Source organism: Cornus florida, unplaced genomic scaffold (genome assembly GCF_030987335.1).
Source record: "Cornus florida cultivar Cherokee Brave unplaced genomic scaffold, ASM3098733v1 CherokeeBrave_3.0.0_Hap2_Chr11, whole genome shotgun sequence".
Taxonomy (NCBI): Eukaryota; Viridiplantae; Streptophyta; class Magnoliopsida; order Cornales; family Cornaceae; genus Cornus; species Cornus florida.
Genome location: NW_026775581.1, coordinates 136,549,884 through 136,694,062, shown reverse-complemented (window position 1 = coordinate 136,694,062; position 144,179 = coordinate 136,549,884). Strand labels below are relative to the sequence as shown.

At 34.1% G+C, this 144,179-nt stretch overlaps 13 protein-coding genes across 17 annotated transcripts in view; 7 read left to right on the top strand and 6 right to left on the bottom strand.

The window, feature by feature from the left end:
- Positions 1-1,281, top strand: part of LOC132285945 (xyloglucan glycosyltransferase 4-like) — a 3,381-nt gene extending 2,100 nt beyond the window's left edge. Inside the window, exons 3-4 of the mRNA XM_059788183.1 lie at positions 1-302; positions 399-1,281. The exon at positions 1-302 is cut by the window's left edge and continues 103 nt beyond it. Of these exons, the coding sequence (XP_059644166.1) occupies positions 1-302; positions 399-1,034 (938 nt within the window). The 3' untranslated portion in view covers positions 1,035-1,281. The remainder of the gene's footprint in view (positions 303-398) is intronic.
- Positions 1,282-1,749: 468 nt separating this feature from the next.
- LOC132285946 (uncharacterized) lies at positions 1,750-3,181 on the top strand. The gene is made up of 3 exons (XM_059788184.1): positions 1,750-1,917; positions 2,118-2,141; positions 2,401-3,181. Exons 1-3 carry the CDS (start codon positions 1,861-1,863, stop codon positions 2,947-2,949), a joined length of 630 nt encoding a protein of 209 aa, XP_059644167.1. The 5' UTR covers positions 1,750-1,860; the 3' UTR covers positions 2,950-3,181.
- A 24,320-nt stretch (positions 3,182-27,501) lies between these two features.
- On the top strand, positions 27,502-28,376 carry LOC132286560 (gibberellin-regulated protein 2-like). The gene is made up of 4 exons (XM_059788908.1): positions 27,502-27,613; positions 27,741-27,764; positions 27,867-27,945; positions 28,040-28,376. The coding sequence occupies exons 1-4, from the start codon at positions 27,563-27,565 to the stop codon at positions 28,228-28,230; spliced, it is 345 nt and encodes a 114-aa protein (XP_059644891.1). The 5' UTR covers positions 27,502-27,562; the 3' UTR covers positions 28,231-28,376.
- Positions 28,377-30,646: 2,270 nt separating this feature from the next.
- On the top strand, positions 30,647-31,620 carry LOC132285521 (gibberellin-regulated protein 2-like). Its single transcript, XM_059787709.1, has 4 exons — positions 30,647-30,773; positions 30,888-30,911; positions 31,057-31,123; positions 31,251-31,620. Exons 1-4 carry the CDS (start codon positions 30,723-30,725, stop codon positions 31,442-31,444), a joined length of 336 nt encoding a protein of 111 aa, XP_059643692.1. The 5' UTR covers positions 30,647-30,722; the 3' UTR covers positions 31,445-31,620.
- A 1,786-nt stretch (positions 31,621-33,406) lies between these two features.
- LOC132282476 (GPI ethanolamine phosphate transferase 1) lies at positions 33,407-53,264 on the top strand. 2 transcript variants are annotated; one of them, XR_009471776.1, is made up of 20 exons: positions 33,407-33,738; positions 34,347-34,538; positions 35,609-35,764; positions 36,846-37,139; positions 39,520-39,737; positions 39,843-39,917; positions 40,100-40,166; positions 40,535-40,857; positions 44,120-44,353; positions 44,441-44,628; positions 46,360-46,501; positions 46,598-46,706; positions 48,261-48,363; positions 48,457-48,640; positions 49,672-49,770; positions 49,861-49,919; positions 51,287-51,392; positions 51,950-52,184; positions 52,418-52,471; positions 52,569-53,264. XR_009471776.1 is itself a non-coding variant. In XM_059784181.1 (18 exons), exons 1-18 carry the CDS (start codon positions 33,489-33,491, stop codon positions 52,112-52,114), a joined length of 2,964 nt encoding a protein of 987 aa, XP_059640164.1. In that variant the 5' UTR covers positions 33,407-33,488; the 3' UTR covers positions 52,115-52,379. The 2 variants fall into 2 exon arrangements, 1 of the variants encoding a protein (XP_059640164.1); XM_059784181.1 differs by lacking the exons at positions 52,418-52,471; positions 52,569-53,264 and having other exon boundaries at positions 51,950-52,379.
- Positions 53,265-55,259: 1,995 nt separating this feature from the next.
- On the bottom strand, positions 55,260-57,987 carry LOC132282229 (uncharacterized). Its single transcript, XM_059783836.1, has 6 exons — positions 57,762-57,987; positions 56,877-57,581; positions 56,288-56,772; positions 55,538-56,167; positions 55,372-55,437; positions 55,260-55,283 (listed from the first exon to the last, which is right to left on the bottom strand). Exons 1-6 carry the CDS (start codon positions 57,985-57,987, stop codon positions 55,260-55,262), a joined length of 2,136 nt encoding a protein of 711 aa, XP_059639819.1.
- Positions 57,988-60,460: 2,473 nt separating this feature from the next.
- LOC132286786 (peroxidase 31-like) lies at positions 60,461-62,426 on the top strand. The gene is made up of 2 exons (XM_059789175.1): positions 60,461-61,627; positions 62,179-62,426. Exon 1 carries the CDS (start codon positions 60,530-60,532, stop codon positions 61,526-61,528), a length of 999 nt encoding a protein of 332 aa, XP_059645158.1. The 5' UTR covers positions 60,461-60,529; the 3' UTR covers positions 61,529-61,627; positions 62,179-62,426.
- Positions 62,427-75,133: 12,707 nt separating this feature from the next.
- LOC132285372 (peroxidase 31-like) lies at positions 75,134-77,257 on the top strand. 3 transcript variants are annotated; one of them, XM_059787550.1, is made up of 2 exons: positions 75,134-76,631; positions 77,048-77,257. In XM_059787550.1, the coding sequence occupies exons 1-2, from the start codon at positions 75,655-75,657 to the stop codon at positions 77,151-77,153; spliced, it is 1,083 nt and encodes a 360-aa protein (XP_059643533.1). In that variant the 5' UTR covers positions 75,134-75,654; the 3' UTR covers positions 77,154-77,257. The 3 variants fall into 3 exon arrangements, with proteins under 3 accessions (XP_059643533.1, XP_059643535.1, XP_059643534.1); XM_059787552.1 differs by lacking the exon at positions 77,048-77,257 and adding an exon at positions 76,926-77,029 and having other exon boundaries at positions 75,143-76,631; XM_059787551.1 differs by lacking the exon at positions 77,048-77,257 and having other exon boundaries at positions 75,164-76,845.
- A 1,387-nt stretch (positions 77,258-78,644) lies between these two features.
- LOC132284137 (U-box domain-containing protein 40-like) lies at positions 78,645-80,811 on the bottom strand. The gene has a single exon (XM_059786208.1). The coding sequence runs from the start codon at positions 80,420-80,422 to the stop codon at positions 78,857-78,859; it is 1,566 nt and encodes a 521-aa protein (XP_059642191.1). The 5' UTR covers positions 80,423-80,811; the 3' UTR covers positions 78,645-78,856.
- Positions 80,812-103,894: 23,083 nt separating this feature from the next.
- On the bottom strand, positions 103,895-111,158 carry LOC132285152 (CRM-domain containing factor CFM2, chloroplastic). 2 transcript variants are annotated; one of them, XM_059787321.1, is made up of 14 exons: positions 110,228-111,155; positions 108,761-109,289; positions 108,546-108,676; positions 107,780-108,094; positions 107,541-107,697; positions 107,084-107,376; positions 106,665-106,724; positions 106,523-106,579; positions 106,317-106,436; positions 105,770-106,018; positions 105,443-105,668; positions 104,833-104,963; positions 104,409-104,739; positions 103,895-104,324 (listed from the first exon to the last, which is right to left on the bottom strand). In XM_059787321.1, the coding sequence occupies exons 1-13, from the start codon at positions 110,975-110,977 to the stop codon at positions 104,524-104,526; spliced, it is 3,234 nt and encodes a 1,077-aa protein (XP_059643304.1). In that variant the 5' UTR covers positions 110,978-111,155; the 3' UTR covers positions 103,895-104,324; positions 104,409-104,523. The 2 variants fall into 2 exon arrangements, with proteins under 2 accessions (XP_059643304.1, XP_059643305.1); XM_059787322.1 differs by lacking the exons at positions 103,895-104,324; positions 104,409-104,739 and having other exon boundaries at positions 105,443-105,673; positions 110,228-111,158.
- Positions 111,159-114,032: 2,874 nt separating this feature from the next.
- LOC132282228 (F-box protein At1g49990-like) lies at positions 114,033-115,433 on the bottom strand. The gene has a single exon (XM_059783835.1). The coding sequence runs from the start codon at positions 115,431-115,433 to the stop codon at positions 114,033-114,035; it is 1,401 nt and encodes a 466-aa protein (XP_059639818.1).
- Positions 115,434-118,566: 3,133 nt separating this feature from the next.
- On the bottom strand, positions 118,567-119,163 carry LOC132282227 (putative F-box/kelch-repeat protein At1g15680). The gene has a single exon (XM_059783834.1). The coding sequence runs from the start codon at positions 119,161-119,163 to the stop codon at positions 118,567-118,569; it is 597 nt and encodes a 198-aa protein (XP_059639817.1).
- A 13,371-nt stretch (positions 119,164-132,534) lies between these two features.
- On the bottom strand, positions 132,535-134,289 carry LOC132282226 (uncharacterized). The gene is made up of 4 exons (XM_059783833.1): positions 133,947-134,289; positions 133,139-133,848; positions 132,829-133,008; positions 132,535-132,738 (listed from the first exon to the last, which is right to left on the bottom strand). The coding sequence occupies exons 1-4, from the start codon at positions 134,287-134,289 to the stop codon at positions 132,535-132,537; spliced, it is 1,437 nt and encodes a 478-aa protein (XP_059639816.1).
- Positions 134,290-144,179: the final 9,890 nt, after the last annotated feature.

The following is a 144,179-nucleotide window of genomic DNA, read 5'->3' as shown; positions in this document are numbered from 1 at the left end:
AGGTGGAGCAGCAAGTCAATGGTATGTTTCTCAATTTCTTCGGGTTCAATGGAACTGCAGGTGTCTGGAGGATTAAGGCTTTGGAGGAGTCCGGAGGTTGGCTTGAAAGAACAACAGTAGAGGACATGGACATTGCAGTTCGAGCCCATCTCAACGGGTGGAAATTCATCTTCCTTAATGATGTCAGAGTGCTCTGTGAATTACCAGAGTCCTATGAAGCATACAAAAAGCAACAGCACCGTTGGCATTCAGGTCCAATGCAGCTCTTCAGATTATGCCTTCGCGCCATCATAACTTCCGAGGTTTTCTCAATTTGCACACGTCTGTCTAGTATTTTAAATTTCTGTAGCTTGAAAATGTAAACTAATTTATTCAAATCTCAATTTACTTTGTTGCAGATATCCATATGGAAGAAGGCCAACTTGATATTTCTCTTCTTTCTCCTACGGAAACTGATACTCCCCTTTTACTCATTTACGCTATTTTGTATCATACTTCCTTTAACTATGTTCATACCTGAGGCTGAATTACCTATTTGGGTAATCTGTTATGTCCCCGTTTTGATGTCTCTTTTCAACATTCTGCCGACTCCAAAATCTTTCCCATTCTTGATGCCATACCTACTGTTCGAAAACACAATGTCCGTGACAAAGTTCAATGCCATGGTGTCAGGACTGTTTCAGTTGGGAAGTGCTTACGAATGGATTGTGACTAAGAAAACTGGCAGGTCGTCTGAGTCTGATTTATTAGCGCTCGCTGACAAGGAATCGGAATTTTTGAGTCAAGATAAAATTCATAGAAGGCTTTCTGAATCCGGGCTAGAAATGTTGAGCAAACTAAGGGAAGAACAAGTCCCTCTCGTTAAGAAGAGAAACACACTCTACAGGAAGGAACTTGCACTTGCTTTTCTTCTACTCACTGCATCTGCAAGAAGCCTTTTATCAGCACACGGAGTTCATTTCTATTTCTTGCTATTCCAAGGGCTGTCTTTCCTTGTCGTTGGCTTGGACTTGATTGGTGAACAGATCAGCTGAAACAGAACATGTAAAATATCCGAATTCAAGCACTAGCTTTTAGCAACTTATACTGCAATTGAAGAATTGACTCCCGATTATTATAGCATTATAAATTTGGGTTTGAAACAAGATTTCATCATAGATTAGGAATATTTGCTGTTGGAACTAGCAGGTAAAGATAACATAGAGTTGCTTTTTTTTTCTACAATTGTATGTGCTACCAGTATTTTAATATAGAAGAAGCAATTCAAAAATCTTTTTTCTATTTTGGAATGAAATGAAATGTTCAAATTATGAATGAAATTATATTTGTGCTTTTAAAATTGGGACTCATAGCTTCTTAATTGAATAAGAATGATTTGGATGTGAAAAAAGAAAAGAAAAGAAAAACTGAAAATTGAATACTCTCTCATATATATATATATATATATATATATATATATATATTTTCCCCTTTAAGTGGAGATAAAATAAAACAAACAAGAATATTATTTATTAGTTTTTTTTATTATTATAATTATTATTATTATTTTTCATATGATGAAGTCAAAAGGCCGATTTGTGTAAGAGTCTAAAAACCTTGAATAGGCAGCCACATGTTGTTTAGAAATTAGCATAATTTAAGGATCTACATTCGCACTAATAACCAAATTGTTAAAACTGTTTTTAGGTAAGGGTCTAAAATTAATTCTAGAAATAAACATACTAAAAATAAAGCTTGTAATGTAGTCTCTGTGTACACATTTCTTCTATATATACCTCAGTTTGATGGTTTCTAATTCCACACCTGACACAGAGCCATTTTCATCCATTTTTGGTTAGGTGCTTCCTTCAACGATTGACAATGGCACCGAAAACTCTTATCGTTTTCTTTGCCTGCTCTCTTCTAATCACTGCAACGGTATGTCTCTTTTAATTGCTTCAGCAAAAACACACCAACAATCAAATCTGCGGCCTCTTGATTAATTGATATGTTGGAACCAAGTTACACATATATGCAGGACATATATATGTGCTGAAGGAACAAATTCCCTTTCCTTCTAATTACATCAAATTTTCATCGTAGTATTGAAACTCATCAATATATGTTTTTCTTTGCAGGTTGCGGAGGAATTCAACCAAGTGGTAATTAATTTTATAAAAAATAAAAATACAAGTGTTATTTCAATTTTTTAGCGAATGCCTCTATTCATTTAATATATACTGTAATTAATTTGCAAGAAACAATAGATGGCAATGCATGCATGCACGAACGCTATCATTTCCAAATGATGTTAGCTGACTTAGAACGTGTCTAAGGCTGAAAAGGCCAAGTCCGTGACCATATATATGACATCGACCAAATTCTGAAATTGAAACTTGTTGGTGGTGAATATTTTTGCAGCATGCACACATTAAAGCCGACGTCTCGGATACATTGAAGGATGCTGCCAAGAAGGCTGGTGATACCATAGGAAAGGCCGCAAAAGACGTCGGAAAGACCGCCAATGACGCTGGAAAGAAGGCTGCAACTGACACCGGAAAGAAGGCTGTTGATACCGTAGGAAAGACGGCTAAAGATGCCGGAAAGGCGGCAACTGATGCCGGAAAGACGGCAACTGACGCCGGAAAGAAGGCCGCTGAATCCGTAGGAAAGACGGCAAAAGACGCCGGAAAGACGGCAACCATGGTTGGAACTACGGCAGGTAAAGTTGTAGGAAACACCGTAACTGAAACCGCAAAGACGGCAACTACGGCTGGAAAGGTTGTTGCTGGAGGAGCCCAAGACGCTGGAAAGAAAGCTGCCCATCATGCCCATCATCATGGAAAGAAAGCTGCCCATCATGCCCATCATCATGGAAAGAAGGCTGCTAAACATACCACTGATGCCGCAAAGAAGGTTGGCGACCAAGCTGGAAAGACGACCGACGCCATTAAAAAGTCGTTTAATTAAGCTGGTGATCCAAGCGGTCTGCCCCAGCTGATATTGGAGATTAAAAGGCCTATGGGGTATTCTTTAATTTTACTAATTCAACATGTTTCACTTTTGTACTAGTTCAGTCATGTATGAGTGGAATAAAACCCCAAGTTTGGAATATGAGAAATAAAAAATGCAATTTTCATTTGAGTCATGTTATTATTTTGTTCGATAAATAAAAACTTAATATTTTATTGAGTATATGTAATTACCTATGTGTTAAATATAACGGGATCCATTTTAAAATAGAAGGTAATTTTTTTTTTCCCTAAAATTTAAGGTAATTGACTATTAAGAAAGTTGTAATATTTTTTCTAAGTTTATCTTAATCTAGTATATTTATTGGAGATTAAAGTTTCAACTACCATGTATATATATATTTGTTTTATATTTCAAATTGCATCTTTGGAAAGACCATTGTGATACTTCATATTGTGTTTTTGATCATTAATATCCATCTACTCCGTATTATTTTGATAGGTATTTGTTAATTGCTATGATGATCAAATCTAATGATCTATCTAACTCTAAAAAACAAAGAGAAGAAGATAAATTTTTTAAAAAAAATTGCAAAAGCATGAAAAAATTATAAAACATTACAGTTTTTGCTTTAGATTTTCAACACACTATTTCTAAATTGTCACACCAGAACGTGATCGCTTCAAACGCTATGATTTTGCCCTAGACATGAATAGTCTTGTTCACCTGTATTAGACTAGAAATGTCTTGGGCTTTTGGGTTCGGCCCTGTGTGTACTTCTGTAACGACCCTAAACTGATACCAATTATAAAAAATAAAAAAAAATCGGCATGACCTCTGCTAAAAAGGGACCTACAACGACCTACTTAAATGAAGAAAAAAAATGCAATGGCCTTTCTTGGCCCTTCAAGACTTATCCAACCTGTCCCAACACACAATACAAATAATACATTCCAGCATTCCCTTCATCTATTCATAATGCTTCAACATAGTTCAGCTCATGGTGGAACAACTACATGCTATTTAATCCAAATATCATAATTATAGTCCCAAAAAAAAACATGGCTAAGATCAAAAAAGTCCATGTCTTGTAACGTTTAAACAACTTATATTAAAATTACATATTAGGCCTGTGGTGGAACGTCATCCGCTACTTCATTCCCGTTTCCTGAAAAATGTTAAAATGAAGGGGTGAGCATGTAATACCCCTAATATTAAAAGGATAGTCCTGGTAAATTAATAAATTATTTAATTGCATTTTTGTTTGTTTACGTGTGTTTTTATTTATTTAATTATTTATTTGCCTGTTGAGTTGAATTAATTAAATGAATTGTGTTATTTGTTTTATTTAATGAAATTATATGTTTAATTTGAGTATTGGTTTAATTGTATATTTTATTTTATTTAAATGAATTAAATGTTTTAATTAATTAACTTTGTTTTATTAATTGGTAGTCAACATAGTTTATACATTAGGTTTTGTTCTATGGGTCGGTTAAGTTTCAGTTTAGGGGTTAATTGGACTTAGGCATTATAGTTGTCTATAAATATATACCATACGTCTGCCTAGGGTTTTAGAACCCTATTCACGGCATAGTGAAGGTAGAGAGACATTTAGAGAAGTCTGGGAGAAAACAGAAAGGGAAAATAGAACGTTCGTCGGAAACCTTAGGAAGATGGCGCTGAGATTTTGAACCGAAATCTCAAAGGGAAGTTTTATTCCTAACTCTCTTCCTTTGGCTCGTGTTCTTTACATGCCTAACTCAATTCCAGGAGTATTTAAACATTAAAATTAATATGGTTTTGCATGTTGGATTTGAGTAAATCAGTACGTGTTCATGAATCGTATATTGCCTGTTTTGAAATTTTCTTGCATGGTTTATGTTTTAATTGATGTTAACTAATGAATAAAGGATTTAATTAGTTCTGGATCACCTTGGGAAAACATTAAACTAAATCTGGTTCGCATAGGTGATCACTTGAACAGTACGTTCATGAATGGATAATTGTTCCGGTTTAAATTCTTTTTGGCATAATTCATGTTTAACTAATGTCGGTGATTGAATAAAGAATTTAATTGCTTTTGGAATATACTGGAATCTAATTTAAACATCTAGAAACCTTAGGTATGGAGGACAGACGTCTGGGAAGTCGCCAAACTCGAAGATGAAGAAGGAACAGGAGGAGAACCGGCTCCTGTTGGAAGGGAGCAAGCTCCCTTAATCAAAAAGCAGGCTCCCTCAAGGAGGGAGCCGGCTCCATGCACTAGGGAGGCGGCTCCCTCGAATTTATTTATTTTTTTTTTTTTTTTCAGCTTTTCGGCGACTGTTTTGGCTACGGCGCTTGGATTTTGGGATTTTCAAATTCTGTTAGGAGTTGTATTGGGGTGTTTGGAGATGTTCTAAGCTTGATTAAAATCTTTGAGAGAAGATTTATGCAAAATAAAACAACTTTGTTTTTAATGCGACAGTAGACAATGTTTAAATAAATCAGTTTACTATTTCTGGATGAAGGGATTTCAAATTACTTAAATTTTGTGATAGCAGTTCTTAGTAATAAAATTCTCAGTTAATTCTGTCCCAGTGTTATAAATTAAGCGTGTGGATTTATATATTCTAGTATGCTTATTTGGAACTAAGTTAGTTTACGGTTTTCTGGGTGGAAAGGATTGCAAGTTGTTTAATTTTAGTATTGCAATTCTCAGTGATGATTTTCAATTAATCACGTTCCAGTATTATAAAAATAAACCTGTGAATTTTTATATTCTGTTACGCTTACTTAGAATTAATTAGTTTACATGTATGGCCTGTAGTATCAATTATTGGACATTGCGGAGTAGTATCGGCTAAGCCTGTTAAATTACAACATTTTATCATGCTTAATATGGAACAACTGATGTTTATACTTAATGTTTTATTATCGATTGTGGAATATATGAATTAGTTGATAGTTACATTTATTATTTATTCTGTCAACTGCTGGATGGATTGGATTGTATGCACCGGTATGGGACGGTGGCATACTAGGGATGGTTTAGCTCAAATTGTTAAATCCTACCTATTTTGCAATAAGGGTACGAATTATAAAAATAGAATTATCCTTATATGTAAGTCTGTGCGGCTGAACAAGCTGAACGACTAACTGGATTTCTTATAAATGGATAGGATCGGACTTTAAATATATTTTTATGGTACCGCGATATGAGCTTGAGCCTTAGAGTCGACGGTTAGGGAGCGTATATGTAGTAGGATGCGTAGCTGGCTATGTTAGTTGAGGTATACCCTGTTAGGCTTAGGTAGTCATGCCCACTCAGGTGCATTTTGCATGTTGCCATCTACTCAGGTTGAGACCCTCATCATAATCTAGTGAGAGTTCCATAGTGTGGATATATATATATATATATATGTATGTACGAACTATATAGTTATTGTTGAGTTGGTTAGGATGTACATGCGTATCGAGTCTCTGTTGGATTGTAATAGGATGGAACTTGTTCGTGAACCTGACCCACTTCTATTTTTCAGGTATTCGCCAGTTCCAGTCCTAGACCTGATCGTGCTGAGCAGCGACTATTACTCACTTTTCCGACGACGTAGGACTTCTCTCCGTGGTTTAATTTTGGATGTTCTTTTAGATATTTACATTTCAGTTTGGATTTTATTATTAGGGGTTCACTGGAGGGATTCTCGAGTTGTTAAACTATTGGAGGTTTTGGATTTTAAGTATTAATGTCTAAAGGATTATATTTTAAAATTCTTTCAGCGATTAATTATTTATTTCTTAATTCATTTTGTAATCTGTGTTCACTTAAAATATTAATTGTTTGATATTTTCCTCGGGTTTGGGCTTGGGCTCAACCCATGTCTCGGATCCGAGGGGTATCACAGAGCGTAAGCTCAGTAAGAAGTGCCTGAGGCACATCTCTTAAGATCACGTGAATCCATACAATGAATAGGAGTAAGGAAATTAGGATCATACCATGCCGGGAAAAAAATATAACCACAATACCACATCATTAATCCGATACCACAAATGAATATGACATGCAATGATATATCATGCCATGCAATGTTACTCCCCATTTTCCAAAACCATTTCCATCATCATTTTCAAATCGTTAGTGAACTCGTCCCATGGCAACTCCATGGCAGCACGAGAGGAGGATTGGCTATTGTCCCTGACCTATGGCAACTCCATGGCATCATTTGGGGCCCAGGTAACTTAACCACACTAGGGCGATCTCCCTAGTCTCTTCTAGGCCTCACTAACGCCGCGGTCTTTAGGCAACTTCTATGCAGCCGGGTTTTTCACAAAATCCTTTTCAAAATTCTTTCCCAAAATCCATTTCATTTCTTTCAGATCAATTTTTCCCATTTCTTTCCCAATGAGTGCATGAGTATTTCATACATTTCAATGCCATGCCAACGTAGAAATTTATTCCTTACAAGTCAAACATTTACACTATACATGCCTCATAGAAAATTCATAAATATATATATATATATATATATCATGCTTCTAAATCACCAAATTCAACACTTAACACACAATAGGCATGGAATTTATCATTTAGGCATGCTTTCTCATACAACCTCAACTAACACATATAAACATATACTTCATTTTGAACAATTAAGTCACGCTAAAGGAAAAAAAAAAAAACAACATAAATTAGCATGCTATGCAACAAATCAAGTAGAAATTCACCAAAGTGCGAGAAATTGTTCATTAAGAACCCTTACCTTAAAAGAGAAGAAAACCCCCAAAATTTGTGCACTAATTTCAAAATCCCTAGAGTTGGCCAAACAAGGAATTGTTTACACCCACGCGTAGATCTCGCCGTGCTCTCCGATTTGCCGCAAATGACATCCAAAATTTCCAAGAGATGAGGAAGTAATCAAGGGTTGAAGTTGTAAAAGAAAAAAAAAAAAAAAAAACAAAGGTAGCGGGAGAGAGAGAATTGGCCGACAGAGAGAAGGTGATCAGCTGAAGATATTGGCTATAAAGCCATTATAAGTGTTATAATGTCCTGCGGGTCCCACCACTTTTTTTTTTAATTTTTTATTTTTATCTATATATATATATATATATATATATATATATATATGCAAAACACAAACATAACAACTTCTTTTGTTTTCGTGATTTGGCAAGTCCATCATTCGTGGACTTGGCCTAAAGGGGAGGCTTGTCTCCATATGTAATACCATTTACTCCATCAAATCATCCTTATCTTCCGGGAAAATAATAATAATAATAATAATAATTAAACTTGAGTACCATGAAATTTATGTGAAAAAAGAAAAATGATATCTGAAAAGATAAGGAAAAGGAAATAGAATATTTTATGGAAACAAACAAGAATAATAATGATGCCTATTTAAGTTGAAATTTTGAATAAGCAGGTCATTTTTTATGTCTGTCTGTTTTAAGTCGGAGTATTAAAATCGTTAAAAATATCATTTTCCTTTTCATTTTGGTTCTAATTTGTTAGGAATACTATCATGGGAGTTCTTTCGACATTTCATGACAAGATATGAGCTCAATTTTTTTTTTTAATCATTAAATTAAGTTAATGTTTTGCGATGTGTAAAAAGTTAAACTAGTCATTTGATAATTTTTTTAATTTATTAAATTAAATAAGAAGAGGGCTCTAGTAATAGTATTATTTTATATAAAATCATATATATCAATATCTGTATAAGGAACACATAGTAAAAAAAAATCTAAATAACTTGTGAAAAAGTTAATGAAAGAGTGAAGCCCAGTAAAAATGTAAATTTGAATAAATTAGTTTTGAAATCAATATTCTAACGATCCAATCTTAAAAACCATAAAAGAAGAAGTTACAACACACTTCAACCAAAAACAGAAAAAAAGATATCACAAATAATTTTAAGCAATTTGCTCTTCATTGTTGAAATTTAAAATAGAAAATAAAAAATATAGAATTATAAACATATTTATGTTAATAATTTTAAGAATTATTAACATATTTATGTGTATTGAATTAAATTATCATAACCCACTTCATATCTGGTGTTTGTAGTTTTCTGTTTTGATTGGAGACTCAAAGTTTTATTTTAGCAATAGTTCCATCTCTAAATTTTCTCTTAAATAACTATGTATAATTACATTCTTGTAAATTATTTTGGCATATTATTCATTTGTACTTTTATAAATTTATTATTTATTTCTAATTAAGGTAAGATTTTTTCATGCAATGACCCAACATTCTTTTTCTTGTAATGAATATATGTGTGTGAGTATATAGAGTAATATTTATTAATGAAACTTACACACACACATAGATAGAGAGAGAACGAGAGGGAGAGAGCGTTGAAAGAGAGACAGAGAACTGATTGTTATATCATATATTCATACCCTCAATTGAATACATAGTAGCCTATTTATAGGCATGGTAAGACGTGGGCAGCAAGCACACCAAAAGCTTATACCATAAGCTGCTTCAAAATTCTTTCATCATTATTGCATGTGGACACCATTATATATATAACACTCCCCATTGGGGTCCACTGCACTACACTAAGAATATGCCTCGTTTAAACCTTACTAAGGAAAACTCAGTGGGACAAAACCCTAGTGAAGGAAAAAGAGTACAGTATTCTTGTGTATCTGAAAATGGTATTGCATAGATTAAAATTGCCTCATTAAAACCTTGTTAGGAAAACCCAATGGAATAAAACCTGGACGAAGGAAAAAGAGTACAGTATGCTAATACCTCTTTGATCAATTGTTCCCCCTCATTAGTTCAACCTTGAAGATCATTTAGTTGACGCATTCCAATGTTGTCCACTAACTTCTTGAATGTTGTAGTTGGAAACGCTTTAGTGAATAAATTTGCTAGATTATCATTAGAGCGTATCTGCCGAACATCGATATCACGGCTCTTCTGGAGCTCGTGTGTGGAAAAGAATTTTGGTGAAATGTGCTTAGTTCTTTCACTTTTTTTGTATCCTCCTCTTACTTGTGCAATACATGCTGTATTATCTTCATATAATAATGTTGGACTATCTTTGATTGAGGAGAGTCCACATGATTCTCGAATATGTTGTATAACAGATCTCAACCAAACACACTCTTTACCTGCTTCATGAATTGTGAGTATCTCAGAGTGATTTGAGGAAGTTGCAGTCATGGTCTGTTTCATAGATCGCCATGATATAGTAGTACCACCACAAGTAAACAAGTACCTTGTTTGTGATCGGGCTGTATGTGGGTCAGAAAGATAACTTGCATTTGCATATTCGATCAACTAGGGCTTTGATTTTCTTGAATAAAATAACCCCATATCAGTCATTCCCCGAAGGCAACGCATAATGTGCTTGACTCCATTCCAATGTCTTCGAGTTGGTGCAGAACTATACCGTGCTAGTAAGTTGATGACAAATGCTATATCAGGTCTGGTACAATTGGCAAGGTACATTAGAGCAACGATTGCACTAAGATATGGTACTTCAGGACCAAGAACTTCTTCGCCTTCTTCCAAAGGACGAAAATGATCTTTCTTAACATTAAGTGACGGACAATCATTGGAGAACTCAAGGGGTGAGCTTTATCCATATAAAAACGTTTCATGATTTTTTCAGTGTATGTTGACTGATAGATAAGAATTCCACTTGGTAAATATTCGATCTGCAGGTTGAGATAAAATTTTGTTCTACCAAGATCTTTCATTTTGAATTCTTTCTTTAAATAATTAGCAGTTGTGGTGAGCTCTTCAGGAGTTCCCACAAGATTTAGATCGTCAACATATACAGCTATAATGGCAAATCCAGATCTTGATTTCTTGATGAAAATGCATGGACAAACTTGATTATTCACATATCCTTCTTTGAGTAAATACTCGTTGAGTCGATTGTACCACATGCGTCCGGATTGTTTCAATCCGTATAAGGATCGTTGTAACTTGATTAAATACATGGTACGTGGTTTCAAGCTATTTGCTTCAGGCATTTTAAATTCTTCAGAGATTTTCATATATATGTCACTATCTAGTGATCTATATAAATAAGCTGTAACCACGTTCATCAGACGCATATCTAGTGCTTCTGAGACTGTCAAACTGATTAAGAAGTGAAATGTGATTGCATCCATCACAGGGGAGTATGTCTCCTCATAATCAATACCAGGTCTCTGCGAGAAACCTTGGGTTACAAGTCGGGCTTTGTATCTTACAATTTCATTCTTCTCATTATATTTCTTTACAAATACCCAATTGTATCCTACAGGCATGACATCTTCAGGTGTCTGGATTACAGGTCCAAATACTTCACGTTTTGCTAATGAGTTTAGCTCTGCCTGTATTGCTTCTTTCCATTTTGGCCAATCATTTCTACATCGACACTCTTCGATGTTTTGAGGTTCATGGTCCTCATTAGCACCTGTAATATCAAGAGCAACTGCAAAGGAGAATATATCGTTAATAATAATTGTATTTCTATCCCACAATTCTCTATAGTTTATTGAGATCTCATTATTTTTAGGTTCCAGTGCCTCTTCAGGGGTTTGTGCCACTTCCGGGACATGTGCCACTTCCGGGGCATGCATATCTTTTGGGGCTACTTGCTTATAAAATTTAAATTGATCAATCATTTTCGTTGTTCCTTTTGCAAGTGTGACCTCTTCAGGAGCGCCCATTTCTTTTGCAAGTGTGACCTCTGCAGGAGCGCCAATTTCTTTATTTGATTTTTCTTGTATTTTCCTTTTCCGGGGAACAGTGTCTTTTGCACCGACTGGTTTACCACGCTTCTGGCATGTCTTAGATGCATTTGCAACAACACTGACAGACTATCCTACAGGGACATCAATTCTTGCTAGAATGTTTGCAGCTGGAATATGTGATTTCATTACTTTCTTTGTGTCAGTGAATGCATCGGGTAATTGATTTGCAATACTCTGCAAATGAATGATCCTTTGAACTTCTAGTTCACATTGATTTGTGCGAGAATCTAAATGAGATAAAGTCGAGACATTCCAATTAATAACTCGTTGCGCTTCTGGCTTTTTCTTTTCTCTCCTTAATGGAGGGAAAACAGACTCATCGAAATGACAATCAACAAACCGCGCCTTAAAAACATCACCTGTCATAGGTTTAAGATATCTAATACTAGATGGAGAATCAAAACCTACATAAATACTAAGTCATCGTTGAGGACCCGTTTTGGTGCGTTGTGGGGGTGCAATGGGAACATATACAGCATAACCAAAAACTCGTAAGTGAGAGATACTTGGTTGTTGACCTGTCACAAGTTGTAGTGGTGAAAAACTATGATATACAGTTGGTCTAATGCGTACTAGTGATGCTGCATGTAATATCGCATGTCCCCAAGCAGAAACAGGTAGTTTAGTTATCATGAGTAATGGTCTAGCTATTAACTAAAGACGTTTGATAAAAGATTCGGCAAGACCATTTTGGGTGTGAGTGTGTGCAACAGGATGTTCAATAAGAATGCCAATTGACATGCAATAGTCATCAAATGATTGAGATGTAAATTCTCCGGCATTATCAAAACGAATAGTCTGGATTGGATAATCCGGAAATTGTGCTCGTAATTGAATTATTTGAGCAAGGAGTCAAGCAAATGCAACATTACGAGTAGAAAGTAAACTTGCGTGTGACCACCGTGTTGATGCATCAATTAAGACCATAAAATACCGAAATGGTCCACATGTTGGATGAATTGGTCCACATATATCCCCTTGAATTCGTTGTAAAAATGGTGGGCATTCAACAACGACCTTGGAAGGTGATGGTCTGACTTTTAATTTACCTTGTGAACAAGCGGTACAAAGATAATCATTTGCTAAAAGAATCTTCTGGTTCTTTAGTGGATGACTATGTGAATGTTCAATGATTCGGCGCATCATTGTTGACCCAGAATGACCAAGGCGATTATGCCAAAGTATAAAAATATTTGGGTCGGAGCACTTCTGGTGCGTCACTGCATGTGACTAAATTACTCTTATATTTGTATAATATAACCCAGAAGATAAAGTAGGGAGTTTTTCTAATACATGCTTCTGGCATGTCATACAGAGATATTCAACGCCCCCTTCATTTATAGTCTCAATATGATAACCATTGAGACGTATATCTTTAAAACTTAATAAATTTCTTTTGGATTTGGTAGAGTATAGAGCATCATCAATATTCAATTGTGTTCCACATGGTAACACAATGATAGCTCTTCCGGAGCCTTCAATTAGGTCTGCTGGACCTGATATTGTATTGACACTTGCTTCAACTAATGTTATACTCGAAAAACATTTTATATCTCGGAGTATAGTGTGTGTTGTTTCACTATTTGCCAGACATATATCTTCACCATTTATCTTGGGTACAGTCAATGCCTTAGTCAGATCCATGTTTCTTCATACACACAAAATATATATTTCATTACTTCAAACTTGAAATACAAACTAGATTTACATGCAAGATAGTCAAAATAAAAACATTTTAGTACAACCTAGATAGAGACATATTGGTACAGATAAGATAAAACACACAAGGAATATCATGCTAGAGAAGGACACATTAATTGGTATGGACATTTCCATCACTAATCAAATGATCCATACTACCATTAGGATCAGCAAAGAAGTTAGAAACATCAAGGTGAGTAATATCAACAGGCAAATCGTCATCCATAAAATTCATTTCAATTTCCTTTCCTTTTCCTTTATCATTCATTGAGGCACGGTAAAGATCAACTAGATATTTGGGCGTACGACAGGTACGTGACCAATAACATTTCATTCCACATCTATAGCAAGGCTTGTCATCATATATCTCAGGAGCTTTGTTCTGCAAAGCTTTTTCTTTTGCCTGCTTGGTCGCATTTGAATTCCACTTCTAGTGGGACGGTGTGGAGTTCCTTTTGGGAACCAATGAGGAATTATGACCATCACGATTATTATAATTATTTATATTACGATCATATCCACGACCACCACGACATCCGCGTCCACATTCATGTCCATGGCCGTGAAATAATGACACATTCGTTTATGGGAATGGTACAGATCCAGTGGGACGGGATTGGTGGTTTTGCATCAAAAACTCATTATTCTGTTCAGCCACCAACAAACAAGAAATCAGCTACAGAATATTTGGTAAATCTGCGCTCTTTATATTGCTACTGCAGGAGCACATTTGAGGCATGAAATGTGGAGTATGTTTTTTCCAACATATCCTCATCAGTGATTTTTTGTTCACATAATTTTAATTGTGAGCTGATTTTAAATAAGGCTGAATTGTATTCACTTACACTTTTAAAATCCTGCAATCGCAGGTGGATCCAGTAATAGCGAGCTTTTGGAAGGATCACAGTTTTCTGATACTTATATCGTTCTTTCAGATTTTTTCACAGTGTAAGTGGATCCTTAACTGTGAGGTACTCTGTTTTTAATTCCTCATGGAGGTGATGACGAAGAAAGATCATGGTTTTTGCGTGATCATACAGGGACGCATTATTTTCTTCCTTAATTGTTTCACTGAGATTCGTGGCATTCAAGTAGATCTCGGCGTCAAGGATCCATGACAAGTAGTTTTTGCCCGAGATATCAAGTGCCACAAATTCAAGCTTGGTAAGATTTGACATTATGAACTAAAAATGATAAAATAACATAGTTAGAATTATTTCACAAAAAGAATAATCAATTTGAGATTATAAAAATACTGCAGTCACTATAATGTGATTTGTCAGTAAATATATAATGTCAAAAGTTAGTCATGTGCTTTCAGTAAACAAAACAATAACAAAAAGACAAAATATGTTTACACTAAAAGGCACATATAATTTATATTTCTACGTTTTACAAAACTTCAAGTTTGTAAGGGTACTCTGTGTAAATGACTTCAGGTCAAAGAATTTCAGATTCATTTGGACTTCAGGCCAACAAATTTTGCGAAACTTCTGGTTTGCAAAGAGTACCAAATATTTGTGAAACTTCAGGCTCATAAAGAGTATATTAATATATGCAAAACTTCGAGTTTGCAAATTAAATAATTTAGTATTTGCGAGACTTCGGGCTCAGCAATTTACTTTTCAAGGATGGACAGAAATATTCTAATATAAATAAATAAATAAATAAATAGTTGCGAGACTACAGACTCAACAATTTTAATTATATGTAAAATTTGAACAACAACAGTTGAATATAAATAATTATTTTTCTTACCCTTTGAAGTGAGAAAGAAAAATAGAATTTTCTTCTCAGTTGACAGAGCCTCGTGCTGATAACGTGTAATGAATATATATGTGTGAGTATATAAAGTAATATTTATTAATGAAACTTACACACACACACAGATAGAGAGAGAACGAGAGGGAGAGAGCGCTGAAAGAGAGACAGAGAACTGATTGTTATATCATATATTCATACCCTCAATTGAATACATATTAGCCTATTTATAAGCATGGTAAGGCGTGGGCAGCAAGCACACCAAAAGCTTATACCATAAGCTGCTTCAAAAGTCTTTCATTATTATTGCATGTGGACACCATTATATATATAACATTTCTAATTTTTATATACATTTTTAGTAAATAATTAGTCCTATATGCTATAGGTATATTCTTTTAAATTCTAATGGTTTAATATTTTATTTGTATTTTTATAAAATATTATTTATTTTTTATTAGTGGAAGACTTTGTTATCTCGGTAAAAAACAAGATTCAGTGTTCTAATAACAATTGATCGACCTTAATTTGCGTCTGATGACAGAATACAACTAAGTATCACTTGGCTTCGTTCGTCAACTTTCCTACATTCAGTACTCTGGAAGGGCAATTTCACTGTGTTATATATACCGTTTTCCATGAGAGCAACACACACACACACACACACACACACACATATATAGACACACACACATACGTCAATACATGCTCCATGAGATGATCAACTACAATGCCACGTATCCATTTCCCCTATATCTCGCTTGCCTCATAAGCTTCAATTTCAAGGTCATCCTGCAACCTGAAAAAAGCCGAGTTGGGCTGGGCCAACCTGTCACAAATGCTTATTAACTTTATTTTGTAAATAATTATCACTCACATTATAAATTTTTACTCCGTTTTTTACTCACACCCCATTCGTTAGTTGAACAATTTTGACATGAGATTAAATGACTTAAATACCTTTTACTTTTGTCAAAACAACTCTTTAACTTAAATAATTAGATTAAAAGACTAAAATATCCTCCAAAATTTTTAAATTTACAAATTATATGTATATATACACACATACACAGACAGACATATATATATATATACACAGAGACAAACACACACATATATATACATATACACGTGTATATATATATATACACAAGCACAACACCACCACAAACACCGACGAGGATCTCGGCGCTGGAGATGGCGGTGAAGCAGGCACAGGAGACGACGGCGGGGTAGGCGAGCCATCATGGCGATGAGCTCCCGAGCAACGACGGCGATGATGTCGGCGTAGGAGACGACGACAGGGTAGGCGAGCTCGAAGGCAGTATTGGCGTGGACAATGACAGCGAAGGCGTCGTGGGCAAGGGCTGAGGAAACTAGTTCCCCAGGGGGCAGATGCCCCCTTGAATTTTTTTTTTTTAATAGTATATGTATATTTTTTTAAAAGTTCAAAAATACCCCCCTTGAATTTTTTATTTTGCCCTCACATATTATTAATACTTTAGTGAATCAAGACTATTTAATCATTCTACCAAATAAAGCCCAATAAGGCAAAATTACAAAGTACCAAATAAAACCCAAATAAAGTTCAAACAAAACTTCACTTTCTAGTTTCTTTGCATAAAAGAGACAAAATAGACGAAAAAGGACTCAAGAGTTACAAAGTCAACCATCAGACCATGGTTATGTTGCTATGCATATCATTATGCTCAGGTTTTAATTTTTAAATCTTCATCGTTTGCGACGGAATTGGAAGGAGAAATATCCAATTTGTTTTGCTGTTGATTCACCATTTGATTTGCAAGTAAAATATAAATTTTTTTATACACCTTGGAAACTCGAAACCCTAGTTTTTTTTTTTTTTTTTACATGAATCACATTCAGTCATACACATCTATTTTAGTTTTTATCTTACTTGTTTGATGAATATGATATATAAATTGATTAATTATAAGTTAGAATCACAAAGATAAATACTTTTGATACCATGATACATCTTCATCTAATCATCTCTGTTTTTGGAACCTAAATTCTTTCTAGATTTCAAATTATATCCCTCATCCCTTCTAATATTTTCTAATAATGTTAAACATAGATTTGAACTTTTGATTCAATAAGATTGACTAGTTTAATTTATCTCTAGTTTTCTCTGCTTTTTTATTTTAATTTTATTTTTTTAATTTTGTTATGTTCTCACTTCTCATTTATCTCATATGATGCCATGTACATGATGTACGGTGGTTTCTTCTGTGAATCTATGATTACTGATTAGGGATTTTAAAATCCCAACTTTAAGGCTTTAGCTGATGCTAGATTGTTTATTTTATGTTTGTGCTCACTGTGTTTTATTCAAATGAGTTTTTTCAAATCTATGAAACATCTTCTTTTTATATATATATATATATATTATATTTTAAGTGGGCTTAAGTTGTATGAGAAGTTGAGAACGTATTACCTATACGGTATACCATCTTCGTGTTTGTGGAGTTGTTGTTGTTGCTCTCTAGCTAACTGGGTTAAATGATTGTCAATTAAATTGGGCATTTTCTTCTAAATTTTTATTTTGTAGTTACTAGTTAACACTTACTTTTCTAATGCATTCTAAATGAAAAGACTGAGTAGTTTAAATAAAATTAATAAGATTGAAATGTCTATCTTAACTACTATATGTAAATAAGCCTTTTTTTAAATTTTATTTTCAACAGTTATGGAGACGGATCCAGGACTACGAACTTGAATCTTGGATTACCATCCTAATATTTGAGATGACATTCGTAGAGCATATTATCTTAGGGGTCCTTATTAACTTAAGACTTATCGTTTTCCCTATGAGTTTTGGGAAAGTATCACGCCGTTTCAACCCTGCTTAGTTTAGTGAATATTCTAATTGGCTAGAATATAGTATAACCAAAGATGTGGCATTTTGCTTATGTTGTTATCTTTTCAAGCCGTATATTAGAGAACAAGCAGGAGGTGAATCTTTTATGGGTGAGGGGTTTTCAAATTAGAAGAAGAAAGAAAAATTTCAAACTCATGTTAGAGGCCCCAGTAGTGCCCACAACCAAGCTTGGAGATCATGTAAAGCTTTGGTGAACCAAAAACAACACATTCAAACAATTTTATGCAAGCAGTCGCACCAATCTGGAAATGAATATCGGACTCGTTTGACTGTATCAATTGAATGTATCCGATATCTTTTACACCAAGGACTTGTCTTTCGTGGCAAGTCCTTGGCCATAATGAATCTGAAGATTCAGACAATCAAGGGAACTTCCTCTTACTTTTGAGATTTCATGCTCGTCACAATGAGGGTGTTAGAGCCGTTGTATTAGAAAATGCTCCAGAAAATCTGAAGTTAACATCACCTGAGATTCAAACAGAGATTGTAAATGCCATTGCAATAGAGGTTGTCAATTTTATTATTAGAGATATTGGAGATGGGATTTTTTTTTTCTATTTTAATTGATGAGTCTCTTGATGTATCGATAAAGGAACAAATGGTTATTGTGTTACGTTACGTGAAGAATAGAAATGTCATTGAATGTTTTATTGGTATGGTATATGTTACCGATACAACTGATCTCTCACTCAAGATGGCGATTGATAATGTATTTTCTACACATGGATTGAGTGTTTCTAGATTGTGTGGGCAAGGTTATGATAGGGCTAGCGATATGCAATGTGAGTTCAATGGTCTCAAAACGCTTATTATAAAAGAGAATGAATTTGTTTTTTATGTTCATTGTTTTACTTACTAACTTCAGTTGGCTCTTGTTACTGTGGCAAAGAATCGTGGCCAGATTTTCACTTTTTCGTATTTGTTGCTAATGTGGTGAATGTAGTTGGAGCCTCGTGTAAACGCCGTAATATGTTTCGTGAGAAACAAATTGCTGAAATTATTGATGGACTTAACAAAGGCGAGCTCACAAGTGGGCAAGGCCTAAATCAGAGTACTTCTCTTGTATGTGCAATAGGCACCCGTTGGTGCTCACATTATGGTACTTTAATTAGCTTGATTACAATGTTCTCATTTGTAATTATTGTTCTTGAGATTATCGAAAAGGATGGATTGAAATCTGATCAAAGAGGCGAAACATCTATTCTACTTAGGCCATACAATCCTTTAATTTTGTATTCAATCTTCATTTGATGAAGACATTGTTGGGCATGACAAATGAATTAGCAAAAGCATTATAAAGAAAAGATCAAGATATTGTGAATGCCATGGAACTTGTCAAAGTATGTAAGCAACGACTACAAATGATGAGGGATGATGGATGTGATTCTTTGCTTGATGAAGTTTCTCCCTTTTGTGAGAGACATGAGATTGATGTTCCTAACATGGATGATATGTTCATTACTCAAGGACGACGACGACGAAATGTGCAAGAAATGACAAACTTGCATTACTATCGTGTTGAGTTATTTTTCATCTGTCATAGATATGTAATTTCAAGAGCTAAATAATCGTTTCAATGATGCTAATGTAACGACCTGAACCCGGAGACCCGAACCGTTAGCCGGGTCCTTACTGGAACCCGAGGTCACCTACGTCAAACTTGACATTTCTAGAGTCAAAATGTCATCGTTAGACTTGAAATATACTTTTAGATGTTCTCAAACGACATTACCATACTTAGGACGACAATTGCCGGAAAGAGAGAGACGAAGAGTATCAACACAGCTTCATTTCGGTCGACCGAAGTGGAGCTTCGGTCGGCCAAAATGAACTCCCTATTTCAGTCGACCGAAATGATGTTTCGGTTGGCCGAAACCTGAGATCCCGAGAGCATGCTGGAAGATCGGTCTCGGTCGACCGAAATGGCTCTATCGAGCCAGGAACCTGATGCTAAGAGGCGGCACTTGTGGAGCTAAAGAGGAACTAGAATAGGGACTTTAAAATGATCAAAACTTGTCTCAAACGTTTGGAAAATGAATCATATTTTAATCATGGACAAATATACCAATCCTTGATCCCATTACAACATCATTCGATTCAATTACATGGAGTTTATACATAGTCCTTGCCATTGGCTTAATTTACATCAAAATGATTTTAAGCTTCAAGTTATAACACAATTTACATGCCAAATAAAATCGGTACATTGCATATCATGTGCTGCACAAAATAAGTTCAAGTCTTTACAAAATGCTCTCAAAATGCCTCTAAGTTCTCTTAAGTCTGTGGTGGATTATCATCTGCTAATTCCTTGTCATGTCCTGAAAAATGTTAAATATAATGGGGCTAGTAAATTGCTCAGTAAGTGGCACCTAAGACACACCTCTTATGGCCCCGTGAATCCAAATAATGAATAGGACAATGGGAAGCGGGATCATGCCATGTCGGGAAAATACAACATCATATCCAATCTCAACATAAAACAATACGATGCAATGTAATGCAATGCATGCCGATGTCGCTTCCCATTTTTAACATTCAAATCCATCACTTTTCAACCCGTTCATGTAACTCCCTTTGGTATCCCCTCAGCGCCGAGAGAAGGATTGACTACTGTCCCTGACTGTTGGTACCTCCGCAGCGTCATTTGGGGCCCAGATAGCTCAAACACGATAGGGCAATCTCCCTAGTTCCCTCTATGTTATATTAACCTACCGATCCTTTGGTGACTTCGCGGCGACCAGGTTTTCATAAAACACTATAATCGAAACTTCTTTCCCAAAATTCCCCTTTTTCATTGCAAAACGCTTTTCCCATTTTCATGCCCCATAGTATGCATGTATGTCTCATATTCACAATGACATGGAAATAAGGAATTTTATACTACACAATTGAACATTCTCTACAAGTATTCTAGGAAGAGTTCACATGCTATCACATACCATCTCTAGCAAGTTTTATAACATAATAGGCATGTAAGATCAACAATTAGATAAAAAGATTAACACATAAGCATGTTGTTGTACAATCCAAATGGCACACATGATCATAAACCTCACATATAACATTTACATCATCTTCAAGACAAATAATTCAAAAATAAACATGCTTTGCAACAATTTATGAGATATAATTCATAAGGGAACAAGAAAACCATGGATTAGGAATCCCTACCTCAAAATTGTGCAAAACCCTCAAAATGGGTCAAGATTTTCAGAAATTATAGGGAGCACCAAAACTAAAATTGCTTGTAGGGATTTGAAGGCCTCGTCGTGGGCTTCGATTTGCCGCAAACGGCTTCTAAAAACTCCAAGTATTATGGGAGAAATCTAGGATCAAAGTTTAACACAAAAAGAAAAAGAAAAATGAAGAAGAAGAGGGAGGAAGAGAGAGCTACGGGAGTGAGAGAGAGAATTGAGGAAATGAGACCAAAATATGGTCTCTAACTCTTTTGTGAGATAATGATGGGCCGTACCTATTTTATTTTATTTTCCCTTTATCTTTTGTCTTTAATTCTACACCACACAATTACATATAATGCTCCACCATACAAATTTCACATAAGTCACATAAAATAAAATGCATAAAATGTAAACGGACCTAACCAAAATCCCAGTGCACAACAATACCGGTAGCGGATACCACACGAGACTGTCCGACCCAAAAAAAATGGAAAAAAAATGAGAAAATGACAACCTTGCATTTCAAAGAGTGTCGAACTCAATGAGATGTCCCAACAACTCATCGACACACCCGGCACACCCCACGACGTCCGATGCGTAAAACGTGAAATGACGAAAATACCCTCGCATCAACAAAATTCTAGAAAAAAAAAGGAAAATGCCGAAAATTGGAAACATCACAGCTAATACTGAGTTACTTCTTTGTGTGGCATGTCTACGTCCAGATGATGCATTTTTTACTTTTGACAAACAAAAGATCACTCGCTTTGCTGAATACTATTCAAAACAATTTTCTACAGTTAAGCTTATAGAACTTGGTAGTCAACTTGAAACTTATATTCTTGATGTGCGCTCTAATATCAGGTTTGAAGGATTGAAAGGATTTCCGCTCTTGCAAAAAAAATGGTTGAAACAAAAAAAAGACAAGGTGTACCTACTTGTGACATTGGCATTAATCTTACCAGTCGCAACTACCACGGTGGAGAGGGCATTTTCTGCTATGAATATTGTAAAGAGAATGAATTATGTAATCGGATGGGAGATCAATTAATGAATGATAGCTTGGTTGTGTATATTGAAAAAGAAATATTTAGGGGCATAGATAATGAAGCTATCATTCAACGCTTTCAAAAGATGAAAAGTCGTCGAGGGCAGTTGTAATTGTATTCAATAAAATATTATCAATCAATATTTTGGATCTTATATGTGTCAAGTATTCTACTTTAGTTCTTTTTATTTCAATATCATAGCAACTTGTTACCTGTTTAGTTCTTTAGAAAAACAAAAAATTCTTTTATTGTTATTTTCAATTCACATTATTGGAGAACATCTAGTTTCCATCTTAGTTTAAGATAAAAATAATGAAATACAATCTTGTTTGCTTTGATTGTCAGGATTCACTATGTGCTTGGAGACTCAGAGAGTCGGTATATATAATTGCTTTGGAATGGCTCCTAGACTCCTAGTTCATCCAGTGTCTAAGCTTGCCAGGTAATTCTTTTTTTTTTTTTTTTTGGTCACGTTTGTCTTTTGATGTGAAAATTCTATTTTTGTTGTTGAATTTTTTTGCTCTTATCAAATACACTGTACCCCTCTCTAGAATGAAATCCTAGCTTTGCCCCTGGTTACGGGGGAGGGAGAGGTTGATGTCGGCGTCACGTTTGGCCTTGTTATGGAAATGGAAGAGATGAGGATGGAGACGTCACAGCGCTCTGGTTCGTCGTCTTCCTTTCGACCAATGGTGCCGATGTGATCCTTTCGTTGTCCTTCAATTAAGTCTGTTTATTGAGTTCATCACCGCTAGCATATCCGACTGTGTTAGTCCCTTTTGGGTTTAATACGCCACTGTGGGTTTGATTTGTGGTTTCGATTTAGGGGTCGTGGTGGTGGCTGTCAGCGGTGGCGACTCCAGTCGTGGTGGCGATGGCATGGGCGTGTTGGTGGTTGTGGGATGAGTATGGCGGTGGCTGTCATCGGTTTTGGTGATGGTGGCGCCGGTTGCGCAGATGGTGATGGTGGTAGGTGGGTGTAGGGGTATTATGGTCATTTAAACATGGGATTAAAAATTTAGGGGCAAATTTATCTTTTCTATGTATTTAACGGAGTCTTTAACAAAAAAACAGAAATGGATCTAAGTGATAGTTATTTTTGAAAAAAGTTTGAGGTTAAAAAATGGCCAAATCTGAGGGGATGTGAGTGAAATTAACCCTTAAATCTATTAAACAAGTTACTTTTGACTCAATCTCTTATTTACTCATAAAACAATTTTGAATAAGTACACATTTTCTACTATGACCCATAAAAAATGCTTATTAACTTTTATTTTAATTCAGTTTTTATTTGAACACAAGTTAAAATGTTGGTTTCAAAACAAGTTTTTAACCGAACAAACTCGAAACAACCAAATTAAAAATTTTCAATTACTTGGTAAGAGTGCACATGGTTTAATTTGGAAGAATATTGAACCAATCATAAAGATTTTAACAAATTGAATTATAACCAGTAGAATCACATAAATTTTTAACAAATTGAATTAGAACCAATCGAATCACATAAATTGAACCAATTCAGACTTGTATAAGAATAGTTTGATAGCAATGTAATATTAAATAGGAGTAAATAAAAAAATTAGCATAATCATTTTTTATATTTTTTTTTATGACGTATGAATTTTAGTAACTATCCGCTCTTTAGATATGTAGCTACTAGGTAAACCCCCAACTACCCACCGACTCCACAATTCGAGTAGCATTTTATGTCCGGGTATATAACGGAGCTAGTCTACTCTTGTTGTGATGTAGAATTTATATTTAGTTACAACACATGAAAAAGTTATGACAAAGAAAAAATGCAATGAAAATTGCATGAATAAAATCAACAATTGTGTTTAATTCCTACTCAATAAACATGCTACCTAATAGCATGTTGGTTTTTTAAGGAGCTTTGTCAATGTCAAAAACCTTGTTGTATGGCATTCGACCAATGTCCATAGTTCAAAAACTAAAACTCTTAATTTGAAACATGCAGCCAACACTTCTTGAAAACTCATCGATATGCAAATAATGAATCTATCTATTTGTTTTGACGTAAAATATTTTTTTTATAAAAAAAAATAAAATAAAAATGGTAATATATATATATTTTTATTTTTATTTTTCAATATTTGACAAAAGTTTAATTTGAGGTTCAAGAAAATATAACTTATAAAAAATTATCAAAAATAATTTGTCAAAAATTGATAAATAAATTATTTTTTATTAAATTTTAATATTTTTTCTTCATAAATATTTTATGATAATCAAACACCAAAAAAGTAAAAAAATATTTTTTACCCAAACAAAGTAGCCTTGAGTATGACTTTCTTCTTAGTATATATGAAAAATAGTACAATTGCAATCCATGATTAAAAATTGGATCATATTCCGAGATATGAAATAGGAAGGTTTTATTGGAAGAAGCATGGGAGGGAGGATATGAGTCACCGTAATTATGACATGCTACACATCAACAAACGTACATAGACAATTTCACATAGTATTGCGTTCATCCTCTGCCTTTATCTATGCTTTTCCAAAGGTTTCACCCGCCTTCTTTGAGGCATCTTTTGCCGTCTTTTCTATGGCTTCACCAGTCTTCTTTCCAGCATCATTGGCCGTCTTTCCGACGTCTTTTGCCGCCTTTCCTATGGTTTCACCAGCCTTCTTCACTGCGTCCTTAAATGCATCCGCTTTAATGTGGGCATGCTGCAAAAATCATCCAAAAGTTTCAATTCAGAACGAGTAATGTTAGAAGAGTCAAACACATCCAATTAAAATTGATTTATTTATTTATTTTTGAAATTACCAGATGGTTGGATTCCTCTGCAATAGATTCAACCTGCAAAAAGAAAATATATATTGATGAGTTTCAACATTATGATAAAAAAAATAAATTAAAAAATGATGTAAATAGAAGGAAAAAGATAATTTTTTATGTAAGCATTTGGAGGAAGAGAAATTGTTTTATTGGGTTGAGAAAATTGAGCACATATATATGTCCATAGATGTGTAAATTGGTTCCAACGTATCAATGAAGAGGCCACAGATTTGATTGTTGGTGTGTTTTTGGTGAAGTAATTAAAAGAGACGTACCGTTGTTGCGGTGATTAGAAGCAAGCAGGCAAAGAAAATGATAAGAGTTTTGGGTGCCATTGTCAATTTTTGAAGGAAGCACCTAACCAAAAATGGGTGAAAATAAGGCTGTGTGGAACAAGACACCATCAAACTGTGGTATATTATATATAGAAGAAATGTGTGGACTAAATTAAAAGCTTCATTTTTAGTATGTTTATTTCTAGAATTAATTTTAGCCCCTCACCAAAAACAATTATTTTTTAACAATTTGGTTATTAGTGCCAATGTAGATCTTAGATCTTTAAATTATGCTATTTCCTAAACAAAATTTGGCTATTCAAGGCTAATAGACTCTTTCACTTTTGACTTCATTTCTCATCAGAAGTCGTACATTTTCATCATCCTTTGGGGCTTAATTCATGAAATTTATCACATCAGATCAAATAATAAAAATGGAGCACGAAACACCAATACACACACCTAAATGTATCATGATTGCAAATGCAAATTGTGAAATAAGAGGATTTATCAACTTAATGATAGTTAAACAACTATCTGCAGAAAGTCTTACACAATTACCACCTAAATACAACTATGTAGAATAAAGAAAATGAAATCAATAGACTATGAAGCTATCCTTTTTTCGTTCTTTAAAAACAATAAATATATTATAGACACATGGTAGGGCTCCCATATTTATCTTCATACTATGGGGGTAAAAAATCAGAAGTGACAGGGAATAATATCAGGTAGGAGTGACAAGATTTTACGAGGCATGTTAATGCTATTGAAGTACGGTACGAAATAAGTGAGTTTGTATTTAGCTTAATCGTATTCGGGTTATAAGATCCATATTAACACAATAATTAAATGCGTCGTATTCATCTTTGTTCTACCAACATGTTTCAATTAACCCGTTAAATAAACGTATCGTATTCGTATTAAAAATGATTCATTTAATGAAACATGTTAGATAAACGTGCCATGTTCGTGTTAAAAATGACCTAACACGATATTTATATCTTGACATGACATAAACACGACCCGACAATACGAATTGCCACTCCAAGGGTGTTCCGTGATCCAAAGTCTGAACGCAGTCTATCCATTTTCTACCTCATGACCAGGTTGGAAATTGAAATTATCTTTTCATCTCATTTTCTACCTTTGTGACCAAGTTGGAAGTTGAACATTCTTTTCATCGTTTGAGTTAATAATAATAATTTTGGAACAATATTTAAATGGTTTATATTTCTAAATATGAGTTTTTAAAGTTTGAGTAGAAAAACTAGGAAAAAAAATTAAGTTGAAATATAAACGGTGCCAGAGAACTTAAAGTGGTGTTTGCAAAACACTTTTAGGCAGGGATGAGGAATTATTATGTGATTTAATGAGATATTTTATAATCATAAGAAGCCTTTGGAGCCTACTAAAATTGCTGCATCTTACATGGACAAACATTCCAGTACATACTTCCAATTACAAAGGCCACAACCCCTTAGCACTTGGAATAAAGAACTTAAGATACCCAACACCAAGAAGATGTACGCGAAGGGGAAAACTTAATTCACTGGCCTGCCACCTTACACTTTGAACCGGTATCCTCTTTCGTTTCAACCCAATCCCTTTGGGGCCAATCTCAAAGAATTTTTCATACTTGATCTAAGAGCTCCAACACCATCACGATAGACCTTCCAAAAAAAAAAAAAAAAAAACACTATTAATTAACTTAAGGTCATATCATAGTTCATAGTGTGCCTATTTCTCACTAAAATAAATCAGACACCTAGTCATAATTGTTACCAAATTAGTGCACTTAAATTGGTTGGACCATTTAAAGAATCTTACACGACATGTGTGTAGTTGTGCCAAAGTAATTGGAAGGTGAAGCTAAAAGCCTAAAACTGAATTTACTATAAAAGATGAAAGGCCTAAAAACTAGAGCATTTAATTTAAACCCCTAGGAACTAATTACCTGGAATTAAGGGTGGCCAAAGGAAACAAGTCAAAAGTAAAATAATCGAAAATGGGGTTTAGGCTAAAAAAAGGGCAGTGAGAGGTAATTTTGGAACTAAAAATAGCGAAGTGAAGTTTGTACCTGCAGTTTGCCTCTATATATACCTCAGATTCCTTCCTTGTAAATCATCGTCGGCAAAAAGAAAAGAAGCTCTTCAACAACAATACTTGTTTTTTGCCGTTGCAGATTGAAAATGGCACAGAAAATTGCACTTTTCTTGGCCTGTGTGCTTTTAGTCGCAACGGTATAATATTTATTATTAATTAATATGATCCTCCTCCTCAACAAAATCAAATTTCCTTCATTTATCTTTGATAATGTTTCTGAATCTAATCAACATATATATATATATATTTTGCTTTTAATTTCAGGTTGCAACTGCATGGGCAGAAAAGGTAATTTTGACACTACAGGAAGTTGGATGACAACACTGTCATATTCCAAAGTCCCATTTATTAATTTGTAATAATCGATCTGTTGATGATTTGAATTTGCAGAACGAAAAACATATCCATGTGGTGACGAAGGCTTCTGTATCACCGGCGGCGTCAGCACCAACTGAGGGAGCTAAAATTAGTACTAAGCCTACAAAATGAACTAACCTTTTATTCATATATATATGTGTGTGTGTGTGTGATGACTAATGTTGGATGCACGTACACACTTACAGGTGGGAAAAAGTGCGTAGAATTGTGCGAGGACCACTGCAAATCATGGCGCAAGAAGAGAGGGTGTGTGTTCAGCTGCACCACATGCTGCAACAAGCTGAATTGCGTACCAGTTGGAGGCAGGACATGCAGCAACTGGACCAGCGTGACCAAGAAGGGTGAACAGATCAACTGCCCCAAGTCCCCCAAGTAAATTGGAGTTGGAGATTTAAAATGCCTTCACTATCCCATTGCTCTATATAGCATTAAATGTAATCTTGGGCATTTCTATTAGTTCCAATCATATATTGGTGGAATAAACCCCAAGTTGGGAACATAATAAATTTTATTTTTACTTAATTTTACTATTTTATATTCACTATTAATTCTATTCTTTCTTTTGGAGTTTCTAGTACTGTGTGAATGACTACCAACCAATAACACATCTTTTATTGTTAAGTGGGATCAATTAACGATTAGTGTAGCAATGTTGGACAAACTGAATTTTATATAAATGTAATATAGACATCAAATTCGGGAATTTTTTTTTTTTTTAAACATCTAGATCTAAATTGAATCAATGTTTTTTTTGAGAGATTGTCACCGACCACAACTAAGAAATAAATAAATAAATAAATAAAAAATCATTTCAACTACAGCTTAATTTACTCATACAAAGGCATGTAGTCTGGATATATGGTATTGGAGTTCATGTCTCTCTGGATTTGCCCTCGGTTTATCTTTGGTTGCTACAAGTCTACAAGACTACAACTAGAGTGGCAGAAAATTGTAAAATTATCTCAAGTAGTAGAAAAGGCTAATTATTATTATTATTATTATTATTATTATTATTTTTGACCTTTTCAATTTTGACATTTCACAACTGAAAGTGCCACTTATAAACTAAAGCCAAATTTGGTAACAAAGTGCTTTATATATATTCAATTGTCACACGCTATTTAATTTTTTGCCCTGGTAATAAAATACGTAAATGCTTATGGTAAGATACACCACCACCAAATTATAGATGCTTTTGAATTCCAAAAGCTAAAAGTGGACTCAAAAAAGTCATTCCAAATGGCCTCCAAATCTATAGATACAAAGTTTGTAATTTATAAGTATATATATATATATATATATATATATATTTTTTTTTTTTTTTGGTATTTTAAAGTAAAAAAAGTTGATGGATCAAGTTTCATAAAAGTAAATGAGTGTGTTTCTTAATAAGGTACAAAATAAAAAATTTATGAGTCTACAACTAATTGTTAGAGTGGCTCATTCCACATCGGAACCAGAAGGAAAATGAATATATTAGTGGGTATGTAACACTGTCCAACAACTTAAACTGTAGGTCAAAAGGTAAGCGCTTGACTCGTTAAAGTATGTATCAGAGTCGAACGAAATTCTTGATCTAGTGTCACGTGCCAAGGCTGCCAAGCGCCCTCTTAAAAGGTGTTCGGGTCATTTACAGGACTCATCTCACGTATGTAGCACTACCCAATAGCTAAAATTTTTGAGTCAGAATGCATACAACTGACCCGTTATAATTAGTATCAGAATTAGATCCACTCTCCATAGAAGAACACGTTTGAATTATATCCGATCTGATAAGTTCTGTTAGTAAATTAAGAAGTATATTTTTTGTTACAAAATTCAAAATACTTTTTTAAAAAAAATGTGTGAGAAAGAGAAAGGTGAGAGAGTGACCAAGATATTTGATTCTTTATTAAAGGAAAAAAAACAATGATAAGTGAAAAAAAAAAAACCAGAAGAGGAATTAAGAAAATTTGAACTAAAATAATAAATAACAACAAAGAGGTTTTTTTGAATTTTGATTTTTAAAATTTTGCAGGGCAACGTAGAAAAGACATGATTTTTTTTTTTTTTTTTGAAATTTGAAATTTATGTTGGACAAATGAGTTAGAAAATGAGAGGTATTTCTACATTTTGGAAGTTTCTCTTTGGTATTTTTTTTTTTTTTTTTTGTGAAATATTTAGGAGCTCAACCAGGCAAATTTTGTAATTATTAATATTTGTGTGTATAAAATACAAATACTAGAAATTCAATAACAAAGAAGGAATCTTTTCCTAAATTTGATTCTTAAACATGGTTTTTTTTTTTTTTTTTTTCTTTGAATTTTGAAAAACTTATTGGACAAATGAATTAAAAGAATGAGGAATCATTTGGACTTTTGCAAGGTTTCAAAAAGTCTTTTATACGGAGTATTTATTTTAAAAGCTCAGTTGCACCGGGCATATTTAGAATTATCAGACTTTAAGTATAAATATAAGAAATATAAATAAGGGGGAAATTCCAGTGCCATTGCCCCACTGATCCTATCGTGGCTCCTACGTGTATACTACTATGTATATATTTAGATAAAAAAATAAAAATAAAAAAAAAATAAAAAAACCTGTAGCGGGAGCTCTGAAATGAGAAGCAATGCCGAAATGTGAGGCAGATACAAATAACAAACAAAGGCCAAAATTAACTAGAAAAGGGGTAATTGAGCTCAACGAGAATCATGGACAGCCAATTGGGGTTAGCTTGTGGTGGTGGTGATGGAGAGACAATTCTGGAACTAAATATGGAAAGATGAAGCATTTTTGCCTCTATATATACCTCGCCTCCATTCCTTGTAATTCCATCGTCGGTCAAAGAATAGAAGCCTCTTCAACATTTCTTCCGTTGCAGACTTGAAAATGGCCCCCAAAGTTGCCCTTTTCTTGGCCTGTATGCTTGTCATCGCAACGGTATGATCGATCCTCCCTCCTCCTCAACCCACCAAAAAATTCTCTTCATTTATTTTTCATACTGTACGTTTCTGAATCTAATCAACCTTATATATATTTTGCTTTTAATTTCAGGTTGCAACTGCATTGGAAGAAAAGGTAATTTTGATAACTGTACAATTGCAATCAAACAAACACTACACTACATGCATCATTTTAATCAAACAAACACTACACTACATGCATCATTTTAATCAACCAATCAATAATATATATATAATTAATAATCTATTGATTTTTGTAGAGTGATAATCACATCCATGTCGTAAAGAAGGCTTCTGTGTCACCGGCGACGGAGGGAGCTAAAATTGGTACTAATCCTAGAAATTTAACAACCTTTTCATATATATATATATATATATATATATATATATCTTAGACAAAATTAATAATGTGTGATGAGAATTATTTATTAATAACATGAGTTGGGACGTGCAGGAGGTCAGAAGTGCGTAGCATTGTGCGAGGATCACTGCAAATCTTGGCGCAAGAAGAGAGGGTGTGTGTTTAGCTGCACCACATGCTGCAATAAGCTGAATTGCGTACCCGTTGGAGGCATGACTTGCAATAACTGGACCAGCGTCACCAAGAAGGGTGAAACCATCAACTGCCCCAAGTCCCCACCCAAGTAAATTTGGAGATTCAAATGCATGCATGCATGCCACCACCATCATTTTCTTTTTTTGCTCTCTAGATTAAAATGTACCGCAACACATGGTTGGCCATTTGTATTAGTTCCCAATCATGTATTTTGGTGAAACAATTAAACCCTAAGTTGGGAACACAATAAAATTATCTTTTTTCTTAATTGTTTCGTTTCTATTCTATTCTATGTTCGCTAGCAACTGGGATTGCTTCCATTCAATCTATGAGCCATCGGATTTGTGGGTTTTGCCATTTCTTTCTTTTTCCTGAATTAGAGATAATGGATGAAGCATTGATGGCTTCATATATTTTGTGCATGGTATAAAAATTACAGAATCATTATTGAAATATGTCCCATCTGTCTGAGGTAAGTTATTATAAACCTTTTTTAAATCTTTACTTTTTCTTTTATTTATTTTTATTATTATTATTTTTTTATTTTGACAAAAAATTCACCTACTTTTTTAGGCTTTGTTTGATGATACTGGATTCGGTTCGTATTGGAGTTCTTTTTACCATTTGTTTGATGATACTGGCTGGGATTTGTCATCTCTATGGAATTTTTTGCAGTGCCAAAAAAAAAAATCAAATTTATGGGTAACAAGTAACCAACTATGCATTTTATAACACTATAAAAATTCCTCATGTCGGGTCAGCTTGTGGTCTTATGAATCTTGGGTAATGCACTTTACCCGTATATATATTTGTTGGTTGGCTTGTGGGCTCAATCCAATTGATCTTGGGCCAGGCATGTAAATGAGATCAATTCATTTACCAGATCTCTATTCAAAAATTCAAAGCCTGCCTTCCACAATTTTCTCCGGTAGAAAATGAAAAATTCCATCAGAGGACAAACAAACTAACAAATTAACAAAAATTCCGTCAGGTACTTGTAAAAGTGTCTTCAAAAATAATAAAATATAAAAAAAATACCAAATGAAATAGACTAGGGGTGTCAATTTTTACCGTCAAGGTGGGCATGAATACAAATTTTGTACTCGTTGCGAGTCACGTGGCCGGTAAGGGTTCAGTATAGATATCCTCCGAAGCCCCGCCCCGCCCTGCTAAGCATATATATATATATATAATATTAATGACTTATTTGGGATGTAAACTTGGTATTAAATTTACTTTTGCTTTGGTTATGTTCTCCAAACCAAATTATGTTATTACGTGCATGTTATTTTTTTTATTTTTGTTGGGATTCATAATTTCATTTATGTTGTGCTACTCCTAGACTTTCCACTTATAAATAGCAGCGGCTTAAGTCCCAAAAAGTGAAAAAAAAAATTTTGTTAGCGGGGCGGGCATGGGGCACAATATTTTCCAACAAGGCGGGACCTAACCCGTTGAGGGTCGCGGGGTGGGCATGGACTTGACAAAAATTAAATGGGGCTGGGCAGAATTTAGGGAAACCGACTCCAAACCCGCCCCGTTGCCATTCCTAAATTAGACCCTTTTTTAACGGGTTTACCGGGTAGACCCGTCTTAAATAAACCCCTAATAGCAGCCCCTCTCCATCCTCAGCGGCTCAGCCGCCGCCGCCGCCGCCACCACCCATGCCACTCCCCACTCTCTCCCCATCTCTTAGCACCTCGTCGCTCCCCTATCCTCTCCGCACCATTCCCTCTTCTCTCTAGATTTCTGATTCTATCTCACCTCTGAAAATTTGCCAACCAACAAAACAGTATAGAGGTGAATGAGGTCTCCGGCGGTGGTGGTGGAGACGAGGACGAGATAGTCAGAAAGTCACGAACTCAACGATCCTCAGGTGTTTCAGAAAATTTCGGTTTAACCTGTAGCAAAATGGTATTGACCCATTTTTTTAGTATTCCTTACAGTAATATTTTAGACTATTTTAGACAGGTGTCTATATCTTACTTGACCACGCCACCCATCAGGACCAAATCAGTCCTCATAGGACAGGAGGACAAGTTGTCCCTTTCCAAAATACAGTAGATTTGTTTCTTTTGTCCTACTATTTCCTCTGATATCGTTGAGTCAGAAAGTTTCACAGATCAAATCGAAGCCATGGGTGGCGATGGGATCTTGGGAGTGCGACACGTCGAAGCAACAAGATCAGCTACGAACACAATCAGTAGAGAGAGAAAAAAGTGGTCGAAGAGGAGAGAGAGATGGCTGGTGGTTCTTGGGATGGCACTACACGCTGTGTATATGCTCAGCATTTTCGACATTTACTTCAAGACCCCAATCGTCCATGGCATGGACCCTGTCACCCCTCGCTTCGTTGCCCCGGCTAAGCGCCTCGTCCTATTTGTTGGTAAGCATTCCACACCCAACATCTCTCCAACACCATCTGTTCGATGATTTGTCTCAATGAACAACATCAACATGTACCCTATTCTTTCCTGCATCGTTTAACTTTTGTCTCGTTTTAGCTATTGCTTTTGAATTCATTTAATTAAATATATGTTTTTGGTGACAAATGAGACAGACAAATTATATATGAGTTCATCTTCTGCTTAATGAAAGTCGTCCCTATACTTTGGGGTTGTACCTTGCTTAATTGCCTTGAAGAGGTCCTGTTTCTGGGTTCTGAGTTCCGGGTACAATCGTACAAGTTGTAAGACCTGGTTCTTTATCTCCTTCAATGACCAATCACCACATATCTTGTTGGTTTATGGAATTGTTTACAGTATTGTAGTTATTGCTATATGGTTGGTTTTGCTATGACGAGTATGCAAAATTATATTTCTTTTGTGTGTTTCAATTATTTGATTGTTCCTTAAGTTCTTGTTGATTAAATATTTCAAAATTTGACCTGTTATATGGTTTTTCATTTTCTTTTCAAGATAACATATTCTGATATATAAGGAAAAAAACTGTAATGGTTTCATAACTAAATTTGGAGGGAAATTGTAATTGCAGGTGATGGTTTACGGGCTGACAAGTTTTTTGAGCGGGATGTGGAAGGAAATTTCAGAGCACCGTTTCTAAGAAGTATAATCAGAGGACAAGGTCGATGGGGAGTATCTCATGCTCGTCCTCCAACAGAATCAAGGCCTGGACATGTTGCTATTATTGCTGGTTTCTATGAGGATCCGAGTGCAGTTACCAAAGGTAGATTTTATTGCTATGAAGCATGGACATGGAGAGAAGACATAACACATGCCAACACGGCAGAAATCTTAAGAAAATAGGAGGCAACAAAGAAACACTACCCTAGTACCTTTTGATAAGTAAAGTTAATATTATGTGGATGTGACATGGAATTTATGAATAAAAATAATCAGTAATCACTATTGTAGTATGTATGCAGACATAATAAGAACATGATAGGACATATATGTGTATGCATATGTGTGAATAAAATTAACACTCCCACTCGCATATCTAAAATTTTGATATATTTATATTTCTTTTGTTATTTAGAACATGGCTATGCTTTTTATATATATTTTTCGTATACGTCTTAATATATATTTTTTTCTTGTAATTTTACTTCTTTTCTATGCTAAAAAAAGTTATGTCTAACATGCAAGGTCCATCACTGAAAGTTGGCGAGTTCCAACAATGTTCCAAAATAAAGTTTATTTTAAAATTGTGGGCAGGTCCAAGATATGTCAATCACGTGCCGAAAAGTGTCTGGGACGTGGCAATGTTCGTTATTTGTCCATGTCCTACACGAATATGGCTCATATTTAGTAGTGTTTGTGCTTCTTGCTCTTTTCTGTTTTCCTAATTTTTATTCTAGCGCTATGTTATATTGTCTCAATTATGGGTATCAGGTGCAAGTGTATGTCCAATTGTTAGATTTATCAAATTTTGAAATTCAAGAACACAGTGATATGGCTAAATATTAATATATATATTTTATTATATAGTTTCCAGAACTCAAGGAACTTGATAATAACAGAACCATATGCATAATATGGTGAACTTAGATTATCAAAATTACTCATTAGGTTCATGGAATCATGCCCACACATATACCATTCCCATTCTTATTTGTCATGCATCTTACACAATTATTTTACACATTTATAAGAGTGCATGTAACTAGATGCTACCTTAACAACACCACTGAAGTGATTTTGCAGCGTTGATATTTCAGTGAATGTATCACCAGTGAAGTTCATTTATACCAGGGAACACATTCTGTCCACTCATAAAATCCATCCTTTTTGCAGGATGGAAGGCAAATCCTGTGGAGTTCGATTCAGTCTTTAACCGCAGCCGGCATACATTTGCATTTGGTAGTCCAGATATAGTTCCAATTTTCTGTGGTGCCTTGCCACATAGCACCTGGAATTCATATTCTCATAAGCTTGAAGATTTTGCAACTGGTCCGGTTCAATCTCTGATCTCAATTTGTTCCATTCGTGGAAAGTTATTTCTGGTTGCTGTTCTTTAAGTTGGGTGTATTACAAGTTCACTCTTTGTCTTTTTTTTTTTTTTTTTTTTTTTGTTTTTTGAAGTAATAAGTGAACTATTGAGTACTTCTATAAAATATGAGTGTGTGTACCAATGTGTGTATGTACATCTTAGTTATTATGTCTTTTTATTGCACAGTTCTTTCTCATTTTCTAAATTGGGTACCTGATGCCAATATGCATCCTTCACTCTTCTCTTGATTACATTTGACAAAAATCATGTCACTAAATTTCACACGATTTGAAATCTCTTTAGTGAGCACTTGATCCATGCCTTTATCCATCTTCAATATTACATGTCAATTTAAAATGCTTGCTGTGAATTGTTGAATGTCAAGGGCTTCTATTGCTGTCTGGTTATGTAGAAAGTTTTGCTCTAAAGTTACTAAATGTTTTTTTTTTCTCTTTGCTATTGAAACTCGACCAAGGTAATTTGTCCAAATCAATTTTGGATTGATCTGGAATGCTTACATAAACTACTTGGGTTCATCTGTTCACTTGGGTGAATTTAGAGAGTGCTTATCATGTATATGGAGGGTTCTGAAATTTTCTTATTTTAATTATCTTTTTATCTCTCATTGAAGAAGTTTTTTTGATCTTCCTTAAAGAATAGAAACATTAAAATTTTGTGGGTTTTGAGTTTAATATCATCCAGAATTTCATACCGTACCTCCCTTAACTCCTAAATGTGGGCATGCTTTAAGTTCCTTATCCATTGAACTGGATAATAATTCATGCACATCACTATTCATACCCAGTGTCACTTTCATATTGTGCTAACATTTACATACTATGTTGTTGTGAAGTTGGATCATAGAACTTTTCATTTTTTTTTCCTTTTCCTAGCTTAGTGCTCTATCCGTATGTTAAATCTGTTTCTTAAAAAATAAAGTAACATAATAACAGGAACCATTTTTTTCTTCTTATTTTATGTGTTATCTTCTTTAAATCTCACGTTAGTCCATGTTTTATCGACTCAATAGTGTTCATGCAGATGCATCATTTTTGGATGAGTGGTCATTTGATCAATTCCAGAGCCTCTTGAATAGGTCCAACGAAGATCCAAAATTGAAGCAGTTACTTCTACAAGATAATCTCGTCGTATTTCTACACCTACTCGGTTGTGATTCAAATGGTCATGCACATCGGCCCTATTCATCTATCTATCTTAATAATGTAAAGGTTGTTGACCGTATCGCTGAAAATGTTTATAATCTTCTTGAAAATTATTTCAAGGACAATCGTACAGCATATATTTTTACAGCTGATCATGGAATGAGCGACAAAGGTAGGATTAATTTAAGCCCACAATACATTCCTTTGCATTCTTTTGGTTCATTCTATATATTTGCTAATTGTGTTTAAATTATATGCAATTTTTTTCTTACGAATCTGGTCAAAGCTTTGTCAAATGCATGCTGAAATGTCAAAATTGTCTAGTTACTTTATGCTTCATCTTTATAATGCACAATTTACTTTGTAAACTCAAAGAGAAATTGCAAATTGGCAGGGAAACAAGCTAAACAAGCTATATTAAGATTTCAGACTACCCCATCTCCATTGATAAATAAAAAAAAAAAAAATTGTATTAAATGATTAATTTACTGATTTCGGACTCCCCAATCTCCATCGATAGATAAAAAAAAAATGTATTAAATGATGAATATACCTTCTTGAATAAAATATTCTAATTTCATTGCATAATCTTAAATGCACCATGACAAAATACCTTGAAAGCAAACAACTTGATAAGACATATATATCATAGTTCTGACTTCTGGTGAGGGAAATGCCTTGCTTTAAATAGAGCGCATCCGTGAGTTTCGTCAAATCTATCTATCTTTGGTTTTGAAAATTTCAGTCACAGAATAACGTCTGTTGGACTGGTCTACTACGTACAATTCAACTGGAGGAAGTATGAAAAATATGTGATATTCTTTTCTGTGTACATCGTCATCTTCAAACCTGTCTGCACCAGCTCAACTGAAATTGCTGTTGTTTTACTTCTTTGGCTATATGTAATTCTCTTATGAGGATGGAGGCATTCTTTGCCTTTCACCTAACCTAAGTAGGAAAGGTCTAGAGCCAATCCCAAGGGACAATAAAGTTCCATATACCCAGGTACAAGTAGTCCACATCTTCACAAACATTTCTATTTCACAGAGCCTTGAACTGGAGGAATAGGCTCTTTTCACCCCTTAATTGGTTTCTCTAAAGAATGTATAGCATACAAACTGACCCATATGGATATGCCCCGCGGTTTCCCAACAAAGTCTCATCCTGCTATGTGGTAACCAGCTGTCTCATCACCTGGGCGACCTATAAGGCCTCCTAGGAATTTGACGACATTGGGACAAGCCAAGCTGACTTGCAAAAACACCAGAGCTAAGCTCGAGCTCAGTATCCAGAGCTCGTTAGGAACCCAAGCCGAGCTAGAGTTGAGCCCATGAACAAGTGGAACAAAATGGTCTTGAACTTAACTCTGCTCAGCTCAACTCATGAAACATATGTTTTAGTTATTTACTACATTTTATTACTTCTTTATATTTGTAATTTTTATTATATTTTGTTACCTTCTTTTATCTATAAATTGTATGAAACTTTTTAAAATTATTGAAAGAAGGTCGAAGTTCAAGTCCCCGTAGAAACAAAGTGGATGTGTGAGTTTCAAAAGTAGTAGAAAGAAAAAAAAAAAAAACAAAAACAAAAACTATTACATATATGTTCGCAAGCCAAGCCTTAAGCTCTGGTCATTTAGTAATTGAGTTCACGGAGACTGGAGATCAATTCAACATGAGCTGAGCCTTAATGAACCAAAGTGAAACAGTTTAATGATGAACTCTTCCACTTGTTGCCCTATTCATGTTGGAAAAAGAAGTTACAAATATTTCTTTGCCTGTTCTAAAAGGAACCTTTGGTGGCTTCACTAGGTGGTAGAAAGTATACAGTGCATACTTTAGTGAAATTTTCATGTGAACTAGGAGTACATTATGAACAACATTTTACAGTGCCATTGGATGGCCCATGGAATCTGCATTCTGTAAACAATTATAATTTTTTTTTTTGTTGTAATATTACTAAACTTGGCTGCTATCTTTTAAAGTATTCATCAACTGTAAATTATAAGCTGTGTATGCACATCTACACGGATCAAATTACCAAATATTATGTTAAAAACTATAATTATGAATGTAAGGCATATGATTCCTTTAAATGCTTAAAACCCAGTTTGGTCTGGTTGTAAACCGGTTTGATTAGGCCTTAAAAACCTCGGTACATGAGAGCTCATCTGACCATAGTTTAACATATCTAAATGTTTGCCAGTCATATCAGGTGGTTTCTTTGATTAACTATATATTTAGCTAGACTTTGGGTATGCAAATTTAAAAAAAAAATCAAACTAATAGTATGTTCTAAGTGTTTAAATTCATTTTTCCTATATGCATTGGATAATCTCATATATTTATAAAGGGGCATTTTTCTGGTTGGACCAAAGGTTGTCAAAAGTTTTTACACTGCCAGACTACTTCAAATGGTGGCAATATTTGTGGTTATTTTATTGGTTCCTGGTCCTTGATATCTGATTGGCGCTAAAGTTTATGATGGGGACATCTGATGTTTTAGTGTCCATGTGATTGAGATTCTGACTAATTTTGCTCTACTGATAGGAAGTCATGGAGATGCGCATCGTTCAAACACTGATACTCCCCTTGTTGCTTGGGGAGCAGGTGTTAGGCATCCCATGCCTGTGTCCAGCAACAAGCATTCTGATTATGGTGTTCGCTTTGTTGATCAACATATGCATGACATGCCAACTCCTACAGAATGGCATCTCAGTGATATAGAAAGGCTGGATGTTAATCAAGCTGATATTGCACCACTGATGGTTGTACAGTTTGTCTCCTCTGGAATTCTCTGTTCAAGCCTGATCATGTCCTTTTAAGTGTGCTCAAATTTTAGTTTTCTTATGTACTTTTTAAATTTTTGGCAGTCAACCCTTCTTGGTTTGCCATGTCCATTGAACTCAGTTGGAAATTTACCCCGTGGTTACCTCAATTTTAATGAGGTGAGTTGTGCTAGTTTAATTGATAGATTGGTGTTATTATTTGTGGCAAACATGACTTTTCTTCATCATGGGTGTAGAGTTGAGTTGTATGATTGAATTTCCATCTTTTTTCAATTTAACTGGTTGAAATTTAGATTAATTTGGTGAAAAAGTAACTGGGATTTTGCTTATTTTATGTCCAGGCAGAAGAAGTTGAAGCTGTGCTAGCTAATACAAAGCAAATTCTTAATCAGTTTCTTCGGAAGTCAAGTATCCTTTCTGAATTTTATGAACTGTAACAAGCATAACTTTCTTGAAGCTTTTGCACTGCTTCTCTTAAATTTCCATCTAATGTGACTGAAAACATGAATAACTTTTTTTCTTCTTTTTCTTTATTATTATTATTATTATTATTATTATTTTTACTTTTTATTTATTTATTTTTTTAAAATTTTTATCCTGATCCGAAAAGAAAAGTTATTTCATGAAGTTTTGTTTGATATTCTCCATCATTTATGTTTGTCCAATTTTCATCTTTATATGATTTATCCTTTTGGGTTTATGTGGAAGGGTAGAGAGGAGGGCTGGGATTGGGAATGAGTTTGCTATTTCCCATCAATTTTCTTAACAGAACTCAGAACTGAAGCAGTCAAGCTCATTTCATTTCAAGCCTTTCAAGCCACTGGCCCATTATTCTTCGGTTTTGGATCAAATTGAGGATCTAATATCTGTTAAAGACTATGAGGCTGCGATGAAGCTATCAGAAAACCTTAGAAACTTGGCATTGGAAGGACTTCACTATTTTCAAACTTATGATTGGCTGATGCTAATGACCGTGATTACTCTTGGCTACTTTGGTTGGATGGTCTATCTTGTTCTCCATGTGCTGCAATCTTATACTTCCTTGCTAGGAAATTTTTTCCGAAATGAGGAAGCAGTTCATCCAAGAAATACTGGAAAGGTAATGCCTTTTATTGATTAAAACTTTAGTAAGATATATGTATAATTTGCGCACAAAAGAGCAATAGGAGACAGAGAGAAGGAGGGAGGGATGGAGGGAGGGAGGGAGGGAGGGAGAGAGAGAGACAGACAGACAGACAGACAGACAGAGACAGAGACAGATGTGGTAATGCTGTTGTCACTGGAACCATGAACAGAAATACAGCAATAACAAGGCAGAGATGAGTAAGGGGTAAAGAAGACAGACTCTGGGGACTGGTGTGTTCACTTCCCCCTTCCCCCCACCTTCTTAATTTAATAGAGAGAAGGACCAAGATTCTTCAATGAGCCTGTTAGGGACACAATTGACTTTTCAGAAAACTAACCATGCTGTGGAAATATGAAATTCGTTTCTACCAATAACAGCTAAGGTTTTTTCCCTAAGGATATATTTCTATTGAATTCTCAGTTATGATCTGCATCATCTTGTCATATAGTGCATTCAGCTTTTACCACATTGCTCCAACTAATTGGTGCAATCATTGGTTAGTTGCAAACAACTGCACTATCTTATTTGAATCTTCTCTCTTTCTAAAAGGTGCAACCTCTAACTTCTCAAAAAATAGGTCCTCCTTATTCCCTTCTTGCATTTAAAGAATCTAATCTATCTCAAAATCATGCCTTATCTTTACTGCCCTAGCATTTCATATCTTAAAATGTGTCGGACCTTAAAGATGCTTGCTAAAATTGTCCTTAAAATTAAATAGTATGATTATCATTGATCAAAAGAGATTGCTCAAACTTCATTTCATCCCTGCTCAAAATTTAAATTACAAGCTAGATATTAAAGTTGCCTACGATACAAGAACTTATATAAGGATGTCGTCCCGATCCAAAAGGAGTTGCTGGAATATTCGGCAATTGCCTCTGCTTCTATGTTACATGGACTCTTTAAAAGTCGTGAAGTAACCGTGTCGGACACATATTGCTCGGACATGGGTATGTGATGTAGGGCAAGAACAACCTCTAATAGTTGAAAACAAATAAGAGTTTTGGGCTGAAAATTCAGAGAAACAGATTATGGTTCATGACCCTTGGGTTACCCCATAATTGAAGTAATCAAGACTTGACTCTATAGCATAATAAAAGTAATCAACCCATAATTGAGGTAATCAATATTTGACTCTAAGATTACCCATAATTGAGGCAATCAATACTTGACCCCTAGATTACCCCATAATTGAGGTAATCAATACTTATCTGATAGCATAATTAAAGTAAATAAAAGTTGACCAATGCTCCCAATTTTTCAGAACTCCGTGTGGACCCATATTATCTATAGCCTATGCCACCTTGAGTCTTAGAATCCTCCTTTTTGCGCCTTTTATACACCTTTAAAGATTTCTACCATTGATCTCCATCAATATGGGAAATATGTCCGATACTTTGGTTGAAAATTTACTTAAAAAGCATACCCAACCATTCAATTTTATTATATTATTACTTCTTTTTTTTTTTTTTTTTGATAAGTAAAATGTATTAGAAATCGTTCAAATGGGGAACGCTTCCCAAGAACCATACAGAGGCCGAAGCCAAAGACAAGTTTCTAAGGACCCACCGAATGCAAAAAATTAATAAAGTCATCAATGGATATACAATTTCTCCCCAAAACCCAACTAAAAAGAAAGCTGATAATATGAAACTTCAATGCCCCTAAGGAAGATTCCTTCCCTTCAAAAGATTTTCTATTCCGCTCATTCCACAAGCACCACCAAACACAAAGGGGAACCACCCTTCAACACTCACGGGCGTGGGCTCCCACACTACAATCTCGCCAAGCATCAATCAAACCCCTCGAGGACCAAGGCATAACCCAATGGATGCCGAAAAGGCCAAAGATAAGGCTCCAACAGTCGTGAGCTACAGGGCAATGCAAAAGAAGGTGATCCACAGACTCGCCTCTCCTCTCCTCTTGCACAAATAACACCAATTGATTGTAATATGTCCTCTCTTTTATAAATTATCCAGGGTCAAAATCTTGCCCCAAACAGCAGTCCAGACAGAGAAGCATGGATACATACCTGTACCCGACACACGTACCCGAGTCCGTGTAGACCTGCTTTGACTGACTTCTATGTGGTGAGTGACGTGCCAGAAGAATCCATCTTGTAAATTACGTTACAGAGTGATATATATTGTTGGATTGGATCACATGCCAATTATGCTCATATATAAGATAGAATCTCTCTATTTATTTAGAGAGGGAATTCTGGTTTTTGGATGGGATGGTGGGTTACAGTAGATACTGCCAAACTCCTTACAATGGAAGACATTTTCTTTGTTTCCGCCTCGAGGAGAGAGGTGGCGGTGGGGAGTGGGGTTTGTATGTGGTGGATAATTGCAATACAAACGGTGTTGTTCAGACACATAACCAATAACCATTAGCCTCAACTTTGGAGGTAACAGGAGATACCACTCAAGCTCGGAATCAATTGCCTTTTTGAGGTAAACATGTGTGTAGATTGTCTCTCTTTGATGAACACTCCCCAAATGATAATGGTGCTTGTGTTAATATTTGGTTGTCACCAGCTTTAAGCACACCTGTTTGGATTTGACTTGTTGTGATAATGGTTCTACATAGGAAGGTCGTGTTCTAATGCAATGCCACGTAGCCTTGAATAGGAAGGGGAACATCTGATGGTCTTCTTTTGCAATGATAGATTTTTAGGAGGCTTGAACAAATTTACTTTAAGTTACCGATTAGAAGAGAATGTAAGAGAGGAATTATTTGAGGTGTCTCCCCTTACTTGAAACGAGGATCTTATCACTTGAGTTGACTTCTGAGTTTCTGATTCATCGAAATTAGTAATGGACTCCAAGCTAACATCAAATTCTCCCAAAAAAAAAAAAAAAAAAATTGGTTCCTTGTGGGTTTTGCATTAAATGATTTATATAACTTTACCTCCTTTTCTTTTCTCGTCATCTTCTACCAGTTTTCCAAACTTCATCTTAAGTGCCCTTTAGGGATACCATTCTCTTTATGTCATTTCACGATCCTAGTCAGTTTGGACGAATCCGCATTCATTGAACCTAAGTTTACATATCCGTTGCCATATGAATTAAATTTAGATAGAGTTGGTGTTTGTGTGGCTTTCAATTAAAAACCTTTATATAATGTCTGATTTCCTCATTCCTTCACATTTGTAAAATTCATCATTTGAATTACTGACATTCTTGCTTCTAATTATCCTTACATTTGTAACTTTTTTCCTTCTCTGTGTCAGGTATATTTATGTGGATATCTTTTAATGGGATTGGTTTTTTTTCTACTACTTTTGGAGCATTCTCCTCCCCTTTATCATGCATACGTTGCAATGACGATATTTCTCTGGACACAAATATTTGGTGAATATCGGTTTCTAAAAGCATTATGGAGACATTTACGTGGGAGAAAATCCAATTATATCCTTAAACTTGTAGGCACTTGTGCTCTTTCGATATTCATTCTTGAATTCCTGGTATGGCCGCCTAACATACTGCAATCTGTCCTTCAATTAACCGTGATAGTGGATCATCCTAATTATTATTTTCTGTACCTTATGCAGGTGAATAGCTTTACTGATAGAAAGCTCTACACTTGGTGTTTCTTGATTACTGGTATCATCGCTTCAAGTTATCTTTTTCATTCAATCCCATGGAAATCTGGAATACCAATCTTTGTGTGGGTTGTGTGTTGGTTTTTGTCCGTCTTTACTTTAATGCCAGCTGAAATTCCTGATAATACTCCATTAGTGTAAGTCACCTTCATTGAATCTGTCCCTTCTCACTTATCAAAAAAAAATGCCCCTTCACTTTCACAATTTTGAAGTCTGCCATTTGCTTTCTTGATTATGAACTCTTTGAATTGACAAAATTTCCTTGAAAGTGGATGTTGAAGGTAATTGGCACCTCTGCATTTTAGACTGTAAATTGAACCATGTGCGTTATGAACAGCTTGAGCCCAGCTTGCTTAAAGCTCATTCAAGCTGTCTCCTGAAGCTTGTAAAGCAGTGCTTGAGACCAAGATGCAAGGCTCGATTTATAGTTGAGTGAGCTTAAGTAGGAGTATGTGCTGCTGAGTAGGGCTTGACGATAGTGGGACGTTGGATTTCCCTCTTGCACAAGCAATGCACACTCAAAAAACCTTTTCAAGTGCTCAGAAATAAAATGAGTAGGCAAACATTCTAGTGGACTCGTGATGTTTATTTGTGTAAATTTCCAACTTACAATCAAGACCGAGGTTGAATATTTTTCCCAATCGAAATAAGTGATCTTATTGGTGGCTGACCCTTAGGGTGTGACAAATGGAATCCTTTGAACTCTGGAGTTTGTGACACTAAACTCTAGCAGAATGGCGCTTTTATAAGACACTTAAGCTTTTCTAACGACAAAATATGCATTTGAATGCTATGTTGACACCTGTAAAGTGGAATTTTTTTGAGGCTGTAACTTTGCCATTGATATTTTGAGATCTCAGTTCATACAGAGGTCTCTAATTTTTTATTTTTTATTTTATTTTTTTCAGCTTTAGATCACAGAGAGCCCAAACTTATAATGTTATTACTGAGTGAAGTTGAGCAGGGCTAACTAATGTAACTCTTAGCTTGAGTCCAGCTTAAAATGAACAAGGGTCAAACAAGATGAGTTTGAGCAATCAAGACAAGGCCGACTTAACTCCAATAGTTCTTGTTAGTTACTTTATAATTCATGGGCAATGAACCGACTTCTATTTAATTTTTATTTTGTGGCTGATTAATTTATTTTTGTTGTGGTAGAAGCAAAGGGAGGATTCGTTATTTTAGTTTGTTCCTACTTTTGTGAACTAGTCCAAATAACTTAATTTCTAACATCTGGATATAGGAAAAATAGCATTTGAAAGTTAAATATAGGCCAAATACCCAACATTTGGTTACTTCATTGAATTTGTTCGTAAAATAATTACGTGGAAATATAAAAATAAAATAAAAATGAAGAGATACTTTTTAATGGTTTTGTGAGTAAAAGAGGTTCACTCATGTCTTAATTTGCTCATACTCAGGTTTGGTTCTTTACCTAATACATTTTTATTATCTATCAAAAATTGGCATAGCATTGGAAAGGAACTTCTTTGTCCAATTGACAATTATAAATAATATAATTTTTCCTTCATGGTAGGATTATTCAAAGAGTAACCACGCCAAATGTACATCGTTTGAGGAGTTGTTAAAACTCAGTCCCCTTGCATTTCAATTGCATGGTATGTTTGAGGTTTAAACAAAATGAGTTTCTATCCCAATGGATTGCATGCAGTTGATTGTAGTTTTTAAGATTTGATTGTTTTGCTTATTCATTTTTTTGGGATTAATACTTGATTTATCATATGACTACTTAACGAAATAAAATATGAAAACAGTGCACAAATTTAGTATCAACTTGCTTGAAATCAGTGTTATTTTTTGGTAAGTAATTGTCACTGATTTGTTTACATTTTTAATTTTGTCCATAGCGTTGCAAGTGGAGCTGTGATTGTTATGCTAGGAGGAGTTGCAAGGTACCTGGATCTGCATATTGAAAGGAACAAGTATTGGCTTAGTCTCCTTAATCATGAATCAGAGAAACCCAGGTTTCCCATGCTCTTCCACATGCAGGTCTGTAATGTATTGTTTACATTGCTGAACTCAGAAGTGTAAACATTTCCTATATGAATTGTTCTGAACATATTTTTTGCTACATTAAATCTATAGGCCTTTTTGGTGGGGTTATCATCAGTCATGGTACCTTTATCAACATCTCATAGAATGGAAAAGCAAGAACTGCATGCATTGCACCAATTGATAAACTGGTTCATTGCTGGTATAGCTCTTTGCTTTCCCTCTTTGGTTAATGTTCTTCTTACTTGAATTATTCATGGCTTTGCAATGATGGTGGAATCATCTCCTCTTTTTTTGGTTTTTTTTTTTTTTTTTGGGGCGGGGGAGGGGGGGGGGGGGGGGGGGGGGGGGGTGGGGGGTGTGTGATTAACCGGTGTTCTGCATAGTTAGGATAGCTTCCTACTTTCCCATGGAACACTATATGGCGCTCTAAGGCTCCACTTAGAGTAGCATTCTTTGTTTGGACTGCCGTCTAGGGTAAGATCTTGACATTTGACAACTTGAGAAAGAGAGGCAACATTATCATTAATTGGTGTTGTCTATGCAAACGAGATGGTGAGTCTGTGGATCACATTCTTATGCACTGTCCTATGGCGTACGATTGTTGGAACCTCATCTTCGGCATATTTGGCGTACATTGGGTAATGCCTCAGTCTTCCAAAGGATTGATTAACGCGTGGAGAGGATGCCCAGTGAGAAGCCATGCTCACTATTCTTGGAGGATTATTCCACACTGTGTTTGGTGGTGCATATGGAAAGAGAGGAATAGCAGAATTTTTGAAGGAATCGCCTTTGGCGACCTTGAAACTTTATATTCTTCGCTCTATTTTTTATTATGTGAAAGGAAGCGCCTGCTCCTCTACTGATGACTTAGTTGATCTTTTGGACTCTATAGGTCCTTAGGTTCAGCTTTCGTTTTTTGTATTAGGGACGCGTTCCCCTTTTGAACTCTTTTCTAATCAATTATTACTTATCAAAAAAAAAAAATTATCATTTAGGATAGCTATTGACGAAAGCTATGAGACATTCACGAATGAAAGGGTTAATTCTGCTTGTGCAGTACATGCTTATTTATAATAGAAAAAACCTAATACTGTAAGGAAACCTAGCAGCAAAAGGAAACTAAAAACACAAGGTAACTTAAAAATAAGCCTAAAAATCAGTTCTCTCTAAAAATGACGAAAAAAATAGAATAAGAAACATAATCACTAAAAACTACCGTATAAAAATTCAGAACAATCTGAGTTCATTTAGACCACGAAAGAAAATCCTGAAATAATCGACAGGCCTCTTATAGGACAGAAAAATTGGATTTCAGAGTCCTAAATGAAGGTTTTCAGCCGAAAAACAATATGGCACACTAGCTAAAGCTAATGGGTTTTGCTCAATGGGTCGTTTCCACCATAAAAAAAAACACTCCTTTCAGGTCGAAAAAGGACTTATCGAACTGACCAAAATTCTGTGCTGCATCAGCTATGTTTTTTATTTCATTGGCATGAGACTCAGTTAATTTAAGCCATAGACTCTATGTTAGTGCTTGTTGTTTTGTGATATGAATAGCATTACTAATGTGTCAAAAGAGAAAGTGGATTATGGCAGGAAACATGATGATTTCCAGACCAAACTGTTCTAATCAGTAAACGTATGAACTGATCTATTAGTTGTAACCAGCAATTATGGATAATAAGCTTCAGATAGTTTATAAGACAACATTATGCGTTTATCTGAAGTTACCTTTACATTTCTTTTCTCACAGGTTTCTCAATGGTTCTCCCGCTGTTCTCAGCAACTGGCCTCTTGTCCCGACTAACTTCTATATTTCTTGGTTTGGCTCCCACATTCTTACTTCTATCAATCGGGTATCTCTCATTTATAGATCACTTCCATTATAGTACTAATCAGACAGTTTACAGTTGTCTGGATATTAGAAGTATTTTGTGAAATCCCTGCAGATATGAAGCTGTCTTTTATGCTGCACTTGCTCTTGCACTTATGGCGTGGGTACTATATGAAAATGCACTCCTCCATATAAGTAAGGTGAAAATACCTTCGGCCAAAACTGTTGAGGATAACAACATTCTTGAAAACGATGACAGATGCCTTCAGTTGTCCCATATGAGAATTCCATTAATCTTTGTAAGACACATCCTTCTTTCATTTTTTATCTTTTCTCTCTCATCAATATGTAAACGTCCTTGGTATTTTCTTTTTAAACACTTCCATAACTATCAAGTTTTGGCATATGTGATTTTTTGTTTTATGTGATATTAAAATAACTTATCTGTTTGGTTATATTTTTTGGAAATTTCGATTAGATGACAAATTCATATTTCTGTTATGCTTCAATCAAATATAATTTATATTACATGTAATACCTCCCAATTTAGGGTGCTTAAGATCCTAAAAACTATTTATTCTCTTTTCAAAGATGTGAGCTTTTATGTCAGAATGTTTATTTGTGAGGGGTACAGGGATGCAATGTAAGGTTTGCATATCATGTGTTATGCCCTAATATTGTTCGCTGATCTTTTATTCTCCTTTTGTTCAGCGCCCGATATTGTTCACTCTGCTGTGATATTTTTCCATGTATATTTTTTGACATGCAATCCTTAATTGTAACATAGTTTTGTCTTATAAGTTCTCTATGGAATCCTATTTTTTCACATTCTTTTAAATTTGCGCTCAAGGAATCTGGTTCCATTGATCTGCAATAAAAATTTTAGTAACTTGTTTTCTATAAAGTGGTGCATTGGAATTCCCTGTTATTTGCAGCAATTCTTTCCTGTTTGTTTTGTTTAATATGACAATTGAATTGTTTTGGTACTAGTGTAATTTCATTGGTTTAAACACTCTCTATGGAATTTGAAGTGAAACTCGTCACTGAAATGGATTCATTGAGAAAAATAGGGAACTTCCTTGTTTCATGACATGTGGCCATTTCCTTGAATTGAAAATATTCTTTACTTTGCATTTTATTGTTGAGTGGCTAACATTATCTTATATAGCTCCTTTTAAGACAATAGGTTTCTCTATTGAAATGCCATTTTAGCGTTGATGGGTCCATTCAATACTAGGAGATGTTTCAAACACACTTAAAATTTAAAATCTTTATGAGATTTCAAATGGTTGTCACATTTATATGGCTCTAATCAGTTTTATGCTTTTAGATGGTCTTATTCAATGTGGCATTTTTTGGAACGGGTAATTTCGCAAGTATTGCAAGTTTCGAGATTTCATCCGTCTATCGTTTCATCACAATATTTAGTGTAAGTAAAAGGTTGAATATCTTAAGCATTATTTTCGGTTTCTTCGTGGATGTTGGATATTGATCTGATATGATTTGCTTTACATTGCAGCCATTTTTGATGGCAGCCCTACTTATTTTCAAATTGTTTATACCATTCATGCTAGTCATGTAAGTATATATCCAGCATTTATTATTTAATTCCTGGCTATATTCTCTGTTCAAACTCATTAGCTGACTAATAAAGCATTTTGTAAAAAATGTTTCAGTGGCAGGAATAATGAAGTGCTCACTCATTGTAGCTTCTAGTTTATTGTAGTGTAAAATTTCGTCTAAATTCTACTTTAGCCCTGTGATTGCAATAATTATCCATTGCTTCGTTTTTCCCTTCACAGATTAATTCAACTGTCAATGTAATGGTTCTCTATCTTTTAAGTTTCTATCTTAGGAAGTTAAGCTCTCAAATTGATCTTTAATAAATTAGAAATTTTCACGACCATGTGGGTGTATATTTGGATCAAAATTTCACATGATCATTATTAGACTCTGGTATTTAATATCTGATTTGTGTGATACTCGATCTTTATTCTCATGTTAAACTTCCTTTCTTTTTTTTCTTGTTGGGGATGGAAATAGGGTTAGAGGTGGGGCTTACTAACGCAACTCTTGTATGATATCAGCTGTCAGGATAATTTTCAAGTGGCTCCAAATATATATTATTTTAAAAATAAATAAATAAAAATAAAAATTCCCTTTTGCAGTGTGACTGGAAATGGGGATTCAAATGGGGTTATATTGAACTTCTCTTATGTGCTATCAGTTCTGATGGGCTAAACTAATTTTCAAACCACTGCCACAATTTTATATTCTTTTTATTTTTGTCTTCCTTGTCTTTCTTTATTTATAGTTTCCTATCTTGAGTATTAATTTAGAGTACTATAAATTGATGATTTTGAGAGACAACATATGGCTTGATGAGATGCAGACCTATCTGAACCTCAATGAAGATTCTCTCCCCTAAACTGTCAATGAGGCTGGGATTGAAAATATGGCAAGAAGAACCTAAATGTTAGTGGAAATAAATAATTTGTAATTTTTAAGAACTTTATAATGGGCTTGAACTAGTAAAGACTAATGAACTTAATTTGGCAAGCCAGAGGTTCCCCATTAGGTTCATTATATTTATAAATGAATAGGTTTCTGAATTGGGTTTTAGAATTTCTTCAGTTCTCATGACAAAGTAATTACTAGAAAGAAAATGTGGTTCAACGCTTGTTAACAGGAAAGATATATTTTAAATATGAAATTGGGTATGCTGTCAGGTCACGTCAGATATATATATATATTTTTTGGTGTTGATTACATTACCATCAGATTTTTGTACTCTTTTCGCAGAAATCCTTCATGTTGTAGTTGGTGTTCCACTGAACCAAAGAGTTATTGCTGTCCAATGTGTGAAAATATTGTACTCTCTTTTATTCTTCTGTACTAATAATAAATTGTGGTTTGTATTTTGCTTGCCATAAATCTGAATGCAGATGTGCATTTAGTGCAATAACCAAATTAATCGGAGTTCCACGGCTGGGATGCTATTTTCTCGTTATATTGTGTTCTGATGTAATGACAATTCACTTCTTCTTCCTGGTATGGTTATTCGTATTCTTCTAATAGCATTCTTTTCTTGATTCAATATATTCTTTTATTATTACATGTCCTATTCCAATTAGAAGACTGCAAATTCTTCTTCTTCTTTTTTCAATTTATTGCAATAAACAAATTACTTTTATATCAGCATTCTAGATTTAAAATTTGTTCTTAGTTGTTATTAATGTCTTACCCTGACACGTACTTTCAGTCGTGATAGGTGATTATGTATGTATTGTTTTTCTCTAATCTGGATTGATCATGATTATGTATTTCAGCCCATGCACCTAGTGGCTTCATCTCGCCAGATCTAATCTAATATCTTATATCCACAGAATGATATTGTAGCAAAGAACTTGTAATGTTTCATAAATCACTAATTTAAATCAGGAATCAAGACTCTTTAAGTCTTTTACATATTTGTTTTATTTTTTTGTGCTTTTTTTTTGGGGGGGCTGGTGGGAGGAGGGGTAGGAGTACTTTTGGTAAGAGAGGTAGGAACCGTTATATTCATCCTTTCTATGAACTCGTCTGATTGATATTCTGATTGGTAACAGGTTCAAAATACAGGAAGCTGGATGGAAATTGGTAATAGCATCAGCCATTTTGGAATCATGAGTGCCCAAGTTGTGTTCATCCTGTTGCTTTTTGCCCTCACACATGTATACACGAAAGACGTCCAAACTAGATCGGCTCAGCAGATTTCTCGGAAAGCAATGTGATTCTTTAAAATTTTGATTATTCCCTTTTTCCAGAATGGCGAGGTCATAAACTTTTGTTGCGGCTTTTTAGGTAATAGAGCAGCTTCTCATTGTTTTTTATTCTGTGTCATGGGATTCCTTATTGCTATGTATACTAAGGGGATTTTTTTCAGATTTTTCCCCAATCAATTATTCCGAGAGTATTTGGGTTTTTGACGTGTTTCTCAATACATAAAGCCAACTTTGCTAAAGCCCATTTAAGCAAGCAATTTATTATTGTACATAAGACATGGCTGCTTACTTTGTTATCTTCCTTTTTAACAGAAGGAACTGAACATTATTTTCATCATTTGTTAGCACGATGCTTAGCTAACTAAGGTATGCGAGTCTTCTCAGCAAGTATTGGTGACTGCTGCTATTCACCTTGCAATAACTGATTCTGATTCGTTGATCTGAACATTTTAACACGTCACAGGTACTGATTCTGGCTGACATTTGTTTGGGACATCATACACGTATATTTTGATCGTTCTCAATTCTTGATGAAAAAGAAGGTTGCGATAGGTAACACAGCCCCCGTAGAACGTTTCAACTCGTTTGGAGGTAAAGAAAAGGGATGTATTATTATTCCTTTCCTTCCAACCTTCAATTAAAGCACATTGATTGGCATGGGTCCATTGATAGCATAAGCTAGAAAACATGATTCATGTAATTGAGTTTTACCCAATTTGTATTGTATATCCTCAAGGAGTAGGTGGATCTCTCTTTCTGTCTCTGAATTTCACAAAACCAATGGGAACCCATCCTTATCCATTCACAAAGCTACAAAAGCCATTGTTGCCTCACTCCATTAGAACTCTCTCTTCAGCAAAGCTATGTACCTTACCCCTTTCTTTCTACTTTCATTTGCTATGTTGGACCATGACAATGGTCCACCAAAACAAGTCCTCCCTTTCATGTGATGGATGCATAATAATCCTTCAAGCGCAAGAAAGATGATGTCAAATTGTACAAAAGAATAAGATGTATTAGGTCTATGAACGTTAGTGGTTCTTGCATGAGCAAGGGTGGGTGCATGTGTTGGTGCACCGTCGGTCATGTGTATCTGCAAAATCAAGATTCAAACACATTATTTCATTTATACCACCGAAGCACAAGCTAATTCCTCCAAGCAATTTTGCCGTCTATGGTAACATTATGTTCAAGATCTGTAACAATTTTCATTAACCAAACACTGGCTATTTTAGGCTCAACAACTAGCTCCCATTGTAAAGTCTATTTTGGTCTCAACAAACTGCATTCTTTGTAAAGTGTCCATTGAAAACAATGGATTTGTTGTATTGGCAAGCTGCGACAAAATCAACGTAACTTAATTTATATATCAACTGAATTCAGCATAATTTTTTTAGAGAATCTCAAGGTTCTACTACCCTTGAATTGTAAATTGTATCAACCTGAACAACTCTCTTTTTTCCTGTTCATATCCACTCAACTATCAACATTTTCGGTTCATGAGTTGTTAATGTACAAGTAAGGAGAAAATATAGAATATCCAGGGCTATTTACAGCCCAATGCATAGACATAAAAATTCTCAATTTGTCTTGATAAAAAAGAAATGAGTTGTTGCCAATAAAAAATATGATTGTTTATTGGGTGAGGATACCCCTTATAATAAAATGGGGTAAGTGCAAAAAATACCTCTCTAGTTTTAAAAAGTTGCAAAAAATACCCCTGTTGTTCAACATTGACCCCTCTAGTTTCAAAAAGTTGCAAATAAGGGCTTTTGACCAACATTTTTGACATATGCCGTGCATGTGAGCAAATGTTGGCTTGTAATACCAAAAATACCCTTTTGCACTACCCAAAATGCCCAAAGGGGGATATTTGCACACTTTTGAAAGTACAAGGGGGTTTTTTTTTGTAAATAATGAAAAAAAAAATTAAATTCTCTTCTCTAACGGCTCTCTCCCTAAATAAATGATTTAAAAATAATTAATTTAATTTTCTCTCTCCTATCTAACAGCTCTTTCTCTCTCTATATAATGTTTACTCTCTCTCTCTCACACACACACACTCTCTCTCTATCTCTTCTCTTTCTCTCTCTCTCTCTCTCTCTAACTTCTCTCCCACCATTATATTTCCATTTTGTGTTTCTTTCTCCCATTATATTTTTCATTTTGTATTTCTTTCTCTGTGTATCTTTCACTCTTTTTGCAAGTTGATGGGAAATGGCTTCATCTTCATGATCATGTAGCAAGAAGTCAAGAATGCAAGCATCAAGTCCAACAAAAAATTTCTATTGTGATTGTGGAGTTTTGACTCCATTGAAGACTTCTTGGACCGAAAGAAATCTAGGCAGAAGATTCTATGGCTGTCCAAATTACAAAACAAAGTCATGAGGTGGGAGGATGAAGAATTATCAAAATTTTACAAAAGGTTTATGTTTGATCTCATGTGTGAAGTGAGGAAGTTGAGAAATGAGAGAAATGAAAACTACCATGAAGGTCTGAGGCACATAAATGGTGGTAATAGTTGTAATGGTGTTTGTGTAGGTTTTTTCTTCTCGGTTTTTTTACTTCCATTGCAGTTACTGTAGCAATATTTGCAGTTGTAAAATGAATAATGCAAAATTTATGAATCTGTGAACCTGTGATGCAAAACAATGTTTGTCTACTTTTATTGGATTGTGAACCTATGATTGAAAATAAGGCACGCAAAGCTGTGATTGAAAGTAATTAAGTCATTCAAAATAACCATATACCATCCACACACCATCCACATCACAAAGAGTATTAAAGTCTTACAACTACTAACAGTAAAATTTTACAACTCGTATACCAATGTGAACCTGTGCAATGCATGGAGCTGTGCATACACATCATAAAAAATACTGTCATTCAAGTGAGTACACATCACAAATAATATTGTACTAGACATTGCATGCACAAGTACTAGACACAGCATGCACAACTACTAGCAGTAAAGTTTCATATACCAATGTGAACTGATGCATACACATCACAAATAATATTGTCATTGAAGTGAGTACAACCACAAAAAGTCATTGAATTGATTAGAACACTGCATGCACATGAAGCAAACAGGCCACCCATAAGTCCCAAAGCAGCTTTAAGCAAAAGTACACCAAAAGAGTTGCATCCAAAGTCAGTTCAACCACTGTCCATTGTCCTACAAGTAAAAAATGAATGTATTAGATGTACAGACATTTATTACAAATAAATAAATGGAATCAAACTTTTTGGGACTGTCGACATACCATAGATTCCTGGGTAGCAAGTGTAGGGTCAATTCCAAGTGTTTCAGATTGGGACACATAAGTAACCTTCACATGCAATAAAAGTAAACAAACATAAGTACGATATGCATAGGTATTACACTCATAAATTACACAATTAAAAAAAAAAAATAAGAATATATATTACCTCTTGTTGCACAGTTGCATGTCCTTTAGCTCTAACTGATCTTGCACCTCCCCCACTGCTACTTTCTCCCACAAACAACCCAGTCCTTTTCAAAAGAAGCCTTCCACCTTTGCTTCTTGGTGGTTTAGAAGGTGCTACATCATTCTTGCAGCTTCTGACATTGTGCCCTTCCATCTTACACTTTCCACGCCTCACTTGAAAGTTCAATTTCCCAGAAGCAGCCTTTTTAGCTTTGATATCTCTCAGTTCTTCAGCACTCTTTATTCTTTGCTTTGTTGGCCTTCCCATTTTTGGTTTTTCTCTCAATGGTGGGAGTATTGGAGGATATCCTTCAATGTTCAGAATTTTTCTCAAACAAAGTGGCTTCACAATATGGGCATATATGTTAAGGTGTGTCTCCCTTTGGTAGTAATGACTCACATAGTCTTCAATATTGCCTCTCCTAGAATTGATAACAGCTGCTACATGTATGCAAGGTATACCAGTGACCTCCCAAACCCTAAAATTGCATTTTCTGTTTGTCATATCAACTGCATCATTCTCCCCATTACTGTCAACCTCATATAATTGTGGTCCTGTAGGTTGCACATGACATTTTCTAGAATCTAGCCTCAATTTATCCACTTCATCCTGCACCTTTGAACATAAAAGACCATGTTAGCCTTCCATGTATTCTCTCTTATTATTGCACATTTTCAATAAGTACCTCATAATCATTTCAAACATGTAAATCAATGGTTTGCTCCTGGCCTCTAGAATCTGCCTATTCCAAGACTCACACATGTTATTGCTATTTAAATCGCACTTTGAGTCCACTGTAAAGCCACACTTGGACCATAAATGGTGAGGGATTCTGTTCAGCCACTCAAAAGCATTGTTGTTCATCTTCTTAATGTTTGTCATGTAATTCTTGAACACCTCAAGTGTAAATGCATTAGAAGCATTCAAGAATTCAGTTTTCAATTTGAGATATGGAAATTTCTTCCTAAAATTTTCATACATGTGTCTAGCACAAAACCTATGGTTAGTATTCTCACACAACCTGTCTAACACATCAACCAATCCCTTTTGTCTGTCAGAGATAAAAGTTAACTGATAAGGGGGACCAATGATTGCCATCAACTCATTAATAAACCACTGCCAAGTGGCTTTTGACTCAACCTCCACCACTGCAAAAATAATTGGGTAATAACTATCATTTGGGTCCCTACCAACAGCACTTAACAACTGTCCTCCTTATGGCCCTTTCAAAAAACACCCATCTAGCCCTACAAATGGCTTGCAGCCTTCTTTGAAGCCTTTCCACATTGCTTCTAGATAATAAAAAACCCTCAAAAACCTTTCTTTACTCTGTCAATTTCAGTTTTCACTTTGCATACATTACCAGGACTTGTCTGCATAACAAGCTCACAGTACTCTCTGATTTTTATAAACTGCTCTTTAAAATTACCTTTAATCATTTCCAAGGCTTTTGCCTTAGCTCTGCTTACCTTGAATCTAGAAACTTGTGTCTCAAAATCCTTTTCAATCAAGCCACTTAAACCACAATTCTTCCAAGTTGGGTCCACTCTGAATTGGTTTATGTAGTGCTTGGCTATGTACCTAGATGTTACTTGTCTATTTGTTTCAGGTGGAATACAGTGGTGTGTACTTCTATATGTCTTGATTTGAAAGGTATTATCACTGCTATTCTTTGAGGCATGAATCCTCCAACCACATTTACTAATGCACACAGCAGTAATCCTATTTTTCTCATTTTTCTGAAGCCTGAAATCATACTTGTGTTTTATAGCATGGTCCCTCAATGCTACCCTAAAATCATCTGCACATGCAAACTTCATCCCAATTTCTAAGGGTTTAATGCCCAAATCCCTCTTAACAACATATTTAGTAACCCTAATGTTGCTATCAACTTCCTCATCTGATGAGCTATGAACACTCCACAACTCATCACTTGGTGCATATACAGAATCTCCATCTAAGTCTTCTACTTGACCCCATAAAGCTTCAATATGACCATTGTTATCCTCACTCTCAGTTGCAGCTGAATGGGAAGAAGATTAGGAAGAGGCATAGGAAGATGAGTGGGAAGGAGAATGAGGTGCAGCTGTAGTTTCAGGTGCAGGTGCAGTTTCAAGTGTAGGTGCAGGTGCAGGTGCAGGTGCTACTACTAGTACCTTCACCAATGAAAAATTCTTGTACATTGTAAACATATTCAATAGACCATTATCAGAGACTATGAACACAGGATTTCCATTACTAAGGTCTCTATAATAAACTTCACTTTTGGGATCTAAGTTCAGTAGTGTCAACATATCTTCAATTTCAAAATATGACATGCAATCAGGATCACAATTATCAAATTCATCAACTTTCCCCCCAATATAATAATAGTGGTCCTTATTAAATTTTTCATCATAATGTATCTCAATTGTATACTTTTTAGACATTTTGAATAACACCTACAAAAATTTAAACAAACAATACTAATTAACATCAAATTACATGCATGTGCAGACTAACATCAAATTACATGCATGTGCAGACAAATTATTTACATGCACTGTGAGACAAGAAAATACCAAATATATTACATGCATGTGCAGACAAATATCAGTGTAAAAACATTAACAGAACCAACCTCAAATGCCAAAAAAAAATATAAAAAATAAAAAATTACACAAGTTCAAGGCAGTTTAACACTTTTTTAGACATGTGGAACCCCCCCAAAAAAAAAAAAGGCAAAAGACTCTCATTTTTATCTAAAACCGTAACCCTATTTTTTATAAAACAACTATACAATACACTACAATAAACATGAAAAAGATAAAGTGGAAGTTATTTAACTATAATCAAAGCAAATAGAGACATGTGGAACCCAAATTCATTGACAATCGACACAAAACACTAAAGAGGACCACACAAATTCGAATAAAACCCTTTATCGAACAGAAAAATAACAATAACATCACATAAACTATTGAATCACACAAATACAGACGCTATAACATAAATACCCTAACTTTTATCATCATTAAAGAAATCAGAAACATGAAAACATAAAAACCCTAACCTCTTAAACGCGTTTTTTCCTTTCAATGGTAGCACTTCGTCTTTGATCTCAAACCCCAATAGCCAGAAATTACGGATCATCCACAATCAAGCCATGAAAATGACTGTGTTTGCTTTGTCTTTGGTGTCTGTGTTTGTGAGGGGCTGTGTATGTGTGTGATCGACAATAGAGATGACTGATGGTGTGGCTTGGGTTGTATAACCCTAACCCTATTTAAGGTTTTTAGTGTATTTAGCCCAAACGACGTAGTTTTGAGTGTGTTAAGTTTCATTACCCAAAACGACGTCGTTTTGTTCAATGTCTATTTAGGTCATTTCAACTTTTTCAATTTTATTATTATTATTGAATAAAGATTATTAGGGGGTATTTTCGTATTTTAACCTACCCCTTTGACAAAAATTTCTTATTTGCAACTTTTTGAAACTAGATGGGTCAATTTTGAACAACAGTGGTGTTTTTTGCAACTTTTTGAAACTAGAGGGGTGTTTTTTGCACTTATCCCAAAATATCCTTGTGCAATGTTTGACTCATCAAGTAGGCGTCTTGGGTTTTGGATTGAATAAAAATTAGCAAAACTTTTGAACTAAACTTCCTCTAATTCTAAATTTATCACACTCTAATTTGGTACTCTCAAACATAAAGGGCGAATTCAGGAATGTCAATAGGGTGGACTAATATTTCTATGGATAGGCTAATAGTAGTAATTAGATATAGTAAATTTATTTTTTTGGGGCTAATATAATTAGGTATAGTAAATTTATTTATTTATTTTTTATTATTTTATTTTAGTGCACTTAACCCACCCTTGATCCGCCAACCATTAGAATATTGTATACTTTCCACAAGTTTCGATTATAAATTTTTTTCCTTTTTTATCACACTTTACAAATTTCTTTATGATAACTTGCAATACACTTGTTTGGTTGAATCATTTACTATCAACACTGATCGAGATTTGAGTATCTCAACTTCTACTCGATATGTACAAAATTTATATATAATTTTTATCAGTTAAAAGGTAACGGGCATGAAAGTTTGCAAAACTATTAATTAAGAGCTATAAGGACTATCATTAGTCAAGTTTGACTCAATTAACAACAAAATTTCTCTTAACCTGGTCAGGTAACTACTGTAATGCACTAACGTCAATGAAGACCAAACCAAAATTAGGAAAATTAAATGGATTTTTCTTTTTTTAAATTATTAGAGATTATTTACAATTTACTTAATTTGTGTATCTATCTCTTCAAGAAGTTTGATATATATGTATATTAAATAATGTGATGATACGGCATGTGATGAATTACTTATTAAAAATATATATATACATCATGTGAAAAACAAAAGACACTACCTTCTGTATGTCTAATTTCCATAAAATAGGAAAACAAATCTTTTTAAAAACTCTTACATATTCAAAACTCAAGATACTTTTATATCATAGTACAATATAATTACATCATAAAATACAATACTTATTCAATGAATTAAAAATAAAGTTTAACACATAAAAATATACTATAATATGTTATGTTATATATATATTAATTTTAGAAAGTTATTAAGTTGAGGATTTAATCTTGCATCATGAATTTAAAATTGGTGTCGCCAAAAAATAAAAATAAAATAAAATAAAATTGGATATAAAGAGTGGACAAAAATTGACACAAAGTATCTGCTTCATTCACTTAACGGTATAGTGTTAAGAATGAACCATATTCTGCAACCTCCAAGAAAAGCCCCACTAGCAGGGTATTATGGTAATTTCAAGTCTTTTCAATTCACATATATAGCACGTGACATTCCGTGATTGGAGGAGGATGCAGTATGTTCTCTCTCTCTATAAAAGTTATCCTCCGTTAAATCCCTCCCTCACTCACTCTCACTCTCACTCTCCAGTGCTTAGCTCAGACAACACAATGGCATTACCGGTTGTCCTTCTCATCCTCTCTCTCTCCTCTTTCTCTCTCCTCACTCCCACACAATGCCGTGGACGATCCCAAAGACTCACCCTCAACTACTACCAAAAATCATGCCCTAGATTCCAACAGATCATGCAAGACATCGTCACCAACAAACAGATCACCTCCCCCGCCACCGCCCCCGGCGCCCTCCGCCTCTTCTTCCACGACTGCCTCATTGAGGGCTGCGACGGCTCCGTCCTCGTCTCCTCCACCCCCTTCAACAAAGCCGAGCGCGACTCCGACATCAACCTCTCCCTCCCTGGCGACGCCTTCGACGTCGTCGTCCGTGCCAAGACCGCCCTCGAGCTCGTCTGCCCCGCTGTCGTCTCCTGCGCTGACATCCTAGCCGTCGCCACTCGCGATCTCGTCACCATGATGGGAGGACCATTCTACAATGTCAAATTAGGCCGTAGAGATGGGTTGATCTCAAAAGCATCTCACGTCGAAGGGAATATTCCGATGCCCACCATGTCGATGACACAACTGATTCAGATTTTCGCATCCAGAAACTTCTCAGTTCAAGAAATGGTGGCACTGAGTGGTGCTCATACGATTGGGTTCTCGCATTGTAGTGAATTTAGCAAAAACATTTACAATTTCAGCAAGAAATCGCAATACGACCCGAGTTATAATCCTCGATACGCACAAGGGCTGAGAAGTGCTTGTGCTGATTATCAGAAGAATTCGAGTGTGTCAGTGTTCAACGATGTGATGACTCCGAACAAGTTCGACAATGTGTACTACCAGAACTTGGGCAAGGGGTTGGGGGTTTTGTCTTCGGATCACGCATTGTATTTGGATCCCAGGACGAGGCCATATGTTGAGATGTACGCTGGGAATCAGAATGCTTTCTTTGAGGCATTTCGTCGAACGATTGAGAAGCTGAGTGTCTATGGTGTCAAGACTGGACGGAGAGGAGAGATTAGGCGAAGGTGTGATGCGTTCAACAATTGAAAATAGGAGAGGTTGTTACTTAATGGTGGCTGACCCTTAGGGTGTGACAAATGAAACCCTTTGAACTCTGGAGTTTGTGACACTAACTATAGCAAAATGGTACATTCATCAGACTCTTGAGCTTTGATAAGACTGAATGTGCATTTGAATGTTACGTTGACACTTGTCTGAGTGGATTTTTATTTTATTTTATTTTATTTGAAGCTGTAACTTTTCCATTTATATTTTGAGATCTCGGTTCATAGGGAGGTCTGTGAATTTATTTTTGTTGCAGCTTTAGATCACAGAGAGCCCCAACTTACAATGTCATTACCGAGTGAAGTTGAGCATGGCTAACTAATGTAACTATTACCTTAAGTTGATATCAAAATGTACAAGAGATCAAACAAGCTGAGTTTTAGCAGTCAATACTAGGTTCAGCTTCTCTAATCAAACCCTAATCACATGCATATTTCTGTTCATTTACTTGGTTCTTGGGAAAGAGGGGTGGGGAGAGATTTAATGCTTGATTTTTCATATGATGACTACTTGACGAAATAAAGTATGAAAATAGTGCATAAACTTAGTATTAACTAGCTTGATTCAGTGTTATTACATTTATAAGTAAATTGACTCTGACTTAATTACATTTATAATTGATTTGTCTGTAGTGTTGCAAGTGGAGCTTTGATTATTATGATTGGAGCAGTTGCAAAATACCTGGATCTGGATATTGAAAGGAATAAGTATTGGCTTAGTCTCCTAAATCATGAATCAGAAAAACCCAGGTTTCCCGTGCTCTTCCACATGCAGGTCTGTAATGTATCGTTTAACTGTGCTGAACCCAGAAGTTTAAAGATTTTCAGAATAGTTTCTTTACACATTGGTTATTATCATTCGGGATGGCTATTATGAGTAAGGTTATGTTAGTGCTTGTTGTTTTGTGATATAAGTGCTAATCAACATGTCTGCAAAATGTTGTCTTAGAAATTATCTCAAACTTATAATCCATAATTGCTGGTTACAACTAATAGATCAGCTGGTAGGTTTACTGATTAGAACAGCTTGGTCTGGATATCATCATGTGTCCTGCCATAATGCACTGTTTTGAAGCATTAGTAATGCATCTTTAATTCTGATGTGAACATTTTGTGTTTATTTGAAGTTACCTTTGACATTTCTTTTCTCACAGGTTTCCCATTGGTTTTCCCACTGTTTCAGCGACTGGCCTCTTGTCCCAACTTACTTCTACATTTCTTGGTTTGGCACCCACGTACTTACTTCTATTGGCATCTCTCATTTATAGATTACTTTCATTGTAGTACTCATTGGACAGTTGTCTAGACTCTAGATATGAGAAGTATTTTGTGAATTTCCTGCAGATATGAAGCTTTTATGCTTCACTTGCTCTTGCACTTATGGCATGGGTACTATATGAAAATGCGTCTTTATATAACTAAGTTGAAAATACCTTCAACTAAAACTGTGAAGGATAACAGCATTCTTAAAAAGGATGATAGATGCATGTAGTTGTCCCATATGAGAATTCCATTAGTCTTTTTAGGACACATTCTTCTTTCATTTTTATTGTTTCTCTTTCATCAAAATGTAAATGTTCTTAATATTTTTGTTTTACTATCAAGTTTTGGCATATGTGTGTAATACCCCGATAATTTTAAAAGATTTATTAATTAGGATTAATTATTTTATTTTATTTTTCAATGATTTATTTTATTTTATTGAGTGTTAGATTAATTATCTTATTTTAATTAAGTTATATTTCGTGATTATGTATGATGATTGATTGTTTGTGTGGTTGATTATTGATTGAATTATTGGTATGTTGATTTTATTGGTATTATATGACTTAGTTGTAAATTTTTGTTTGTTTATGTGCTTCATGTAATTAGTTATTTTAATTTCTGTATTTAATTAATTATCTTATTTATTTAAATTAATTGGATTGGGCTTAAGGAAAGTTGGACCAAAAGATGTGGTCTTGGGCATCTATGAAACCTTATTAGGTTAATTAATGAAGGTCCGTGGTTATTTAATTATTTAAATGATTACTTTTGTATCAATTATATATATATATATATATATATATATATATAATTATATATAAATATAATTAATTAATAATTGTTATGGAAAGATATATATATAGATATATATTTATTGATATTTATAAGTATATATGATTTAATTAACTAATGAGTTAATTATGGAAGGAATATATATTTATATATATATATATGTTTATAGATATAAATTATTTAAAGATTATTATTTTAATTCATAATACTAGTTGGAATAGGATTTGGAATTTAAGGTGTATAAAAATACACATAAGGCTTTAGGGTTAAAGGTTTTACACGTTAGAAAAATAAAACAGACAGAGAGAGAGGAAGAAGAAGGGCTGACAAGGAGGAGGTCGGATCTGAAAAGGAGGACGTCGGAATTGGAAGAGATAATTAAAGCTTAAAGCGTCGGTTTCATTTCGAAACCTTCAGGCGAGTTTTCTCTATTTTTCCTCTTAGAACCTATAAGGATTTCATCTTAAGTATTAAGGCTCTAATTAAATTATTAATTTGGATTAATTAAAAGCATCAAGTTAATTTATTTTATTAAATTGTGTTTAGATATGATTATTTAAAAGTATGAATTATTATATAGTTTTAATTTTGGATTATTGGATTTTATTTGTATATGTAGATGTTGGATATATATATTAAAATCAATGTATAGGTGGAACTGTGACCTAAGGGGATTAATTTTGGTTTTTATATTTTCTGGAATTTTTCTGTACTTTTCAGAATATTTTTAGAATTTGTTTTGTAATTTTTTTATATTCTGGAATTTATTTTAGAATTATTTTTATTAAATTTTAAATTAATTCTATGCACTCTGTGTGAATCGGCGCATAAATCAGGAGATGGGTGATTCGAGGTATGATCTAGTGTGGTAGAATGCATAGTAAAAGGTTACATCACTGATCTAGGCCATTGGAATAGTTTAAATATAAGTGGAATGATTCGGTGCATTACGGTGTACATAAAAGAGTGCGCATGTGAATCTGGACCATGGATTAAGTTTGGTCAACAGAAGATTTATCTGGTGTGGGTGCATACATGTGAGCTCAAGTGAGCTAATCTGGTGTGGGTGCGTTTGTGTGAGCTCAAGTGAGCTAATTAAGTGTGGGCGCGCTCACAGTAGCGTTTGAGCTTAGCCAATTATTTTGTCTGTTTGTGACATAAAATTAAAACGGTCATAACTTAGTCATCTTAAATCGAAATTGGGTCATTCTTGAGCTCAAATTCAAGGATTTTTCGTCCTCTTTCCAATGGTACCAATTTCATTATCAGATTCTTATCCTAATAAGAGATATTTACGTTTTAGTGAGACGGTGTCGGAAAACTATTTAAACCGGTATGGAGTATTTAAAGGAAACTATTTCTGACATATTTAGTTGCACTAATTTGGGTAAATATAATAAATTAATAATTTGTTATGGAAGGAAGTGTATATATATATATATATATATATATATATATATATATATGTATGTATGTATGTATATTGATTTTAAATAATCAAGGATTATTAAAGAAGGTGTTAAACACATATATACATTAAATAACATATGTGTAGGTATATATATATATATATAAATCATTTAAGATGATTAATATTATCATTCTTATTTGGCATATCTTAATAGGCTGGTTGTTAAATTAATGATATGCGTATAATATGCATGTGATGGCTATGTATGATTTAGCGTATTGTTAATTTTAAAGTTAATTCATGGTTAAAGTGTGGGCATGGATGAATTGTCAAATGATTAAATATATTACCTAAATATTTGTATGAATAGAATACATATATGGAAAGAATGGATGAATTGCTAATTAAATGTATGAATAAATATACCTGTGGAGGCATGGTTGAATTGCCAATGTATAAATATACATACACGGAGGCATGGTTGAATTGCCAATGTATAAATAAATATACTTATGGAGGCATGGTTGAATTGCCAATATATAAATAAAAATATTTACAATGGCATGGTTGATTTGCCAAAGCATAATTACGTTGTTATGTGTTAGATGATTAAAATATCATCTATGGTTGTTGTATGTATGGATTGGATTAGGGTTAGATATTCTTAAATGAGAATAGTTTAGTACTTACTGGTTAGTGTATTATTTTACATTAGTAAAATAATATTGGGGAAGACGTGGATGATTTGTCAAAACTTGGATTTTGGATATGTGATTTAAACAATTAAAATCATTATCGGGTTGGGATTAAATAGAGTATTTCTTTTATTATAATTTGTTGTTTAAATGATTAAACAACTGATTAGGATGGGATTAAGGTCAAAGGAGTTTTTATAAAATGAAATGGTAGATTGGTCTAGGTATGAATATTATTTTAATAATTATTTAATAGTTATGGAAATTTAATAAACCTATTAATGGATGTGATTAGTATAGTATATATAATTATATATAGACATGTATATCGTGCTTTATTAAAGTTAAAACTTTATTAGGTTTGGTTTTGATCAGAGATGATTTGCTTGTTGGTTTTCAGAGGCCTGGTAGAGTGAACTTGCTCGTAGGGTTTAACCCACGATTTATTTTTCAGATTATTAGAGGTTGCAGTCTCGAGGTTGAGGATCCGCAGCTGGGAGACTGTCATTCGTCTATTCATCTTGTGTACTTTTAAATAGTATTGGATTATTGGATAATGTTTTAAGGGGTCCTTGAGTTATGGGATTTTCGAATTGTAATTGTTGGAGAATCATTAAGTAATATTTATTTATTAGTTTTCTTCAGCGGTTTATTTATTCTTTATTATTCATCTTTGTATTCTGTGCTTGTTAAATACTTAAATTGTTTTGATATCCCCTGATTTTGTGCGCGGACTTGATCAATCCGTGTTCCAAAATTAGGGGGTATCACAGTTGGTATCAGAGCACTCCAGGTTCAAGTGTCCCTAGGGTGTCTTTCGTTGTGTGACTTCCGCGTTGTGTACTCTTTTACTTGGAGCTTAAGTTTAGGATTCATTGTATTCTATATTCGGTCCGTTAGTGTGTCCTAATGGTAAATCATTGAGTCTTATCAGGAAAATGGTAAGACATCGATTTAGAAGGTATTGGTAAATCGTTGAGTCTTCCCCTAATTTTGAAGTATGGGTTTTATGGATTTATGCACCAATAAAATAACATGGAGGTATTTTAGGGACGGATTAACGGAATAGTTAAGTCCTACCTATTTATTTATGAATTGTATGGTTTAATACACCGGTATGGGACGGTGGCATTTCAGGGACGGATTAACCAACGAAGTTAAGTCCTACCTATATATTTATAAGGGAACGGATTAACCATAGCGTTAAGTCCTACTTATTCGTGTCAGGTCAACGGAATAGTTGGATGGTATGCCATTGAAATAATATGGTTGGATAGTTTACTTTTATGTGGATATAATGGATTATATATATATATATATACATACACACACACATATATGGGCCATGATATAAGCTTGAGTCTCAGGATCAGTGGTTAGGATGGAGGCGTATATTGCCGATTGAGATGGGTAGCTGGGTTTAAGGATGTGTGGGCTCTGGTAGAAGGAGGACTCGTAACCACCTTTGTGTGCGTTTTACATGAGATACCCACTATCCGGTTGAAACTGCTTTAGTTCAGTGAGAGTCTCTAGTGTGTACTTATATTTATCAATTATATAAATATGGAATTAGCTAATTACGTGATGTGTCTGCTAATAATGAATATGTGTGGATGGGTTAATTTCCACACGGATAAAAGGAATAATGAAATTTGAAATTAAATAATCAAAGTTTTTATTTCATGGATTTGTGAATTCCGAGGACGGAATTCCGTTTGTTAGGGGGGAAGAATGTAATACCCCGATAATTTTAAAAGATTTATTAATTAGGATTAATTATTTTATTTTATTTTTCAATGATTTATTTTATTTTATTGAGTGTTAGATTAATTATCTTATTTTAATTAAGTTATATTTCGTGATTATGTATGATGATTGATTGTTTGTGTGGTTGATTATTGATTGAATTATTGGTATGTTGATTTTATTGGTATTATATGACTTAGTTGTAAATTCTTGTTTGTTTATGTGCTTCATGTAATTAGTTATTTTAATTTCTGTATTTAATTAATTATCTTATTTATTTAAATTAATTAGATTGGGCTTAAGGAAAGTTGGACCAAAAGATGTGGTCTTGGGCTTCTATGAAACCTTATTAGGTTAATTAATGAAGGTCCGTGGTTATTTAATTATTTAAATGATTACTTTTGTATCAATTATATATATATATATATATATATATATATATATATATATATATATAATTATATATAAATATAATTAATTAATAATTGTTATGGAAAGATATATATATAGATATATATTTATTGATATTTATAAGTATATATGATTTAATTAACTAATGAGTTAATTATGGAAGGAATATATATTTATATATATATATATGTTTATAGATATAAATTATTTAAAGATTATTATTTTAATTCATAATACTAGTTGGAATAGGATTTGGAATTTAAGGTGTATAAAAATACACATAAGGCTTTAGGGTTAAAGGTTTTACACGTTAGAAAAATAAAACAGACAGAGAGAGAGGAAGAAGAAGGGCTGACAAGGAGGAGGTCGGATCTGAAAAGGAGGACGTCGGAATTGGAAGAGATAATTAAAGCTTAAAGCGTCGGTTTCGTTTCGAAACCTTCAGGCGAGTTTTCTCTATTTTTCCTCTTAGAACCTATAAGGATTTCATCTTAAGTATTAAGGCTCTAATTAAATTATTAATTTGGATTAATTAAAAGCATCAAGTTAATTTATTTTATTAAATTGTGTTTAGATATGATTATTTAAAAGTATGAATTATTATATAGTTTTAATTTTGGATTATTGGATTTTATTTGTATATGTAGATGTTGGATATATATATTAAAATCAATGTATAGGTGGAACTGTGACCTAAGGGGATTAATTTTGGTTTTTATATTTTCTGGAATTTTTCTGTACTTTTCAGAATATTTTTAGAATTTGTTTTGTAATTTTTTTATATTCTGGAATTTATTTTAGAATTATTTTTATTAAATTTTAAATTAATTCTATGCACTCTGTGTGAATCGGCGCATAAATCAGGAGATGGGTGATTCGAGGTATGATCTAGTGTGGTAGAATGCATAGTAAAAGGTTACATCACTGATCTAGGCCATTGGAATAGTTTAAATATAAGTGGAATGATTCGGTGCATTACGGTGTACATAAAAGAGTGCGCATGTGAATCTGGACCATGGATTAAGTTTGGTCAACAGAAGATTTATCTGGTGTGGGTGCATACATGTGAGCTCAAGTGAGCTAATCTGGTGTGGGTGCGTTTGTGTGAGCTCAAGTGAGCTAATTAAGTGTGGGCGCGCTCACAGTAGCGTTTGAGCTTAGCCAATTATTTTGTCTGTTTGTGACATAAAATTAAAACGGTCATAACTTAGTCATCTTAAATCGAAATTGGGTCATTCTTGAGCTCAAATTCAAGGATTTTTCGTCCTCTTTCCAATGGTACCAATTTCATTATCAGATTCTTATCCTAATAAGAGATATTTACGTTTTAGTGAGACGGTGTCGGAAAACTATTTAAACCGGTATGGAGTATTTAAAGGAAACTATTTCTGACATATTTAGTTGCACTAATTTGGGTAAATATAATAAATTAATAATTTGTTATGGAAGGAAGTGTATATATATATATATATATATATATATATATATATATATATAATTATTTATATATGTGTATATATAGTTTAATTTGTCTATGAGTTGTATGGAAGGATGAATATATATATATATATATATATATATATATATATATATGTATGTATGTATGTATATTGATTTTAAATAATCAAGGATTATTAAAGAAGGTGTTAAACACATATATACATTAAATAACATATGTGTAGGTATATATATATATATAAATCATTTAAGATGATTAATATTATCATTCTTATTTGGCATATCTTAATAGGCTGGTTGTTAAATTAATGATATGCGTATAATATGCATGTGATGGCTATGTATGATTTAGCGTATTGTTAATTTTAAAGTTAATTCATGGTTAAAGTGTGGGCATGGATGAATTGTCAAATGATTAAATATATTACCTAAATATTTGTATGAATAGAATACATATATGGAAAGAATGGATGAATTGCTAATTAAATGTATGAATAAATATACCTGTGGAGGCATGGTTGAATTGCCAATGTATAAATATACATACACGGAGGCATGGTTGAATTGCCAATGTATAAATAAATATACTTATGGAGGCATGGTTGAATTGCCAATATATAAATAAAAATATTTACAATGGCATGGTTGATTTGCCAAAGCATAATTACGTTGTTATGTGTTAGATGATTAAAATATCATCTATGGTTGTTGTATGTATGGATTGGATTAGGGTTAGATATTCTTAAATGAGAATAGTTTAGTACTTACTGGTTAGTGTATTATTTTACATTAGTAAAATAATATTGGGGAAGACGTGGATGATTTGTCAAAACTTGGATTTTGGATATGTGATTTAAACAATTAAAATCATTATCGGGTTGGGATTAAATAGAGTATTTCTTTTATTATAATTTGTTGTTTAAATGATTAAACAACTGACTAGGATGGGATTAAGGTCAAAGGAGTTTTTATAAAATGAAATGGTAGATTGGTCTAGGTATGAATATTATTTTAATAATTATTTAATAGTTATGGAAATTTAATAAACCTATTAATGGATGTGATTAGTATAGTATATATAATTATATATAGACATGTATATCGTGCTTTATTAAAGTTAAAACTTTATTAGGTTTGGTTTTGATCAGAGATGATTTGCTTGTTGGTTTTCAGAGGCATGGTAGAGTGAACTTGCTCGTAGGGTTTAACCCACGATTTATTTTTCAGGTTATTAGAGGTTCCAGTCTCGAGGTTGAGGATCCGCAGCTGGGAGACTGTCATTCGTCTATTCATCTTGTGTACTTTTAAATAGTATTGGATTATTGGATAATGTTTTAAGGGGTCCTTGAGTTATGGGATTTCCGAATTGTAATTGTTGGAGAATCATTAAGTAATATTTATTTATTAGTTTTCTTCAGCGGTTTATTTATTCTTTATTATTCATCTTTGTATTCTGTGCTTGTTAAATACTTAAATTGTTTTGATATCCCCTGATTTTGTGCGCGAACTTGATCAATCCGTGTTCCAAAATTAGGGGGTATCACAATGTGTTTTTTTGTTTTTATGGCTTAACTGCTTGTTTATATTTTTCCGATATTTGCAATTAGATGACAAATTCAGCTTTCTGTTACACTTCAATCAATTATAATTCATATTACATGTAACACCTCCCAATTTGGGTGCTTGAGTTACGTAAAACTATTTTTAGTTTCTTCAAAGATGTGAAGCTTTCACCTCAGAATGTTTTTTTTGTGAGGGGTACAAGGATGCAATGTGAGGCCCTAATGTTGTTAATTGCCTTTTTATAATTATTTTATAATTTTTAATCAGCGCCCAAATATTTTTCACTTTGCTGTTATATTTTTCCATTTCATTTTTATTTTTATTTTTTTGTACATACAATTCTTACTTGTAACATGGTTTTCTCTTCTAAGTTCTCTATGGAATCCTATTTTCTCACATTTTTTCATTGTCAAGAAACTCACACACCCATTTGCAATTATGGGGACTTGAACCCTCTCCATCCATTTTGGGAGGAAGAGGAGATACCTTTAGGCCACTAGGCTTTTTGGTATTTTCTCACATTTTTTAAAATTGATGTTCATGGAATCTGGCCCCATTGATCAGCACTACATATTTTTTTGACTTGGTTTCTATGAAGTGTTGCATTGGAGTTTCCTGTTAGTTGCAGCAATTCTTTCCTCTTGTTTTGTTTAATATGATGATTGAATTGTTTTGGTACTAATATATTGTGTTGTCGCTAGTAATCTTGCCCAGTGCAATTGTCTAATGGGATGGTGAAAAGTTTGGTACTAATATATATCATTTCAGAAGTCCTCCCAATGTAAACTAAATACATTTTCTAGGGCACAATCAGAGATGCTTTCACTCACACAGGGAGAGGGGTGTATATATCTATATATGTGTGTGTGTGTGTGTAGAGAGATAGAGAGAGATGCAGTAGATAACAAGCTGGAAAAATTCTCAAATAATTTGGAAGGTAACATAATTTATAAACATTTTCAACTCAAATAATCTGTTTCTTCTGACTCTGCTAGGAGGCAAATAACTGAAACTTGATTTTTTACATGGAGAAATAACCATTAATCCAAATAAAGTCTGAGAGAGTCTACTGGACCCTAAAATTGGGAACAAAAGGGAAGGAACAGATGTAGCCTTTGTCTAATTGCCGTATAGGACCAAGAATTACCAGCTAAGTACAAAGTTAAAGAGCTATTATTGACTTGGACATGAGTGTTAGGCTCATGCTGGCTCCATCCTTGGACGTATCTGAACCTCAATGAAGACTCTTCTACCTTAAATGTCAATGAGGTTGGCATTGAAAATATGGCAAGAAGAGAATAAATGTTGGTGAAAATAAATAATTTGTAATGTTTAAGAACTTGATAATGGGCTTGAACTAGTAAAGACTAATGAACAGAATTTGGCAAACCAAATCTGTCATTAGGTTCATTATATTTAGAAATGAAACAGTTATGAATTGGGTCTAAGAAGAAACGTGGTTCAACAATTATTTACAGGAAAGATAAAGTTTAAATATGAAATTAGCTATGCTATGCTGTCAGGTCAGGTCAGATTATATTTTTTGGTGTTTGATTATGTTACCATCAGATTTTTGTAACTCCTTTCCCAGAAATCCTGCATGATGTGTTCAGTTTTCCTCTGAACCAAAGAGTTATTGCTGTCCAATGTGTGATAATATTGGATTTTCTTTCTTCTTCTGTACTAATAAATAAATCATGGTTCGTATTTTGCTTGCCATAAATCTGAATGCAGGTTTGCATTTAGTGAGACAACCAAATTAATTGGAGTTCCACGGCTGGGATGCTAAACAATTCAGTACTTCTTCTTCCTGGTATGATTATTGTATTATTCTAACAGCATTCTCTCTCTCTCTCTCTCTCTTTTTTTAATTCAATATATTCTTCATTATTCCATGTCCTATCCCAATAAGAATACATTGCAAATTCCTTTTTTCCCTATAAACAAATTACCTTAATATCTCCATTCAAGATTTAAAATTTGTTCTTAGTTGTTACTAATGTTTTACCATGTCACGTACCTTTTGTCGTAACAAAAAACTTGGTGATTACCTATGTATTGTTTTCCTCTAAAGCTGGATTGATCCTGCTATGGATCCAGTGTTTTCTTTCCAGGATAATACCTTGAAGTCAGTATAACTGCCTGTTCCCTTCCTTTTTTATTATCATTGTAAATAAGAAAATTGTGGTTACATCAGAAAGCTATTAATAAGTTTTGCCCATAGGAGATGCAATTTTAAATTATTAATGAATGATGTGGATTTATCCACAGGACAGAGTGATATATTTCTATGCCAAGGTTTTATTCCCGTTTGATTTTTTTTTTTTTTTTTTTCCCTTAGAAGTTGAAATTGGTGAGCCTACTGAAAAGTCACCATGGGTACTGACATTATGAGCATATCATTTGTTAATTAGTTTTATTGAAATAGAAATTTTAACTAATCTTGAGCTGAAACTAATGCTCAAGCTGACGAAGTAGAAGCCGATTCAAGTTTACGAGCAGCTCTTGATGTAAAAATGAGACAAAGGTTAGATGTATCTCCGGTCCACTTCTCCTAGCACCTCATGTTTGTCCGCCCAAGAGTGAATGTCCTTTTTGTAGGCTAAAATTAAAAATGAGACAAAGTGGTACCTGGCCAAGTGATGTTATATCCTATCAGAGCAGCTGATATAGTGTCCTCATCTCAAGTAACACCTAGTGGCTTCATCTCACAAGATCTAACGTAAAGTGTTATATCCACAGAATGATATTATTGCAAATAACTTGTTATGTTTGATACATCACTAATTTACATCAGGAATCAAGTCTTGCAGATATTTGTTTTATTTTGCTTTTTTACGGAATTGTTATATCCATTCTTTCTATGAACCTGTCTTATTGATATTGTGATGGGTAACAGGTGGTTCAAAATACTGGAAGCTGGATGGAAATTGGCAACAGCATCAGGTATTTTGGAATCGTGAGTGCCCAATTTGTGTTCATCCTGTTGCTTATTGCCCTCACACATGTAAGACATCCAAACTATATCGCCTCAGCAGATTTATTGTGTCATGCGATTCTCCTTCTTGCTAGTTATACCTATGGGATTTGTTTTTTTGAGATTTTTCCCAGTCAGTTAATTTTAACAGTATTTGAGTTTTCCTGCGATTTTTAAGACATGAAGCCATCTAGTTCCATAACGAGTGTTTTAATATATCAAATTATTAAAATTTTAAGATTGGATGAAATTTAGTTTAAAATTGAACTAAAATCGCATTAAATTTCAAATCCAAACCATTGATTTGGTGCTTCCAAGCTTCATTTATGAGATTTATAAGGTGAACTTGCCCTAATAGTGGAAATAAAGGAACATGCGGAGATCATTGCAGGGGGGGAGTTAGATGAGAAGGCTCGAACTGCTCCCAAGCACCAATGGGGAGATGCCCACCACTAGGCTGCCAAGGCCTTCTCGCAATGTTGAAGATGATACTATTTTATTTCACACATAAAACAGACTGTTGCATAATGTTGACATTTTCATCACATAACAGTGTGTATGGGCAAACGCGTATGAGTTGTTAATTTAAAAGTAGAACCGTTTTGGGGGTATACAGGTGGTGGGTGGGACCATCTCGCACATGCAACCTAATCATCTAACTCCTATCTGAATGAATCTGTTGCATGGATACATATTCAGTAACAGTTCTTGCTACCCGTCTTATTTGTCATCGTGCTCTGTCTCCACACCAAACAGAAAAAAGCTCTTTGCTTTTTTATCATTACTTGGACTACTTTGCGGGGGAAAAAAAAAACAAAAAATAAAAACTTGTAAGTTGTTTGTAACACATTGGTTCAACTGTTACAACACCACTGTTTTTTTTTCTACTTTAACAAAAATAAATATTTTTTCTACTTTAAAATAAATAAATAAATAAGCTTAAGAGTCTTTTTTATTATAGACAGATATCCCAACTTTTACAAAATTTAACAAATATTAAATTTTATCTAAAATGGTAAAAAATTACAAAATTATCATAGTACCACCATTATTCAAGTTTGGCACGATTAAGAACAAAATTTCTCTTAACCTGGTCTGGTAACAACTGTAATGCACTCAAATTATTGAAGACCAAACACAAAACAAAAATGAAGAGAAAGAAATGGAATTTTCTTTTTCTTCTTTAAATAATTAGAGATTACTTACTTATAATTTACGTATCCACCGCCCCTGTAATATATATATATATATATATTTGAAGTAAGAGATGTTATCATGTGATGAACAAAACATACGCCGGATACTGCGTATTGTATTGTTTAATTTCCATCAAAAATTTCTTTTTTAAAACTATGTAACGGTGTTAAAAAACATGAACCCGATGATTAATGTTGGCCGTACCCGCAAGGCATCCCAGTTTTAATCCTCTGCAACTCCTTATCCTAAACTCCACTGAACCCTCCAACCAAAGCCCAACTCTTTGGGTATCATCGTCATTTCAAGTCACATTTCTAATTACTATCCCCACTTAATGTGGGTTTCTAAATAAATATAGCACACATGACATCCCGTGATTGGTGGTTACTGGTTAGAATTCTAGCGGCATGTACACCACCTCTCTCTCTCTGTCTAAAAGTAATCTCAGTAAAACCCTCTCTCACTGTCACTAATCCATCTCTGTCTTTCTACATCCATAAGCTCTCTCTGCTTCCTCTTTCCTCTCTCTCTCTGACCTCGGAGAGGAAGAAGCAGTCTTAGCTTAGCTCAGAGCCTCAGGCAGACCCATTTCCATGGCATTACCTTTAGTTCTTCTCATCCTCTCTTTCTCTCTCCTCACTCCCACAGAATCCCGTGGCCGTGGTGGAATATCCCATCGACTCACCCTCAACTACTACCAAAAATCATGCCCTAGATTCGAACAGATCATGCAAGACACCATCACCAACAAGCAGATCACCTCCCCCACCACCGCCGCCGGCGCCCTCCGCCTCTTCTTCCACGACTGCCTCATCGAGGGCTGCGACGCCTCCGTCCTTGTCTCCTCCACCCCTTTCAACAAGGCCGAGCGCGACGCCGACATCAACCTCTCCCTCCCCGGAGACGCCTTCGACGTCGTAGTCCGCGCAAAGACCGCCCTCGAGCTCGCCTGCCCGGCCGTCGTCTCCTGCGCCGACATCCTCGCCTTGGCCGCCCGGGATCTCGTCACCATGATGGGAGGCCCATTCTACAATGTCAAATTAGGCCGCAAAGATGGGTTGATCTCAAAATCCTCTCGCGTCGAAGGGAATCTTCCGAGACCCACCATGTCTATGACACAGCTGATTCAGATTTTCTCATCCAGAAACTTCTCAGTTCAAGAAATGGTGGCACTGAGTGGTGCTCATACAATTGGGTTCTCGCATTGCAGTGAATTTAGTGGAAACATTTACAATTACAGCAAGAATTCGCAATACGATCCGAGTTACAACCCTCGCTACGCACAAGGGTTGAGAAGTGCTTGTGCTGATTACCAGAAGAATCCGAGCTTGTCAGTGTTCAACGATGTGATGACTCCGAACAAGTTCGATAATGTGTACTACCAGAACTTGGGCAAGGGATTGGGGGTTTTGTCTTCGGATCACGCATTGTATTTGGATGGCAGGACGAGGCCTTATGTGGAGATGTATGGGGCGAATCAGAAGGCGTTCTTTGAGGCATTTGGTCGAGCGATGGAGAAGCTGAGCGTCTACGGTGTCAAGACTGGACGGCAAGGAGAGATCAGGCGAAGGTGTGATGCTTTCAACAACTGATTAAATTAGAAGAGATTGTTTTGATTATTGTTGTTGTTTTTGATAATGAGGATGGTTTATTTGATTTTTTTTTTAATTTTTTTTTATGAAGAGTTTGATAATATATATATATATATATATATATATATATATATATTTATACAATGTCTCAATCAATTAAGGTGATATTAAAGCTTAATATACATATTTATAGTTCTGGGTTTAATGTATCTGTTGTGTTTTTTGTTATTGTGTTTGATTCAATTTGATTGAGCTTGTTGTTGTTGTGCTAGGGGTTTGTAACAAAAACAATGGTGGACCATTAATTGTTTGTTTAGTAATGAAGAGAGGTAAATTTTTTGTTGATTTCTTTAGTTTAGTAATTAAAGATTTTTTATTTTGGGTGAATGTGTAGGTGGAAAGAGGAGGAGATGGTGTTATCAATTTACGAAATGAATAGAAATTTATATAATAGGAGTGGAGCAGGTAATTACAGGAAAACTGAAAAGATGCTCTCTTGATTTTGGCTTTTCGAAACGAAATTGTATATATAATAAATGTTGACGTGGATAGATGAGTGCTTACGACAAAAATTTGTTACAAGTAGCAACCCATTCCACAGTGTACATGAATTGTGACTTATGCATAATATTCAAATCCATTTATTTAAATATTCAACAATTTTTAAAGTACTTGTTTTTTACCAACATAATAATGTGTGGGGGAAAGATGAAAATCATTCCACCTGCAACATAAAATCATTTCACATAAATTGTGACCACACAACATAAAAAAAAATAGACAGTTTGTAGAGCTCACCACAACGTCCCCCACACACACCATTGTGTGCATTGTCTAGGATCATAGTTGGCCCTAATGACACAATGGCCCGCACACCATTGTGTGTCCTTGGACCAAGGTCGTAGCACAGCTATATTTGGAAAGAGTATTTCAACAAATGATTCAGTTCAATCACAGACCAACCTCACGTGTAATGGGGTAGGATTAGGGTGGACATATATAGTGGAACCATTATTAGATTGAAGCCTTGGTGTAAAGTATTTCTAGCAAATCACAACTTATCCATTCATGATTTCTCCGATTAGTCAAAAATTTTCAAAAAAATTGCTTTTGACATATTCACAACACTGATATACTGGGAATGAAGTGCCAGGAATACGTGACTCACAATAAATCTCAATTTCAACTCTCAAAAGATACAGTAATTTTATTTATATATATATCAGGGTGAAACTCATTAGGTGGATCAATTCAAATTTTATTTTTTCACAACTGAGTCACTGACCAATCCCAACTTAATTAAAAATGGATTAATTTAATTTTTTTTTTTTTTAAAATTAAAAAATTATTTTAAATTAAATATTATCCCATTAAAAATCCACGCATTTAATCACTAATGAGACAACAATTAAAAAGAAAAGGCAGAGAAAAATGAGAATCGCTACTGAACTTTTTGCACCATGACCTTGATCGTAACACTAAGGGTGTGTTTGGTAGGGTTGATTTGGAGGGATAGGGAGAGAAAAGAAAAGAGAGGATAGTGTAACTTTGTGTTTGGGTAACTTAAGTGAAGGGATAGGGAGGGATAAGGAGAGATAGGGAGGGATAGCTATCCCTCCCTATCTCTTATTTGCTTTCTCCTCAAAATTGAGAAGATAGGGAGAGATAGTGAGAGAAAGGATAGTGATTTTAGTGGTATTTTGATAATACCAAAATTAGCCTCCACAAATCAATAGACAGATTTATTATTCCATTCAAGTCCCATGGTTATGAAAGGGTAAAAAAGTAATTTGTCTATTATCCTTTCTTTTCTTTTCTTTCCTCTATCTTATCCAAACAAAAATAATTATCACTTCTTTTCTTTTCTCTCCTATCTATCCAAACACAAATAGAAATTATTACTATCATTTCTTTTCTTTTCTCACTAATACTATCCTTTCTTTTCTTTTCTTTTCTCTCATTACTAATACTATCCAAACACACCCTAAGAGTTAGGCCCAGCTCATTAAGCTTCTTCTCCAAAAATGATTACAGTATTTACATCTTTTTCATCCACCACTAGTCAATTGCCAACCCAAAAGGGTTAAACAGAGCAAACGTACACAACTAACACAAAAACCCCATTAAACAAAAATACACCACAAATTATACAAACCTTTACCAACAACAAACCCATAAATTTTTTTCAAAGAGCTCCACAAACTCAAAACTCGGTGGAATTCGCCCCTGACCCGTTCATCATCCCATGACCGAGTTCAAATTTTGTCCGAGTCACCTCCCCTGAGTTGAGAAATGCCACCCAATCCACCACCTCCTCCTCCTCCTCCTCCTCATCTCTCCCCTTCATCATCTCCAGCATTTTCCTCGCCTTATTCCTTGCCCGCTCGCTCCCTGCTTTCTCCACCTTCCTCAAAACTTCCTCCGCCTCAGCCTCCTTCGCCAGCCCCTTGAACCTCAACCCACCATGACTAAGCCCATACAATGCCGCCACGCAACTCTCCCGAGTTGACTCGGTGTCCAACTCGTCCCCCTTCAACATCTTACAAAAACACTTCACCGCACCCGAATCAAGCATAACCGCACGCCCCTCCGCACACGCAGCAAAGTTACACAGCACCAAGAGAACCCGACCCGTCAAATGACCCGAACTCACCATACCCAAAAGCGTCTGAACCGATCCGAGTTTGAGCATCTTGGACCGGTTGCTCTGAACGAGTGAGAGATGATACAGAGCCAATGCCGAGTCGTTCCGAGCCCGCTCAGAGTAGGATCGTAGCGCGTGGAGAAGTGGTGGCAACGCGCCCAACACTCCAATCGCGGTTTTGTTCTGATCATCAAGGGCTAGGCTGAAGAGTGCACCAGCAGCGTGTTCCTGCGCCTCAGGGAATCCTCCTCTCAACACGTCGATCAACGGTGGGACAATCCCAGACCGCACGATCTTCACCTTGTTTCTATTCTCTAAGGAGAGGTTCACCAGAGCAGCAACCGCGTTCACCTGAATCGTCGCGTATCTCGAGACGATCAAGGATCGGAGGGCTGAGAGCATTCTGGAAGTACAGAGATCGAACCTAGTGTCCTCTCTGGTTCTCGTGATCTTTCTCAGTGACATCACAGCCTCTTCTTGTTCGAATACTTGAGAACTCTTGAGTAGAACAATGATTGTTTCCTCTTCAGAGCAATTAGGGCTTAGGATTTCGATATCGGAGGAAGAAGAAGAAGCAGAATAGCAAGAGGGTCGAGTGGATAGCGGCAGAGGAGTAGTAGTGGCCACAGATTCGTCCGAGCTGGAACTGGAAGTGAAGTGAGTCCGTCGCTGAGTCAACTCGGACTCGGCGTGAGTGAACTTCTTGACACCATCGTTGCCATTCTCTGCAACCCCTTTAATCGACTGGTCGTTCTCTTCGTTATGGGTGGTTTGCTGTGAGGCCATTAATTTGCGAGCGAGCTTCTCTGCGGATTGAAGATCGATGGGTTTGGGAGGGTTTAAGAGAAAAGTGTCACACCAGTTGAGGATGATGGATTTGAGGGCGAGATTGGGAATGAGATTGGAGAAATCAGGGGTAGAGCCGTCAGAGAGAATGGGTTTGAACCCTAAAGCCTTGCAGGCTTGAACGCAATTAAGCTCGAAGGTTTGGCCAGAGGAGATGATGACAGGGTCGGCCATTAAAGACCCAGAAATTGGGCAGATAAACTCGTTGGGAGGCTGTTTTTTGATGGACGACGGAGAGCGGTGAAAGGAGATCTTCCACCTCTGCTTGACAGTTCTCATCTCTCTTCAAAATGTAAAGGGTTTGTATGAAATTAGCGTTGTTCAAATAATTTCAACGGATTTTCTTGCACTCCATAGCTTGAGGAGAATCAGACATGGGTTGTGGGCAACGGAAAACATGACGAGATTGTTGTGAAAGAAATATAGAGAAATGAATGCTATACGTACTTAGTACTGTGTACTGATCACTGTAGACCTGGTCTTGAGGGTAAAGAAGAGGAAAGAGGAAGAAGAAGAAGAATAAGATATGATGTAGATAAAATGAATGCTTTACGTACGTCACTGCCAGTGATTTGTCGATATTTGATAGTGTGCGGGGGTCTGTCTCTGTGGGCTTTAGCTAGAAAAAGGGAAGGAATAATATTGTTGCTCAAATAAAGAAACGACTTCTTTTAATCTTTAAGCCTGCCTTTGTATTCACATAATTATAAATGAAAGCAATAATTTAGAATTTAAAATTATTTGTTTACTGGTTTATATTTTCATAGTATTAGTTCATAATACTATGAATTTTTTTCTTCTAAAATTACCTTCCTGTCTTAAAAATATTTCAAAATGTGTTATTGTCATGTCCAACAAAAAAATAAAATATTCAAATTTCAAAATACTCTTAATCGTATTCGAATATCATCACAACATCCCTAGATAAGATGTCTGTGCTTTTTATATACAAACTAATAATACAAAAAAAAGTTGTCACAAACAAATTGATCGTTTAAAACTATTAATTTTTTAATTTCAATTTAAACAAACCAATTCAAAGCATATCATATACGAGAGAAAAGTACACAATACTTTGAATACAGAGTATTTATTAAATTGGTGTGTGGTTTCATTTAGAGTGTTGGTTTTTGATGATACAAACCAACTCCTCCAGCTGCTTTTGATTCCAAAAGTAGATAAAGATAGTCAAAAGGGTCTCTCCCATGATTTCATGCAAAGGGCTCTGACAAGTTGTGAGAGATATTGAACGAAAGTCCCCAAGAAAATCACCTAGTACTCGTGTGTGTGTGTGTGTGTGTGTGTGTGTGTGTGTGTGCGCGCATTACTATTGCTTTTCTTAATAGCCAAGGCTTTTGGAGCTGTAATAATGTTTGAAGGTTGTGTTGAGTGTTCTAGGCTGGCCATGCCACTCTTGTCTTCCGTTTATAAAAGTGATTCCCTGCTTTTATTATTATTTGCTCAACAGCGCGGGGCCTTCTAAACCCTATTTTTATTTTATATATATTTTTTAGGCAGGTAGTACTAAGTCACACACAGTAACGGTGAGTGCACAAAAACCATAAAATTTCAAGTCATTCATATGAAAACAAAATCATCATTTTTTAGGATGGTAATGGTCGAAAAGCTTCTCGCACCGTCATACCTCTTTGACATATCATCTTCTTTCTATGGAACAATTTAGTTAATTTGATTTTGGTTCAACTACTGAATGTCTCATGTATGACTTTTCATGAAAATGAAAATCAACAAATAAAATATGTGATCCTTTACGAAGACACTGCTTCAAATTTGAGAATAATTTTTGTTTGTACCAAATAATATTACTCCGTCAATGTTAGAAGGAAGACAAATTCAATATTATTTTGATCTCCACTGAAATTTAAGCGTGCTCATCAATAATACATATATATTTTTTTTTATTATCAAATTTTATGAAAATAACAATTTTGTCATTTCCTTACCTGGCAAGGCAATAATAATCAAATGTATTATTATAATAGTATAATATAAATGTATTATTAACTTTTGACCTTGACAAATAAATTTAAGAGACGTTAAATTCTACTCTTATTTGTAGCACTTCAGAAGAAGTCAATAGCATGAAATATAAATCATCACGCATACAGAGGAAAAAGGAAAAAGTAACTATTGTCAAAAGTGCTTTCACTGTAAATTTTGTACAATCGGTCTCTATCAGGATTTGATTAAAAACAAATCATTCAATCAGGAAACTAAATCTTGTCATTTACTACTTTTTAAAATCAATAAAGCCATAAAATAGTCTCTTAAAAATTTAGAAAAGATATTAATTAGTGAACTAAGTCATTGAAAATTGGGGATGGCCTGAGTAATTTTTTAAACAAGAGAAGATGTTCTTATAATTATGACAAATTATAAGGGAGATTTGTGTAAATTACCCTTAAAAGAATGATATTGCTTAGAATAGTAACGGACGAAAAACTTATAAGGCTGTCATATCTCCTTGATATATCATCTTCTTCGCATGAAACAATTTAGTTAATTTGGTTTTGGTTTAACTACTAATGTCTCATGTACGACTTTTCATGAAAATGAAAATCAACCAAATAAAATATGTGATGGTTCAGGTGGCTCAAATTTGAGAACAATTTTTGTTGGTACCAAGTAATATTACTCTTTTAGAGATGTGGACAATTTTAATATTATTTTGATCTCTATAGGTATTTTAATATTACTAATGTCTTATGTATGACTTGGACAAGCTCAACAACTTAGTATTTTCTTTCTAATTACCGAATTTTATGAAAATAATAATTTTATCATTTTCTTATATGACAAGACAATAATAATCAATTTTTAACAAAAAAAAAAGACAATAATAATCAAATATATTAATATAATATTATAATATAAATGTATTTCGTTGACAAATGAATTTAAGGGAGGTTAAAGTCTACTACTGCGTATATAATTTGTAGAAACCTCGGAAGTAGTCAATAACATAAATTTTAAATGATTAGGAAAAAGGAAAAAGTAACTATTGTTCAAAGCGCTTTCACTATAAATTTGTACAATCAGTCTCTATCAGGATTTGATTAAAAACAAATCATTCAATCAGGAAACTAAATCTTGTCATATACTACTTAAAATCAATAAAGCTTAAAGTAGGGACAAATTTAATATTATTTTGATCCCACTTAAATTTAGGCACGCTCATCACTAATACCTAATGTTTTTATTTTTATTTTAATTATCAAATTTTATGAAAATAATAATTTTGTCATTTCCTTACCCGGCAAGGCAATAATAATTAAATTTATTAATATAATAGTATAATATAAATGTATCACTACTAAATTTTGACCTTGACAAAATAAATTTAAGAGAGGTTAAGGTCTACTGTTATTTGTAGCACTTTAGAAGAAGTCAATAACATAAAATTTAAATCATCACGCATACAGAGGAAAAAGGAAAAAGTAACTATTGTAAAAAGTGCTTTCACTGTAAATTTTGTACAATCGGTCTCTATCAGGATTTGATTAAAAACAAATCATTCAATCAGGAAACTAAATCTTGTCATATACTACTTCTTAAAATCAATAAAGCTATAAAATAGTCTCTTAAAAATTTCGAAAAGATATTAATTACCGGACTAAGTTCTGTCTGTTGGTGTCCCATTCGTTGAAAATGTTGATGTTTTGTGCCCGTTGATATTTTTTTGTTTTTGTTTTTTGGGAGGGTTAAGACCCACTAAAAAGAAACTCGTGAGTTCCAACTGTATGTGCATGTTCACACAGTAGATGCTTTTTCTTTTGAGAAAAGCGTGCAGCATTAGCATCTGGAATGATCTTGGATGCAATTATTTTGTGTAAAAGTGGAGATTTTGGTGTTTTGGTTCAAGTAGTGGCCTCTATTGACAATAAAAAAAGGTAGCTAAATGTTTATTCATTTATGCTTTTTCACTTTATAAAAAAGAAGATTATTCCATCTTTGCAAATTGGCATTCACCTTTTTGTTTGTTGTAGTAATGGTCAATCACCACGCTCCAATGCAACCTTACTATGAAGTCAAATCACTCGAGAGTTAGGTCACTAATTCAAGATTAGTGGTTGATAATATGAGCACTAAAGCACTTCCAACTTTTCATAAAAATGTATAAATGAAAATTCAAAGTGTAAAAGATAAAAAGAGTGTTGAAAGATTGAGAATTTACACTTTTCTTTTGTGGTTGCTCAACGTTTAAAGAAAAATGGAATATGATGGTGTTATTGAATAAAATTGAACTAAAATTAAAACCATATGTACTGATCATGATATTTGGTTCATGATCTTATGAATACGGAAAAGAATTGGAATAAAGTGAACATTATGAGGTAGAAATGATATTTTAAAATTTATGCTTGTCTAAAATGTCTGACGTCACCATAGTTAAAATATAAAATAAATAAAATTGAAGAATGGGATCAATTTTATCTGTTTAATGAGGTTAGTTTTAAGATTGAGAAAGGACATATTTTGCTGAAAAGGTATGCATAATTATCAATTTTTATTCATAAATTAATAATTTGTCTGTTATTCGCTCCGTTCTTTATTTATTTGCTGTGGCAATTAAAACTGTAAAAACTGGAATCCTCTACTTTCCGAATTGAAAGAAGAGCAAATAAATACTCACATGCCCTTTCTCTAAAAAAGTGCTCTTAACTTGTAAAACTGAGGATGAGAAATATAAATTTTTTTGAACAAATGGTGCCAAGCTTGAGAAGTTGGGTTTGAGTTTGATAGCCCAAATAGAAATGGGTTTAGGTCTAATTCCAAATTCACTCCTCCCAACATACATTCCGCAACATTGGGTATTGCCTGCTCTTGAGCCCACACCGCTACGATCCCAATCGCTGAAAGAAACTCAACTAAGAAAAACATATATAGGTAAGTTACAATCAATCAAAGCCCAAATTAATATATTATTTTAGGGCAAAGTATAGAAAATTTCCCTCGACTTGTAACTTTTTTTCAGTAAACCTCTCTTTATCTATTTTTTTTATTAAAGAACTCCCATCGACTTGTAACTTTTTTCCAATAAATCTCATTGTCTAATTTTTTACCACATAACCCCCTCAACTATCTGAAAGGGGTAAAGGAATTCATATTTGGACCAAAATGCCATTTATTAATTCTTAATTCTCCAAAACTTCAAAAATTTATATTTCACAAACCGTACATTTAAAAATTATAAATAATATATGCACGGAAAACTTATAAAATAAGGATCCCAAAAATATAAGATTTGTACAACAAACCTTCATCACCAAAGATAAATAGGCAATCGAAAAATCTATTCCAACAATAAATACTCTAGGTATTTGCAAGAAAATTTTCACAATTATTCATTTAAATATGGAGCCAAATATATAAAAAAAAAATTAGCTCTAATAATGATCGATTTCATGATTTATCATATTTTACGTCAAAAGTATTTTCATTCTTTTATAGACTTACCATTTTAAAAAAATGAATATTCGGTCTCTATTGGGGTTAATTTTTTTATATGTTATGTTCCATGTGAAAATGAATAATTCTGAAAATTTTCTTGCAAATAGTTCGAGTATTTTATAAAAAATAAAATAAAATAAGATTGTTGCAGTAGATTTTTAGATTGTCTATTTCTCTCTAGTTATGAAGTTTTGTTAAACAAATTTTATATTTATGTAATCCTTATTTTATAAGTTTTCCGTGCATACATTTTTTGTAATATTTGGATGTACGATTTGTGAGATATGAATTTTTGAAGTTCGAGGAAATTCAAATTAAAATAAAAGGGCTTTTTGGTCCAAATATCAACTCTTTTACTCCCCTTAGATTGTTGAGGGAGATTCTTTGGTAAAAAATTAGATTGGGGGGATTTATTGGAAAGGGCTACAAGTTGAGGAAGTTCTTTGATAAAAAAATTAGATGAGGGGGGTTTAATGTAAAAAATTACAAGTCAAGGGGAATTTTCTGTACTTTGTCCTATTATTATATATATATATATACACATATACACTTTTTGCGTACGGATTCTTTGTAAATATATATACAAAGTTAGATACACGGGACGGAATAATGTGATAAAATTTCAACTACAAATAAACTAACTTGTCTACTTCTTTTAGTACACATATGTCATTTTATTCTTATTCTTTTGAAATTAATCTCTTATTTGTTTACATCAATAAGAAATTTATCCAATTCAACTAACTTAATTGAACAATCTAAATTTTTTAATTTGCATAATTTTGCATAACTAGGCTAGGATTATGTTAAAAAAAAACATTGCAATTAAAAAGCTGAAAACAAAACTAAGTTGCAACATTATAATTTCGATTAATATAAACGAATAAGAATAAGGCGGTAGCAAAAATGGAACACTACTAAGTTTGTTTACATAGTCGAACAAGAGGAGTGAATATCACTAGGAACCAAAAATAAGGGCAACAATCTCTTTGCATAGTTTCATTGGGTAATTAAGTGCCGAAAACACTTTGAAATATACTTTTCATAATATTTTTATTCATATTTGAAAAAGTGTGTAATAAACACATTTAATCTTTTGACATTCTACAAAATTACTCCTCTGTCAAAAATCTTATATAAATTAGTGTTGTAATACTCATTTTGTCTTTTTATTCTTTCCAAAATGCCCAGGGTTATTTATACAATCATCCTCTTCATTGCAATCATCCTCTGCCGTCCCGTGCTAGCCGGCTCCATCACTCATCCATCCGCTTCACACAGGAAATTTCGGTATTCATCGCTGATCTGTCCGCCTCAAACCTGTTCTATATCACGCTCCCACACGCCAAGATTTGTCTCTACGAATAGATCTAACACTCGTACATGCGCCCCGCTGCTAGTTGGCCGGCGTCGTTTCTGCACAGTTTTGCCGCCGACACTTTCGCCGGTTCAAGCACAACCCCTTAATCCATCTCTCTCCCCTTCCACACACACACACATATATATGTAGCTTTGGGCATCGTTTTCGAGGTCAAGTGTCATTGTGGTGGTGTTAAATATGGGGTTAATGGCTGTTGTGGTGGAGGTTGCGATGGTGGTGTGGAGGATGAAGAAAGATGAGGTGGCTGGGCATAAAGATAATAATGGTAATGAAGGGTGGGGGTGGCTGTGTGATAGTGGGGAGAGGGGGAAGGATAAGAGATTGGTCACAAGGGGAGAAGATTATTGAGGGACGATATGCAGGGGAGTTGAGGTTCGGATCTTCTCTGGCCACCGATGGAGGCGGAAGTGGCGACGGAGGAAGAAGGTGGTGAAGAATATGTGGTTGGTGAGATGCAAGGGAGAGAGTAAGAGATTGTTTTATGTAATTTGTGTGTCTGAATAAATGAAATGGGGGTAGTGAAGTAATTTGTGTTTTGTCGTTGCCGTCGAAAAATCTGAGACCCAGGCTACCATCATTACAGCGATGGACGTCATGATCTACACACGCTAACAGCAAAGGCACGTCACGTTCGCGCGTGCCCTCAGCATCACTCACCCTCGTCTGGTCCGATGCGCTGCCATGCATCTTCTCCGAGCACATCCATAAGTTTGCTGCCGAACCATCTGTTAGGAAACGTGCTAGTTTTAAAAACTTTTCGAGGGATTTAAATTCATAGATCTTGATTCATTACATAGAGACAAGTTTTATGCAAAAATAAAACATGATGTATCATTCAATTAAAAGATTGAATACTTACATCAAGGTTTGAGTAAACCTTAGATCTCTCCTCTAAAGTGAATGTTCTCACTTATTGTAGATTCCTTAGCAAGATGCATTCTTCTTGGATCTCCATCTTCTTGGTAATTGCTTTGCCTTTAGGAATCACTCATATGCCTCCATGAATGACCTTGGAAAACTAGGCTTGTGGGAGCCTCCATTAGATGAGAACATAAACCCTAATTTTCTAGAGAGAGAAAATATATTCCTTTTTCCTTCTACTAAAAATCACACCTAAAATATACATAGACCATATATATTTATAGGCAACATAAAGGTAAAGAAAAGGAAACAACTAATCCTTCTCAATCTCTAATTCACATGTCTCAAATCTAATATGATTCCAATATCAAGTTGGGCTATGAGTGAGAATCCATTGGGCCTATTATTTTATTGGCTACAATGAATTAATAATTGGCCCGGTCCATGGACCCAATTCAATTAATTCATAAATTAATTTCTACTCCACTAAAAGAAATTAATTGAACTCCAATTAAATAATAAATAACCTCTAAGTCAATATTGCACTTTGACCCCTCTATGCATAATTAGTTATCGGATAAATAAAGCCATCAATCCGACTACTTAATTAATATATTTATTTTGGTACCTTTGATTATTTCTGGCTCGATCACAATAAAACATTTGTTTGACAAAAATAATAATTTAAATAAATAAATATATAATAAATCATTTTGTCTAAAAATACACGAAGGCCTTCGAATTTACTTTGTGATCAACCATAATCAATACAAAATAAATACAAGTAGCAATGATGCAAATATTGAAAATATAACCCTCTAACTATTAATTACATAACTACCCAAAGTGTCGGTCTAAGGATCCCGAAGAATCCGCCGAACAAATCAAAGTAATTATTAATTAATAAAAGAGTTTATAATTTTCTCATACTTAAGAGTCAAATGCCATGACGGTGATAGGGAACAATTGCATACGACGACTCTCGCAATATATCTCAACCTAACGCGGATCTAGTTCAAATCTTAATTAATTATGAGTCCATCCATAATTACCGACTATGAACCATTTATGATTACTATTTATATATCATGCATTGATTGCCATCACAAACATATATATAAATATCTCTTGTAATCAAATGGACACTATCAATTCTATAATAAATCGAAATATAATACATTGAATTCACCAATTGTATAAAACATAAATATTTCATAAACGTCAGGAACATATGTCACTTTAATCCAAACAGGAATTTGCTATGCCAGGGCATATAAATCTCAACAGCTCCCACTTGCCCTCATAGCCAATTCAAATTGCACCTAACTCCAATGTTATCCAGATGATGATCAAAATTATTGATCAATAACACCTTTGATAATGGATCAACAAAGTTGTGTTCCAATGCAATGTTCTAGCCACAAGTACATTTTCCTGATAGCCAATTCAAATTGCATCTAACTCCAATGTTATCCAGGTGTTGATCAAAACTATTGATCGACGACACCTTTGTTAATGGATCAACAAAGTTGTGTTCCAATGCAATGTTCTAGCCACAAGTACATTTTCTTGCTGGACAATATCATGTAGAACATGATACTTCCTATCAGTGTATTTTGTTCATCTATGGAACCTTGGGTCATTGGTTTGGACTACCTCTGCACTATTGTCGCAATATAGCTCGATAGGTAGGCTAGTATGCTCCACAACCTCTAAATCAGTGAGATCAAACCAATAGGCTTCTTTTGCCGCCTTTAAGGCTGCAATATATTCCACCTGCAGGTTTGAGTCAGCAGTTGAAATCTGCTTAACAATCTACCAACTGATTTCCCTTTCATTAAGTGAACATACACTAAGTCATGAACCTCATAGTATCTACTTCTGATTGAAAATCAGAACTAACATACTTGACTAGGACCATATCATCACATCCATAAATGAGTATGATATCATTGATTCTCCTTAGGTACTTAATGATATTTTTCACAACAGACTAGTTGTCAAGTCCAGTATTGGACTGATCTTTACTGACTATCCCTACTATGTAGCGGATGTCCTGTTTGGTATAGACCATGGCATATATGAGACTCTCATATGTCGAAGCATATTGTTCCAGTCTCATTTGCTCAATCTCCTTTGATAGTCTTGAAAAACTACTTACTAGAGAGAGCAATCCATATCAATAAAGCAAGAACTCATTCTTTGAGTTATGCACACCAAACCTGATAAAAACTTTTCCAATGTAGGATTATTAAGATAAGCCTATTTTCCTTTTAACCTGATTTTGCAAAAGTTTGATCCTAGAAATATAACTTACATCTTGAAAATTCTTCATTTAAAAGTAATTGAACAACTACCTCTTTATCGATGACAAAACTTCCACATCATTCTAAATGAGTAGGATGTCATATATAAATATTGAATCAGAAAAATAATGACATTCCCTTGTACACTCATGATTTATTCACAAAAAAATCTTCTGGTATCTTTTTGTAGATTAACTTGCCTTCCATAGGAATCACCCTACTAGAAAGTTCTACAAGATCCCAGAATTTATTAGAATACATAGATTCCAACTCTGATTTCATAGTAACTCGCCAAAACGATCTGTATCTATATCGGTTCACGCTTCCGTGTAGCTTACTGGGTCCAACTCATGTTTAACAGGGATATCCATAATGGTCTCACTTAAAAACATGATTCTGTCGGATTGGATGATAATCCTCCCACTACAATAATGTACCGATGCAGGAATCTGTGTACAAGATGATGCTGACGCATCAATAGAGAATTCATTTATTATTCTCAATCTCTATAATAAGTGTGTTCAAATGTGGTACATCTGATACTCATACCATATTCTCTAACATTATGCTACTAGGTATGTAATTCATAATATGATCCTCCTATAGATAAACAGTGAGTATAAACAATCAACTTTTATCATTGAGATCATAAAATAATCCATCCTAGTGACTTAAGAGTAGCTATCAAATCTAGCATGCCTATGATTTGCTTCCAACTTACTTGTCCATATCAAACGCACATGTGCAAAACTACCCCATACGTGCATGTGATTCAAACTAAGATTTAGTAAAAAACACAGCTCAACGGTATCCTTGAGACAGACTAAGATGGAATACAGTTCATAATGCGCATCGATGTCATTAACGCTAAACTCTTAAATGAAAGAGATAATGTGGTATAACTGATCATAGATCTAACCATGTTAAGTGGAATTCTATTATTCCTATTTGACACCTAAATGCATTTACCGTCAATTGCGGAAAACTGGTACATAATACCCTCATTGACCATATAGTCTTTGTACTATCCCAAAAAATACTCATATCCTCGATCAGATCGAAGTGTCTTGATAAGTTTACCTAATATGTGCTCCACATCAGTCTTAACCTTCTCAGAATATACCAAGAGTTTAAGACTTATGTTGCATCAGATAAACTTATCCAAAACGTGAGTAATCTTGCTTGGATGTTCATAAGACCACACGTGTCAGTGTGTACCGAGTCCAATTGTCCTTTATGTCTATTTCATCTGGCTGATTAATCCCTAAGAGTTATCTATCCTTCAAAACAGGGTTCACAAGTTTGGTTTAGGCTCCCCTGCCTCACTAGGTAATTAACCTTCATTGACCAATCTTTGAATCTTATTTTGATTGATAACAACCCAAAAATAGACATTAAAAATACAATGAGTCAGGAATAACAATTTTTCTCTTAACATTCAATCTAGAAGATGCAATATTAGTTTTTACATCCTGCAAATCTTAAGAGTTTGTGATTATAGTATATTAACCATCTTTCAATACACCAGAAGCAATAGCATATCTATTCAATTTTATAAAACCAGTTTTACAAAATAACAACACAGTTTTTATAAACCACAAGTGAAACAAAAATTAGATTGCGTCTAACTTCTGTGCATAAAGATAGTTCTCTAATACTAATATCCTCATACTATCTAATTTCAGATGTAATACTCCCACTGACCTAACTACAACCTTGGCATCAGGTCAAAAGATAAATATATATCCATATCATCAAGGCTTCTAGATTCCTGAAATCCTTACGATGAATTGCAAACATGTTTAGTGGCTCCAGAATCTATCCATCAGGAATTAATAGATGCAACCACATAACATAGCTCAATGATTAAATATATATTTTCCTATGCCACGTCATTGCTTAGACAGTTCGTCCTATAGTGTTTTAGTTAACGGCAAAAGAAACAGTTTCATTCGCCCTCAACATACACTGCCTTATTCCCTTTAACCTTTTAGATACCTATGTTTTGTGCTAGCCTAGTCCTATTATCATCCTTCTTCTTTGCTTTGCCCGTTCACTTGGGCCTAGAAGAAGATGGTATAGACTAGGTTAGATTGATAGGAACGCCCAAACTCTTGATTATCCCTTCATCTGTTACCAATTCTATAAGAATATCAGCGAGTGTGAACTCAAACTGATTCCTTATTTAGTTCACTCTAACAGAGTCGAACAAGTTTGGTAACAAGGCAATAATCATGTCAACTTGAAACTTAGCACCCAAATCAGCCCTATTGATCTCCAGCTAATTTTAAATAATAAACAATCATTTTCTAAAATTCGATTTCATACTGGAGTTCCTTAGGCTATCTTGATGCTATTCAAGTCTGATATAGTACTTTAGCATACTCTCTATCTAATCTCACCAAAACATCTTATTGACAGTTAACATGATGCTTGAAGAAAATAAAATAATGTAAATGTTAGCTTTGGAGCGTATTCGAGGTAAACTCTAGAATATTGCACCAATTCATCTCATTTGTCTTATTTCACTTATTTAAAGCATTAATGTTCTCTTAGGTATCTTAAAATAAAAGGATTAGGTTTTAGGAGTAGTAAATACATTTGTACCACCACGTTGTGAATAAAATATCTAAATTCCTTTTCTAGTCATTATAAATGAAGTCCACATACATTGAAATTAGCAAGCAGATAAAATGGATTAGACATAATTAGCCTGAATATAAATGCATTCATACAATATGCAAGGTGAATTATTAATACTGTCATGCATATTTAAAATTAAAATGAGTTGGTTTACCACATAATATAATAAATCTCAATCGAACAAGAGATCATTATCATTATTGGTGAACAATCCCTTTTAATTAATGTGGGTCCCTTAACTCTGTAGCATAATAAATCAACCAATCAATATGTCAATAACTTATCCTGTTGGAGGAGTTCATTATTACTATTGTAGAGATTCATTTGCTATTAGGTGAGCACTTCCATTAAAATAATATGTGGGTCCCTTAACCACTGCATGAAAAATCGGATAACCAATACACCAATAACTTATTCGGTTTGCGAAGTTCATTATTGTTATTGGCGGGCAAATCCCATCATCTCCATATTTCTTAAGACAATGTCTTGTCTATCTATATGAAATGATTCCCGATTATGTTTAGCCTTTCTAAAATCACCTAGTGTAGACCACTCCGTTGGGGAGCTAACACTATTGATTTTAGATTAAGTGTATAACGTTATTAAAGCTCTAACGAAAAATAAAACATTAAATATGTTGTCATTATAATTTAGACTCTTTAAATCATGCGTAGGGCCTTATTTTTAAAGATCTAATTACAATGAACATTTAATATTTTTATTTTCATGAGACAACCATTCTTGTAATATTAAGACTCTTCAAATCATGCGTGGGGCCTTATTTTTGAAGATCTAATTATAATGGTATTAATAACGAAGGCCATGGGGCAATGTATAAAAATCCCCGCTCCCACTCAATTTTTTTAATCATTCATAATTAGGGTTTTCATTTTATTCAAATACATGATATGATGCATGTTAAACGTCTTGATTTTAATCCAATTAAATTTAGAAAATATTTGGACTTTAAATGATTCACTAATATTTAATTTGAAGCACACTTTAAAAATAATTTACAAAAATGATTTTTCGTTTCCCAATAAGTGCTCTCAAATTAATTAGTAATCAAATCCAATTAATTTTCATAATTTAATTAATATAAATCAAGTCATTTAATTAAATATCATGGATCCAATGCATGAATAATAATAATAAACAATTAATTATTCCATGCATCAGTTAAATAAATAAATAACAGACAGAAGCAATTTAAATGGCCAATGGATTCAGCTTTTAACATTTATATGCTCTAAGTAATGCGCGAGGGTCTATCATTAGCCGCGTCACATGGGATTATTTCCCATCAATCCCTCTTGATCTCTGGCCAAAACCTTGCCGCCGACAACTCTCCGGTCGCCGGAAAATCGCCGAAAAATTCCAGAAATTAAATTAGGCCTTAAAAAATTCCAGAAAAATTCCGAAAAATTTCTAAAAAATCCCAGAAAATTCCTGAAGCCTAATTTAACCCTCTTGGACGTTCTTGAAGCTTCATAGCATCCTTTGACGAAGATTACATAGCTTTAAAAATATTTACAATTTGAAATACAATGAAAAAAATTAAATTACATCATTGAACTTTCAAACGGCTAAATCAAAGCCTTAATTACATTCATCCAAAGATAAAATTACATTCAATATTCATATAAGCTTCATCCATGGCCCAAAACACATATCATCATCCATTCACAATTATACATACATCATCATGTATCAATATATATCAATATATTAATTCATACATCAACATATATCAATAAATAAATATATGCATATCAAAATTGGATCCATGAATGATGAATTTTCATAAAATCATGATCTCTAGTAATGAATCAAACCATGCTCTGATACCACTGTTAGGAAACGTGCTAATTTTAAAAACTTTTCGAGGGATTTAAATTCATAGATCTTGATTCATTACATAGAGACAAGTTTTATGCAAAAATAAAACATGATGTATCATTCAATTAAAAGATTGAATACTTACATCAAGGTTTGAGTAAACCTTAGATCTCTCCTCTAAAGTGAATGTTCTCACTTATTGTAGATTCCTTAGCAATATGCATTCTTCTTGGATCTCCATCTTCTTGGTAATTGTTTTGCCTTTAGGAATCACTCATATGCCTCCATGAATGACCTTGGAAAACTAAGCTTGTGAGAGCCTCCATTAGATGAGAACATAAACCCTAATTTTCTAGAGAGAGAAAATATATTCCTTTTTCCTTCTACTAAAAATCACACCTAAAATATATATAGATCATGTATATTTATAGGCAACATAAAGATAAAGAAAAGGAAACAACTAATCCTTCTCAATCTCTAATTCACATGTCTCAAATCTAATATGATTCCAATATCAAGTTGGGCTATGAGTGAGAATCCATTGGGCCTATTATTTTATTGGCTACAATGAATTAATAATTGGCCCGGTCCATGGACCAAATTCAATTAATTCATAAATTAATTTCTACTCCACTAAAAGAAATTAATTGAACTCCAATTAAATAATAAATAACCTCTAAGTCAATATTGCACTTTGACCCCTCTATGCATAATTAGTTATCGGATAAATAAAGCCATCAATCCGACTACTTAATTAATATATTTATTTTGGTACCTTTGATTATTTCTGACTCGATCACAATAAAACATTTGTTTGACAAAAATAATAATTTAAATAAATAAATATATAATAAATCATTTTGTCTAAAAATACACGAAGGCCTTCGAATTTACTTTGTGATCAACCATAATCAATACAAAATAAATACAAGTAGCAATGATGCAAATATTGAAAATATAACCCTCTAACTATTAATTACATAACTACCCAAAGTGTCGGTCTAAGGATCCCGAAGAATCCGCCGAACAAATCAAAGTAATTATTAATTAATAAAAGAGTTTATAATTTTCTCATACTTAAGAGTCAAATGCCATGACGGTGATAGGGAACAATTGCATACGACGGCCCTCGCAATATATCTCAACCTAACGCGGATCTAGTTCAAATCTTAATTAATTATGAGTCCATCCATAATTACCGACTATGAACCATTTATAATTACTATTTATATATCATGCATTGATTGCCATCACAAACATATATATAAATATCTCTTGTAATTAAATGGACACTATCAATTCTATAATGAATCGAAATATAGTACATTGAATTCACCAATTGTATAAAACATAAATATTTCATAAACGTCAGGAACATATGTCACTTTAATCCAAACAGGAATTTGCTATAACAGGGCATATAAATCCCAACACCATCATATTCCACCTTTCTTCATCATCGCCGCCGGCCCTTACTGGAACACAGTCCATTCGCCGGGAGCTCACTGTCATTGTCGGCCGTGTCTATGCTTCTTCTCCACATATTCAACTTTCTACCTGTCAAGAACGCGAGGCCCTCTGATGATGCAATTGGATAGGGTGTGCAAAACGATGTCATTAATTTTATTTTTATATATTTTATAAAATGATTCGGTAAGGATAATTTGGTTAATTTAAATTTTAATTGTGTCAGGAGAACCTAATTGTATCAAATTGAAATTTGAGGGGTGTTTTTTTGCACGTGAGGGGTTTGATATGCACTGTAAGCATATTTTAAGGATGTTTTCTACACTTGATCTTAGTTTCATTCTTCTTACTAATTTTTACAATATTAAAATAATTTCAAGTAATTTTTATCATAATTGTCACTTAAATTACTACGTTTTTGAAAAAATATGCATTGATATTCTATTTATTTTTCAATTATTGTTCTTTAGTTTCAATTCAATTAATTTGTTATGGTTGAAAGTTCTTCTTTCTACGCGACTATGTTCAAAGAATGGAGCATGTAGCACGGAATAGCTGATGAGCTTTCTTAGTTTAGTCTATTTAATTTCATTGAGGTATTCCAACAAAAAAATATATATATATATATATATACGCGCGCGCGACACGGTAACAACTTCATTTAAATTGAGTTGAGTTTATAATGGGTGAACCGAGTTTAAAGAGTACACGTATAGTATTCTGCAGAATAATAGTAACTGAAAAATGCATTAATGTGGTACAGTCCGATGTAATATGTTAGCAAGAACGGGCAAGGGAAAAAGAAATTTAGGAGTAATAAATATTTATTCCGTCTCAAAATATATGAGTGTTTTAAGAAGTATGATTGTCACAATTCCCATATTATTTATTTTGAAACCGAAAGAATAATAATTATGTCGTTGACTGTGCCCCTTACTCTGTAGGAGAGAGTCTTGGTACCAGTGGTTATCCCTACGCAGCTACAACGCTTATAGTCTAACCAAAGATTCCAAACCAATGATATGAATGCCACGTTCTTGAAATAGTACAGCATAATTTACTTTTGAATTTTGATTCTTGAAACAAGTTTAAGTTAGATATATATATATATATATATATATAATTGATGAGGACCCAATTGAATTTGTTCCAATATAAAGATGGGATAGACCAAGTTGCAGCGTACGTGTGAAAGGGCTCAGCCAAACGAGAAAGACCTGCTTCTTATCCATTGGAACAAAAAATGGGTATTCATATCCCAAAATGGGAGGCTTAACAGAGGCAGGGAAATGATAATGGGAATATGCAGTGTGATATTTCTTTGTCCAAACATGGGAAACTCTTCATTGCATACCATGTGAACCACACCATGATAGTACTGCCAATTCAACCCATTTGGTAGGGTTTTGTTTTGACTATGAATATCCACCTGCATTCCATCTCTATTGGTACCATATTTTACTCCTTTATATTGGTAATTAGTTGGTAGATTATGCACTATTTAAATCCAGTGAATCTCACTTTGTGTTGATATCGATGAAAAGAGGTTATCTGAAAATACCTTTTTTTATAAATAAGTCTTCACACAACAATTTTAAGAAAATTAAAGAGTTTTTGAACAATTTTTTTTTAAAAAAATAATAATAAAAAAACTGAACCAAACAGAATTTTTGTATTAAATGGCTGAATTTTTTTTTATTATTATTATATACTACTAATTTTTCCTATTTTTAATTATGTACCTATAAAATTTTCACTTTGTTCCCTCTAAAATTTTTTTAAAAAAATTATATGAAATTCACTTTTATCCCCCTCCCACGACTTCCTGGAGCCATACAATTAAGTTGGGAAGTCTCCATATTTATTCAACTATATCACATTACTCTTGAAGCCTTTAAAAACATTTTTTGATACTGTATATGTTAGAATCATGATACTTCATCAACAAAAAGTTGACCACAGCTGAAATTGATTTAAATCAATTAACACACAAACAATAATAATAATACTAATAATAATTTCCTCACCATAGTAATCTAACTTGACTTGATGACTTCCAACACGGTAGACGCTCCTTGATAAGCTCTTTATGCCGCTTAGGTTATTTGAGTTTAAATTTGAGAGAGAGATATACCATACATAGATCAAACACTTGACAGTATATATATTACTGTAAATGACTATTCTAATATTTGAACTTGAGAGTTCCAATAATATATACCATTGCTCTCTTTTTATGATCGATGCATAATACCTTCCTCAATCTTATTGTAGTTATATATATATATATATATATGCACTGCAGACATATAAATACATATACATGTACATTACATATATATGCACCAAACTCAACAAATCTCTACACAGATTTATGGTGAACAATTTTGGGGTAATTTGGTAAGACTATTGGGCAAAATGAAACATAATCAACTACTCCTATCTATGTCATTCATAAATATGCATCTGTTGAGTAGTGAGTGAGTGAGTTAATTTCTGCATGCCAATCTGACATTATATATATTGATGCAGAAATTAAGTGCATCACATCTCATGAAGAGAGATTGTAGGACACAACCATCAAACTTGCATATCAATTCCATTTTTGGTACACCATCTAATTTGATCAACAAATTAAACATACATATATATAGCATGTATGAAGCCACATTAATTTAACCATTAAATATATTTACATGATCGACATGCATACGCATATACGTACAAGTTAACTAGGTATTGTACTTATATATTCTCCCCCAATTCTTATATGCATATAGAAGATATGTGTGTATATATTTGTGTGTGTGTGAGAGAGAGAGAGAGGTTGAGGGAGGGATTTTCTTGGTTACTTTGTTAAGTAGCTAGGCATATAGTCATCTTCATAAGTAAGCTCAGATGAAATTCATATAATTGTCATCCGCATATTTAAACTCGTAGATGATTTAAACTTATTTTTCATTTGAATCTATAGAGGATTAACTGAACGCATAAATCTATAAGATCTACAAAGACAGAAAGAAGAAAATTAAAGAGTACGTTTACATATTCCAAGAAAAAAAAAAAAAAAAATTAAAGAGTTTACAGCCAAGAGCAAACAAATTTTAAAGCAAACCCTAACCCACTAACATACCTAAATTCATGTGAGATCTCGTTGATCGATCTGCTTGAAGGAACCAGTAAAAAACCTTGCAACAATTAATTAATTTAAAAGACAAAGCAGAAATTAACACTTGCTCCATCAGTGCATGATTTGATAACACAATTAAGGATATATATATTCTTTTGGTGTAGATCCACTTAATTTACACCAAGACAACACATGATCCAAACAAACAAGACAACCACACAAAGCAATCAAGTACTAGCTAGCTACCAACACACAGATCGAGAGAGAGCTTCTCTGCATAAAGAAAGAGTCGAACAGACCTTACATAAAATTGTCTTGTTTGCATTCATGAACAGATATCATTAATATTGATCTAAAATGCAAAATTCAAAATTAAACCACAACCCTTTTAGATCCATCTTTTTACGTTGACTCATTTAAAACAAAGGCACCCAAAAAAAAAAAAAAAACACAGAAGATAGTAAGACCTAGTAAATTGCTTGGTCTACCAAGATTATTGATCGATTTCCAAACATATACTGACTATAAACAATATAGTTATTAAAGACCGATCTAATACAAACATTGGACAGTGAATATATATATTTGCAAAGGTTGTCAAGGATAATAAATTCTTTTCATATTAGAATAGTCATCATCATCATCCAAACATACAAGAAAACCCCACACAAAGCAAGTACCAAATACCAAACTACAGAGAAAGAGAGATCGAGTAGTAGTCTAGCTTCTCTTAATTAATACAGGAATAAACAGATCTTAATTCTTACCATAATACTTCTACTACTGTCTTCTTCAATGACCTAAAATGTGAACTCACAAAACAGCAAAAGCTAGAGAGAGACACCCACCTACATATATAGGCAGAATAAGATTAAAAATTATAGAACATATATATATATAGACCTTAATTAATTTGCTTGATGTAGCAAATGATCGGACCACGATGCTTGATTCCCCAAACAAGTGACAGACTCTGAAGTCAATAATCCAAAGAAGACCGTACCCCTCAGTGCTTGAAAACGTTGATCATGAGTGACTTGTTCTTGATCATGATCATCATCATCAGCAAAAGTAGGTCCATCTATGGTGTTGGTGCTGGTGTTGGTGATGGTGATGATAATGATGATGGTACTTTAAGAAGTAGGTTATGGTCGTGGGCATAATGATGATGGCTCTGGAGAAGGTAAGGTGGTGGGCAGAGAGAAGAAGACATGATGATTGTTTTTCTGGCTTCGTTGAAAGAAGAATGAAATAAAGATGAAAGCTCCATGTTTTTTGTGCCAGTCTCTTTCTTACTCCTCACAGGAGTTACCTACAGAGTACTCATGAGTCATGATGAGAGAGAGAGAAAGTGTGTGTCATTATTATCTTTCATGAAAACTAAGGGATATATTTATATACATATACACAAGCATGATAACATAAACTCCACCCTCCGTGTAGCGCGTATTAGTAATAATAGTAAGTTAAGAGGCATGGACATTTTTGCCAAGATGTTTTATGTGTGGATACACTATACTTACATAATGACAAAAAAAAAAAAAAAAAAAAAAAAAAAAAAAAAAAACCTATACTTACACTCCCAATACATGTCTACATTTCATTTAGTTCATAATTTAAAATTAAATTTTATTAGAGTAGTAAGGCATCATATAAGTGCGAGTGTCACTACTTCTTCATATACATGTGAGACGCATTAAGAACACTTTACTTGATATATTACAGAATATAAAAAATGGTCTGAACGGGTACGACCCAGATTGTTAGGAACGGGTCAGGCAAAAGCAACCGATCCGAATCAATTTGGAATCCCATTTAAGATAAAAGGAATTGGGCCCATAACCAAGATGAGCCCAGAAAGTCAGTCCAACATAAGAAGTTAGTTAGGAAGTTTCTAAAATATTTGAAACAGTTTATAAATAGATTGAAAAGAAAAAGAAAAAAGGGTTGAAAAATATTCCATGTGGAGAATTATTCTTTTCAAATTGAGAGAGTATTTTTCTTACATCTTCAATTACATACACTTTGCCAATACATTTTAAATTTTCATTACAAATCAATCTTCACCGTTACACATGTAATGACATGAAGAAAAAATACTAACATAAGATATATTCACATAATTTTGTGTGTTACAATTTTCAGAACGAACGCTAATTTTGAAATTAATCAAGTTTGCACCGTTTTCATGTCTTTGCTTAAATTTGACATATCTTGTCCATGCTATTTATATAGTAAGTCCCAACAAGACGAGTGTCCATATATATATATATATATGAAGAGACGAGCGTCCACCCCCGAATGACCTTCTTGTTGTTTTTATGGGGTAAATAAAATGACCTTATTGGCGAGGGGTGCCTTGTTTGTTTGTTTGTCATTACACCTCCGTTCTCATGAAAAAGACGTTTTATTCTTGAGATCTGAAAGGCGGAGTCTCATATTTTTGTGTCCTCTCAAGATGAAGTAACCATTTTTCTTTCTTTCTTTTGGCACAAAACATAAATAGTATTATTTGAATTTTATTTAATTACATACTATCTTATACTTAGGCATGATTCGATTATGTTCTTTTGATGTATTATAAAAATAAATAAAAAATAAAAAATACAACTATATTACTTCATAGAAGCATTTATGAGTATCTTTATGTTTTAGGTAAACAACTCACACAATTTTGTCCCAGTTGAACTCTAACAGCTAACCTTATTTGTAGAAAATAAAATTAAATTGCCTCATAACAATTTCTATATTTATGTCCCGTCTTTTGATTTGATTTGAACAAGATTAAATTAAAATGACTCACGAAGAACTACTCTTTTTTTTTTTTTTAGTTAGTTTCTCATACACACATGCCTTAACTGAAATTTGAATTTCTGACTTCCCTCTGAAAAAGAGGAGCCTGATACCTTAGGCCAAGCATGTTGGTCCAGCACCTATCCTTTGTTTTTACTTCAAATTGAATTGACCCAATCATTGTGAGTGTGCGGAGAGTTCAAATTTGAACTTCCCAACATTTTCTTACAAGGATAATCTCTATTTGTGGTTATTTTTTGAAGGGTCAAATGATGTTCTTCCAATCTTAGAGAGTTTAGCATTATTACTCTTCTTGAAATTATTCAGTAAATGAGGATCATATGGATATGGGTGATCGCGTGTGCTTCATTGCTCCTACCTGAAAGAGTAACGCTATTTAGACTCTTTGTTTTTTTTTTAATGTAATGGAGGCTGTTAATTTAACATGTCATTTTCTTTATTTTTAAATAGAATTAAAATTTTAATTATTTTTTTTTGAAAGACAAAAAAAATAATAATAAACAGAAATTTAGTTTTCAAATAATAGTGGATTTTTTTTTTTTTTTTTTCCTAAAATCCATAAACAGAAATTTAGTTTTCAAATAAAAAGAAAAAAGATTAAGAACAGTATTGGTTTAATCAAGTAGGTCATAAATACCAAATGCTGAATTTCTGTAAAGTGGATTAAGTTTCCCTCAAAACACTAACATCAAGGGATGAATGGACGTTTAGAATTAGATCTCAATCTCCATTCCAAATATTGGGACAACGAGACAAGATTCGAAAAGAGAAAAATGTAATGGTGAAAAAGGATATGTTATTGAAAAGTTCATGAAACAGACAATTATCTCCCGACCAAAATAACTGTAGTCTTCTTGTATCTTTTCCAACACAATTCTATGTTGCTCTCTCTTCTTTCGCCTTTTCTACTGAGAGGGACATGGTAATTTTGGACTTTATTTGGAAGTGGGGTCTGAATATCTGTCCCACTGGTAAAACAATCTCTCAAGTAACTTTTCTGGGCGTCATTTAGATGCAATATAGTCTAAACCAAAAAAACCAACAAAGAAGCCTAACCAACAAGATTATCAAAAGTAGATCATCATTGTGAAATCCTGAAAAAAGTTAAAAGCTCATGCTTTCAATGTATCAAGCAACTTTCCCACCTCCCCATTCCTTTACTTGTCACTAGCAGAGCCCAAAGGCAATCCCATACATTGTATGTTTTCAACATTGATGAAACAAACTTTCTCACCTCCACATCTTTTTACTGTATGTTTTCAACATATTACCGTATGTTTTCAACATGTTTTTCTCACCTCCACATCTTTTTACTGTATGTTTTCAACATAGATGAAACAAACTTTCTCACCTCCACATCTTTTTACTGCTCACTAGCGTCGCAAAGGCTATCCAGTGCAAGCAAAAGTCACACCTCCCAGGATGTTCCAAAGGTTCTTTCTCTAACAATTCCACGATCTAACGCGTTTTTTTTTTTTTACTTTCAGACTGTATGTAGTACTTACTCGTGAAAAGCATTTTTTTTACTTTCAGACTGTATGTAGTACTTACTCGTGAAAAGCATTACATGACGACTTTAGTGTCCAGGGTATTGCTGCAAAGAATTTCTCCATGACGTACAGAGAAAAGAAGCTGGTTTTTTTGTATGATAGTATGGAAAATCAGGGAGGATATGATAAACATGGCCAGCTGCAAGAGGTGGCGATAATCACGGTGCGTGTGAGGAATCCAGTTGACCCATCGAAATCACATCATGTTACAAATAACTTCACCACATTTCAATCTGAGTTTTGATAGGCCTGGGCCAAGCAAAAAGTCTTCGGTTGAAGACTTGAGCCTGAAAATAATTATCCTTTCATTAAAGAATCAGCATCTTCAAATAGTAATAGTTGAAATTTCCAGTGTGAATGGTTCTAGAACAATCAGAACTCGATCTACCTGAATTCAACTCGTCACCAATTCTACAGATAGTTACATTTTTACTGTAAAATTTCTCCAGGAGCATTATCCCAATCTACTTGTAATCATCAATTATTCTAGAATCAACACTTACCACAAGAATTGCAACCATTCAAGACCAAGAGAAGTTTAGAAAGCAGGCTGACCTTCCAGAAAAATGTACCATTTGCCCGATTTTGACCTTCAGTTAAGCCTTGAAGTAGCCAGGGAGCTGGGCCAATAAGATATCACTCCAAATGTAACTCAACATCTAAACATGAGCCTTGGCACTTTAACTGAACATGTGGTGCACTATAATGACATCAGACCCTGCAAACAATTTGTGCATTAGATGAATGGTTTCATCGTATGATTCTAAGTCATAATACTTGCACTCTATAAAAGAATAGTGACCTTTGTCAATGGGCTCCAAATATTTCAAAGCAGGAACGAGAAAACTGGTGCCGTAAACAATGCAAAAGTAACATTTGAAACAAACTCCAAATTCATTCTAGGATGCTTCCTGTCCCTATTGGTTACACTGCAACCCACACTCAAGTCTGATGGCTGACAAGAGCTCAGGAGAAATAACCGGCTGAGCCCCACCCTCTCTGCCTGCTGAAGTGTTCCTCACGTCTCTTGTATTCTTTTGGACGGATTGGCCAGGTTCTTCCACGGCTCCCCAACCCCTGTAAAGTATGATTTTACTGGGTTCCCGAGAAACTAGAACTGCGCCTGTGGCTTGCTGTGAGGAAAACAGAAGAAAAAGAAGAGCTTTCAGACAATCTGTCCAGAGCTAAATGAAAGCACAAGAAAAGAGACATTCCCATAAACAGACCTCCAGCTTAGAAACAACCTCCTGGACTGAAGTCCCTTTGGCTCTTCCTTTGATATTCACTATGGCCAGAGGATGCTTCTGAAAGTGCGCCTTGATTGTTTTTGCCACTCCAGTAACAACGTTGCTCTTCCCTATGAAATGATGGCAATAGCAGAAATGCCCACTGTGATAAGTTCTCCTCATTTGCTATTCATACTTTGTTAAGTTACCAAAAGACAGATTAAAATAGGCGAGAAAAAATTGAAAATCATCACCAAGGGCTTAGCCCAAGTGGTATCACCTCATCCTGCTACATGGAAGGTTGAGGATTCAAGTCCCCAATCAGACAAAAATGATGGTATGTATACATGTCACTTGCCTATCAAATTCTTTTGTTTTAAATACGGATTAGCAGATTGCATTAGGCCAAAAAGTTATAGGTGGACCTCCACAAATTTTAGGTAATTTTGCAAAGGAAATCCAGCAATTCCAATATAATTTTGCGAAGCCTTTTTCAGTAAGGAGCATAACCTCAAGCTATCCCACTACATGTAGCAATGGTCAAAGCAACCACCAAAAAAAAAAAACAATAAGCAAGTATCCAGAACTAATAGAGGTGCATGGATATTACCTATGGCAAGCACAGGACGCTTTTTCATCTTGAGGGCTTGCTTTCGCAGAAGAAGCCTGTCTTTATTGGAAAGCCGTGCAGCTCTAAGAGGTGTCCCATTAGACCCAATTTCTACAGCTCTTTGAACTAATAATGATGAATCACTTTTCTGTGATTCATCAGATGGAGCAATGGTCTTATTCTCAGTGAAATGTGGCTCAGCATTGACAGTATGCGAAAAGCTTGTCTGACCTTGTGATAAAATAGAATATACCGGTAACCAGCTTCAGAACTATCCAAGTAAAATAAGAAAAATGAAATCAACAAAAAGTAGTCATTAAATCTTACCCTAATATTATCGGGACCATTTGCAGGCTCAACATCTCCACCTTCACCGTTCATATCCATGACAACATTAATTTCTTTAAAAACTACTTCTGCTTCAGTTAAATCAAACTTGCCCACTTCCTTTTCCTTGTATTTTAAAGAGGAATCTGCCAGGATATCCCGCTGTGTGATTTCGAGAGTATCACTTGAAGATACCATGCCATCATTTGAATTAAAGAAAGTTGAATCAACTCCATATCTTTCTCTAGCCTACAGATATAATGGTATAAACAAAATGCTCGAGTCAGTAGTGAAATTTCAGCAGACGTTGAAATGTGCCTCATCTGAATGAGGCGTAGCCTCAATGATTTCACACAGCTTAAGCCTAAATTATAGTAACACTGCCAAAAATCAAGGCCTAAGACTATCATGACAGTTGAATAGGATCTGGCCTATTGCCTTACAAAAAAATAGTATCTGGCCTATTGATAGCTAACGGGAGACGCAAGTGCTTCGAAACGATGGATATCACTGACATAGAATTGCATCCAAATGGTATGCTCCTTACCTCTACATTTTCTAGATTGCAAGCAGGAGATACTATAGAAGAGTGGTAATTAGTTTCAAGTTCAGTATCAGATCTCTTGTTTTCGGTAAGCTGCATTCCGTTTGTTTTCTGCTCTTTGACCTGGATAATTACTAATCAAACTTAGCCCATATTATATCACTTGGGTGAGGTTTGTATGAAATTAGAGAGAGAAAGAGATCACTCACCAGCTGAAGTTCTGATCCTTTTGCTGACTGCACACTGTTCGTCTCCTTGTCCTTGGCCTGGGTCAAGACAAAACTCTGTAATTTATGTTGAAAATAATTGCAAACTAACTGGATATAGGTAGAATGGATGCATAATACCCACCAACTGTAGCTTCAACACATCTATATTTCTGCCAAGCTTCAAAACATGAAGTTTCAAGGACTGCATGATATACAAACTATAATGAATCAGACAAATAAGTAGATAACATTTTGGGTCAACATCTTAACAGAACTAGAAAAAGGTATAATAAGAAAGTATGAAGTAAAGAATTCTGTACAAAAAACGAGAGCCTCGTGATTTAAAGGGAAAGACAACTGAGTCCTTCAAGTTGATGGACACCACCACTACAGACCTTCCAAGCAAACAATGAACCTAGCCAGACAACCCCAATTACCCACTTAATATGGTTTTCCTTTTAAACATGCTCCCTTTTTTAGTGGACATACAACTAGATTGGAGTTACGAACTTCTTAGTATGATATACCCACCCAACAACACACCCACAGAACCAATCTTACCTCACGACGTTGTGCTTCTTTAGAGCGTTTCATTGCTTCCCTTTTACTTAGGAGTGTCCGAGGCCTCAAACAAGTGGGTCGTTCATAGTTTTTCCCACGATACATTATGATTGCATAACCCTTACTGACTCTCTCTACTGCCACTAATATTCCACCACTTTCTGCTTCTAATGTCCGTGCAATTTCATAAACCTCTTCGGTGCTTCTCCCACCAAATATTATCTTCACAAGTTCCCGATACTTCCAGTGAAGATGCATGTTTTCGATTGTTCCATCAAAAACCCCTCGTCTACCTGTGCATGGAAGAGAAAAATACTTATCAGGGACCACTTCTGCAGAAGCCAGAATGAAATGTTCTGATAGCTTCCATAATGCTTTTCAATTTCTTTTCAGAAAGGAAGAAAATTTGTGAAACAGCTGTTGGATTTACTGATACCGCACTAGACAGCAAACTCACCCAATAGTAAGAAAGGCTTCATTCTCAAGCCAACCTTCCTCAGCATATATCTTTCTTCTTTAGTGATACCCTCTTTATCTATTTCAGGTTCTTGGGGGATCATTTCCTTCTCCAGCTCTGCTAAAAGTTTCTCTGCACTGTCTTTCTTTGCTAGTGCCTGTCAGGAGAAATATGCCATTAGCAAGCATGAAATGAGACTTGAACAGGAAGTCAGCATTAGCATCTATATGAATACTTACTGTTTGCAACTTGGTGCTAGTTCTTTCAATAGCTGCTTCAATGGACCTTGGCTTCCTTCTTTCAGAGACATGATTTTGTTTCTGGTCATTTATCCCATTACATTCATCTTCAGAACCACCTTGCACAGTCTCAAATTTATGGTCCTGCATAGCCATAACTAATGTACTGTCATCTGTAACCTGTTTCTCCCCATGAATTCCATATTTTCTCCGCTCTTCTATTGCTAAAGAAGCTGCAGCTGGCAGGAAATCCTTTCCCCTGTAAAATATAATATATTCCTTGTCCCGTGAGAGCAGGGTGCCTCCAGTCAGCCGCTGCAATGGTCCATTCAAATAAATACATGTTAATTAAGAAACTGTAAAGAAAATGAGTCATAACAAAAAGGTTTTCCCAATGAAGTTTTCTCTTCTCTTATAGAGGTTGTACCAGCCTCTGCAACAGTTTGTGGAAGTAATCCTCAAAGCTCACTTAGAAATCAATCAATTGCATCTGTAAGACTTGTCTCTCTTACAATTTCCATGTAAATTATTTCCTCTCCTCTTCATTCTATTGGTCTATAGGACCTGTGCATTGGCCCGTAACAGATTTTCCTCTTGACGATACCGTTATGTAATAATAGCACTATGAAATAATGATAACAACCAATATTTAAAATCATGCTTAAAAACTGACATATACTTAAAAAAATCAGATAATACATAATTTTAAAATGTCAGCAATTTATAATGATAGAAAATAAGAAGGAATTTCCATATAATTTAAAACCTTTAACTCTTCAGCCATCAATTCACTGTTAGTATTCTGGACTCCTCTCTTAACTGCAATTTTTGCAATCTCACATTTCTCCCAGAGCTTGACTATTTTAGCAGCCAATCCTTGAAGTCTTCTGTTTCTTCCTGATAATGACATAAAAGTAAGTGAAACGAATGTTAAGCAGAATGATAACAGCTGTGAAATTTTAGTTCACTCACGGTACTCACCTAACACAAAATGGCACGGAAGAGGCCGACCGAGTCTCTTCAGTGTTGTCATCTCATCATTTGTTAGTTTAGGTTTCACCCCAAATGGAAGGAGACGGAAGGGCCTCCTGTATCCAGGAAAAGCTGCTGGTAGAAGATCAGCATCAATAGGCAGAGGATCATATCCCCACCAATCAGTAAATCGTGGACCAAGTCCGTCTAACAGACGGTCAGCTTCTTCTGCGAGTTGTGCCTCACCAGGGAGTTGAAATCGTACTCTATTTGGGGAACCAACACCTTGTATTAGGGGTGGTTGAGCTTTGTTGCTGGATGAATTTGGTCCAGCAGAGTTTACACCATCTGTACCAGATGAGTAGCTTTCCATTCTAACGTGTACTCCACAATCCACACGTGAATCAGATGAAGTAGTGGCAGAAGTGTCATTTTCTGAATTGTTATCAGAAAAGAAGTACGGATACTTATAATTAGCACCCCTGTACAATATTATATTACTTCCAGACCTCCAAATAACCAACCCACCAGTTTTCCTCTGAGAATGTCAGAAACAATTTCAAGTTAAACGAATATAAAAAGGCAATTAAAAGGCAAAACTCCGATACTTCATCAATTTCATGCTGAACAACAACGATCTATGTCAACCAAATCCATTCACTTTCAATCAGCATCTGCATGCAGATAAAATCTTTTTAAATCACCGTAACAACAATCTCAACTGCCATCCTATATAAGGTGACCCATAAAGATATATAAATAAATAATGACGGCTGTTAAAGGCCTACACTTTATTTCAACTTTATTAATGGTCCAAACAAGTCTTTGGAATTTGTCATGAAATCTGATTTGGCTATAAAATGGCTAATTATTTTAAAAAAATAAAAACAAATGTGAAAGATGCTACTACTTGTCATCCTAAGACTTGTGAATCTGTTTCATTTTTGGTTTTCCACATGGAAACAAGTCATTCCTCATCAAATAATGACTTGATTTGTGATATCACATATATACCTTGAAAGATTTTTGGCAAAACATGTCTCAGGGAGTATAAGATGTATAATTAAAAGTGGACAACAATATTTTATCAAGATACCAAAACTTCAGAATGAATCCAAAAGAGAATATTTGCAGGTTCCAGGAGTTCAAAAAAGTACCCATGTAAATCCCATTTTATCTGCCCATTATATTGATGCTCAATGTTCTTCAACTAGACCGCTGAATTCTGAGTAACAATGTAACTTTTCTGGTTCTAGTGATTATTATAATTTATTTGTTCGTTACTTGTTAATGCTTAGCAGCCACTACATTATGGTAGCATAACAAACTTGTTAATCAAAGTAACAGACGAAAATTCCAAGAGATTTATCACTTTGATTCAAGATTTCCAAGTTTCAACCAAGTTTACACAAAAAATAATAATCACAATTGTTATTACTTAACTATGAATTGCATTTCAGATTAAGTGACTCTAACCTCCAATAATTCATGAGTCCTCTTCATGTTCATCCTACACAAATCCTCACAAGCGATCTTCACAAGCTCTGTCCGCCTCCATCTCTCATGAATCCCGTTAACAATTCCCTCCGTAATCCCCGCCTTCCCCACCTTCAACTTCTTCTTTAATCCAATCCCAATTGTCCTCAGCCTCCTCAGCTCCTCCTCCGGCACCGTCAACTCCGCCAACGTCGGCACATTCTTTCTCTCTCTCTCCTCTCCCTTCCTCTTCACCTTCTCCTTCCAAACCTCTCGCCTCAACTCATGAAACCTCTGTATGGCACTCCCCGACCCGGGCTCTGGCACCGGGTTCTCGGGCGTACTCCAGCTCGAATCAATTGTGTGCCCGACCCGGTGCTTGGGTAACTGATCAGGCAGAGGAATGAATATCTCACCGGGGGACGATGTACGGTTGGTATTGGAATTTAGGGTTTTCTTCGGGCCATCTTTGTTGTCGTCGTCCACGTAGCCAAGGCTGCGAAGCTTGTCGGCGATTCTTTGGATGGCGGATTTGGGCAGGGTTTGGGAGTTGGCTTGGGTGGCTGAGGCGGAGGTTCGGTGGAGGAGGGGTTTGGATGGTTTATTAGGGTTTTGGGAGAGTGGTGATGGGTAGAAGAAGAAAATTGGGAGCGAAGGGTTTGGGAGGGTTTTGGGAGGGAGTGAAGAAGGTTGGTGGTTGCAGAAAGGATTAGGTAGCAGCATTTGGCGGACAAGAGCGTGATTCATCATTGGGCTACAACGACTGATGAATTCGTAATTGAATTCATTTGATTTCCACTGGTTTCAGTTTCCTCTTTCTCTTATTCTTATCCTCTACTTGTCTTTCTCATTTCAAATTTTTAGAACAGTTTGTTCTTCCAATAAGCCTAGAAGGAAACTTGGAATCTTTACACACTCTGTTGGGATAATAGAGAAAATATCAAAAAGTAGTTGCCAAAGAAAACAACGAAAAACAGCAAAAATAAATAAATAAATTTAAAAATAATATTAACCTCTTAATATGAAACCATTTGTCTTTTTATTAACTCTTACTGTACATCAAAAGAAGAGAAAATTAAATTATTACAACCCAGAAACTTGTCTTCTATTCATCATTGCAGTATAGAATATGAGGTCTGAATGACTTGTCAGGAAATAATTTTTGTTTTGAAATTCACTAAAAGCATATTAACATGATATTTTTAAGAACATTGCCTGATTTTACTTTTGAGAAATGGAACTTATTATTGGTGTGACATGATAGAACTATTGCTTGAATCATTTGTCTTCACTGCTTAGAATTTATTATTATTATTATTTATTAATAGATGTAAACAAGTCTAACCTCATGACCTTTGGAAGATAACAATAGGCCAGCTTGATACATTAAACTCTCATATTATATGGTCAGTATGCAATTTGATTCCCTTTTAGGTATTAAATTGATGTTATCTTTGATAGTATCAAATTAGTGCTTTGAATTTAGAATTAAAATAAATTTAGTTTAAAATTCACCGGATGAGAACCCTTTTACTGGATTAGAGAAACACTATCGGGTACATCTTGTATTTTTTTTTTTTCCCTCCGGTAAACCTTTTTCTCTTTGAAAGTTGTGAGACAAGTTTTCTAGCTTGTGGCGCCAAAAGTACACTATATTACCCTAATCAAATTGATGTAAAACTGTAAAGCAATTGGAATTCAACTGCTAAATGATGAATAGCTTGGAAAATTAAACATTATCCGACCAGATATCAATCCCTAGTATGATCCAAAATTCACTCCTTACCGCAATTTTTGAGTACCAGCAAACTCAAATGGCAGGATTAAATAATGTGATCATTGGTAACAGAAATTTGCAAGTTTTCTTTGCACGCTTCGGTGATCTAGTGAGACTCGACAGTAGGTTTTTCCACGAAGCCCTCTACATATGTGTAACTCAACAATTGAGTGTCCATGCTGGTGATGATGATGAGTTATTAATGCAACAGATATAGAAGTGGGTGAAAGCAAGACGAGAAATAAGAAAGTCATTGCTCCAACAGCAAGTTTTATAAAGGATTTCAAACAACAGCTACTAAGCAACATTAGACACTCTCTTGATTGGTAGTTGAGTGTTGTTCCTAAGCAAAAAAACATAAAAAGCTTTCTACTTTATGAGTAAGAACTAAAGCCTATACCAAGCCTTCCAAATACACCAAATCATATCACACACACCCTTCACGAAATAGCTCTAATCTTGTTACAGATGGAAAACTGCCATCCCATATGCAAATCCGACAGACAACAACCCCTTATTAAGCATAATGGACCTATAAGATGGAAAATATGAAGGGAAAAAAAAAACATGAACTCCCACACTAAAGCTATTTATAGTCGGTATTTCTAGGTCGAAAGGAGGGTTTTTGGCAAAGAACAACTCAGAAGTACTTGACTTCAGTCTGAGATGAAGCACACCCGAAGACAAGGCTGGAAATTCGGTATAAGCAATGTAAGGTCTAGTTAGAGTCAAATATAGCAAGCTTCCCACTAGGTTTCGATGATTTTGTTAATCACTCGCTTCCCACTGCTAAGGAAGAGCAACAAACAAAATCAAATCAAATGGTTGTTTTTTAACCAGTGCTCCCTTTTGGGTATGCAGGTATCTCATTACCAACCAGCCAGATGATATGCCCTGCAATGAAGAAAAAGGGCTATCAATTTTGTGGTTTCTTTTCTACTGTCAGATGATCAAACATTTACCCGTCATCAGTCATCACTAACCACTCGAAGAATTCACCATGTTAGGGACTGATGGAATCTATGCATTCTTCTACCAATTAGATTGAGACTCATAATATATTAGCAGCATGTTCATTATCTCACAAACCTACTCTGAGATCCAGTGATTATCAGTCAAATATCCCAAGGAAGAAAAAGGTATGGCCAAGTTCCAAATTTTAGACATAGCACATTCCCCTCTTAACACCCCATTGATTACTGGCAATGATTAGGCACGGAGTGTTCCCAACAGATAGATGCTACTTATCAATAGCAATGCCTTAAACTCATGTTTCATCATTCATGGCCAGACTAGAGTTTTATTCCCTTTAACAGATACATGTTGGAAAATTTACTGTCCTATATAATCAGCGAAGCTCATGCTTGTTAAATAAACTAATATAATGGCAGCACAGAAAGTATGCAAAGCAAAGTCAATAAAAATAAATAAATAAAAAAGGAAGAATAATTAACTTACCAAAACGCCAATTAATGCATACCACTGGACAGCAAGAAGCATTTTCAATCAATAAATATCAAATCAAGAAGCTGAAAGAGAATCATTTAAGTCTAAATTGTGATGCAATTATAGCATAAGATATTCCACAAAAACTTCATCTGGTAAAAGCAACTAATAAAACATAGAATCTCCTTCCTGTTGTTCCCAAATCAATGATCATACCCCCCTACTTCTATTCTTTATCCATTTTTACAGTCACATCGAAGACCTTGTATCAAACATAGCCAAGATAAAATAATGATTGTTACAAAGAAAACTAATATGTAGAAATAAAATTGAATGCATATCATCTTAATTTGACTGTATATATCTAAATTATTGCAAAATTATTAGAGACCTTAATATTATCTAACGAAAGATTACAGAATTGCAAAAAGAAAAGGCAGTAAAACGTTTGGGATAAAGAACTGCATTATAGTAAAAAGGCAGATGATAACAACGGTTTGCTACTTATAGGGAAAAGGGGGGAAAAAGAAAGTGCAAGCAGTGCAGTTTGTTAAAGACCATAAAAAGAAACACATGAATAATTTAGAAACTCTTAATGGCCTTCCGAGAGAGAGGAGGAACTGGTGTCGGCCACATTGGAAGCACAAATGGAATCAGCACGCGCCAAGAAAGGTTGTGTGCACTGCTAATGGGAAGGAATGTAACGTCCATCTTTTTTGTTCGCATGCTATAAGACACGATGCAACAAAGCTCTACGCATCTTAGATACACCACATCCAATTTAAATGGATGGAAAGCTAACGGAACAAAAGTCACCCTTAACAAATTTCCATTTAAGTTAGGATCATCCGACCAAATGTCTCGAAGTGTGGCTTGATGCTCCAAATACCATTCCCCTTTATCATAGTCTTTGAGTTCCCACATGCTGAAGCAAAAATGGTTCTCTATATCAGGAGCTGTCTCAAAATATCTCAGGTGTCCCTGGCACTCATCGCACATCCGGAAAATTCCATCATATTTGTAAACACTTGCAGTGTCCCTGCCCTCGGGCAAGTTTATGAGATGGCCCTCCCTAGCATTCTTGTAAGGGTCGAAGGCCACCATTCCGTGTTCATAAGTAAACCAATGCAGTATCCCATTAAAGAGAATAGGGCCAACGCCACGTTTGAGCAATCGAACACCATGAGCCACAAACAGCTTAACCTCCCTCCATTCACCTGTGTCGGAAGAGAAGGCCTCCAAATTGAGCACATTAGACTCCTCAGGAATCCATTCGACACGCACCACCTTGTAGCTCGTTACCACATTTTCATCATTCACTCGGCTAACAAGCCCTTCCCCAGTATATGCAGGGCGGAAATGGATATTTTTTCCAGGTCTAGGCAGGCTAACCCACTGTCCGGTAACCGGATCGCACACATAGTAGATCAAAGGCCCCAACAAACAATACAAAAACAACCCATTACTCATTGCTAAGACCTTATACTGATCCAATTGTTGTTGTTCTTCAAAAGAAGATAGAAACAGAAGAGATGATTTCTGGGACATGTACACATCAGGACGAAGACGGCATAGAATTTCTTGAAAACCCGAAACATAAATGTACCGATAAAGGATTCTGAAGCACTGAGACGATCGATTGATAACATAGGAGCGAGCAAAAGAAGGATCGGAAATGATAGAGAGCCAGTGTTTGCATACACATTTGAACCTAAAGATTGATTTTACAGGCAATCTTACAAGAATTTCTAACAATAGCCATTCTTGAAAGTAAGTGAAGTCATTAAGAGAGTTTTCAGCATCGCGATCTGGTGGTTGTTCAGATTGAGGAGTGATGGGTTCGATTGTGCTTACCTGTGTCTGAGGATGTCTTCTCTTTCCGTTGGTGTTGAGATTGGTAATTTGATGAAGATGACCAAAACCCACATCGAAATCATCATCATCATCATCATCTGGATTGGTTCTTCTGATGCTGCTATCCATGTCTGGGCAGTTGAACGCAGGTTCAGTTTAACCCCCAACTCACGTCAAATGGGGATGCTACTTCCTGTCCGCAACCGACCAACTTGACCTGATTATTTGTTAGATTCTCTCTCTGTGTATATATATTTATTATATACTAGTAAAAACCACGTGTCAGGCACGTGATTAGATATCTACTGTAAATATTAAAGTATTAAAAAAAAAATTAATATTTTAATTTTACTACAAATGCAAATTTTGTTAAACATTCAAAATGTCTTAGTTAATTTGTCTAAGTATTAACGAATAACTTGCTATTAAAAGCTTAGTCACACAATTAGGTCAAAGAGGTCCGTTCTCAAACTCTACACGCAAATTTGTGATTTGAGAGTGTATTTGTACAAAATTCACGAATTTAATTTTTACAATTCACGAATTTTTTTTCCTAATTCATAATTTTTATACCAATTTATTTTGTGTTAATTTTACTGACACCCCCTTTAAGTTTGACCAAATATCAATCTCAAACATCTTTCAAAAATAACCATCACTTAAATCCATTTTAGCTTTTCCGTCACTGTCTCCCTTAAAAACAAAAGAAAATACATCTTTACTCCTAAATTTTTTAATCATATTTATTCACCCCTAATTAAAACTCTTACTTACTATCACACTTTTGTCTCTGTCTCTCTCTTCTCTATAGATACAACCTCTCTCTCTTCTCTACAGGCACAACTCTACAACCCAAATTAACAAAACCACTGTGTCTCTCTCTTTTCTACATTTACGAGTCACAGATTAACAAGACATGAAACCCTAGTTTCAGAGTGCCCCTTTATATATATATTAAGGCTTTTTTGTCTCTCTCTCTTCTCTACAGATTATTACCCCCACCTACCCCCATATATATATATATAATATACATATATATATTTAAAGAAAATTTAATTGTAAATTTACGAATCATTCAGGATAGTTTAATCCTTTAAAGAAATAAGTTAGTTAGTCAAAGTAAAGTCAAATTAGAGTAAACATATCATTTGAATCATTAAAGAAACAATTTAGTGGATTAAACCAAAGTCAAAGAGTAAGAATGTCTTTTTACATGTAAAAAGTGGTCTGACACACCTGTCAATTAACTTTTGGGGTGTAAGTGAAAAACAGAATAAACGTTTATAATATGAGTGATAGTTATTTTCGAAATATATTTGAGGGTTTCGAAATATATTTGAGGGTGATATTTGGCCAAACCTCATAAGATATCAGTAAAATTATCCCATTCATTTTATATTGCTAAATTTGTTAGAGTTCCAGTGACATGGAACACCTTTATCACCATGGAACACCTTTATTACCATATATGCATTTATTACTTACATTGTTACTCAATATATACATTAATTACTTAAACTCCACGTGTGCCCTAACTGTATGGCATTGCTATACTATATATATATATATATATATATATATATATATATTAATTATACATGTTTAAAAATATATCACTAAAAAACTTCCCAATTGGAGAATATTACAAATAAATCACGCATCTATTTAGTGAGAAAAGTTAACATATTTATTACATATATCATTAATGAAATAAATAATAATAAATATATTTGCATATGGATTTAAATAAATAAAAAAATATAAAATATATATGTCATGACCTAATATAATTTTATTTAAACATAATATACAGACGCTTTCAAGACGCTCTCGCTTTCATAAAACGCTTTCGCGCTCTCGCTCCCGCAGTCGCTCTTTGTGACTTAGATTAAAAGTATATAGAAATTTTATTTAATACATATTTTTTATTTTATTTTTTTAATATACACTTTTAATTACTTTAATAGTTACAACTCTTGATGTTACTCTCAATTTTTACCTCATTCATCATTCATAATCTAAACCAACATCATACCTATAACTTTCTTGAAATTTAATTATTAAAAATGAAATGATTCTGAGATCAAAGGGCTAATTTCAGCTCATTCATATTTTTGGCATTTCACATTATAGATATAGCATAAATTATGGAAATTTGCTGGTATGTAATGGAGAAAACATTGGCAAAAAGATCCTTTATTTTGATAAAATTTCAGATGTAATAAAAAAAAAATTACAGAAAGAAATAACTACTGTCATAACAACACGAGTGACAGCAATATTAAGTACTCTAAGGTACTTGTTAGTTAATATATACAGTATCATTGCTCCTGAATCTTATAAAGAAAAGAGGAAAGAGGTAAATTCTTGTGCACAAACCAAGAATAATTAGAATGCCACATTTATTAAATTCTAGATACCAAAAATTTTAGCTTAATGGTGAGAATCATAGACAGTAACATGCACTTATACAGCACCATCTTTGTCATCATCAGAATCTAAAATTTACTGTACAAGTAAAATGTACGTTGTTAACTAATTAAACAAATGCTTCATAAAAAAAACAGTAGCAACGAAGAAGCTAGCGTTTCTTTTCAGAAGCCTTAATAGTCTCTTCAATGAGGATCTAGTACCGGATCGATGTTGGCCTTTCGAAGCCCAGATGGTACTGCTGGCCAGATTGGGAATAGAGACGGCATCATGGAGCTCCAACATATGGTTTTACTGCAAAGGTGACGAGAAAAAACTTCCAAACACTTATTTTGGATACTATAAGATACAATGCAAGGAGGCTTCATGCATCCTAGGTAGACTATATCCAAGTTACATGGGTGGAAAGCTAATGGAATAAAATTGGCAAGTAACAAGGAGGCATTTAGGTTAGGATCATCTGACCAAATGTCTCCCCGCCTGACTTGATGCTCTAAACACCATTCCTCTTTATCGATCATAGTCTTTCAATATCCATATTTTGAAGAAAGTGAGATGATAATTCAGGCCTGTGTCGGGAGGAGCTACCTCAAAATATCTCAACCGTCCTTGGCACACCTCGCATAGATTGTAAAGTCCACCATGTTTGTATGCATTGTCAATGTTGATATTCTCGGGAAGCTTCATCAGTCGGCAATGCTTAGCATAAGGGTCAAACGCCACCATTCCATCTTCATAAGTAAACCAATGCATTATCCCATTAAAAATCAAGGGGCACCGACAGTGCCACGATTGAGCACTAATCGAACAGGCTCAGTGAGAGACCTTTCTATCAACGTCCATTCACCAGTGTTTGAAGAAAGATTGCCAATTTGAACAATTCAGACCAATATTGCTGCTGTTTAATACACACCACCGTGTAACTTGTAACCACATTTTCCTCATTCACTTGGTTAACAATCCCTGCGCTCATATAATCGCTGTTTGCTCCGGGCAGAGTAACCCAATGCCCTGTGACCAGATCACCCACATAGTGAGTCTGTGAATCCAAAGAACAGCACAAAACCAACCCGTTGCTTGCAGCTAAGACCTTAAAGAGTTTAGCTTCAGTTTCTTCTCGAGAAGAATAAAGACACGAAAAAGATAATTTTTTTGATTTGTACACATCAGGAGGACACAGACGATTGAGCACTTTTTGAAACTCCGACGCATATATGTACCTATAAATGATTCCGAAGGATGGAGATGGGTCACTCATTCTTTGAGAATTATAGGAGCGAATAAAAGAAGGATCAGAAATGAGAGAGAGCCAGTCCTTGCACACACATTTGAATCTCAAGATCGATTTCACCGGAAGTCTTAAAAGAACTTCTAGCAGCAGCCACTCAGGAAGCTCATACTGTTCACAACTTCTTGTTGAGAATTCCATTCTAATCAACTGTGTAGAAGATGAATTGTATTAAAATATGGTAAGGAAATCATTAAAAGAAAATGACAGTGAATTTTACGAGCAAGATAGGTGCCGAGATATACTACAACAATTAAAAGAACATTTTGTATTATCAGAGTTAAATTTCTATACTATACTTGTTGGAAAACGTGCAAGTTTTAAAAATTTTTCGAGGGATTTAGATTCATAGATCTTGATTCATCACATAGAGACAAGTTTTATACAAAAATAAAAATATGATGTATCATTCAATTAATTGATTGAATACTTACATCAAAGGTCTGAGTAAAACCTTTAAAACTTTCCTCTAAAGTGAATGTTCTCACTTATTGTAAATCCTTTAGCAAGATGCCTTCTCCTTAGATCTCCATCTTCTTGGTAATTATTTTGCCTTTAGAAATCACTCATAAACCTCCACGAATTACCTTGAAAAACTAGGCTTGTGGGAGCCTCCATTAGATGAGAACATAAACCCTAATTTTCTAGAGAGAGAAAATTTATTCCTTTTTCCTTCTCATAAAAATCACCCCCTAAAATATACATAGACCATGTATATTTATAGGCAATATAAAAATAAAGAAAAGGAAACAACAAATCCTTCTCCATCTCTAATTCATATGTCTCAAATCTAATATGATTCTAATATCAAGTTGGGCTATGAGTGAGAATCCATTGGGCCTATTATTTTATTAGCTACAATGAATTAATGATTGGCCCGGTCCATGGACCCAATTTAAATTAATTCATAAATTAATTTCTACTCCACTAAAAGAAATTAATTGAACTCCAATTAAATAATAAATAACATCACTTTGACCCCTCTATGCATAATTAGTTATCGGATAAATATAGCCATCAATCCGACTACTTAATTAATATATTTATTTTGGTACCTTTGATTATTTCTGGCTCGATCACAATAAAACATTTTTTTGACAAAAATAATAATTTAAATAAATAAATATATATAATAAATCATTTTGTCTAAAAACACACGAAGGCCTTCGAATTTACTTTGTGATCAACCATAATCAATACAAAATAAATACAAATAGCAATGATGCAAATATTAAAAATATAACCTTCTAACTATTAATTACATAACTACCCAAAGTGTCAGTCTAAGGATCCCGAAGAGTCCGCCGAACAAATCAAAGTAATTATTAATTAATAAAAGAGTCTATAATTTTCTCATACTTAAGAGTCAAATGCCATGACGGTGATAGGGAGCAATTGCATACGACGGCTCTCGCAATATATCTCAACCTAACGCGGATCCAGTTCAAATCTTAATTAATTATGAGTCCATCCACAATTACCGACTATGAACCATTTATGATTACTATTTATATATCATGCATTGATTGCCATCACAAACATATATATAAATATCCCTTGTAATCAAATGAACATTATCAATTCTATAATGAATCGAAATATAATACATTAAATTCACCAATTGTATAAAACATAAATATTTCATAAACGTCAGGAACATATGTCACTTTAATCCAAACAGGAATTTGCTATGCCAGGGCATATAAATCCCAACAGCTCCCACTTGCCCTCATAGCCAATTCAAATTGCACCTAATTCCAATGTTATCCAGATGATGATCAAAATTATTGATCAATAACACCTTTGATAATGGATCAACAAAGTTGTGTTCCAATACAATGTTCTAGCTACAAGTACATTTTTTTGCCGGACAATATCATGTTGAACATGATACTTCCTCTTAGTGTATCTTGTTCCTTTATAGAACCGTGGGTCATTGGTTTGGACTACTTCTACACTATTGTCGCAATATAGCTCGATAGGTAGGCTAGTATGCTCCACAACCTCTAAATCAGTGAGATCAAACCAATAGGCTTCCTTTGCCGCCTTTAAGGCTGCAATATATTCCACCTGCAGGTTTGAATCAGCAGTTGAAATCTGCTTAACAATCTACCAACTGATTTCCCTTTCATTAAGTGAACATACACTAAGTCATGAACCTCATAGTATCTACTTCTGATTAAAAATCAGAATTAGCATACCTGACTAGGACCATATCATCACATCCATAAATGAGTATGATATCATTGGTTCTCCTTAGGTATTTAATGATATTTTTCACAACAGACTAGTTGTCAAGTCCAGTATTGGACTGATCTTTACTGACTATCCCTATTATGTAGCGGATGTCCTGTTTGGTATAGACCATGGCATATATGAGACTCTCATATGCCGAAGCATATTGTTCCAGTCTCATTTGCTCAATCTCCTTTGATAGTTTTGAAAAACTACTTACTAGAGAGAGCAATCCATATCAATAAAGCAAGAACTCATTCTTTGAGTTATGCATACCAAACCTGGTCAAAACTTTATCAATGTAGGATTATTAACCTGATCTTGCAAAAGCTCGATCCTATGAATATAGCTTACATCTTGAAAATCTTTCATTTAAAAGTAATTGAACAACTACCTTTTTATTGATGACAAAACTTCCACGTCATTATAAATGAGTAGGATGTCATCAATATATAGAATTAAGAAAAATAATGACATTCCCTTGTACACTTATGATTTATTCACTAAGAAATCTTCTGATATCTTTTTGTAGATTAACTTGCCTTCCATAGGTATCACCCTACTAGAAAATTCTACAAGATCCCAGAATTTATTAGAATACATAGATTCCAACTCTGATTTCATAGTAACTCGCCAAAACGATCTGTATCCATATCGGTTCACGCTTCCGTGTAGCTTACTGGGTCCAACTCATGTTTAACAGGGATGTCCATAATGGTCTCACCTAAAAACATGATTCTGTCGGTTGGATAATAATCCTCCCACTACATTAATGTACCGATGCAGGAATCTGTGTACTAGATGATGCTGACGCATCAATAGAGAATTCATATATTATTCTCAATCTCTATAATAAGTGTGTTCACATGTGGTACATCTGGTACTCATACCATATTCTCTAACATTATGTTACTAGGTGTGTGATTCATAATATGATTCTCCTATAGATAAACAGTGAGTGTAAACAATCAACTTTTATCATTGAGATCATAAAATAATCCGTCCTAGTGACATTTTAGAGTAGCTATCAAATCTATTATGCGTATGATCTGTTTCCAACTTACTTGTCCATATTAAGCGCACATGTGTAAGACTACCCCATATGCGCATGTGATTCAAACTAGGATTTAGTCAAAAACACAGCTCAACGGTATCCTTGAGACAGACTAAGATGGAATGCAGTTCATAATACGCATCGATATCATTAAATCTAAACTCTTAAATGAAAGAGATAATGTGACATAACTGATCATAGATCTAACCATGTTAAGTGGAATTTTGTTATTTCTATTTGACACCTAAATGCATTTAGCGTCAATTGCGGAAAACTGGTACACAATACCCTCATTGACCATATAGTCTTTGCACTATCCGAAGAAATACTCATATCCTCGATCAGATCGAAGTGTCTTGATAAGTATACCTAATATGTGCTCCACGTCAGTCTTGACCTTCTCAGAATATACCAAGAGTTTAAAACTTGTGTTGCATCAGATAAACTTATCCAAAACGTGAGTAATCTTGCTTGGATGTTCATAAGACCACACGTGTCAGTGTGTACCGACTCCAATTGTCCTTTATATCTATTTCATCTGGCTGATTAAGCCCTAAGAGTTATCTATCCTTCAAAACAGGGTTCACAAGTTTGGTTTAGGCTCCCCTGCCTCACTAGGTAATTAACCTTCTTTGACCAATCTTTGAATCTTATTTTGATGATAACAACCCAAAAATAGACATTAAAAATACAATGAGTTAGGAATAACAATTTTTCTCTTAACATTCAATCTAGAAGATGCAGCATTAGTTTTTACATCCTACAAATCTTAAGAGTTTGTGATTATAGTATATTAACCATCTTTCAATGCACCAGAAGCAATAGCATATTTATTTAATTTTATAAAACCAGTTTTACAAAATAACAACACAGTTTTTATAAACCATAAGTGAAACAAAAATTAGATTGCGTCTAACTTCTGTGCATAAAGATAGTTTTCTAATACTAATATCCTCATAATCTCTAATTTCAGATGTAATACTCCCACTGACCTAACTACAACCTTAGCATCAGGTCAAAAGATAAATATATATCCATATCATCAAGGCTTCTGGATTCCTGAAATCCTTACGATGAATTGCAAACATGTTTAGTGGCTTTAGAATCTATCCATCAGAAATTAATAGATGCAACCACATAACATGGCTCAATGATTAAATATATATTTTCCTATGCCACGTCATTGCTTAGACAGTTCGTCCTATAGTGTTTTAGTTAATGGCAAAATAAACAGTTTCATTCGCCCTCAACATACACTGCCTTATTCCCTTTAACCTTTTGGATACCCATGTTTTGTGCTAGCCTAGTCCTATTATCATCCTTCTTCTTTGCTTTGCCCGTCCACTTGGGCCTAGAAGAAGATGGTATAGACTAGGTTAGATTGATAGGAACGCCTATACTTTTGATTATCCCTTCATCTGTTACCAATTCTATAAGAATATCAGCGAGTGTGAACTCAAACTGATTCCTTATTTAGTTCACTCTAACAGAATCGAACGAGTTTGGTAACAAGGTAATAATCATGTCAACCTGAAACTTACCACTCAAGTCAGCCCTATTGATCTCCAGCTAATTTTTAAATAATAAACAATCATTTTCCAAAATTCGATTTCATACTGGAGTTCCTTAGGCTATCTTGATGCTATTCAAGTCTGATATAGTACTTTGGCATACTGTCTATCTAATCTCACCAAAACATCATATTGACATTTAACATGATGCTTAAAGAAAATAAAATAATGTAAATGTTAGCTTTGGAGCGTATTCGAGATAAACTCTTGAATATTGCACCAAGTCATCTCATTTGCCTTATTTCACTTATTCAAAGCATTAATGTTCTCTTGGGTATCTTAAAGTAAAAGGATTAGGTTTAGGAGTAGTAAATACGTTTGTACCCTTACGTTGTGAATAAAATATCTAAATTCCTTTCCCAGTCAATATTAATGAGGTCCAGTTACATTGAATATGTAAGCAAGCAGATAAACTGGATTAAACATAATTAAATTGAATATAAATGCATTCATACAATATGCAAGGTGAATTATTAATACTGTCATGCATATTTAAAATTAAAATGAGTTTGTTTACCACATAATATAATAAATCTCAATCGAACAAGAGATCATTATCATTATTGGTGAACAATCCCTTTTAATTAATGTGGGTCCCTCAACTCTGTAGCATAATAAATCAACCAATCAATATGTCAATAACTTATCCTGTTAGAGGAGTTCATTATTACTATTGTAGAGATACATTTGCTATTAGATGAGCACTTCCATTAAAATAATATGTGGGTCCCTTAACCACTGCATGAAAAATCGGATAACCAATACACCAATAACTTATTCGGTTGGCGAAATTCATTATTGTTATTGGCGGGCAAATCCCATCATCTCCATATTTCTTAAGATAATGTCTTGTCTATCTATATGAAATGAGTCCCGATTATGTTTAGCCTTTCTAAAATCACCTAGTGTAGACCACTCCGTTGGGGAGCTAACACTATTAATTTTAGATTGAGTGTATAACGTTATTAAAGCTCTAACGAAAAATAAAACATTAAATATGTTGTCATTATAATCTAGACTTTTTAAATCATGCGTAGGGCCTTATTTTTAAAGATCTAATTACAATGAACATTTAATATTTTTATTTTCATGAGACAACCATTCTTGTAATATTAAGACTCTTCAAATCATGCGTGGGGCCTTATTTTTGAAGATCTAATTACAATGGTGTTAATAACGAAGGCCATGAGGCAATGTATAAAAATTCCCGCTCCCACTCAATTTTTTTTAATCATTCATAATTAGGGTTTTCATTTTATTAAAATACATGATATGATGCATGCTAAACGTCTTAATTTTAATCCAATTAAATTTAAAAAATATTTAGACTTTAAATGATTCACTAATATTTAATTTGAAACACACTTTAAAAATAATTTACAAAAATAATTTTTCGTTTCCCAATAAGTGCTCTCAAATTAATTAGTAATCAAATCTAATTAATTTTCATAATTTAATTAATATAAATCAAGTCATTTAATTAAATATCATGGATCCAATGCATGAATAATAATAATAAACAATTAATTATTCCATGCATCAGTTAAATAAATAAATAACATACAGAAGCAATTTAAATGGCCAATGGATTAAGCTTTTAACATTTATATGCTCTAAGTAATGCGCGAGGGTCTATCATTAGCCGCGTCACATGGGATTATTTCCCATCAATCCCTCTTGATCTCCGGCCAAAACCTTGCCGCCGACAACTTTCCGGTCGCCGAAAAATCGCCGAAAAATTCCAGAAATTAAATTAGGCCTTAAAAAATTCCAGAAAAATTTCTAAAAAATCCCAGAAAATTCCTGAAGCCTAATTTAACCCTCTTGGATGTTCTTGAAACTTCATAGCATCCTTTGACGAAGATTACATGGCTTTAAAAATATTTACAATTTGAAATACAATGAAAAAAATTAAATTACATCATTGAACTTTCAAACAGCTAAATCAAAGCCTCAATTACATTCATCCAAAGATAAAATTACATTAATTTAACCTATAAGCTTCATCCATGGCACAACCATACATCATCATTCATTCACAATTATTCATATATCATCATGTATCAATATATATCAACATATTAAATCATACATCAACATACATCAATAAAAATATATATGAATATAATTTTGGATCCATGAATGATGATTTTCATAAAATCATGATCTCTAGTAATGAATCAAACCATGCTCTGATACCACTGTTGGGAAACGTGCAAGTTTTAAAAACTTTTCGAGGGATTTAGATTCATAGATCTTGATTCATCACATAGAGACAAGTTTTATGCAAAAATAAAAATATGATGTATCATTCAATTAATTGATTGAATACTTACATCAAAGGTCTGAGTAAACCTTTAAAACTTTCCTCTAAAGTGAATGTTTTCACTTATTGTAGATCCTTTAGCAAGATGCCTTCTCCTTGAATCTCCATCTTCTTGGTAATTATTTTGCCTTTAGGAATCACTCATAAGCCTCCATGAATTACCTTGGAAAACTAGGCTTGTGGGAGCCTCCATTAGATGAGAACATAAACCCTAATTTTCTAGAGAGAGAAAATTTATTCCTTTTTCCTTCTCATAAAAATCACCCCCTAAAATATACATAGACCATGTATATTTATAGGCAACATAAAAATAAAGAAAAGGAAACAACAAATCCTTCTCCATCTCTAATTCATATGTCTCAAATTTAATATGATTCCAATATCAAGTTGGGCTATGAGTGAGAATCCATTGGGCCTATTATTTTATTGGCTACAATGAATAGTTGATTGGCCCGGTCCATGGACCCAATTTAAATTAATTCATAAATTAATTTCTACTCCACTAAAAGAAATTAATTGAACTTCAATTAAATAATAAATAACCTCTAAGTCAATATTGCACTTTGACCCCTCTATGTATAATTAGTTATCGGATAAATATAGCCATCAATCCGACTACTTAATTAATATATTTATTTTGGTACCATTGATTATTTCTGACTCGATTACAATAAAACATATGTTTGACAAAAATAATAATTTAAATAAATAAATATATATAATAAATCATTTTGTCTAAAAATACACGAAGGCCTTCGAATTTACTTTGTGATCAACCATAATCAATACAAAATAAATACAAGTAGCAATTATGCAAATATTGAAAATATAACCCTCTAACTATTAATTACATAACTACCCAAAGTGTCGGTCTAAGGATCCCGAAGAGTCCGCCGAACAAATCAAAGTAATTATTAATTAATAAAAGAGTCTATAATTTTCTCATACTTAAGAGTCAAATGCCATGGCGGTGATAGAGAGCAATTGCATACGACGGCTCTCGCAATATATCTCAACCTAACGCGGATCCAGTTCAAATCTTAATTAATTATGAGTCCATCCAAAATTACCGACTATGAACCATTTATGATTACTATTTATATATCATGCATTGATTGCCATCACAAACATATATATAAATATCTCTTGTAATCAAATGGACACTATCAATTCTATAATGAATCGAAATATAATACATTGAATTCACCAATTGTATAAAACATAAATATTTCATAAACGTCAAGAACATATGTCACTTTAATCCAAACAGGAATTTGCTATGCTAGGGCATATAAATCCCAACAATACTAATAGAGCATAAAGAAAGAAAAAAATAATAGTAATGAAGTTGTATGAACTAGGGATGGAAGATAGGCATATTTGAAACTCGATTATGGGCCTGTTTGGTTGGGCTTCTTGTAGTTTCAAAACGGACTTCTAAGTTCAGAAAGTTCTTTATCAATAATAAAATTTCTAAAAATAGGCTTTTAAAAAGTCTCAGTAGTTTAGAAGCCCGATTGACCAAACTCAATAAAACATTCTTTCTGATTAACTTTTTGTAAGCTACACACTTTTTTAAGTAATAAATATAAAACTCCTATATTGTTCATTATTTAACCTATTTCTATTTCTATTTCTAAATTTCATTGCAAACTTTTATCTTTCTCTTTCTGTATCATCTTCTTCGTTGGTTCTCTACTCAACAAATAAAATTATAATAATAATAATGTTAAGCAAAATTTCACAGAACTTTATTGATAAAAATATTGTTAAAAAACCATTCAACAAAGGAAGAACAAAGAGATTGAGGAGTTTGCAGGAAAAACTTCTATTGACTCTTATTTGGCTTCAAAATTTGAAGAGTTCTAAGATTTATGAAAGACAAATATTGGTTTTTAACTTTGAACAAGTAAAAATGCACATAATTTGATCATAGAAGCTACTAATCAACATATGTTTGTGTTTAGGAGCACTGAATCGGTGCTTTGAATTTGGGATTGGAAAAAATTTAGTACAAACTTTGAACTTATGTTTCTCCAATCTCAAATCAAAGCCGATTTGGTGCCCCCAAGCATAGCAATAGTTAAGTTTTGATTTAATTAATAAGCTAGGCATGACGTTTATTTCTCACAACTATTATTAAGAGAGAAAATAAATGTTAATATTGTATATCAATTTGGATAATTAAGAAAGTAAAAGAAAATTAAGAAAAAAATAGAGATAAACTATTCAAAAGAGAGAGAGAGAAAAATAATAATAAAAAAACAATTAGAAGAAAAAATAAATTGAATTAAAAAAAAACAAAAAGAGGAAAAAACTTTCTGAGAATATTCGAGGGTTCAAAGCAATAAGAGAAAGGCAATGAAATAGTTGTGCTTACCTCTGTCCGTAGATGCTCCATGTAAACCTGAGAAAAGTGTAAGAACTCCTTTTTGGTGAGAGTAGAGACTTACCTTTTTTATAACCTTAAATCATGCAAACCCTACTAGGAAAAGGATCAGTAGGATTAAGGATTTGCTATTGATCTGTTCTTGCCGCATTCAAGCCGGTTTTGTTTTTGGTTCGTAAGTTTGTATGTTGACTTGTTTTGTGACATACAAACTTACATAAAAATAAAAATAAAAATAAAAAAATTCCTTTTATTTAGGGTACATTACAGTATTACACTTACCTCACTCACACCATTTATTTCTTTGACTTTCCCAAAACAATGTTAGCCGGGTTACTTTAAAATTACTTTGAATATGAAAAAGTTAGTAATGCACTCATATTATAATAAATGGAATAATAATAAATAAACATGTCTTAATTACCAAATCAGACATATTTGCTACTATCATATTTGATTTGATAATTAAAATAGGAGGTGCTCATTTATTATTAGTCCACATCAGCATCATAATTGTGTATATTCTCATTGATCGATAAAGAACTAAATATTGTTCTTATAATAATATATTATATTGTATTTTATAAAAATAATAATAATTAAAATGAACAAATTTCTCAAAACCCCCAAAACTATTAAAAAATGATCATAAAACCCCACCCAGTTTTAAAAACCCCCAACAATATAGAAACATTATCATATTACCCCAACTTTGGCAATTGGCTCCGTTAACCCAGCGCGTGGTTAACAAATGCTTTGACAAATTGACTTTTGTGACAAAAATACCCATGCTGTCACATGTGCCAAAGAAGTGATGTGTATTTAAATGTGTTATACCGAAAATACCCCCAAGCTTGTAATGGTAAAAACCCACAAAAGTTACTTCACGTTTTACTCATCTTTTCTTCCTCCTCCATGCGCGTTACAGGAAGCCCTAGAAGTCGCCCGAGCCACCGTGTTTCCTCCATTATAGGAACCAGAGGAAGTGATCTTGAAGCGTGAAGGTTAATTGTTACTTTAATTTAAGGTAATTTCGTACCTTAATTTAATCTAATAAGTAACCCTACCCAAGCACAATTGATACTAATTTATTTGAGGATTTCTGAAAATGTAATTGCTTTGAGATTTAAAATCATACATTAGATGTTGTTTAAACTCATTTTCTGAATTTTGTTTTCAAACACATACATACAATACAATCCCTACCTTAGTGTTCAACTATAACCACCATCGAAATTAGATGTTGTTTTCAGTTGATTTTTAGTGTTTTTATTAAAATTAGATGTTAATTTTTGATTTGTAGATTCGAATCCCAGAATGTCTTCTTCAAGCACATAGTATGGGAGTCTTAATTTGAGGTATACTAATGTTCAATGCGATTGTAGCAAAACAGCTCTAATTCTGGTAACAGGATCTGATGAGTATGACAATTTGGGAAAGTTATACTACAGATGTCCAAAACGAAGATGTGGATTTTGGGAATGGTGTGAACCAATTTCGACAAGAACTTTAAATGAAAATGGGAAGAAGATTGAGGTTGGTCAATGTGTTGATAGAAAAGATATTGCAGAGTTGAAGACTAAGTTGTATGCCATCGAAGGAAGGCTTCAGTTGATGAAGAAACTTATCGTAGCATGTATCATCATTTCTATTGCTACTTTTGTGAGAACTGTTCGAGAGAAGTAAAGTGCTTGTTGGTGATTACTTGTGGTTTTGTGTTTATGTCAACTTTGGGAGGGAATTGAAGTAGGTGCAACTTAGTTTTTTTAGTATTTAACTTGTTTAGGAGTTGGATGTTTTTGTCTTTGATTTAGGGATAATGTACAACATTGATAATATTAAACTTGTTACAGCATTTATGATGTTAAAGTAATCTGTTTATCTTTTATTAAAGTTCACAATATTGATACCAAATTGGCAAATGCAACATTCATACCATAACCTGTCCAAAAAGTAGTACAACATGTTCATACCATAACATATCCATATAACTTGTTCGTGCAATAAAGTAATACAACCTGTACTTGAGAAATGAAATCCATCCACATGTAACATATTCACAAAACCATACCATAACCTGTCCATACAACAAAATGATACCCTAATACAACATATAGACCATAAAATAATAATTATGCATTAAGTGATCAAGTTTGGTTGTGATTACAAAACTCATAGAACTGTCATCCACCATTAAGGGTTACAAAATAAATAATTAAGTCTCATACACTGTCATAGCACTGTCATCCACCATTAAGGGTTGCAATAAAGTAAAAACATTGTCATAGCACTTGTCCAACACAAGCTTTACAAAAAGAAATGTCACCAAAAATCAATGCATAGTATTATCAATGCATTATCCATCAAATGTCCAAAAATCAATGAAATATACTGTTACCAATCATCCATCAACCAACCTACAAAAATAATAAAAGCATTTCATGAATTTATATTCCATGTTAATGAAATCATGAATTAGTCTTATGGCATGGAACTTACTTGAATCACAAAAATTAGTAAGAGGTTCTTCAATCTTGTGTGCCTTGTGTGGATGGATAATCCATATAAAACACTTGATGTTGGTTGGATAATGATGCCTACAGAAACATATAAAATATTAATGTTAGTGCATTTATAACAAGGAAATGAATTTATTCCAACAAAATGCATTTATACCTGTGAATGACCTAAGACATCTCCTATACCAACACCATGACCTCTATTAGTATCCCTATCTCCAGCCTAAACAAACATATATAATATTAATGTCAGTGCATTGATATGAAAAAAATGAATTTATAACAACAAACAAGCATCTATATCAAGAAATGTCAATTCATTTATATCAAGAAATGTTAGTACATTTATATCAAAAAACTAGCATTGATACCTGTGAATGACCTACATCCCCAAGTCCACCTCTTACAACACCTGCAGCCCTAGCAGCAGCAACAACAGGTCTTCCAACACCTCTTCCATCCCTAGCAGCAACAACAGGTCTTCCAACACCTCTTCCACCACCTCTTCCATCCCTAGCAGCAACAAAAGGTCTTCCAACACCTCTTCCACCCCTAACAGCAACACCACCACCACCTGCAGGTCTTCCACCACCCTTACCAATAACATTCTCATCCCTGCCACCACCTACTCCACCTGTACCCCTCTGAAGTAGTGGTCGTCCAACTCTACCTTTAAGTGGTCTTGTAGCAGGTTCATCTGCTTTGCAAGTTCTGACATTGTGGCCCTTTCGAAGACATTTTTTGCACCTCAATTTTATCTTCTTCTTGGGCACAGCAGTAGTTGAAGGGCCCTCATCTGGACCTCTCTTCCTAATTTTTTTAGGCCTTCCTGGTTGAGGCCTATGAGGTGGTGGCAAAATAGGAGTAGTTCCTACTTCTCTTGTCAAATTTCTCAATGAAACTGGAGTTATCACATGGGCATAACACCTGAAAAAACTGTCCCTGTAGTACCAAGGACTCACATATGTTTCTGGATCATCCCTTCTGAACACTGCCACAGCATATGCATGCTTGCATGGTATTCCACTTATGTCCCAATACTTACATTAACAAGTTCTCTCTGCCACATTGACATAATCACTAACTCTTGCATCTCGGTATGAGATGTTATCCACTTCATACTTATCATTCCCAGCAGGCTCCACATGTAACCTTCTTACCTTTTCTGAAATCTTTTGTAACTTGTCCATAATTCTTGGGCACAACAATCCATTTACCCTTGCCATGTCTACCCTATTCTTTTCAAACCTAATTATTAGCTGTTTTCTGATGCTCTCAAACATATACACTAAAGGTTTTTCCCTTGCTTTCCCAATGAAATTTTTGAAAGACTCACACATGTCGTTAATACATAGGCTACACTTACTCTTGCCACTATATGATGACCTTGCCCACACCTTCCTAGGAATCTTCATTAACTACTCATATGCATTTTTGTCTACATTCCTCATTTCTTGCATGTAAAGCTCAAACTCAGATGTAGTATATGCGGTGGCTGCATCCCAATATAAGTTCTTTAGTCTTGTACCTTTGTATTTTAGCTTAAAATTGTCATATAAGTGCTTCAGGCAGAATCTTATGTCTGCTCCACGGTACATGTTTTCAAATATCTCAACTAGGCCCTGCAAATTATATATAAGTGCAAATTAATGTAAATAATTAGATAAAGCTTTATAAAATGTGATAAATAGAAACTTTTAAAAGTTTCATACCTTCTGTCTATCTGAGATAAATGTGAAGTCAAGGTAGTTACCAACCAATCCCATCAATTCATTCAAGAACCATTCCCAAGAGTCCCTACATTCTGACTCAACACAAGCAATTGCAATAGGGAATAAGCCATTGTTGGCATCCCTACCAACTGCAACCAACATGTGGCCCCCATAGGGTCCCTTTAGGAATGTTCCATCTAGACCAATAAATGGTCTATATCCTTCTTTGAATCCTCTCCACATTGCTTCTAACGAAAAAAAACATCCTGTAGAATGCACGACCTTCATCACTATATGCCATTGTACTTACATTAGCAACACTTCCAAGATTACTTTGAAGAACCAGCTGCCAATAATCTCTTGCTCTTCCAAATTGTTGTTCATGATTACCCTCGATAAGTTGTATAGCCAAACTCTTTGCCCTTCTAACCTTCTGCTTAGTCACAACAACATGAAGATCTTTCTCAACTGTATCTGCTATTCCAGCCACTGTGCAACCAGGATCAGCCCTAACTGTCCCAATATAATGCTTAGCAATATAGCTATATGTCACATGTCCATTCACCCTTACACCTGTACAATTATGTTTATCATTGAATTCTCTTACTTGAAATGAGTCATCATTAGTGTTGGAAGATCCACGAATCTTCCATCCACATTCTTGTTTGCATATGATAGTCACTCTATCTCCATCATTCCTTACAAAAGTGAGGTCAAACTTCCTTTTGATTACTATATCCCTCACTGCTTCTCTAAATTCAGCTGCTGAACCAAACTTCTGTCCAACTTGTAGTTTCTTGATTCTCAAGTCCCTCCTCACATTAAAGTTCAAGTTTGTAGAAGTTACACAATTCCCATCATCATCATCACTTTCATTGGCTAAACTTATCAACTCCTCACTTGGATCATACTCAGTTTGTCTGTCAAGTTCATCATTTTCATCTTTAAGACCTGCATATTCAGATGCATCATCAGCACATGCATGTTCATTCTCAACATTACAATCTTCATTCAATTTAGCTGCATAGTCAGTATGATCATCACATGCATCTACATTCAACTCCTCACTTGGCTCATACTCAGTATCACTATCAACTTCATCATTTCATATTCAAGACCTGCATCTTCAACATCATCACCTACATCTGCATCATCAAAATTGAAGTCTTCATCTTTATCAGCTGCATATGTTGCATCTTCATCATCATTTTCATCATTTGGTTCATCCTCAATTTGAAAACTGTCATCACTCAAGTCTATGAAAACTTCAGTTGCAGCATTAGGTTGTCCTTCATTAGCATTCCTATCATCTCCAGCATTAGGTTTTACTCTATTACCATTCTTTTCACTAGTGTTTATACTCCCCTCAACTATAGTCCCATGTACTGGAGTTACATCAACTGTCCTATCATAATTTTCATTCCTATCATCTCCAGTTGGTGGCACCACAAAAATTCTCATGAATGAGAACTTTTGATGCTTACCACCATCTCAATATAATCATTGTCAGTAACCAATTTTGATAAACTCCCATCAATCAGATCTCTGTAATACAAAACACTATTTGTAGAACAACCAACTATTTGTGAAATTGCTTTGAAATCAATCATTGACATACGGTCAATATCTACTCCATCAATCTCAATAACAGATCCACCAATATATTCCATTTGCTCTGTCTTAACAAATTCACCACCATGATGGACTCGAAGACAATATAATTTGTTAAAAATAGGTGTATAACCTATCAAAACACAAATTGTAATAAACACAAATTCATGTTTGCAACTAATTAATTATAATGCTAAAAACCAAACACAAAACCATACATACAACTAACCCTAATACAAAATACAACATATAAAATTCAAAACACTAATTTAATCAATGGGAACCACAACCCTAATATAAAATTACATTAACTCTAATATAAAATTACAATACATTAACATTAACCTTAATATAAAATTACAATAACCCTAATAAACAATAACCCTAATTTAATCAATGGTCCCAACCTGTTGGAATCATACCCAACACGGCAAAGACCCACATGAATAAAGTTGTTCAACTAAAAGTCATAAACTATCAAATAAAGACATACCTGTCGACATATTGTCCACCAAAATTGAAGACAATAGCCTTGAATAGACCACTCTTTAGCTTCTTCACTGACCCACGAATGAGACCCACAGATGAAAAGCACAACACAGATTCTACTGCAACGCACCCAAGAGTTTGAACAATGAAACGCCTCAACACGGATCCTAGTCGTCTGAGTGTATTCAGTGTTTTAAGGTTCTAAGCAAAACGATTCTTCTTCAACGCACCCAAGAGACCTTAGTCGTCTGAGTGTATTAAGGTTCTAATTAGGGTTATAAGCAAAAATATACAAGTGTAACAATATATATATATGACTGCTGCAATGAATCAAACGACAGCGCTTTAAGTAAAATACAACTGCTACCTTGAATAAAACGACAGGGTTTTGATGTCCAACTATATTGGCACTAAACGCGGTCGTTTTGTGCTAAAGAATAATATTGTAATTTTCAAAATATGATTTTTTGGTTTTTAAAATAAAAGGGAATATAATAAGGGTAATTTAGTCATTTCACATATCCTTAACGGCCAATTGCCAGAGTTTGGGTAATATGATAACATTTTTATATTGTTGGGGGTTTTTAAAACTGTGTGAGGTTTTATGATCATTTTTTAATAGTTTTTGGAGTTTTGAGAAATTTGCCCTAATAAAATTATCATTTTATAAAATTTAATCAATTGGAAAAAAAAATGCCAAGGGTGTCATTGAACCCAAATCTCAAAAAATGTCAAAATCATAAAATAAATGTTAAATGGTTTATCCTAAAATTTAACAGGCCAGACCAAGGCAGCCCAAAGAGCGGGCAAGGCATCACAAAAACCAACAAGTGGGCTAAGGAATTGACAATTCCTCTGTTTGAAAGTAACCGGTGAAAAAAAAAAAAAAAAAAAAAGGAAAAAAGAAAAAAGAAAAAGAAAGTAACTACCACATTCCAAATTCAAAAACGGTCAAGACGATTTATTTATTTTGGTTAGTGAAATATGCTTATTTCAGTAAAATTGAATTTTAAAGTACTACAGTATATATGTCATTTACTTTTCACTTTAACTCACTTTTCAAAAATATCAGTATATAGTATAATCATTGAAGGTCAAAAGTAAAATTACAATTCCTCCTAACGTGGTCCAACAAAAAAAGTTTAATCAAGGAGTCATGTGCAATTCTCCGAGAAGAATATAATTACACCTATAGGAGGCAAATGTAATTTAATCGATCTAATAGATATAGATTTAGTATTTAATTTATTAATAATTCAAATTCGATTATTCAATAAATTAACAAAAATGAATATAGATAATGATCAATTCTATCTGAACAAATGTTTACCCATCTTGGGGAAGGAGAAATATTGTCCGAGATAATATAATATTAAATTTGATGCAATATTTTATTAATTATTTAATTGAGGAAAAAACTAATCAAAAATATTGTTTCCACAGCATTTTATCATGTATGGTAAAATTAAGACGTCAAAAATTTCGTACACACATTTGTTCAAGTGAGGACTAGTTGAAAAAACAAAAATAACATCATGGCCTACTGATAATGAGAATAGTAGACATTAACACCCAATTCACGAAATTATGTTGTGTTTGGTGTGCAGGAATAGAATGGAATGGAATGTAAGTGAAAATAGAACTAATAATTATTCTATTATTTGATTGGACCAATTTAAAATTTAGAATGGAATAAATTTCAATTTAAGTTCTCCAAAATATTCTTATTAGTAACAAATAAATTAAATTAACAAAATGACATTCTTTTATAATTTTTTTTAAAAATAAGTGGTGGCAGTGGCGGTGGTGACGATGGTGTTGGAGGTAGAAAGTGGTAGTGGTGTAGGTGGTGGTGTTGGTGGAAGCTAATGGAGGTGAATGTGGTGGCGGTGGAAGGCGATGGCGGTTTGTGGTGGAAGGTGGTGGCGGTGGCGAAAGGCGGTAATGGTGATGGCAGTGGCAGTGGCGAAAAGCGTTGACAATGAAGGTGGTGACAGTAGTGGTGGTGAGGCGATGAAAAGCAGTGACGATGGTGAAAGGCGGTGGAGGTGGTGGTGGTGGTGGTGGAAGGCAGTGGTGGTGGTGGTGGAAGGTGGTAGCAGTGGCGGTGGTGGAAGGTGGCGGTGGTGAAGGTGGTGGCGTGGTGAAAGGCAATGGCAGTAGTGGTGGAAAGTGGTGGGCGGTGGTGAAAGTCAACGGCGGTGGTAGTGGTGGAAGTTGGTATTAAAAGACGGAAGTGGTTATGGTAGAAGGGAGTGATAGTTTTTACACTTGGAATTTCATAAGTTTAGTTATAAAATGAATTTTCATTCTCATGAATAGAATGATTATTCCCACTCTAAATTACCTGTCAAATAAAAAAATGGTTGAAATCGGCCAAAATATTTGATTAGAAATTAAAGGTAGAAACTTTTGAGGGCTTCCGACCAAAGAACCACTAGGGTCAGAAGGCGCAAGTGAGGACTAGTTGAAAAACAAGAATAACATCATCACGGCCAGCTGATAATGAGAAAAATGGTCAGTGGGATCTAATCAACATGTACAAATAACTGCCCCTCAAGAATTAAGATTGTTCAGATGAGTGCCCATCTATTCTAAGTTTTGCAATGGACCTCTATATAACAGCATCAAACAAAAATAGTTGAGTTCAAGAAATATAAATAAAAAAAAAAAAGAAAATGATAGAACACCCGAAAAATATTTCCGATATAATCACCAAATCGTGAGGTGGATTGGCCACGTGAGACTTTTAAGGAAAAAAAAAAAATTCCTGTTTGAACACCTCTTTTAGATATAAACCAAGACTCCATCTTTCAGAAATTTTTTTAAGTAATTTAGAGATCTTGTAAGTTTACTACTTTCACTTTCTCTGAACTTTGTAGGTTTGGGATTCCATCTGATAACCACAAAAATTTATACAAAACATTATCAAAACTATATAATAAAATTAAAAAAACACTCGATTCTACCATCACCATATCGGTTTCATATTTTGTCTTAATTCTTGCTTTCAAAAATTGTGAAAAAGAGTACCGATTGAATAGCTATTGAAGAAGAAAACACGTTACAAAGCCGAGAGGGAGTGTGAATCCCGGATCGATGTTGTTGTGAGAATGTATTATGTTATTTAACTTTTTTAATTTGTGAAAACTTATATATATATATATATATATATATATATATATATATATGTATGTATTTTTTTTTTTTTTTTTGTATGTATATATATGTCAGATTTGTATATTTAACTACCATATCTTCTTACCATTACCTTTCTCTATCCACGACCATTGAGCATGCTTTTATTTTTTCAGTCAATTCACGCAAAAAAATTATAAATGAGAAAGATATTTATTCTCCGAGTCTTACCTTTTTAAGGAGTTTGACGTGACCAAACCATGTCACGGTTCGGTGACTATTTCAGGAATAAGATTTAGTTGCTCTATTACTACTCAAAAAACAAAGACCACGCATTGGAAGTCTTGGAACAAAAAATTCACTCCACAATGTACCAGATATATCATCGGTGTTCCACTAGACAAATTAAAACCGACAATTTTTTTTTTTCTTTTTTAATTATATTTATACAAATGAAACCAGTTAAATTCTTCTGCACGGACCTTGTAATACAATAATGAATTAGAATGCCTCATATATTCATTAAATTTGAACTACCAAATTTTTTACCTTATGGGTGAAAATCATAGACATTAACACCCAATTCAGGCACTTATAATCCTCTTCTTGTCCACCACATTTCGCTCGTCTTTGATTGCACCAGCTTTTGTCAATTGTCATCGCCAGAATCTCAGTCATAAACCATGCAAGTAAATGTTCTAAACTAAAGAACTGCATCATCTGAGTCACTTAAACACAACAACAAAGAAAGAGCATTAACCCCAATCTGTTGGCTCAATTGATTAAGTCACTTGGCCCTAGTGCCTCAAGAAGCATCAGGTCTAAAGTTCGACTCCTCTTATGTGCAAACAATTCCTTGAAAGGAGTGTACGATATCAACTAGGGAAAGAAAAAAAAAAACATCATTTCTTTTCGGAAGCCCCTTCAGAAGCCCAGATGGAACTGCCGGCCAGATTGGGAGTGCAGGCATCACGGAGCGCCAACTAAGTTTTTCACTGCAAATGTGATGAGAAATAACTTCCATACGCTTATTTTGGATACTATAAGATACAATGCAAGATGGCTCTTTGCATATTAGGTAGACTATATCCAAATTACATGGGTGGAAAGCTAATGGAAGAAAAGTGGCATGCAACAAAGGGCCATTTAGGTTAGGATCATCTGACCAAATGTCTCCTCGTGTGACTTGATGCTCTAAATGCCATTCCTCTTTATCATAGTCTTTCAGTACCCACATTTTGAATAAAATTAGATGATGGTTCGGGCCAGTCTCAAGAGGAGCTACCTCAAAATATCTCAAGTGTCCTTGGCACACCTCACACAGCCGATAAAGTCCTTCATGTCTGTATACATTTTCAATGTTGATGCCCTGAGGAAACTTCATCAGACGGCAATGCTTAGCATAAGGGTCAATGGCCACCATACCATGTTCGTAAGTGAGCCAATGCATTATCCCATTAAAGATCAAGGGGCTGGTGCCAGGCTTTAGCATTAATCGAACAGGCTGATTGAGAGTCCGCGATATCAGCATCCATTTACCTGTGTTTGAAGAAAAGATTGCAAAAGTGAGCAATTCAGACACCTTATGAGGCTCAGTAAGCAATTCAGACACCGTAGGAGGCTCTTTAATAAACACCACCGTGTAGCTTGTAACAACATTTAGCTCATTCACTTGGCTAACAAGCCCCTCGCTGGTATAATATTCAATATTTGATTGTGGTGGGGGGTCCAGGGTAACCCAATGCCCGTTGACCACATCACAGACATAGTAGGCACGTGGTTCCATTAAACAGAACAAAACCAACCCGTTGCTTGCTGCTAAGACCTTAAAGAGTTTTGGATAGTTTTCTTCTTCTTCATAAGAATAAAGATGCAAAAGAGATAAATTTTTGGATATGTACACATCATGACGCAGACGATTGACGACTTTCTGAACGTCCGATGCATATATGTATCTATAAAAGATTCTGCCATTCATACTTCGAGAAATATAGGAGTGAGAAAAATAAGGATCGGAAATGAGAAAGAACCAGTACTTGCACACACATTTGGACCTAATGATCGATTTCAGAGGCAGTCTTAAAAGAACTTCTAGCTGCAGCCACTCAGGAATGTCAGGAATCTCATACTGGAACTTGTGAGCATCAATAACCTGTACGTGTACAAGATAAGTATTAAAATGTGGTAATGAAATCATTCAAAGAAAATGACAGTGAAGTTTACTTTATGATGCGCAAGATAAGTACAAAGATATATATATATATATATATATACTACATCAATAAAATGAACATTTTGTATCAAAGTTAAATTTTTATACCATGCTCATGAGTCATGACATAAAGAAAGAAAGAAAGAAAAAATGTTGTATGAATTAGGGATGGCAAGATAAACATATTTGAAATTAGGTTATATGATTATGCAGTTAAATAGTAATAAATACCAATGCTATGTCATTATTAAAAATTGTGAGTGAAAAGCAGAGAGTTTAATTATAGAAGCTACAAATAAACATTGTTAACTTTTGGTTTAATTAATAAGTCACCACTTTTATTTCTCACAACTATTAGGATTGGTTAAGAGAGAGACAATATAGATTAAGATCGTCTATCAGCCTCTTCTTGTGTTTGGATAATTAAGAAAACAAAAGAAACCAAGAATAGTGATAACCCCTTCATTTGATAAAAACAATTAGAAGAAAAATAAATAACTAATGATTTAGGAATTTATTTTTTTTATGCAAAAAGAAAAAGAAAAATAGGGATAATAATAACAAACTCTCATATATATATATATTTTTTTCTTCTAGGTCTCCTTGCACAAAGGGCAATCAAAATGGTATTCAAGGGGTTGGTATGCCCTCCTCCTCCCTCATATTGATTTCTTTTCCCTCCTCATTTGTAAGCCAAATACAATATCAAGTCTTACTTATCTTTGGCCTTTCTTTTCTTCCAAGTCCTTCACTCTAAACAAACTTATCCATCCACCCAGCAAAAGAAAAGGGGGAAAAACAAAGAAAATTTTATTTATTTAAAGATTTAATTGCACTTAACCTCCTATATTGTTGCTTTGTTCTCCATAACCTTCCTCAACTATGTTTTGGCAATAACTCAAAAGGAGGTACTTTACTCCCTTATTTTTAAGTTAGCCATTAATAAGAAGGTAAAAGGAGATATTTATATTTTTAACAATTTATCAATTATAAAAGTACAAAATTATCAATACGGGCGTCGTTTTGGATCATCAAGCCAAAGACCTGTTGCAAAACAACATGATAAGGGTTTCAAAGCTATAACAGAAGGGCAATCAATACAGGTTCAAGCCTGGGTGTGAGCAAAAGTGTGTGTTAGTACTTACCAAATTTCTTGTGTTTTGCCTCTTATACAATGTATGTTTCATATATATGGTTATCCAAAAAATTAAAGGAGTTGAATTCTTATATAAATAGATCATAGTTATAGTTAACCAAAATCAGAATTTTTACGAATCAAAACTAGGGCACGATACGAATTTACTCTGTAATCAACACAACATGAATTAATTGCTCTAAGATCACAAATTATCATCAAGTTTTAATTTATATAATCTCTCTACACGATACGAATTTACTCTGTAGGGTTAAGTGAAATTTGTTTGTTTCTTTACCCCCAAATAAAAATTTACTATTTTATGAAGAATACGTGGTTATTCATGTGTCAAATATAACGAGTCTCATTGTAAAATATAAAGTAATTTTTTTCTTAAAATATAAGGTATACATTTGTTTTATATTTCAAATTGCATCTTTGTAAATACTATTTGACAAAAAAATTGACTTGACAATTTTTAATATGTATATTATATTTTAAAATATAAGGTCAAGTTACTACCTTATATTTTAAAATATAAGGTCAAGTTACTACCTTACGGAGTTGGTCTAGTGAGGGGTAAAAAAATTAACTTGGCAATTGAGTTAAATTCATATTTATCAAGTTTCTAATATATACCAAAAAAAAAAAAAAAAAATCATCTCCAATTACTCTCTCACTAGACGTTATCCAATAAGCATCTAATGGTGATGATTAATGCCACCTCCTCAATATATTCTTGTCATTGCCAAGTCAGCAAATGAAGAAAGAAATTTACTCACTGCATTTTGTTTTACCATATGTACTAATACCACTCTATACGTCATACTTTATACAATATATTATAAAGTATAAGACTTAAAACTAATGATCTATCTAACTCCCTACAACAAATAAAATACATTTTTTACTTCTTCTTTTTGCACAAGGAAAGAAATCTTTCGTAAATCTTCTTTATTATTTTGTTCTTTCCTGGTATATCATTTGTTCTTCTTCTATCCTAAATCTTATCAAAAGCTGAATGATTATTCGTATAAAAAAGAAAGATTCACAAATTTACTTTTTAATCAAAATAATAATTTCTCTTTTAATTGTTCTTCTTCTTATCTGCATCGTTTTCTATAGGTTTTTTTTTTCTAGTTTGGATCTGGGTTTTTTTCGTTTTTAATATTTTCATTTTTTCTTCTAGGGATGTTCAAATTTCAATCAACTCACCCATGAAGTGAAAGTCAAATTCAATAAATAATAAATATGTTATATACGGAAGTTGTATGTATATGATAGGTATTTGTTAATTGTTATAATAATCAAAACTAATGATCTATCTAACTCCCTACAACAAAGACAAGAAAAGAAATTTAAAAGAAAATAATTTGTAAAAGCATGAAAAAATTATAAAATATTACAGTTTTTACTCTAGATTTTGTACAAATCAAATTATTAAATTTGACTACATGAAACTTACTGTGAATCCCAACAAGAAAGACAAGAAAAGAAATTTTAAAAAAAATGCAAAAGCATAAAAAAATTATAAAAAATTGTAGTTTTTGCTCTACATTTTGTACAAATCAAATTATTAAATTTGAGTACATGAAACTTAATGTGAACAAGAAGGAAAAAAAAAAAAAAAGATGATGTGGTTATGGAAAACTAAAATGATAAAGGAAACAAGTTATAGAAAACTGAAAATATAAGAAAATGGAAATGGAATATTTTATGAAAACAAACAAGAATAGTAATAATGTCTATTTAAATTAAAATTTTAAATAATCACATTATATTTTATGTCATTTTAAATTAAAGTGTTAAAATCATCAATAATGTCATTTTCCATTAAGATATCATACATGCCTCTGTCTTTCCACTTTAAGTCACTTTCTAAGTAAAATAATATAAATCATTGAAGGCGAAAAATAAAATCGAAATTTAAAATATAATATATGTCTTTCTTTTTTCACTTTAACTCACTTTTAAATAAAATAATATATAATCATTGAAGGCAAAATAAAATAAAATCACAATTCACGGTCCAACAAAAATATTTGACCAAGGATGGGAGTATAATTTTCGGAGAGACTCGTGTGGAGGTGTGAGTGTAATTTATCTGGTCTCAATTCGATCGGACAAATCAAATATTAATAATTCGTAGTCCATAATTCATTAAATTAACAAATTCAATATGAATCATGATCAATCTTATTTGAACAATAATATATAATTTGTTTATTATGCAGTTGATAAAATAAAATAAAAAATCAATTAAAATTACTAGTTCAAGTTTTTCAAATTTTCATTTTTAAAATTATTTTCTTCCTCTTATTGATTTTTTTTTCTTTTCTCTTTGTTGTTTTTCTCATTAACTGAATCAAATATGAAAATTTTCTTCTCAGTTTTATTATTATTATTATTATTATTATTATTATTAATTTTAGCAAGACTAATACCTCTTTAAAAGGAGAAAAGCTTCTTACACCTTTAATAGTTTATGCCATCAACTAATTATATCATGTCACATAAATAAAAATATTTTATTTTAATAAATCTTATCACTATTTAATAAACCAATGAAACCATTTCATCAGCACAATTAACAAAAATAAATAAATAAATAAATAAGTCATTCCATATCCAATAAAACAAAAAACTCATAATTTTGTGACCCCTAATTCCCAAATGAGTCCTAATTGCCAATGAACCAACCACCATCCGTGCATAGTCCTTCTAGTTCTTTATGCATTTCAAGACCCTTGTCTCAATGATTTCTAA

What these genes read in the sequence shown, in the direction of transcription:
- LOC132285946 (XM_059788184.1), top strand. Translation starts at nt 1,861, where the DNA reads ATGGCACCGAAAACTCTTATCGTTTTCTTTGCCTGCTCTCTTCTAATC. An exon ending in CTCTTCTAATCACTGCAACG is followed by an intron (nt 1,918 to 2,117) that starts GTATGTCTCTTT and finishes TTTTCTTTGCAG; the next exon opens with GTTGCGGAGGAATTCAACCA. An exon ending in CGGAGGAATTCAACCAAGTG is followed by an intron (nt 2,142 to 2,400) that starts GTAATTAATTTT and finishes ATATTTTTGCAG; the next exon opens with CATGCACACATTAAAGCCGA.
- LOC132286560 (XM_059788908.1), top strand. Translation starts at nt 27,563, where the DNA reads ATGGCACAGAAAATTGCACTTTTCTTGGCCTGTGTGCTTTTAGTCGCA. An exon ending in CAACTGCATGGGCAGAAAAG is followed by an intron (nt 27,765 to 27,866) that starts GTAATTTTGACA and finishes TTGAATTTGCAG; the next exon opens with AACGAAAAACATATCCATGT. An exon ending in AACTGAGGGAGCTAAAATTA is followed by an intron (nt 27,946 to 28,039) that starts GTACTAAGCCTA and finishes ACACACTTACAG; the next exon opens with GTGGGAAAAAGTGCGTAGAA.
- LOC132285521 (XM_059787709.1), top strand. Translation starts at nt 30,723, where the DNA reads ATGGCCCCCAAAGTTGCCCTTTTCTTGGCCTGTATGCTTGTCATCGCA. An exon ending in GTATGCTTGTCATCGCAACG is followed by an intron (nt 30,774 to 30,887) that starts GTATGATCGATC and finishes TTTTAATTTCAG; the next exon opens with GTTGCAACTGCATTGGAAGA. An exon ending in CAACTGCATTGGAAGAAAAG is followed by an intron (nt 30,912 to 31,056) that starts GTAATTTTGATA and finishes TGATTTTTGTAG; the next exon opens with AGTGATAATCACATCCATGT.
- LOC132282476 (XM_059784181.1), top strand. Translation starts at nt 33,489, where the DNA reads ATGGGTGGCGATGGGATCTTGGGAGTGCGACACGTCGAAGCAACAAGA. An exon ending in GCTTGAAGATTTTGCAACTG is followed by an intron (nt 35,765 to 36,845) that starts GTCCGGTTCAAT and finishes GTGTTCATGCAG; the next exon opens with ATGCATCATTTTTGGATGAG. An exon ending in GATAAACTGGTTCATTGCTG is followed by an intron (nt 46,707 to 48,260) that starts GTATAGCTCTTT and finishes CTTTTCTCACAG; the next exon opens with GTTTCTCAATGGTTCTCCCG.
- LOC132282229 (XM_059783836.1), bottom strand. Translation starts at nt 57,987, where the DNA reads ATGTCTAAAAAGTATACAATTGAGATACATTATGATGAAAAATTTAAT. An exon ending in GTTCATAGTCTCTGATAATG is followed by an intron (nt 57,582 to 57,761) that starts GTCTATTGAATA and finishes CTTCCCATTCAG; the next exon opens with CTGCAACTGAGAGTGAGGAT. An exon ending in TTGCTACCCAGGAATCTATG is followed by an intron (nt 55,284 to 55,371) that starts GTATGTCGACAG and finishes TTTTACTTGTAG; the next exon opens with GACAATGGACAGTGGTTGAA.
- LOC132286786 (XM_059789175.1), top strand. Translation starts at nt 60,530, where the DNA reads ATGGCATTACCGGTTGTCCTTCTCATCCTCTCTCTCTCCTCTTTCTCT.
- LOC132285372 (XM_059787550.1), top strand. Translation starts at nt 75,655, where the DNA reads ATGGCATTACCTTTAGTTCTTCTCATCCTCTCTTTCTCTCTCCTCACT. An exon ending in CAAGGAGAGATCAGGCGAAG is followed by an intron (nt 76,632 to 77,047) that starts GTGTGATGCTTT and finishes GTGAATGTGTAG; the next exon opens with GTGGAAAGAGGAGGAGATGG.
- LOC132284137 (XM_059786208.1), bottom strand. Translation starts at nt 80,422, where the DNA reads ATGAGAACTGTCAAGCAGAGGTGGAAGATCTCCTTTCACCGCTCTCCG.
- LOC132285152 (XM_059787321.1), bottom strand. Translation starts at nt 110,977, where the DNA reads ATGATGAATCACGCTCTTGTCCGCCAAATGCTGCTACCTAATCCTTTC. An exon ending in GGACTCATGAATTATTGGAG is followed by an intron (nt 109,290 to 110,227) that starts GTTAGAGTCACT and finishes TGACATTCTCAG; the next exon opens with AGGAAAACTGGTGGGTTGGT. An exon ending in CTAGCACCAAGTTGCAAACA is followed by an intron (nt 107,698 to 107,779) that starts GTAAGTATTCAT and finishes TTCTCCTGACAG; the next exon opens with GCACTAGCAAAGAAAGACAG.
- LOC132282228 (XM_059783835.1), bottom strand. Translation starts at nt 115,433, where the DNA reads ATGGATAGCAGCATCAGAAGAACCAATCCAGATGATGATGATGATGAT.
- LOC132282227 (XM_059783834.1), bottom strand. Translation starts at nt 119,163, where the DNA reads ATGGAATTCTCAACAAGAAGTTGTGAACAGTATGAGCTTCCTGAGTGG.
- LOC132282226 (XM_059783833.1), bottom strand. Translation starts at nt 134,289, where the DNA reads ATGAGAATTTTTGTGGTGCCACCAACTGGAGATGATAGGAATGAAAAT. An exon ending in TGATGATGTTGAAGATGCAG is followed by an intron (nt 133,849 to 133,946) that starts GTCTTGAATATG and finishes CTGACTATGCAG; the next exon opens with CTAAATTGAATGAAGATTGT. An exon ending in ATCTTGGAAGTGTTGCTAAT is followed by an intron (nt 133,009 to 133,138) that starts GTAAGTACAATG and finishes ACATTCCTAAAG; the next exon opens with GGACCCTATGGGGGCCACAT.